This window comes from Aythya ferina, assembly GCF_964211825.1.
Source record: "Aythya ferina genome assembly, chromosome: 2".
Taxonomy (NCBI): Eukaryota; Metazoa; Chordata; class Aves; order Anseriformes; family Anatidae; genus Aythya; species Aythya ferina.
Window position 1 is genome coordinate 102,044,712 of NC_140297.1, and position 122,394 is coordinate 102,167,105.

At 34.8% G+C, this 122,394-nt stretch overlaps 1 protein-coding gene across 5 annotated transcripts; it reads left to right on the forward strand.

Moving 5' to 3' along the window:
- Positions 1-34,939: 34,939 nt before the first annotated feature.
- On the forward strand, positions 34,940-119,137 carry RTTN (rotatin). 5 transcript variants are annotated; one of them, XM_084511389.1, is made up of 49 exons: positions 34,941-35,111; positions 35,276-35,463; positions 36,066-36,255; positions 37,545-37,634; positions 39,728-39,806; positions 41,087-41,201; positions 41,733-41,883; positions 43,033-43,198; positions 45,673-45,854; positions 50,812-50,927; positions 54,368-54,538; positions 56,426-56,638; positions 57,772-57,884; positions 59,056-59,182; positions 60,610-60,735; positions 63,290-63,406; positions 67,201-67,340; positions 67,989-68,160; positions 69,487-69,586; positions 71,378-71,466; positions 73,157-73,274; positions 73,551-73,647; positions 74,360-74,428; positions 74,748-74,936; positions 76,282-76,521; positions 78,864-79,008; positions 80,582-80,736; positions 81,854-82,073; positions 82,743-82,871; positions 84,387-84,494; positions 85,140-85,298; positions 85,464-85,535; positions 89,102-89,294; positions 91,844-91,926; positions 98,209-98,320; positions 98,972-99,167; positions 100,219-100,309; positions 101,239-101,392; positions 101,526-101,663; positions 102,514-102,725; positions 106,328-106,433; positions 107,500-107,594; positions 110,672-110,749; positions 111,648-111,774; positions 113,518-113,714; positions 115,245-115,512; positions 116,726-116,829; positions 117,182-117,248; positions 118,673-119,137. In XM_084511389.1, the coding sequence occupies exons 1-49, from the start codon at positions 35,081-35,083 to the stop codon at positions 118,753-118,755; spliced, it is 6,681 nt and encodes a 2,226-aa protein (XP_084367515.1). In that variant the 5' UTR covers positions 34,941-35,080; the 3' UTR covers positions 118,756-119,137. The 5 variants fall into 5 exon arrangements, 4 of the variants coding, with proteins under 4 accessions (XP_084367518.1, XP_084367515.1, XP_084367516.1 ...); XM_084511390.1 differs by having other exon boundaries at positions 43,072-43,198; XM_084511391.1 differs by lacking the exon at positions 117,182-117,248.
- The last annotated feature ends 3,257 nt before the right edge of the window (positions 119,138-122,394 follow it).

Consider the following 122,394-nt stretch of genomic DNA (forward strand, 5'->3'; position numbering starts at 1 on the left):
GCCCTTTTTCAAAAACAAAATGAAGAGCAACAAAACAATTTCTAATTTAGGATGCGTGAAACTGGCAGAAGTGAATAGCAGAGGGTGAGATTTTCAAATCTGTGGACAATACAAGTCGTGGAAAGTAATGCTTGCTGACTGGTGTTGAGCTGGTAAAACAGTGCCTTCAGAAGCTTTTTCATCATTCATTTCCTGCTTGTGGCACATAACCCATGCAAATCAATAACCTGATTTTGCACAGATATGCATAATTTGCTCATCTATCTAATCGCATAAGAGTCACTGAGATTATTTGTGTGACTCGCCCACACAATTGATTTGAAGTTGAAAGAGAAATCACTGAAACTCGTGAGGTTGTGAGAATATTCTTGCATGTCCTGCTGAAATCGAGGGTATCTGTGGGTTGAGGTCTGTGAGTTGTTTAATTGCCTGAGTTATCTGAGGTCAGAGTGTGTCCTGATTGCATTTACATTTTTATGCCTCAGATGTTTGTGGAGAGTTAAAGGCTTTTCTTGAGTTTCATCCAAGAGTCTTTGGTTCTTTATGTGTCTGATCGACCGCAGTTGCTGGCAGGCTAGAACCATTTCAGGGCACAATGACTCTAATTAGTGTTGTAAAAGAAAATTATATATATATATTTTTTTTTAATACAATGATTAGCTTTTTCAGATATCAAGTACCTAGACTTATTTATGTTTTTGTTATGTTTTGTATCAAAACTGCATGTTTTGCAATTGTGATTAAACGTTATCAGTAATATAACAAACAAACTAAGAATAGCTCCAAGTGGATCATTTAGGAATCCTTATGGAGCATAGCTCTTGTGTGTAAAAGTAGTACTGCTGGTATGAGAAGTATGAGCAATCTTCTGGTCTGCCGTGTTATTCCAAGAAAGAATGAAAATTCAATAAATAGCAAAAGATTTTCTTTCAACAGAGTAGGTTCCTCCTTTCCTAGATAAACTATTGGGAGTTCACCAACCTAATCCAAACAGGAACTAAGAAAAAACCTTGCTAGAAAGGAAGGCTCTGACTAGGAAAATTTTAGTTCAATTGTAACACAATTTTTTCTCAAACAAGATTTTTACATTCATGCATGCTTCTCAGGACTCCTTTTCCTTTGGATAGCAGGCATTTGAATGAGCAATTAATTTCAGGATCCAGCTGGTATTCTTGCTTGATGTGCGTTCATAGTATTAATTTAACCAGAAGCTTCATCAGCAGCTGTGGGATGATGGCAGTATTGGAAAGCACAGTTTAAGAGTTCTTGCTGTACACGAAGGAGCCAAATGACCTAAAAATGTTTTTCTGTCTTCAGACATCTTTTGCCATATGCAACTTTTGCATTAGAATATACTATGTGTGAGATAAAATTAAAAGTTGGTCCTTGGAATCTTATTCTAGAGCCTTCTTCCCTGTTAAAAAGAAAAAAAAAATGTTGATTCTGAAAAATAAAATTTTTCCCACACATTTGTTGACCAAAGGTTTTCATGTTTCTGAAACTGTGGGGCAAAAGGACTATTTTTGTCAGAAATGGCACTAATAGACTTTCAGAGTTGAAAGGAAAGGAATCCACACCCCCACGCCCTCTCCCCCCTTTTTTTTCTTTCTTCACAGTGTGTCTTATGTACTTTATTAAGGAATATGTATGTATGGCTTAAATTAGTATCACTACCAAAAGCAGTGGCCTTCCTCATTTTTTTTTCTGTCTCCTTCCCTTCTCCTGCCCATACATTTTCCTTATAGTGGCTCCAGTGCTTGATGGACCTCTCTAAGCCAGCTCAGGTAGCTAAATGTCTTGGAGTTCAATTAGCTAATGATAAATCATGGCATAGATTTGAATAGGTTCCTGAATTTTCACTCTTTTCAGTTAGAAATGTCATCTGTTGCTGTATTGGTTTTTGAGAGCTGCATTTTCAGACTGTTAGCATTAAGCAGTTTGTGAAAAATCTATCAAGGCAGACAGACAAACTGACAAAGCAAAACCAAACCAAACCATACTTTACATCTGGATCAGAAAACTGTTATCAGGTGAATATCACAGTCTAAACAAAGAAAAAGAGACAGTTTATGCAATTGGGTGGTGGTAGAGAGACAGGGAGAAGAGAATCAGGGATGGTGGCTTCTTGTGTGTGCTACCAGGGTGCTGCTAGCTTGTCTCAGCCTTAGCATGTAACTTCATGTTTGGAATAGACTTTTTCCATCCAAATTTGCCAGCAAGCAGCTGTATCCCAGTAAGAGCAACAGTTTTACTACCAAGGGTGAAATCACTTCAGAGTGCCACTGGCATTGCAACATAGATGGCAGACTAGGAGGAAGTTAGCAGCATTGCACAGATAAATTTGTTCTTGGCTGAAAAACACATATTGAACTAAATTGGGCAGTTCATACACTCAGACATCTTGTAATGTTCTCTACTTATATGAGCCTATTACACTTGCCTCACAGTTGCTATCTTTTATTCAAAATGATGAGGACTAGAAATTAGAATTTAGGAATCAAAATTCAGACCTTTCATATCTCATGTGCTTGTATGCATGAACTTCTACAACCTGGAGCTCCACTTAATTCTAACTACTTTCAAAGGGTCTGCAACTTGATATAGTCAACATTTTGATAATTAAATCTCCCTCCCCCTCCCCCCCTTTTTTTTATATATTCAAAACTGTGATTGCAAATTATTTCATATATGTGTATATTCATATGTGTATATGCAAATCTGCAGATCAGAGGAACGGGTCAGAGACCTAACTTATGACCGCTCATTGACAGCAAAGATGATGTTATATGTAGTGTATCCACTTTTTATCTTACTGCTGCCTACATGCCTGGCACAGGTTGCTGTCATCTTGCAAGAACAACTCTCCTAGCTCTTGGGTCTGAACTGGGGCTGGAGGTCAATGCCTTCTTATTGTTATTGCTCTTTGTGGGCATGTAACTGTATGTGGTTGTATTCTAAGGAAACAAATGCTTTCTTTTCTACTTCTGTTAAGTATAATTTTGAAAGTGTATCTGTTGCTATTGTATTGCAATCTTCAAATTATGCTCAAACAGTTTTGGAAAATCAGGCTTTTAAAGAAAGCAAAACACACAAAATCATTGTAGATTGTTGGACATTTATGATAACTATGGCCTTTTTTTCTGATTTTCTAATTCTCGTATTACTTATTATATGTATTTTATATATTCCTTTGCTTTTATTCATATAAATATTGTACATTTATATTCCTATATTATAATATGTATTAGCAATCTCTCTATATAACATCATCACACATCGTTTATGAACACAGTAGGTTGATTGTTCCACTTTGTTTTATCATAGAATCTTGTACATTTTCTGTAAATAAATTCTGTTTCCATTACAGCAGTTAACACATGTAAACATTTTCAAAGTATATATTTTTTTTCTTTTTTCCTTTTTGAGTATCTTCCCTCCACACAGTTTAGCAGTACCATTCAAGGAAAATAAATAAATAAATAAATAAATAAATAAATAAATAAATAAATAAAAAGAAAGTGAAGTACACAGGAAGTTGTTTTACCTCCCCTTTTCTCCCAACAGGGAGTTTTGGAGTTACATTTGCAGTGTTTACTGGAACTACTCACATCATATGAAAGCACTGAAGGCGTTAACACCTTATAGCTACTGAGGATAAACTATCCATAACACAAACATATAGATTATGTGTCACATTTTTACCAGAATGGTGTTATTGCTTCTGCTTCATACTGTGGCTATGTTTTGTTGTTCTGTATCTTTGTTATGCTTATGTCAAAAAAAAAAACAGTGCTTATTTATTTAAAATTGTTCTAACATACACCTATTTTTGAGTGCCACTCACCAGTTTCATTTCATTTCAAGACAAAATGTACTTTAAAATGTTTTTCTGAATTTTTCTGAAATTAAGATTCTTAAATGCATTACCAAGGTTTCTGTTGATGATAGGGGTGTTCATTTTCAGCAAGAGAATAGCTCAATACTTTCTTAGATCAAAGTTCTCTGAGAATTATATTATGGTAGACAATAGAGTATAGCAAAATAGCATTTCCAATAACGGCACAGGAAGACTAAATTCTAATCTGCTGAGTAATGGAGAAAGGGAGGAGTCATTTTAATTGTCTATGGACCAAAAGCTGGATGAATTCAGGGTAAATTGAGCCTCACAAATGGATTTCTATTAAAACCAGGGAAATGATATATTGTTTTTCTCTTTCTGAAGACGCACAATAAATCATGAGAGTAGTTGTGCTCACCCACTGGAGAAGCAACATGGAAATTCTCTGTAAGTAGGTCTATATACTGTTAGATTAGCCTATGCATCTTATTCATTGATTGTCCATATTGCCTGTACACCTGCTTGTATACTAGTTCAGGTATGCCATGAATCATGTAGATCTGCAGATAGAGAGAGGAATGCAAACTGGAGAACTGGTCCTGACTCAGGTCTCATCTCATCAAGTACTGTTGACTGAATTTCTTGGCAAAGTGAATTTTAACCTGAATTAGGACGTAGCTAGCAACTACTGTCCTGTGGCCAAATTCATTCTATTTAACTTCTTTGTCATTCTTTACAACACAGATCATGGGCTTAGTTTTGTAGTCTTTACATAAGTATTCACAACCAGCCCAGGAATTACAGAATTCACCACAAGGCAATAATTTTTGAGACCAAGCACTGAAGACAAAAACAAAGCAACTCTAGATGTCACTTTATAATACTTAATCATTCTGAACTTCTGGCTATGCGGTTGTCATAGGTCTGGAGGATCAAAATGAAATTTGTGAGATTTGACTGAGATTGCAGCAAGGGAATGTGTTGCTTAATTTTTCCATTTCCTATTTTCCCTATCTGGAGGGTGAAAGTGGTCAAGCAAATGTTGCACTTTGATTGTTTTTTCAGGGTAGAGATCATGACAAATGTGCATCCAAAACTGTTTCTGTCATTTCAGAATAAAGAATTCTACTTTTCAAAAGTCTATTGATCTTAAACAGAAGTGCTTAAAAGGAAAAGCAGCAGTAGTTTATTTTTGCAACCGTAAGGGGGAATAGAGAATGGAATAACAAGTGGAAAGGAGTTAGGAAAGGAGTTTCATTTTCCACATGAATAATTCTCTCTAGAAACTCAAGTGTTAATATTATTTCACACTTTTATTCAGCTAGCTCCTGTCAGAATTATATGAGGTCTAAGCATACCTAGAATGTTTAGAATTCTAGGTACCCAAAATTTTATTAAACTAACTCAAAATAAAAGTTGGTTACACATTAATAATCATACCTAGTTCATTAGACCACATGAAAGAGAGCAAAGTAAAGTATAGGTATCAAACTGGAACATTCACTACAAAGGATTACATTAAATTAAAAAATGTCTTAACAATGTAGCATGTCTTCTTAGAAATTAATGTTGTTCTGCTATCTGTATAATGATGAACTGTTCCTCTTGGCTTTATATGTTGCAGCCATTTCCCTGGTTACGAAAGAGAAAGCTGGATGAGTTCTCTTCAGCCATCTTAAGAATGAAATTTTAAAAGCATTCCTCAAAGCATAAACAATACTTAGTTCATGGGCATAGGGATATTAAAACAAAAAGTCTTTGCCTTTTAAGATGCATGTATAGTTGCAGGAAGCTAGCAGATTTCACAATGTCATCTGAGCAGCTTTCTTATGGCTTTGATTGTCTTTCCCTTCCAGTTCACAGAAAAGACCCACATTTACTTTAATGCTACACCATAACACAGTGCCTCTGATGCCATGAGCAATTTCTCTTGATTTCAGAACTCCCACTGACTGCAACTGGATCCAGGCTTGATCCAGTATTTTCATTTCTCCAGGGCTTATCATTACATGCTGTACTTTCAGCTAGATCAAGAGTTGCTCCAATACTCTTGTTTGTCAAGAGCTCATCATTATAGAGTGTACCTGCAGCTGCTAGTTTCTATAGAACAATAATTTAAACTCCTATTTATTAGACTTATAACATTCAAATTAAAAAACAAAACAAAATAACAACAACAAAAAGTTATTTCAGTAACTTCAGATACCAGTCAAGCAAAATAGTTCACAGCTTTCTGGAATAAAATTCCCTATTGGTGAAGAAACAATATTTAAATCTAAATGGCTTGTGGAGGTACATATTGAAACCTTTCACATTTGGGTCACAAGTTCAAGCATGGTCTTCATTACCTGCAAATTAAAACTATCAATAACTGACATCTGTTACATAGCAAATATAAAAAGAGTTGGTGCTCTCTTTTTTCTGAAGTAGATAGCACAGAGGACATAATTGCTGAACTTTTTTTCTAAATGTGCTTTGAACTTACAGGTTTAAATATGGTTCTTTTCAAAAATAAAACCTCTCTCTCAAAAAAAAAAAATCAACACTACTGACTTTTACAATTTTCCAGAACACTGTTTTATTAATGTTGTCCCAACAAGTAATAAAATATTGACATTAAAAGCTCTGTTGTACCTGAAACCTACTTTTTCATTGAAAGCAAAGCTTTCAGCTTCAGTTCCTCACATGTATGTTGGTCTCTCAGTGGAGGTACAGCTAGCTGGTAAGGCAGAGTGGAAAAGCCTCTGTTGCTCACACATATTCAATAGGCTTTGGTCTCTAATCACTGTAAGATCCTAAAATGGCTTTGCATTCATGAGAAAATAGTCCACTGTGCCTTTGCATATTATTATCAAAAACTTCCTGGTGACATTTATGAAGACTCCTCTGCAAGTACAGAGACACACTGAAATATAGTCTACATGTAAGTGTGAGGAGGATTTACAATCAATTCATGAAATTTGAGTTGTTTTTCAGAAATAATAGCTTGTCAAATATCTTGAACATTTAAATATATATTTATATCATATAAGGACAAGATTAATTTTCACAGTTTCAGTAGCATAAAAGTGAAAAATCCTCAGATTGTGATTGGTTTTGTAAGTTGCAAAACAGTATGTAAAACAGCCAGAAAATGTTCCATCCGCTTCTCTGGCTGCTTCTTGATGACTGAGGACAGAGTTCCAGCAGTAAGTGAATGATCTTTTGATCCTGCCTTCTTCTTTCACAGATGCTTTGCAGATTCTTTAAACATTTCTCTGCTTTATATTTATGAAAAAGTACATTTTTTCCACTGTGATTATAGAGTACCAAAGGTCTTATTAATCATCCTACCCTGCTCTGGATAGAAATGACTGACGGCATCTTTTGGAAGAAAAAAAAAAGACTCAAAAGCTAAAGCATGGACAGCTGAAGATCATATCACAGCTCTCACTGATTGCATGCAGGAACTTTGTCAAAGGAAAGAGCAGCACTGAATATGTAATGTGTTCTTCCAAAGCTGGAAATTATTACTGATGCAAAATAACATTGCAGCATCTTCTTTCCACTGTGAATTTGAGCGCTTCTTGATATATCACTAAAATCTTCATCGGTAAAGGCAACACTAAGAATGATATAATGTTAAGCCCCAGGAGAGAGAGCTTTCATCTGAAACTGGCTATTCTTTTAGAAAAAGGAGGTTGATACTTTTGCAAAATGTGCTTACATAGTGAATGCACAACCACAGTCTTTTTTTTTTTTTTTTTTTTTTTCCTTGTGGGTAAAAATATGTCTCTAGCTGGATTTCAAATGTTGCTCTAGAAAAGGAAGCACCTACTTTGATTGAAGCAATGTCAGCCATGTGAAAGTGGTATGAATTCAGGGCATTTCAAAGACATGAAGGGCACTTAGATACATCAGTTAGATGTCTCATGGATCTTCATGCCTTTGATGAAATATCCTTCTGTGCTCTGTTAGGATTTTTCTTTTCTTTTTTTTTTTTTTTTTTTAATACAGAATTTCTTTTCCTTTTATGACTCATCTCTATAATTTCTTTGCTGTAAATAAAACATTCTCTTGGTTTTATAAATGTGTTGATAGGCAGCATGGAAAACATTAATCAGTGTAAAGCTGAAGGATACTTGGAAAAAAGTGTAGAATGTGAATTGAGGAATATTGACTTAAATAGTATTCACAAGCTAGAAAAATGCTTTACAATCTCATTGTGATCGCACCAGAGAGGCTACTTGGTCATACATGAAAATAAATAAAAGCTTTTTTTGTCTGATCTGAAACAAAAATTGAAGCAACATTATTCAAAAACATATACATATAACCATAATGATACATATAGCTATAACGATAGCCATGTTTGATAAAAAATAATAAAACACTTTAAAAGCTTGTAATATGTAAGTAGTTGCATTATGGGAAAAAAATAATAAAAAAAGAATAATTAAAGGTATGCTTTTTTAATATAATTTTCAATCAACATGTAGTTTTATCTAGCCAGCAGTTCAAAATGAAGTCTTAATCCCATTTAAATTCTTAGCAGAATTGCCATTCACTTCAGGAGGACTGTGGTTTCCTCACTCTTGAGAAAAGCCTGATTAGAATGGCCAATATTATATGTACTACCAAATATAAGCCATTCCTGTATTAATCTAAGAAAACCGTCAAAACTAAAGGAATGTAATATTAAAATATTCCTGCTTCTGATTCAGAGGAAGACAAACTACTTTTTAAAAATTTAGTTAAAAACAACACACTTAGCTAAATGGATCATAAAAACCAAATTAATGCAGACAGAAGTGGCTCTTTTTTGTCGTATTAGAGGAGGCCATTGCTCTTATAAAAATGTGCTGGTTTACTAATGCTCTAAAATTTTATGAGATATATCTTACTATTATTGATCATTACACCAAATTAGTGCTGACTGTTGCCCATTCTTTGTTGAATTGGTATCAATAAATACCAATTGTTCTGCTATTCAGCTCCTTTGTCCATCTTCTTAAAAGATCTTGCATTTCCCTGTGTTCTGAAGATAAATAAATAAAAGCACTGAACGATAAATGAAAAACTGCACTTCAGTGTAGGATTTCCATGAGAGTTAATCTACACATTATCACGACATTTTCTTTTGATTGTATTAAATAAATATATATATATTGTTTTCTATTGTTTTCATCTGGTTTATGTAGTGATTCAGATTGCCTCACATATATATTTTTCTCTTCTTTACTTACTACTCCCTTGTCTTTTTGTCATCTGCAGAATTTTCTGTTATTTTTCAGCTCACTGATAATGTGTTGCATTGGGTCAAAGAGGAATCCAGTGAAATTCCATGCGAAACAGACTGTCCGTGGCTGTTCTCTATTTGCTGTTACATCTTCAAATCTATCAATTAGCAGGCTTTTATTTCTTTCAATTAGCGGAGTTTCATTTCTTAATCAAACACTTAGTTGTATGCTCAGTAGGGTAAGACCCAGCCTATTTCTAATGAGCAATTTGACGTGGAGTCATAGAATAGAACCCTCCAGGCTCTAAGGGCCTTCCAGATCACTAAGGCCAACTCGATGACACAAAAATGTTAGGTTAGTTTGATCAAACCTTTATTTTTATTTATTTATTTTTTTTAATATAAAACTACGATGTCTTGCAAATAACCAGACTTCTCTCCTTTGAGTCCTTCTTACTGAAACCCCTCTCATGCTTGTTATTTTATAGCCTTTTCCCAGTCTCCCTCATCCCTGAAAGAAGCATTGGGACTGAGCACTGTGCAGCGGCATGGCTGCGGGGCCAGTGGGAGGCTTTTCCACTCTCCATGGCATTGCTTTCAGACTCACTGTCAAGCAGAGGTTTATGTTTTTGGCAGAACTGGCACCAAGCCGGCATGGGCCCCGCCGCTGCTCTCTTCCAACTGGATCTTGCCTGGCAGTGCCATGAGCTGGGAAGCAGTTACACGCATTTTGGCAGGTGCTGCCACACTCCAGGAGGTGTAGGCTGCAAACGTCTTCATTTTGTTCCCCACCCAGGGAGCAAAGGGCCCCAGGTTCTTCCCTCTGAACCTGGAACACTGCTGGGCCCATTGCTGCTGTTACTGGTGCTGCTGGGGAGAAGGGGATGAGGGGGCAGCATGTGGAACAATGAAATTCAAACAATGAGCCACAAACTGTAACCTGTCCCTTAAGAACACCACAGTGGGATTTTTCTGCTGTTGAAGTTACAGGTGCTGTGTCTTAAAACAGGTTTTCAATAGTAATGGTTTTCTTCAAAGACTTCTTTCATGTAGAATATATATATATATATATATATATATATATATATATTTTACAGAAGAATAAATTAGTGTTGATACTTTTTATCACTTTGTATATCATTTAATAACACACTTAATGAAGTGTAACTTTGTACAGAAGGGAAAAAAATCCCACTTGTTCTGCAAGTCTACAAAGCACGAGTTCCTCCATAAAAAGCACACACATAAAAATAAATGTGGAAATATACTTTAAATGAAACACATTGGTGGCTGTTAAGCTACTACATACTCTTTGCATTTTCCGCAAAACAGAACAACATTTTTGACCAATCCAGAAATTTCTATGACAATTGCGTTATTACGGTAGGGACAGAACAAATGAGACATGCACTTCATGCCTGTGTAGGTGATGCAAAGAAGCAACTCCATCAGTTCTCAGCATTTCTGTCCTGGTACCTGGCTTCCAGAAGCTCTGAGGTTAAGATCTCACTCTCTTGGGCCTTGAGTGCATGAAATGACAGTCCCTGAAGTTCCTGATTTAAGGACCCTGCAGTGTGAATAGGCAAGACAGCTAGAGGATGAGTGGAAGTTGCTGTGTTTTGACCAAGGTTAAACAGCACTTCAGCAGCAACGAGCACACAGCTTTCCAGAGATTTTATTTTTTATTTCAGCTGACTACTGCTGTTCTGGTTCCAGAATTTATCTTCCTTAACAGGTAAGAGCTGTAAAGCATTTAGTGGGAAAAATCCTGGTTTTGCTAAAAAGGCTCCAGAAGGGACACAATTCATAAACATCAGAATAATTTTAACTACTTACTTTATCCCATGGAAGGACTCTTCTGAGAATGAAATTTCAGTTTTTCCAGTCTGCATGTTGATATAAACTAAATGACTGATCTTTGACGAAAACCAATTCATTTCAGTGAAAATACAGTAACTGACATTAGCAGAGAGTCTGTTTTTTAGCCATTTACTAATCAGTCACTGGTGCAGTAGAAAGTAAATGGGAGCCTTGCAGTGAAAACTTTTAGTTTCACTGGCACATAAGATAATCACTATGATGACTTTATTTCTCTATAGTAGTTTATACTGCTTTTCCTGTCACTACCCTGTAAGTCATTAGATTCATCAGTACCTTATTGTGATTATTTATATGCAGGTAGTTCTCACCAGCTCTCTAAGGACGCCCTTCATATCAAAGCTTAATTTGTGTATGATAATTTACTGTTACATTTCTTAGTAAGATTGCCCTAAGCAAATAGGCAATGCATCTGAAAGGGTCATTTTTCTCTAAGAATAAAATTTAATAGAGCATTACTTACACTTTAACATTCATCTACTAATCAAAACTTATTTCATTCATTTTTTCTAAAAGATATCATTAATTCACAGGGAAAACCTAAATGTTTCTCCAGTCTGTAACTCTCTTATACAGATTCAAAAGACAAAAGCTGCATTGTCTGCTTGTAATGAAAAACTGCTGGAGGCACTTCTTTTGTTTTTCTAATGACCACCATATGAAAACAGGCATAGAACAACTATTTACTTACATGCAGTGGTCTACTATGTTTTCATGCATGGAGTACTCCCTTTGCCATGCCTCAGAACACATGCTAGTGAAATTACATTGGTCAGTCTATGTACAGGGCTTGTGCATATTTTTTTTTTCTCCATACAATAATTTACATAGTACCCTGACTGTAATTTTTAATGGTGTTGCTCTGTTAATAGATACTGTAATACATAGTTTACCAGATTTAAACACATCAAAGAGCAATAACATTTAACAGTTTTAAATGTTTCTAAGTCAGCCTTGCTCATTTCCTTATTTCAAAGTTCAGATTTACCATTCAGTAATACCACCATTTTTGTTACTCCCTGTACTGGAATTTTCTCATTTGCCTGGTTAGGGATGGTTTAGAGAACATGTTGGAAGAAGAATGGATATTCTTACAGACCTTGGATGTGATTTTGGTGATTTCCAGTCTAGCATCTGTACTGGATCCATACCAGTCAGTATATATGTTCCCAAGTCCATTGGTCATGAAGCAGCACTAGCAATGATGCAGAATATATTAGACGTTGGTCTCTCTCATTCTGCTTTGAAATGGCACCTGGTAGGATGGTGGGATACTGTTAAATGTTTTGCATCACTTTTCATATCTGTGCAGGTATATGCAATGGGTTGTACATAACACTATACAAAACAGCATTTTTGTGCAAACAGAATACAGGTACAGACATATACACACATTTTCACACATTTATTTCTTTGTACAAGTTATTTTCTTCTTTCTGAATTGCTAATTTACTTATAGAAGAAAAATTGATATACTTGTTTTGGTAGTTGTACCATTTTTTCCTTTTCTTTTTTACAATGATGAGTAATTTCTATAAAATTTTCAGCAGGTAAAATAGTTCCCTGTATTAAATCTTATTTAAGAAGTAAGAATGCATTGTCCAGGAGAGACAGGCTGAACAAAAGCAAAAGTACAGAAAATGACTTGCAATTTTCCAGCTTCTGTCAGGAAGTTTCAGAACAACTAACCACCATCAGCTTGACATTACCAAGCTTGCTACTAAAGATATATAGCTTTCATTCAGTGAAGAATGGACTGCAGAAAACTAGCATCAAAAGCCAATGAAGTGAGGCAATGATTTATTTATGTGCACCCCAGTATGAGAAAGTGACTTTCAAAGCTAGGAGGGGTGTTTTGAAAAAATATTGCCTCTGCTTCAAAACAAAACAAGACAAAACTAAGCCCTATGTTTTCTATTGAACACAATATATTAAAGTGAAATAGATAACAAATATATCTGAAAGTGATTGTGGAAATGTTCGGTTCAAAGAGATCTTAGGTCACCAGTAGGATCTGATATATTCAAGGGATTTTTTCCAATGAAAAGCTTGATAATTAAAAACACAGTACAGGAGAAGCTGCTACAGTTATTTCCACTTCATTATAATTTGAGCTCACTTCTGATAAGTAGAAATAGCGTCTGTTAAATAGAAATAGTAAGATCCACCTAATACTATAGAATAAGAAGCAGTGCTTACATTGTTAGAAGTGCATCAGCAGGAAAAACATTACATGAACGGTTATTTTAAGTCTTGCTTTTCCCTACTTACACCTATTCTGTCTAAAATTGTAACTAATGGTGTGACATCTGGCAACCATACTACCTCAGGCTCTGACCTTGTCAGTTCTTGTAAAACTGTGAGAAAGGTTTAACAGTGTAAGCATCAGGCTTGGATTTTTTTTAACTGTCTAGAAGCACAGAATCAAATATAGATACAAGCTAGTCAGCTCTTTAGTCTCTAAATAACTAAAGCTGCTTTCCTCACAACAGATTCTTTCAAGATCTGCAGTTAAGTCATATGTAGGCTGAGAAACCAAGTGTTTGGGGGCTTTCCGGGGGGGGGGGGGGGGGGGGCGGTGTCAGTATTCAGAGCTTACAGTAACTCTACTTTAAGTTCCCAATTAATTTATGTCATACATCTTGAATAAATGTACAGCATAAGAAAGCAGATAGTGCAAAACTGTGAAGTATATAATTGCAAAATTTCACAGCCAGAAAACTTTCTGCAAAATCGTGCATTTTTGCCATCTATTTGGAAATGATGTTGATTTCATTGCTGAATTTCTGTAGTTAGAAAAGTTAATACTCTTTATTAAGAATTAAGTGCATTGTTATCTTGCTAGGCTCAAGATCACATTTGTAGTTCAACTTTCTTGTTGTCAATATAGTAATAAATAGAAGAGAAAGCAACCTCAGCCTGCTTTCTGGCAAAGGTCATTTTCTGTTAGATGACACTGTGTCATGGAATAAGTTGCCTTGTTCCTACTCTGGCAAGTTCATCTCGGTGTTTTCTCATTGCATGGCAGTGGTTTTTATTTCACATATTATTTCACATATTTATTCCACAGAGCAGAGGTTTTTATTTCAGAGATGATCATTTTGTATTGAGCATTGTGATGAGTGGCATCTGGAGAAAGTACATCAGAGTAAAATTGAAAGCCAGGAAGAACAATAGCAATACTTCCCACTAGGCATGGAAGTGAATTCAAGCAGTAACACAGAACAGGAAAGAAATCTTGGCTGAGTAGGCATTTCTAGTTACCTGGAGACCATCTCATCAGAAGGCCATTTCATAGCTTTTTTTTTTATTATTTTTTTTTTCCTTTTTTATCAAAACTTCTCATGGCTTCTTCAAATTGCCACAGAAAATTGTTCTCAACTGAAGTGACATCTTGTCTGACAGTCCAACATTAAAAAAAAATGCTGAAGTTCTTTATATGTCTAAAAGCTTTTGCTGTCTTTAAAAAATGGCAGAAATGTTTGCTGTTCTTACATGTTTTCAGAAGTATGAATCATTCTATAGGTTGCTGTATCACCTACTGTAACTTAAGATAGGTGACACACAGCTTGTAAAATGAAACTGTGTCATCACATGGGCAAATCCCATCTTTCACATCTACTAAGCTTATCTTCTAAAGGTATAGTGTTTGGTAGGGTAAAAACTATCTGTTACAGTCTGATGTTTGGACACCAGATCAAGATGTACTGATGGCTGAATGCTACCAGAAAGCAGAAGCTTTAGGCTCTTAGATATATATCTACTTTTCTCTGTTATTTGAAAATAATTGAAAGAACTATCTTGCAGCATAAGGATAATAGCTTTCAAAAACTTTCTTAATTTCTTGTTTGTCACACTGATGAAGTGCCTAAGATGTAAACTGACAACAGATCTTTGGAAGAATCCAAAAAGAGGAGCTATAAACTAGGTAGGACAATTCATCTATCTCTGAACAGTTTCAGTATTTGGAATACAGCCCCTTTCTGATGCTCCTCACACTGGTCCCCTGCTCCAGAGTGGGGTCCTTCACAAACTGCTCCAGCATGGTCCTTCATGAGCTGCAGCTTCCTTCAGGACACATCTATGCCACAGGACACCTGTGGCAGCTTGGGGTCCTCTACAGAGACATGGATATTTGCTCCAGCATAGTCCTTTGTGGACTGCAGGGGGAAAATGTGTTTCAACATGGTACATCTACAAGTAAATGCTTTTAGTAAAACTGAAAACAGAACAACAACAAAAAAACTGTTCCTGGTGTCAGCTCTACAGATCTCAAAGAAGAAACTAAACTTCTAATTTTGGTCATTACCATTTTCAGATTTAAATGTTTGTGAATTATTCTTGAGAGATCCCCGAGCATCTCCAAACTTAGCCAAAGACAAGAAGTACTTAACACCTGAAAATCAGACCTAGGGAAAGCAAGGATAATCACTCAAACATGTGCTTCTCATTTGAAGGTACTCATAAAAATGCTGCTTTCGGTTATGTATGAAAAAGCAACACAAAGGAGGCTCTAGCCATACCTCCATCTGCCATGGTGCATGTCTGCCAACTTGATGTAACAGAGAAGAAGGCAGGAGGCTGTGCCATCCTCCCATCAAGACTAAGTCTGAGTCTGCTTTTGCCTTTAACCAGCTTGTTTTCCATTGCACGTATGTAAAATAATTCATTCATATCCCTTTCTGTCTCTCAGGACTGTTGTGCAACGTAGTTAGAAATGGCAGCAAATTTATCCCATTCATAATTCCATTCACTGTTATGCACCTGCTTGAGCAGATGCATAACAGAAGTAAGAAACTTTCTCCCAAAGAACCATTATGTATGGTCCAGGTATTATTTTAATTACTAAACAATGATTTATTTAATGTCAATATCAAACTGGCTGCTAGTAGTCAATATCTGCCCAATCAAATTTAACACATTAGATTGAGTTAGGACTTCCATATTATTACCCTCCACACATTTAAATTAAATTTAGAAGCTTTTTGGAGTAATCAGTTTTCACATAAAGTGATCCAAATGCTGGACAGATATGACAAGTTTACTCTCTCTCTACTTGACCAGTCTGTATTCCCTGTAGAAAGTATACGAGGGAAAGGAGTGTCCACACACATTAACGTACATGTATATCATATGAAAAGCTAAGTCACATGTCATGGAAAAATCTATGTACTAGTAATGTACAAAATCAATTCTGTCCATATGAAACAGAGTTCTGCATTTATTAAATTATATCCAAAACCTAATCTATATAAGAACTCAAACAAGAGTTCAAATGGTATTTTTCACCAATTAAGAAAAAAAAAAAAAAAAAAGGAAAAGAAAAAAAAAAAAAAAACAAAAAAAAGAAGAAAAAGAAAAAAGATGAAATTGACTCTGTTAAAATTTAATGATGTCATTTGTAATAAAAGTCTTGATATTCTAAATCAATTTTTTATATCTAGTTATTCCATACTAACAACCAAAATAATAGCCTGTATAATGTTTAGGAGTTGTCAATTGTGATCATTAACAAATATATATATATTAAAAAAAAAAAAATCAATTTCAAGATACATCGAAAGAACTGTAACAAAATTAAGCAGCTTAGCTACTCCACAAAATCAAGACTTATGACTTTAAGTTACTGTACCAACAAGTTCACAAATATTTGGAAATCTACATCTTTATTAGTATTATCTTGAATTTTAAGTGACTCAGTAAAGTTTGGTGTTAACTAGCTTATAGTTAGCTTTGGAAAACATTTGAAAATAATTTGTCTTTTCTTCAGTACTAATACAGTTTGGTAATAACAGTTATTTTACTAGCCATAATATTTCTGATGTTCAAATCCACAAGCCTATAATCAACAGCTGGTTGGCTCTGGTTTATTTTGAGCCTCAGGCTTGCAAATAATATAAATTCAAACAAACAAAAAAATATTTTCACAAAGCCTGTCTGTAGAAAACAAGACAATTTTATGCAGCTGTACTCTTACCACTTTTATTAATAATTTAAATGGGCAATCTTTCTTTTGCTCTATTAATGAAACAGTACTAATGAAAGTATTCTCATCTAATGAAACAGTACTGGACTATATACTTTGAAGAAAATGGGTAAAATATAATGCCCTAATAATTTATAAGGGCATTTTATATTTATTTAATTATTCCCCTAATTTTATCTTGGATAAATTACATTTTATATTGTGGACTTCCACCTTCCCGAAAAATAAATACATAAATAAATAAAAAATAAACAGCTGGAATTTCCTACAAAAACTTTGTCATTTTTTTGTCTCAGCTGATAATGAGCTCCCAAGTTAAAGTAGATCTTGCTTACAATTTGCACCAATGTAACCAAGTTTTGAGAAAATGTCTTACAGAATAAACAAAGAAATAAAGAATCAAGTGTTCTCCATGTAACAGCAGTTTAACAATAGTTTCACTTTATGTGTAGAGCTTTTGTTTCTGGATCTGGGAACAGCACATAGGCAATTCCTCTTACCCTCAAAGGTCAGATTCCATTATATCTGACCTCCACATTACAAATTAACAAACAAAGCCATTTGTGAGCCTTTACTGCTTCTCATTGTTATCTATGCAAATCTCCTGCAACGTGCTATTTAGGACAGTTATTGTTGTAACCCAAGATATATGACAACATATGCAAATAACAAATAGACAAAGATGCAAAGAAAGAAACGAGAAGTTAGCATTAATTTTCCCCAGTTATTCTATATCTGTTGGCATTAATATGAAGAATATCTAAAAATAAGTGAGCCAATCCATTTTGGAGGAATAAGGGTCTCAGAGCCATGGAAAAATGAAGTGGAAAAATGTAGTGGAGAAGGGACAAAAGGTGTGAATCCATCAGAAGGCTCAGAACTGTTAAAATCCTGGGGGTGAGGGAGCAGGAATTTAAATTTTACATTGAAAAGGAAATGTATTTGAATCTGTAAATGTTCTTAGATTCATGTTTAATTTTAATGTAAGGCATATTTTAACAGCATTAAATATGGCTGAATTAACAGCATTGATTGATTTCAGTGTAGCATATCCTGTAGAGTATTTTGGTGCAGGCAATTGCTGTCAATCATGGGATCACAGAATATCCTGAGTTGGATGGGGAGACAAAAGGATCATCAAGTCCAGCTCCTGGGTCTGCACAGGACCACCCAGAAAGTCAAGTGTCAGAATCCTCAAAAAGGGAATATGTTATCCCCTGAAGATGCCCCTTTAAGCTATATTATTAACTTGGGAAAAGCAGGGAGGAGGGCACTAGTCATTTCTGGGCTGACCTAAAATAGCAAAACATTTAGCCATGACAGATAATTCAAATGCAAAATGTGTAATACTGGGAACTCAGTATACGTTAATCTCTTTTTCTAATGATAACGAGGTGGACTGTAGTGGTGAGTGTAAAGAACAATCCTGTAACAGCAAAGAGATAGGCTGTTTGATCTTATAAATTTGTTGCGTTTATAATTTACATAATTTGTGACTCAACAGTTGTTTACAAAGTACGTTTGCATTATACAGAACTTAATGAACTCTGAGCCAAAATTGTTTGTAGCATATGTCCTGTGGAATTTGACTTTTGATTACAGTCACTTCCATGTAAAAATTATCTATTTTCTGCTGTTAATAATATTGAAAAAAGTCCTAAATTTTATGATTATGATCCCACATACATTGATAAGTGTATTTGGGACATGCAAAATTTTGGCATAGCAAATGAGAAATGAAATACATAAAATAACAAAGATAACTTTTTCTGTTTTCCTAGTTCTTCTTGTCCTTATGTTCTATTGTTTTTTCACTGTATGTGCATGGGAAATATTGGCATAATATTGTAATAGACAGTTGAGGACAGATAATGTCTCTGATGAAAAACAGATAATCAATGTCCTTCATTACAATACTTTTATCTCCCTTTTTCTTTGGCTTTAAAAGTTTGATTTGAAAATCCCAAGTAACATTTTCCCGTGTCAGTTATATAAATGTAGTTAAATATAGTCATTAGGACTTTCTATTTAAGACCTTCTCATATGTTTAGGATTTCCAACAGAGATTTCACAAGCCATGAAATAATGTGGGATACCACAAAATTGAGTATTCATTCCTTTCAAAAAGAAAGAAGGAAGGAAGGAAGGAAGGAAGGAAGGAAGGAAGGAAGGAAGGAAGGAAGGAAGGAAGGAAGGAAGGAAGGAAGGAAGGAAGGAAGGAAGGAAGGAAGGAAGGAAGGAAGGAAGGAAGGAAGGAAGGAAGAAGGGAGGAATAAAGGAAGGGAAAAAAAGAGAAAGAAAGAAAGAAAAAGAAGAAAATGGGAAGCACAGGTACTGGGATGTTCAGTCTTTCAATAACGTATTCCCAATAATGTAAGAAAGCGTGTAGAGAATGCTTATTTGTATATATACCTCTTCTTCCTGCTTTTTAGCTGTAGTGCCAGGCCAGCCCATCTAGCATTATGAGATTTAGTCCCATTGATTTCAGAGATGCATGGGGATAAAACTCTCCATACAATTATGAACCCACCTGAGTGTTTTGGTAAAATATAAATCTGTAAAAAAGATATTATTTTTTTTCCTTGAGTGAAGGTATCAAGGATCTTTACCCCAGCCAAGAATCAGACCTTCTTTTAAAGTTTGACCTACTCCTTTGTATGCAAGTATAGTAGAAATTTCAGTGTAGACATTTTCTATCTGTTGTAGTTATGATTAGATAGCTCATAATTCCTTAAGAAGGTTTTTTATTTTTGCTTTCATTATCATATCATTCCAGACAAACAAAAAGTTAGCCCATAGCGATCACTTATCTGGCAATCCAGAGCACCTTATTGTATCTTTCCACATTTCACAAGAGTTGTTTCCATGCCATTTGCCAAGAATAAGCACTAAAGTGAAATGCTGTGAAGTGAAGTTCATTGCAAGTCTTCTGCTCTACTGCTGAGACAAATTATCTCTGATATCAATACCTTTTCTTTCCAAAACTAGTCATATCCGGGCACTTAGGAGTGTTTACTTTAACTGGGCCGGTATCTTCTTTTGAAGTTATGAACAATTTTCTCAAACAAGGAAGTTCTATTAATATAAGTTTACAGACAAGAAGCCCGTGTCTACGTTGTTCTCTGACTCATCTGTTATCAAAAGAATAAGTGTCTTCTTTAGAAACCTCTATTTTACAACTGAAGCCTGAAACTTCAAAAATATTTAGAATCTTTCAAAGTAAAACTTTTGCAATGTTAAGATTTCAGATTAAACAAAGAGTAGCATAGAGAGAAAAACATTAACTTTATTTGTGCCATAGAAAAATACAAATACAGGATTTATCATACCTGATCAACATCTGGATTAACATCCTATCTAGACCTGGTAATCTATCTAAAGCTTTGCGTGGGATGCTTCATCTAAAAAGGAAGTCTGGCTACTCTTTCAAATACCAAAATAATTGTATAATACTGTTGAGAGATTAGAAGATGCAACTGCTTCCTAAATTGTTCAAACAATAAGCTGAGCCCCTAGGCTTCCTTAATTCACAGGACTCTGTGCAAGACCATAATCAGCTTGTTTTGCCTGGATCCTTGGCATCTTTGTGCACTTCCTCCCCCTCAAATGCATGTCTCAGTCTACAGCTGTATTTGACTCTTCTCAACAAATTTAAACCAATGGGAACTACGGAAACAGTTATTTAAAAAAAGTGAAAAATAGACAGAGACAGTTAAATAAAAAGCCAGACTTGAAACTGGAAGAGAAGGAGAGGGCTGATACTAAAAATGCCAGTGACTGTATGTGTGTGCATGCCCTCATGCCTGTGCATTTTACTGAAATATCCTTTACACACGAGGACAGAGTTTCTGCTAGAAAAGGACATTTTATGGCTGCTGTATGAGGTAGCTTGCTGTGCTAACTATGAAAACTGTCACGTCAATAACAAATAAATTCTGATGAAATATTTAAGTAACAGGATCTTTGTGGATTTCTATTGGCATTCTTTTGCAGAGTATTCACACTTTCACAGCTTATGAAGTCAGTGGAATTTCTTCAGTAGTGAATTACTGCTCATTTTCTCAGAAGGAATTTTTTAAGTATGTCTATATATTTTACTCTAATATATCATTTTGTCTTAAAAGCAGCCGAATTGTTGGGGTTATCGCAGGGTCACCACGTTAAGCTCTATTTTTTGAAGCTAGCAATTGTCACACAATTTCAGCATGAATGTTTATCATATATGGCCTAAGGTTTGGAAAACATTTAAAAAATTAGTTGTAAAACATTGCTTAAATCATCTCTCACTTGCTCTGAATAAAATATGGAAGAGAAATATTTTGGGACTGAGTAGTGTTGAGACTTGTAGAGACATTTTTCTCCTGCTGTCCTGAATCCTGGTAGTATTTTGATATCAGGATTTGACATTTCTTATTTTTCCAAATGGCCAGCAAAATAGTTAAGAGAGAATCTAAATTCTTAAGAGTAAGGAACTAGGTTGTTTTTGAACAATCCAATATATATGTCTTAGGTTGGTGATTTGACAACAATTTAAAATTACAGTTTGACTTGACTATGCCCTAAGTCAGAGAAAATAACATAGACCAAATTTTTCAAGCTCTGTGTGCAATCAGAAGTGCTGTCGGGGGCTTCCATTTTTATGTACTATAGTTTCTAAATCACATTGATAAAATCTGAAGACAAAATCCTTCATAGAAGGAAAAGCTTGTGGAAACTAATGAATTAAGAAAATTAATAACAATGAATATGCATTGAATTGCATCAAGAAACAAAATTTGAGACAAACAACATGCTACCCATTGATAAATGTACAAAGGGTGTTAGAATCAAAGATGGGAATAAAGAGTCTATTGTCTGTCAGGAATGAAAATGTAAGCATGCAAAACAATACAGAAAAACAAGATTAATATTTAGTCAAATATATATTAAGTAAAAAAAAAAAAAAAAAAAAAAAAGAGTTTAGAATAATTACATGGAGATAAAGTAAGAAATCATTAGGAACAGTCAATATAGACTAAATCCTTCATCAGTACTGCAGAGATCATTCTTCCATTTAATGCAAAAATGAACTGGAAGACTAAGACTTTCTACACTTTTTTTCTTTGTTCATTTGTAATTTCTAAATGTGGATGTTGCAAAACTGCCTAGCAACAATGAATGCCCAGTTTCCATTACTGTTAATAGGAATGGGGTATCTAGCTCTTTTAGCTGCTCATGAAAACTCTGAGCCCTAATCCATTATTGCATGGTTAAAAGGAGATTTTGTAAATAGTCTACAGTCTTTGAGGAGCTAAAGGATAGTTCTGTCCTCTCTTTTGATAGTGATGCAGGTCACGCATTGTTTTCTTTAGTAATTTGTCTTAAGACAGTTACTATACCACCGAAGTCATTTACTTCATTAAATTTTCCCTTAATGTTCCTCAAAGGGACATGAAGGAAATCAGCTTTCCTTCTGACCTACTGACTGTAAGTAAAGTCTGTTGTGCTCTTTACCAGGTGTCCCAGACACTGCTGTCACTTGGGACAGCGATGCCTAGGTGTAGAAAGAGGAATCCAGCAAGCTCCAGAGTACTCATTAAGTATCTGGAAATGCAGTTTTGAAATGTTGCAGGATGAATTCACTATGATTGCTGGCTTAATATATGAGATCTGAAAAATGTCTTTCAGGGACACATACCTAGTGGCCAAATAGAAGTTGATGAATATTCCTCTGCTTCTGGATATCTCCTGGAGTCACTGCTCAATCATGCTTCTATCTGTCATACATATCTCAGAGTTTCCCATTTTCCCAGGTTGTGCTTCTGCTGCACTTCAGTCCTCAGGGTAAGCAAAAAAAAAAAATTGTCTGCATCACCAGTCTCTTGTAAGGTAGCTATACAAAACATATAGGGTGGCTCACGTGTCTTCCATTTTTAGAACGTTTCCTTTAAAACCAGACCACTCTCTGTCATCAAAAAAAATAATAATAAATAAATAAACATTGAATTAACCCCCCTCTTCATTAGTTGCATTAGTTGTTACACATCATAAACAGTATATCAAGCACTGGGTGTCTACAAACACAAAAGAGTGAGGCTGCAGCTGATCTTCATACAGCAACATGCTGCAGTTGAAGAGAGAAGGATCATGGCATTTTAGACCGTACAACCTATCGGGCAGTAATCTGGGGCTAGATTGTAGCTGTGTCCTCAGGCTAGTAGTGAGGAAGATGAACTGTACACTAATAACAGTTTCGAGTGAGGCTCCCTGTTGTGCTGGGAGGGTAGATGAAGCAGCTGCTGCTGCTCCCCTTATGGAGAGATGAGCATGCCTTCTTCTGTACCCATCCTGTTCTGCGGACATCTGTGCATCAACAGCATCATTGCTTGAACAGTGTCAAGGCTACTGCTGGCCACTAATGAGGTTTCTGTCATCACTTTTGACAGGTCCTGATGAAATACATCAACTTCTGAAAAGAGCAAAAAAAGGAAACAGAAGACTATGCTATTCTTTATCCTCATTCCTATGCACACACTTACAGAGAAATGCTATCTAACAGCTTGTCATTTTGCTGAAAGACATCTATGCAGTGATACAGGTTTTGGATAGTTAAATGGGTGGCCTGGAGCTAAAGAAGGCATCTGGGGAGGCACAATCTGGGACCAAATGTCTGATCTTGAAACATCACCAGCTAAATGTTGTTTAATCTGTACATAGTGAGGTGATATGAAACCTCAGTTATTTTTTTACTAAGCTGCGAGACAGCAACAGACCTCTGACTCGAGAGAATGAAAAGATTTAGACCTAACAAAGTGATTTGTGCTTCATATTGGACAAATGATTATCTAGCACTAGCAAGGGAGAATCCACATGCTGCTTTCTGAAAGGGTCACATAGCTCAAATGGATTCTTAATGAAATTAGTTATTTTCTAATTGCAAAGCTAATTAAATTGTAAAGAGAAATGTGCTGGCTCTGGAAACAGTCCTCCCATTCTTCTGCTAGAGCCTTCTTATTAAAAGAGCTGTTGAACTGCTTTAGGTTGGCTGGACCTCTTTTATAGCTGTCTAACGCTGGTTTCTTCCCGTATCAGCTGAGAAAATTTGCTTAGTGCAGACCAAGAGACAATTTCAAGGAACATTTCTATAATAAATTGCTTTCTTAGAGACGAGTATATATCTGCTTCCTTTAGGCAGTGAACAGAGCCACAGATAGATACTGGGTTACTCCTTCCTCTGACATTAAGAATTGGAAGGCATATATGGCTAAGCTGGCCTATATTCAACATATAGGATTGAAATTGTAAACGATCTAACAATAACAATAATTTGAAAATAAAACCTTAAAAAGTACCATTATATTAGGGAATACAGATTTCTGTCCTGTAAACTGAAGAATAGAAGCACTGTCCAACAAACAGCAGTAGCCACCATAATATCACTTATTTTAAAAAGTGTATTTTTCTTCACTAAATATAGATCTTTGGAATGTTTAGATACTAACTGTAAACTAATTGTCTTTCCATGAAAACATGCAAATTAAAACATTGTATAATTTTATCACTGTTAAATCCAAATATGCATATTTTGTATAAAATTTGCTAGTAGGTAGATTAAGACAAATGTGAGAACCAAGATGGTAAGGATTTCAGTACTGAATAAAAATATTTTTAGCCCAGCATGTGTCATATGTCTGGTATCTTTAGGTTGCTATTAATAAAGTTTTCCTATATGAAACTAGAAAAAGACATTGCTGGGCATTGCAAAAATACATATATTTTTGTCATTTATACTTTGAAAACCAGCCACAACTGACTCATTAATAATGGCAGAGTGCTTACCATATTTTAGTGCTTCTCAATACTTCAGATTATTGAGGCAACAGTAGGTGGAAATCAGAGAGAGGTGAAGAGAGACTGTGTGGAAATCTTCTCATGTTACTTACACACACACATATATATATAAACCCACAGTGCTAGAGAAACATAGGTGTTTGGTTTGTTTTGCCTTTTTAAGTAGCACTAACATCGAAGCTTCAGTATTCTAACACATGACCAAGTGTGACTGAAGTGTCTGTGTTATATATTTAGTTTGTTAACCAAATGAAATTATGATCAGAAAAAAATTGTGAAATGACAAGTCGGCAGCCATGTGAGGTGGCTCTCCATCAGCATCTCATTTATTCTCCTAGGCGACATGTCAGTAGACAAACGCTATATATTCAGCTACCTGAAAATGGACCATGGCCTTTCTCTTCTGTATGTCATTCATTGCTAATAATGCCTTACAGCTAATTCTGGAGGCAGAATATAACCCATCCTGCTCACTGCTCAGCATCTACCCCAACTTAGCAGGGTGACATTAACAAAAACTTATTTTTGTCTGTTAACTAAGAAAATATGGCTACGTGAAGGCATACATATGGTTACATTTTCAAATTGACTTCTGAAAAATATTCTCAGGATATTTGGAAAAACGCCTGTTTTTAAGGACAGAACTGAAGTTTTGTATGCAAAATTGGTCTCATGCATACACTACAACTCTCACAAGTATTGCAGGTGAATTTGGGTAAGATGCTTTCAAAAAAGTGCTTATGGGATCAAAAAAAAAGTAAGAGTTGACATTCAAAACATGCCAGCTGACACTCCGCAGTTTTTAGCAGTTCAGAGGAAGATAAAAGGCTGAGTGGGAAAATAGGCAAACTATGAGAATCTGCCTTTGTACTGAGGCATATTTTTTTCCTCCTGCTTGGGGAAAGAGGGAATTCAAATGTCTCCAAGAAACCACTGTGGGCAGAGCTCCTTCTGCGCCAGGCCTCAGGCATTGCCAGCCTCTGGCTCATGCCCAGATCTTGGTAAGGGCCCATGAGGAGGTGACCCATCACAACACAGCTGTGAACCTCCTGATTCACAGCATTGACAGTTAGCTTTGTGGAGCCCAAAATACTTTAAGCAATGATGGATCTGAACCTTCTTTCAAAGCCATTTTGTTTTTCATTTTCATTTAATTTGTAATACCAGGGAAACGTTTTTCCAGGACCATTTAAGTGTTTTAACAAGCTCTGAAAGCTTGCCAAAAATTGAGTCTCACATTGTTCACATTACTGCCCAAAAGCATTCAGGCAATTACAGATCTTGCAGATGTCATGATGTCACATTTGTGGGCAATGATGAGCCATGTGGATTTCTGCTGCCTTCACAGACAGCAACTGAGAAATATGCAGTACTAGAATCACTGAGAGTTACTGTGCCTTTATAAAAATGTGCAGTAACAAATCCAATAACAATAGCAGCAGCAGTAGTTGGAGTACAACAAATGATAGCACAGGATACCTGGTTTCCAATATTCTGTTTGAAAGTCTAGGAAGTTTGGGGGAGAAATAAAAGAAATCAGATCTGTATTAAGGACAATCCATATAAAAATCAAGTCTAAACCTGGAATTCATACATATACAATTTTGAAGTTGTGTTCAAATTAGAAATGAAAATACATGTATTTTGATAATTTTAAGGATCTTGGCAACAGAAAATGTTCATAATATATTTCTTCCACCTGAGATAAAGAGCATCTAATTCCAGAGTCAAATATTTCAGACATCACTATATTTTCAGCATTTGTTTAAAAGCTAAAAAGGTTAAGAATATAAAATATACAATTCCAACTGCTTCTCAAGTTAAATCACTACTGTGAGAGTATTTCTTTCTCTTTAGAAATAGTGCCCTACTTAAGACAGGCTACAATTTGCACTAGAATACTTGCCTCAGTAATTTTCTCCATCATGTCCTTTCTGCCTCAGGTAATTGCGTGAATCTATGTTTGCAAGATGCAAGCCCTGTGTGTTAACAGCAGTCCACCTCCTACCTGTGTGATTAGAACCATAATTTTGAGAAACTTTGTATATTTTCAAATAGACAGAATGGAAACAGACTCACTTTTCCTTTATCTTTGGAATTGTTTTTAGTTATTTATTAATTCTAAGGAAAGGGTAACATTTGAGAAAGGAATTAAATGGGAAGCAGTCAGTCAACTATCTTGTCTTTCCTTCTGTAACCCAGAGACTCTGAAGTAAATGCAATGGTTAGTTAAAGGTCAGACCTGTGAATATGACTATGTGGCCTACTTGTGTGTGGGTAATGATGTGAGTCTAGAAAAGTCACTTTCCTAGGCACATGAAGAGTATAGTACCATTTGCAGATAACATTTTTATTAATTAACAGTAATAATATTCAAAAATTGTTCCAGTTCTATTAATGCAACCCAAAGTGTTTACTAGTGTATAAATTAATATGACATAACATGATTACTCTATGAGTATTTAAGAGGAATTATTTCCTGTTTTGACCTAGACTTGGCAATTTAATTACAGTTACATCATAACAAAAATAAAAATGTCATAATGTTGACTAAAATGGGAGTATCTGCCAAATTCAAGAACTGATTATTGTAATGTTTTTATCCTTTGCAATGACGTGCAGCATTAATATTATAAAGAAAGGATAACCTACACGACAATTTAATGGTTATCAAAAATTAATGTTTTCAATAATTGTGGACCATCTTGATCAATAAACTGCAGAAAGAGCTCCCTTTAAAATAAACCATTTTTATTAAGTGCGCTAACCACTACGTCAGAATATTGGAAAACAGTAAAGAAGTTCAGTGATACAAATCAAAATGTTCAATGTTTTAATAACATTCAGAGGTTCATCAGAGAAGTTTATTGATTTTAAATGATGCAACTAGAATTTGTTTTTAAAGGGAAGATATACATGGCAATTATACATCCAGAGCCGGAAATCATATGTAAGGCACTGAGCCCTCAAATAAAGCAATCCAGTTACGTATGTTAGGCAGCACCTTGCCAGCCCTATCAGTGAAGTGGATGAAGATACGACATACAGCAGTTTAATTCAGTATTTTTATTTTGGTAAAAGAAACATGCCAACATTCAATCTAAGTCGGCTTTATGTTTCATATCATAGAATAACATCACAGAATGGTTTGGGTTGGAAGGGACCTTAAAGATCATCCAGTTCCAACACCCCTGCCATGGGCAGGGTTGCCACCCACCACATCAGGTTGCCCAGGGCCTCATCCAACCTGGCCTTGAACACCTCCAGGGATGGGGCATCCACAGCTTCTCTGGACAACCTGTTCCAGTGCCTTACCATGAAGAATTTCCTCCTAACCTCTAATCTAAATCTCTCCTCTTTTAGTTTAAAGCCATTTCTGAGGGAATAAATACTTACTAAAGGTCACTAAAAATCTGCGTACTACATCTCCTATTTGAAGGGTTTGGAATCTGACAAAATGCTGAAAGCTGATGTGGTGTAAGAGGACCTTTTCAGAATTGTAAAGGCTAATCAGTTTATTCATCTGAATTCTCTGTGTTGTGCTCCCTTTCTCTCCTTGGTATGTTTCCTTTGATAGGATCTAAATTCACACATCAGAAGAAAATAAGAGTGCCTTACTGGGGGAGGCTACTCTAGTGCAGTATTCTGTATCTGAGCGACAACCTGAGGCACTGCTTAAGGAAAGCTATTTTCTCTGATCTGTTTATGCCTCATCCTGACCAGAAACCACAGCTATGGACAGGCATGTTCTCCACTGATTCATCTACTTTTTTTTGAACTTACTTTTACTATTTGCATTGACAACCTTGTGTGCCATGAAATTGCAGAAGTTCATTACCTGCAATGGAAAAAACATACTTTTATATGTTTTTAGCAAACATCATGATAAAGATTTTCTCACTTATGTTTTTGTGTTTTTTTTTTTTTTTTTTTTTTTAATTCCTTTTGTTTTGCTCTTTCATGGTAGATATTTATATTTATATTGACTGACTCACCAAATACAATAATCTGTATGAAATTAAATTTTCTAGCTATTATATATACACAAGTAGTTTTTCTGCACCACTCTGTAAGTCAGTTGCATATGTGCATATGCAATTTAGCACAAAAGATCCAGTTAAGGGAAAAACAAAGGAAATTACAAAGTCTCAGTAGGGAAGAAAATATATAATAAACAATAAATTAATAATCTCATAAATGAGCTTCTTCCAAATCTGCACCTGAACTGCTGAAAACACAAACATTTGTAACATGCATTTAGGTTGGGTACTATGTACCTGATTTGGAAGCATAAAAATTCAAGAATCTACAATAAAGCACCTGTTGAGATCTTGTCACAAGCTTTAATATAATGCAGTAATGAAAACCTGGTCCTGGCTGTAAAAAGCACAAAGGAAAGGGTTTTTATATATGCAGCATCACTGATGTTAACAGGAAACCTTTAGAAGTCTGCTATCACCCTACTGATTTTGAATGCTGATTTCAGGAATCTGGTAGTCATTTAAAGTGATAAACACACAGTTCTGCATATGTTGTATTTACAGTATATGTGCAGTAGGTTCACTATGGACTGCAGATAGGCAACCAATTATTATTATTATATATATATATTTTTTAATTTTCTATACTGACATACTCTTTTACCAATAGCAGCTAGCAAATAGAGAAGGATGAGAAATCTGTGGGTGGCAGCAGGCCTCCAGAATAGGAAAGGATTCTTTTAAATTGGCTCTGGAATTAATAGAATCATAGCATGGTTTGGGTTGGAAGGGACTTTAAAGATCACCTAGTTCCAATCCTCCTGCCATGGTGCTGGGACACCTCCCACCAGATCAGGCTGCTCCAAGCCCCAGCCAGCCTGGCCTTGAACACTTCCAGAGATGGGGCATTCACAGTTTCTCTGGGCAGCCTGTGCCAGTGCCTCACCACCCTCTGAGTGAAGAACTTCTTCCTAATATCTAACCTAAATCTACCCTTTTCCATTTTGAGTTAGCCATTACTCCTTGTCCTATCACTACACTCCCTGATAAAGAGTCCCTCCCCAGCATTTCTGTAGGCTATCTTTAAGTACTGGAAGGCCACTATAAGGTTTCCCTGGAGCCTTCTCTTCTCCAGGTTGAACCCTAGTTCTCTCTGCCTGTCTTCATAGGAGAGATGCTCCAGCCCTTTGATCATCCTCCTCTGGACTCGTTCTAATACTTCCATGTCCTTCTTGTGCTGAAGGCCCCAGAGCTGAATGCAGTACTCCTGGTGGGGTCTCATGAGAGCAGAGTAGAGGGGGAGAATCACCTCCCTTGACCTGCTGGCCACACTTCTTTTGATGCAGCCCATGATATGGCTGGCTTTCTGAGCTGGAAGTGCATCCTGCTGGCTCATGTCAAACTTCCCATCTACCAACACTAACAGGTCCTTCTCATCAGGGCTTCTCTCAATCCATTCTCTGCCCAGCCCATAACCGTGTTTCAGATTGCCCTGATCCACACACAGCACCTTGCCCTTGGCCCTGTTGAACCTCATGAGGTTTGCACAGGCTCATGTCTCAAGCCTGTCAAGATCCCTCTGGATGGCATCCCTTTCTGTCCAGTGTGTCTACTGCACCACACAGCTTGGTGTTACTGGCAAACTTGCTGAGGGTGCAGTAGATATGCAGCAACAGAGGGTGCAATAGAGAGGATGGTTAATATAAAGAGAGAATTTTCTCAGCCGGGGAATTACTCATCTAAATTCTCTTGATCGTTTCTGACTCCTTCCATTCCTACTGTTTTCATTCTCTTTGTTTTCTGTCCTTCCTTTTTACTGTCTTCTTTCAGTCACAAGGTTCATTTTAAATATAGAGGTTAACAAAGCTTGGGCATCACGGTCCGCATCTGGTATTTCATTTGGAGAAGCACCTAGAATTCACGTTTGTTTTTTTTTTTTTTTTTTTTTTTTTTTTCTCCCCACATGATCTTATGTTTCTTCACAAGACTGCTGCTCTTCAGTGTATGTGAAAAGTCAGACAGCAAGAAATTCATGGAGAATCATAAACTGCAACACTTATGCTCAGAAGTACAGTAAGAATATTATCAAAAGTGGAATTGAGACTGTCATATACAGTCTTTGATATGGTGATCTTCAGAGCAACTTGAAGAATATAAGAGGACAGAATTCAAAAGGAAATAAATTTTATTTTGAATACACAACTTTGAAAAAAGAATGCAAAGATAATATGACTTCATCCTGCATTGAATAAATCACAGTAATAATAAATAAAAATAAAAGGAGTCCTTCAAAAATACTCAGTTTTTTTTTTTTTCAAGCTCATCTCTCTCTAAGGCATTTAACTGAAGGGGAATTTCAAAGTTACAGAACATCCTGTAGTGAAATTGCTAAAAGATGGCTTTTGGAACAAAATTAGAGCTTAGGATAAAATGCAACTGATATAGAAGAGATTAGAAGAAAAAGTTATTGGAATTATAGAAACCATGCATGTGAGGATATAGGAGTAGGCAGTTCTTTAAAGTACATCTTATGTAGAGTACAGTAAGAAAGTATCAAGGGACAATGTAAATGAGATTCAGTGACTAATTTCCCCAGTGATGAAACTCCTACACATTTGGACTTCAGATCAATAAGAATATACATGGTAGAACAGATATTCGTGTTAAATAATGCTAGTGGAGATGAAAAAGTCAAACTGGTTTTGGAAGCAGTTATGGGAATCCGCAGGCTAATGGGAAATAGGAGGTAGGAGGAAGTGAAAGCATTAGTGGGAGTCCAAAACAGGAGATACAGACACACAGGGAATCAGTGCTCCTAATAATGATAGACCCTTCTTCTCCTATTTAGATTTTCTCAGAATCCCAGCAATACTTTTTAAATCCATCTACCATTTTCTTTCCTTTCATGTATTCAGTAAAAGTTTTTGTTTGTTTGTTTGTTTGTTTGTCCCCCCCCCCTTTTTTTTTTAGGAGAGAGACACTTTAAGATGTCATTCCTCTACATGTAGCAATGCACATCTGATTACTCTTGATCATCTTGAATACCAGTTTGAGCCATATAGCATAGAATACATTATATCAGCTGATAAAGCATGCCTCTGGATCACTGTTTTGGGTACACACAACCTTTTTTCTGGTCTACAATAGGAGCAAGAATATTGAAGATGCTGTTCAAGGCTAGGAATATTTTTTCAGTTGAACTTAATTAGGCCTTCAGCTAATAAAATCTGAATGAAATGCCAGCACTTACAGTGCTGAGGAGTATCCTAGCAATGGAGAGTGTACATGTGGCACCTGTGCATTGATAGCAACTATGAATCTTTTCTTTAACTATGAATTCAGACACTGAAGACGGTGTAAGAAAACATTTGTTTTTCACATGCAATATTGATTGACCATATTCAAAGAGTCAAGAAAGGTATCTATTGAACATTCCTATAGATGTCAGTGATGCATGTTTCTTTCTAAAGTAACATTTTTACTTAGTTCTTTTTGGGAAATGACAGCTTCAGCAATTCCTTCTCCTTGCAGGACAAATGAGATACAAATCCACTCCATTATTATAGGTTCTGATACAGGGTCTCATTAAGTTCCCAGCAAACCTACTTGGGGAACTGTTAGCAGCCCTATATCCATCTGGTGAGAGCTCTTCATGCATATCTAAAAGGAACTTTTACCAAGTCAGTGACGTCTCTTTTGTAATTGCTGTAGAAAAACACTGATAGATCCATGTAAATTCAGCCTCTTGTGTAAAAAAATATAGTCGTAGCAAGCATAATATGCTTATAATCAGATTAATCAAGCTCCTTTGTTTTATTGTTCCACAGATACAAATACTCTTGCAAAATGCTCTCTTGCTCAGAGTTGTAATTAAGAATTTACTACAGGCTTGATACTGTAGATGGAGTTAATATATTATATTAATATAAGTTTACTATGAAATAATAGCACAGTGATGGCAACCAGGTTGGAAAAACTATTAGATGGAAACTGAGAGGGCAGCATCATATATCCATTTGGAAATCATTTGCATATACTGTACTACACTTTCCAACGTTTTGTTGGCTGTGATAAAATGTATTTTCTTATGCAATAAACAAACAAACAAACAAACTATGAAGATAACAAGGCCATCTTCATTTCTGCATCTGCAGTTACATACAAAAACTTTTTATGAGCATACACGTGAAACAACATCCACCACTTGTACACCACCTATCATCAATTTATTTTTTCCAATTATGATGGCAAGCACCATCTTTCAAAAATAAGCATCACCCTCCTAATAGGCAATCTATAATGTACTATGCATCCTTACTATGTGTTCAAGACACTCTGCTTTGAGAAATTGCCTTGCATTATAAACAAGGTAGTGTATCCAGAGGGACATGGATAGGCTAGAGGAATGGGCTGACAAGAACCTCAGAAAGTTCAGTAAGGAGAAATTTAAAGTCCTGCACCTGAGAAGCAACAACGTGGGCACCAGTACATGCTACGAGTCACCCACCTGGAAAGCAGCTTGGCAGAAAAAGGACCTAGGAGGAGTCCCGGTGGACATCAAGTTGAAAATGAAGCTCCTGGGCTGCATTAGGCAATGTATTGCCAGCAGTTTGAGGGAGGCGATCTTTTCCTTCTACTCAGCACTGGTGAGATGACACATGGAATACTGTGGCAGGTTCTGGGATCCACAGTACAAGAGAGACATGGGCATGCTGGAGAGTCCAATGAAGGGACATAGAAATGATGAAGAGACTGAAGCTTCTCATATATGGGGAAGGGCTAAGAGAACTAGGACTCTACAGCCTAGAAAAGGCTCAGGGTGGATTTCATCAATGTCTATAAATATCTGAAAGGAGGTTGCAAAGAATATGGAACCAGGCTTTTTTCAGCAGTGCCCAGTGACAGGACAAGAGGCAATGGGCACATATTGAAACACAGGAGGTTTCCTTTGAACGTCAGGGAACACTTTTTTACAGTGAGGGTGATGGAGCACTTGCATAGGTTGCCCAGGAAGGTTGTGGAGTCTTCCTTCTTGAAGATACTCAAAAGCTGCCTGGATTTGCTCTTGGACAAACTGCTCTAGCTGTCCCTGCTTGAGCAGGGGATTGGACCAGACAATTTCCAGAGGTCCCTTCCAATCTCAGCAATTCAGTGATTCTAGAGTCTAGGCTATATTAAAAATAAAATAAAATAAAATAAAATAAAATAAAATAAAATAAAATAAAATAAAATAAAATAAAATAAAATAAAATAAAATAAAATAAAATAAAATAAAAATTTTTAAAAAGGCCCTCATGATCCACCTACTAATTCATCCTATTTGCTTTACATGAGTCACCAAGGGCTATTTCCAGAGCTTTGCCAGTTACATCAAAGAAACACTGGCAAGTACTCAGTTATTACTATAAACATAAATCATTCGCTGGCTTCCAACCCGGCCGGGGTCATGAGGGCACTTCAGGATGAAAAACAGACCCTCAGACCCTTTCCTGATTAACTCCATATTTGGCCTTAGACCAAAAAAAAAAAAAAAAAAGATGTTGCAAACATGCATCAAAGAATGATACCAGAGCTGAAGATATGAAGAACTGTCATCCTAGAGTTACAGACAAGGCCACAAGCTGTCTTTTTAGACTTTTATTCAAGCTACAAGCAGAACAAACACCAATGCGGCAGCTCCTTTCCGGGCAGAGAGTGGTGATTATTATTGAAATGCGTGCATTACAGTGCTGCTAGATGGGTAGCTGGTTGGGTTTGTTTTGCGTTTGGGTTGGGTTTGGGCGGGTTTGGGTGGATTGTTTTGGTTTGGTTTGGTTTGGTTTTGGTTTGGTTTGGTTTGGGCAGACTGACCCGCAGCAGCACCACTGCGCAAACAGGGTGCTGCTCGTTGAGCCAGGAGGTAAACACACACTTTTTAATTGCGTAGCTGGGCTTCTGCATTGCACGGGGTACTGACGGGACGGCCTTGCGCTGCCAAGGCACGGGTAACCAACAGCAAACTGACTGCAGAAATTAAACGAAGAAAAGGATCGCGCCACAGGGCCCAGGCTGGGCGGGGCCATGTCAGAGCTCAGCCCCGGCCGCACCGCCCCTCCCCGCCGGTGAGACCGCCCACGCGCAGAGCCCCATGGGAGTTGTAGTTATTTCCACTCCCGCCGGAGCGCTCGGGGCCTTCCCTGTACAAGCGTGCGCGGGGAGCGCCCTGCTCCCAAGGTGCTCCGCGACGGTGCCGGGGCAGTGAAGCGAAGGGGACTACGTTTCCCGAGGTGCCCCGCGGGCGGCGCTGGCCGGGCGCGGCGGGGCGGTTGGCGGAACCGGCGCGGCGGTTGAATTGCGGCGGCAGGAGCGCCATGGAGCTGGCGGCGCTCGTCAGGAAGCTGGGTAACGGCTGGCGGCAGCCTCCTTCCCCCTCCCCTTCCCCCTCCGTCCCGTCGCGTTACCGGGCCGCCGCGCTTCTCGCCCCTCTCCCGTGGCGTTGTTGTTGTCCGAAGGAGGAATTGTCCGGTAATCTTAACTCGGTTTTGTCCCGTTGGGGGGGGGCTTAGGTCACGAGCTGGCAGAGATACGAGAACGCTCTCTGAGGAATATCCTGCTGAAACTGGATCACAACTTGATTTCCTACGCCGATCTAGTCCAGGAGAAAGTGCTTTTCCCTAACCTGCTGGAGTGGTTCAATTTTCCGGTAGTGCCAATGAAAGAGGAAGTGCTGAATTTTGTGAGCGGTTTGATCAAGGTACGACTAACTTGCCTTTATCCTTAAACCATCCTTAAACCATCTTTGGGGTGCTAAACAAAACTATACGCTATGTAGTTTTGTAGCTCCTGGTAATGAGATTCTACACTGTCTTTTACAAATCGGGGAAAAAAGAAACGTTCTATCATTCTATGTAAACATAAATGGAAACCGTTTGAGTGGCTTGCTATGCAATTGTTTGGAGGGGTGGCTGGAAAAATGATTATTTACTGTCTTTCTGCTTTAGTTTTTCTTCAGTTTCCCATTTAGTGTTTTAATTTCTTCTTGGGCAAGCACTTGCACTGTTCCTGAGAAGTGAAGATTTGAGCAGTGTTACTATTCATTCTTAAAAGGTTGAGAGAATTTTGCTTAAGTTTTACAGATTTCAGCCGATGAGAATGTTTTAATCGCTAAACAGCAATTATACAGAAGAAATGAAAAAGCATATCCTTGATACCAGTGAAAGGTCTACAAAACCCCAAAACAAATAAAGGGCAAACCAAACTTAAGTGTTGTTTATAACTCCTTTTCTTTTTTCCCTTCCTTTCTCAGAAGTCCTTAAGATTCTTCCAACTAACTGTTAATTATTTGTCCTAATGTAGCATCCAGCTGCTGCCCAGAAGATGATTGGAATTGGTGCTGTGGAGTTCTTCTCTCAGCTTCGTGCTGATGTTGAACCAAACTTGCAAGCTATAATTGATGGGATTGTGGATGGACTGTTCTTACTTCCTGCTGAAATTCCTAGTTATTTACCACGAGATTATCAGGCTCAGTCTTCAGTAGATCAACAAGGTAAACTATATATTTGGGAGCGTGACTTATTTAGAATGAAAATAAAGTAAATGAACAGCTTCTAGGTTTTGAAAAGTGGACCTTTTGAGTTGATGAATGTATTCTTGGGAATTGAGTGAAGTCAATGATTATGCCAGAAAAAGTGTGACCTTAGTTTAATCATGTAATGCCTTTAATGGAATTATCTGCACAAGAAAAGCCCTGTTTGTAATCAGACATTCTGTCCAGTTTCACAGTGTGTATTAACTTATAATTTGAAAGAGGCATGACACAGGAGTAACTTCCAAAGATTGCTTTATGGTAGCGAGTGTAGCAACTTTTTGAACAAAACTAAAATTAAGCTGGCATGCTTTGCTACATTTTGCATAGCGGACTTTAACTCTGGGAGGAATAAAAAAAATACAAGCAGTAAATTACCCTAGTAGAAGTTTTTATTTTAAAACTGCTAAGGCCTTACATAATCCTCCAACATCTGTGGGAAAGCCACAGATGTTATACTGTACAGTAGTAATGGCCACAACTCTGTCACACTGTGCAATCTCAGAGATAAAAGTAGCTTTTCTGTTGTTTTTGCAACCTGTCCAATGCTCAGAATTTCAATTTGCCAGAACAATCTGATGGCTGTTCATTGATTTGTTTTTTTATTTTTTTTATTTTCTCCTCCCTGTGTCCCAATAAAAGTTCACCAAGATTTTCATCTAAAATCCCTGGTGTATGGGGAATAATGTAATATATGCATTCTTAAAATATATTTATTTGGAACTCCCTAATTGAAATATAACACACATTTCCTTCTTATACTGTAAATTACATATATGAGTGATCAAATAAGTTCCAGAGAGATTGCTTTTGGTGTTACATACCTTGTGTAGATTTTGTAATGTAGTTTGCATATTGATTGTATCTATTAAATATTAATATGCATATTATATACAGGGGACACAACATTTCAGCTGACTTGAAAAAGTAGCAGTATGGAGACATTTTTGATTATAAAAGTTGCTTTTATAAATAAATAACTACAAATAGCATCTTAGCTCCTATTTCTCCCTCAGTATGCAAGGTAGTGTAAGAAAAGAAAGGGGGGGAATTACAAAATGCACTTATAAAATAAGACATGATTACAGTTTTGTTTTCTTTGCTTTCCCAAGTTCATTTTAAATCACTTTCATTAGTAGGACGAAAAGGAGGCAGTTCAGGTAAAGCAATAAAGATAAATTAACTTTTGCTCTCTTTTTTTCTAATTTACTTTTTTTTTTTTTTTTTAATTTACCCTTTATTTGTTGTAGTTCCACCTCAAGAGGAAGTATTCACTGGATATTTTTGTCAAGATAGAAGCAATATGCCACAGTTAGAAATACCTCTCAAAAGAACGCATGGTATGTATATTAATCACAGAAAGTATGTATATAATTGCAGAAAGTCCATAGAGATGTTCTATAGATTGAATTTCAATTTCAAATATTAATATTGGTTATTCTTTTTCCTGTATTTTAGGTGCTTTAGAAATCTTTACCTTATACCTAAATAAAAAAGTGTTACATTTTTATTTATTGTCAGTAAAATATGAAAATAATATTGACAAACACAGACAAGTATTACTTTGACAAGTCTTTGCCTGCACCAATATGCTAGTGGCAATTCCCATAATTAACATATAATACAGTGCTGAGAAGTAGATTTTAAAACCTGACTTTGTAGTTACTGTATATAAATCACTAGATTACTTTTTAGCAATGCATTATCTATCTTTAGAATTGTGGAATAACTTCTATGAACTTAAAGTACATTAAAAGTTACGTAGTGTTATAATTTAGTAACAACTAGAATTTCTTCTGCCTTAAAAGTAAAAGCATGAGGTCAATTTCCCGCTTTTAGAGATTATGCAAGTATTCTTTAGCAGCAGAACAAAATTATAACTTGACTGGAAGCATGATGTGGTCAATCAAGTACTCTTTCACTAATAATGTGTTTTCCATTTGCTAAAACCTATTTCAATAATCCTGTGCCATTCTAGTGCTCTAAGTTGTAAACGACCTTAAAGACGATCTAATTCCAAGCCCCCTGCCATGGGCAGGGACACCTCCCACTAGATCAGGTTGCTCCAACCCCCATCCAACTTGGCCTTGAACATGGGTGGGGCTTCCATGGCTTTTCTGGGTAACCTCTTCCAGTGTTTCATCATGCTCTGCATGAAGAATTTCCTCCTAACATCTAATCAATCTAATCAAAGTCACGCATCTTTTAGTTTAAAAACATTCCCCCTTGTCATGTCATTGTCTGACTGAGTAAAAAGTCACTCTCCGTCTTTTTTATAAGCTCCCTTTAAGTACTGAAAAGCTGTAATGAGGTCTCCTTGGAGCCTTCTACAGCCTAAACATCCCCAGTCCTTTTCGTAGGAGAGGGGCTCCAGCCCGTCTTCGTGGCCCTCCTCTGGACCCACTCTAACATCTTCACATCCTTCTGGATGCGGTATTCCAGGTGGGGCCTCTCAAGAGCAGAGCAGAGGGGCACAACCTCTTCCCTTGACCTGCTGGCCATCCCTCTGTTGATGCAGCTCAGGATGCAGTTGGCCTTCTGGGCTGCAAGCACACACTGCTGGCTCATGTTGAGCTCTTTGTCCACCAGAACCCCCAAGTTCTTCTCTGCAGTGCTGCTCTAAATGAGTTCTTCTCCCAGGCTGTACTAATGTCTGGGATTGCCCTGAGCCAGATGCAGCACCTTGCACTTGGACTTATGGAACCTCATTAAGTTCCTGTGGGCCCACTTTGCAAGCTTGTCCGGGTCCCTTAGGATGGCATCCCTTCCTTCTGTTGAATCAACTGTACCACTCAGCTTGCTATCATCTACAAACTTGCTGAGGGTGCACTTGATCCTAACTGTCTGTGTCATTGATGAAGTTGTTAAATGGCACTGGTCCCAAGACAGACCACTGAGGGACACCACTTGTCACCAGCCTCCATCTGGACATAGAGCCATTGACCACACCTCTCTGGGTATGACCTTCAAGCCAAATCCTTATCTACTTAATGGTCCACCCATCAAATCCATCTCTCTTCAATTTTGGAGATCAGTGTGTTGTGCAGGACCGTGTCAGAAGCCTTGCAGAAGTCCAGGTAGATGACATTAGTCGGTCTTCCCTTGTCAACTTGATGCAGTCACTGCATCATAGAAGGCCACCAGATTGGTCAGGTACAACTTGCCCTTAATAATCACATTTCATTGTGATTTGGTCTTTATTCTTTGATATTGCTGAAAACTCATCAGTAGTGCTTCATTTTCTTTTTTAAATCTATATTTAGTAAAAGGAATTTTTTTTCAGGTCTCATATAGAATATCATATTTGATAGTTATACTCTAGTATACTCTACTCATATAGAGTATCATATCATATTTGACTGCTATAGAAATATACAGTTTAATATTTCTATAAAATATGCTCTAAAATACCTGCTTTTTTCCTTTTCTTCAGCAAAATGCTTGAAATTTTCCACTTTTCCTTGGCTAACTCTTACTTCAACTGATAGACACATTCTTTCATCAAATGAAAGGTACAGTAACAGAAGCATTGTGTTATTTTGTTTTTGTTTTTAATTGTTTTTGGGGGGTTCTAAACTTCTTTCCTTCTGTAATTAGGCTGTTCCTGTAAATAACCAATGAGTTAATCTTTGATAAATGGTTGTAAATACTACACTGAAGTTTAGCAGAGCAGATAAACAAGGAGTTGTAACAGGGCAGGATTCTTCCTAATGCCTGTATCAATTCTTAGTGTTTAATTCAGAGTACATTTTTTGTTCATGTCGGTTCAGTTTTCTAAATTTGTCAAGTGAGTCAAATACGTCATTCAGTTAATTTTAGAACATGCTGGAACAAAATCTTTATTTTATCACTGTTTTCCACCCCCCCCCCCCCCCCCCCCCGCCACTTGATAGAGAAAAACTTTTGTTGCAGTGCCTTATTCAAGCAATAAGGCACTCAGATCTTCTTTCTGCACTGGTATTTTTTCTTCATATAGAAAACTAATGTCTGAAGTGGCCCAAAGAAGCTTTTCCCAAGGAAATGTGGGATTCCTTGTGGGATGGATTTGCTGGCATAGCCAGCAATGCATTGTGGTGAACTAGATTATTTAGCAAGTCTGGTTAATTGTAAGATTTCTTGTAACAGATTTTTACTTTTTTTCCTTTCAAAAGATCTCTGAAGTTGGAAAATCTTTTTAACTTTTCATCTGCTTTATGTAGAAAGTGCAGTGTAGGAAAAAAATTAGATCCTTGGAATAGGACATTTGAAATTTTAATGGTGGTTTTTAAAACAGTAAAAATAGAAAAAAGGAAAACCGAAGTAGAACATCCAAAAGGCTCTTTTATTTACTGTAATACATTTTAGCTAATAGCTACTAAATTTGTTACTTTATATAACTTCCCACATATATAATTTGAGTGTTTCATAGTTCTACATGAACCTTACTAACCGAAGAAGCTTTGTAAGTGTTAGACTGCGTGCTATATACCACTGAGATAATCACTAGCTTCACAGGGAATTACCAGTCTTTCTTATTTTAATTTCAAATTCAGAATCAATACGGTTATTTCTCTTCTGGGAACTTAATTTTACATGACAGCTGGAATTGAGTTTTTCCTTTATTGTATACACAATTAGCGTAGCTAAGGAATAACTCAAGTTTAAAAAAAAAAAATTGCTAGACAGTAGAATTACAACTGTTTTTTTGGTTCTTCAGTGTTGTGATTATAACTTTCTTGTAGAGAGTTGTTCAAGCTAATGATTACTGTTTTCTTGTTTTTAATGTGCATTTAAACACAAACTGCATTTTTAGCTCTTTGAGAAGTAGCAACCAAAGTTTAATTTGGAGTACTTGTGAGCTTCTTCAGGATGTGATTATGCAAGATTTTCCTGCTGAGATCTTCCTTCAAAGACCAAAGATTGTTCAGGCAAGAACTAACATCAAGTTTACTGATTTTTGTTTTGTTATGGAATCAGTTTTGTCAAGTAAGAAATGATGTAAATGATACAATTTGTTTCTTAGCAGAAGTCCCTTTAAGTCAAACTCTCGATGCACTGAAACAGTGACATTAGCTCTAAATTATATATGTATTAGATCTAATTATTTTGTTGTAATCATGTATATTATTAATCAGTAATGAAGTGTGTGGTGAAGTAATACTTCATTTCATCTGGGTAAGGCAAAATTGTGTTCCTGGAATACACACACCATCCAAGGGCATCCCATCATAAAAGCAGTAGTATAATTGGAAATAAAATAATGAGAAACTCAGTTTTTCTTTGAGACTGATAGCCTTGTATTCAGTGAGAAAACAGTACTTAAGTCTATTTATTCATTGTTATGATTTTTACTTAGAGACGTTTTTGAACTGTATTTAGTGCAAGGTTCTTTCTATCCTGACTGCTCATGAAAGTGCAGTAATATTGAGCTACTAGTGTTAATGGTTTTATATTTGCAGAGCCTTTTATCTCTGCTAAACCTGGCTTTTGGAGGAGATGGAAGGCATCGGTTAGCTTTGCAGGCCGTGTCTTGCCTGCAACAGTTGTGCATCTTCTTAAGAAGCAGACTTAACTTTCACAGAGATCCAAGTTTTTTTTCCACTGAGCAAGGTGGGTATTTTTAAATAGTTTAATATTGTGTTTTTCTTAAAGGTAAGAATGTCTAATATTTTAAAAAAAAAAAAAACAAAAAAACCCACTACTTTATAGTGAACGGAATCTTGTGAAACTGTTTTGCTAAGTGATGATGTTCAGTACTATTTATGTTAGTAAATGTTTCTTGAGTACTTGCATTATTTAAGAATACTTATTTTTCAATATTAAACATTTTCAAATTAAATGTATTATTTGAATCATTTCCTATGATATTCCATGTATCAACTTTTTTTCAGTAGACAACTATTTTTAGGTTAGTAGGAGAGGGGTTTACAAATAAACCTGAACGAAATTTGTAAAATAAAAGTGGGCAGTCTTTGAGTCTCAGAAAAGTTTTTGAGTTATTAGTGCTTAACAGTTTACTTACAAATTGCTTGAAACTTGGTAACTTCTTTGTATTCTGATGTCTGAGAATAATTCAATAATTGTTTCAAATTTTACAGTTGTTAGGGCAATGTTTTCAGGGCTTAAATTTTGTAGATTTAATGATGTAGACTAGTTGTAATGATTTTCTTATTTCCATTTTGTCAGCTGGATTTAATCAACAAATGTCAGTCTGGTTCTCTTCATAAAATTGCCAATATACTTCGTCTCTTAATCTTTTAATCTATCAGCTGTTTCTTTACTAATTACATTATAACATCAGCAAATCCAATAGCCTTAGTCAGAGACTGTGTTTGTATTTTGGTCGGTTATGACGTAAATCTTGTTGGCTCTTTTTTTATATGTTTTTATATCTGTAACTCAGCGTCTTTATGCTTGACTTGAAATACTTGACCACATCCAGTGCGACATTAATTTGAAGCTTATGTAGCTTAAAAAACATAATTCTCCATTGTGCAGTTCTCAGACTAAAACAATTACCAAAATATGGTATGAAATTATTCCCGTGTTTTGATTTTTTTTAAAATATTCAAAATTTATTATTAATAAATTAACACTGTAGTTTTCATTGTTTTGATGCTTGCCAGTGTTAGGCCATCCTAGCTTGCCAAACTTGTAGTTTTTCATATGCTACCTTAGTCAAGTAATGGTAAAAGTAATTATATAGTATTGTTAAGAATAATAGATTTCATTAATGGATAATATACAACTTTTATAAAGGCACAGCTTCACAGAATTCATCTATATCTTATTGTCAAGAAGCAAGAGGTCCTCCTCGTTCTCAGAATCCATCACCTGGAAGTAGTAGTCCTCGGCCATCTGTGATTGGAAGGACAGTTCAGCGTCCTAGAGGAGATGGTCAAGATTGGGATGCAGCATCTTCTAGGTGAATAAAATAGGAAATAAAGTTATACTTCAATTAGTATTATTAATAGAGGATTATGGCATCAACTCCTTTGCAGTGTGTGGTATTATGTGAGTTTTGTTAACCAGCTAAAATTCAAACCATGTTTATGGAAAGTAATCAAATGGCGCAAAAAATCAAACAGTTCTTTAAATAGTGTTGAGAATACTTGAGATCAGTCTTACCTGCCATATTCTGTACCCAACCAATACTTTTAACAAATCTAAGTATTATTATTATGCTGTTTGCGTGTGTATTCTTGAAAGACAAATAAATGTTTATTCAGGGTTAAGTCAGGGTTTTTTATTTTTAGTTGGCAGATGAACCCATAGGTTCTTAAAAACTGTATGGCCATCACATAGGTAACAGTGTAAAGTATTGCCAAAAATACTGTGTTGTATAAAGATTTGCAATAAACTCTTTAAACCTTGGTGCTAAAGCTGACAACAAATTTCAGGTGTACATCTTCTAAAAATGCAGCTTCGATTTGAAATTCCAAATTCACTGCATGTCCTCAACATGTTGAGATGGTTGTTTGTGTGTGGATGTTACTTATCTTGATATAATGTACTTAAAGCTACCAGTCCAGAATCACCATTGTATTTACTACGTAACATTTGGGAACTTAAAAGGTCTTACAAATCCTTACCATGTGCTCATTTGTAGTTCTTTTGAGTCTTTATGGCGTATTGTCTTAATGATTGAGTAACTCCTAAGAATTCAAATAGTGATTTTACAGATGAAAATAGCTCACAGAGTTATGTGTATATGCGTTTTGAGAGTGAGTCGTTATGGTAAAAGGTTGTTTTTACTCACATTACGTCTAGTATATTCAGGTTTTGCTATGTATGTGTCACTATAAATGACTTCCAGGTTTTAGGCATTCTAGGAGCTGGCTATTTTTCTGAGATGAACAGTTAACAGTTCAGTATGTTGGAGCATATTGTGCAAGAGACGGTGATGGCTCTGGCTATGACTGTAGTAAGGAAATTTGCATAAAAGATAATGCCAATGATGAGGCATCTATGAAATAGAGGGTGAGATAGTGATAATTCGTTAAAAGTATAAGGCCATACTGAGAGCTGTTCGTGAAGGTACACTTCTCTTCATGCATCCTTTCTGCCCCTGAATCATATTTGTTACGATTTGTTTGTTTGTTTGATTATAATGTAACTCAGAAGTAAGGTAAAGAAAAATGTAGCATTGAATAGAAAATATATTTAAGGAGCCAATGAAACAGATTACTATAATGTTGCTTTGACATTCTTGATTCTAATATGGAAGAGCAATTGTTAATGAATCTTATCCTTTTGAGCAAAATATGTAATATATAAACTATTTGTTTTTTGCAGTTCTATAAATAACTCTTTTTTCCTTATTCTTGAATCTTGAGACTCTTCAATCTGTCTGTTTGTCTATTTCAAATTCTGCCTGGAAACTTAACCTTTCCTCTTCTGAATTGTTTTTGATTGATACCTCTTCTTCCTTACCCTCTGGTAAGTGCAGTCAGAACCACTATGTATTGTTGAACTCTCCTATTTCACTTGCAGTCTTCTATCATCCTCTTAATCTTAGCTTTTAAACTCTTAGTTACTGTTCTTGAGATTTTTTTTTTGTTAGGTAGACAAAATAACACAGTAATACCACAATTCAGTTTCTTCAGCTTGTTTAACAGCAACAGGGAAAAAAAAAAAAAAAACTATAAAAGTCATGCAGGTTGTTAAAGCAATTCAAATGTTGTTTACTATGCTAGTTAGATTAACTCAGAATTACGTTAATGATAAGGCAGCCAACAGAATTAAATTCCTTCTGAAAGCACCTGGAAAGTGAAGCTACGAACTATGTATTTTTATGTAGTTAAAAGCTTTATATACATACATGTCTTATTTTAATATATACTTGGTTGCACTTTTTGGGGAAGGTAATATTTTCTGTTTAACAGTGGACAGAGAAAGCCCTACAGTCTGTAATAAAGTCTGTAACATTTTCTTCCTAAGGGTTCTGTGGCTAGCTGCATAGAATGGTTTTAATGTAGTTGGTATAATTTGAGTTGAAATTTGATTTAATGTGGCCTTGCTTCAAGCATCTGTTAGACTTTCTTCATAAAAAAAAAAATTCAAATCAACTGATTTTTCTCTTGCAATATTGTATCTCTTCATTGCATGTGATTTTTTTTTGAGTATACACTTTTAAGTGTGAAAATGACTGCTAAAACAGTAGGCATTCACTTGTGATCCTACTAGTTATGTTTTAAAAAAATATATAAATCATACAACAAAATCCTCAGCTTCCTGCAGCACTGGTGAGTATCAGAAAAGATTGGGAAGGAGGGGGATGCATTATAGAAAGATGATGTCAAAATACTTCTTGTCATCTTTTACATATACGGATTTTCTTTGCAAGACTTAACATATCTCTGTTTATCTTTTGTTTGTTTTTTTCTTTATTGTTTTAAGTGGAAACAGTACTCAAGCAAATGCAAACTCAAGAATCTCTCTGCATTCTCCACTTGACATACAACATATTGGCCTGCCAGATACTGAAAATGAAGACACTTTAGAATTGCAGATGAAGCAGCTTAGCCTTCCTCAGTTCTGTGTTTCAGTCTTGGAAAACGCTATACCTCTTTTAAGAACAGGTGAGAAAACTCTGAATGAAATACTTCACTGGAGATTTTTGTTCAGATCATAAAGCTTCAATCTTCTGTTTGATTTACAGACTTGTGAAAGTTTTAGGTGCTTTAGGGACAGTGAGGAGTGGTAGGATTAAGTGTGTGTGTGTGAGGGGAAAAATGGCACGGTGAAATAGAACATCACTCAGGAAGAAGGAAAAAAAAAATGCTTACCAAAATATGTGTCCCAATCTCTTTGAACATGTATTTTTTCTCATGTTCAAGAATTAATAAACAGATTCGGAAAAAATGTTTGTTTTTATTATGTATGAAGTAAGAAACACGAGTAAAGATGGTCTAATTGCAACTAATGATTTTTATTTCACCTTAATTCTAAATTGCAAAATCTTTTGTTAGTGTTTTTGTTCTTAGGTTGTCTAAAATGGTATTTATTTGTAAAACAATTCAAAATAGATATTGGTAGAAGAGGTAAGGTTTTCAAATATAGGAGCTGGAAATATGTTTCCAGCTATTTCCATATTGATTTGTGATTGATTAGAATACTAAGTGTTTGTTTTTTGTTTTTTTTTTTTTGGTAGTACGCCTGTCACAGCTGGAATATGAGGATTTAATTAAAAAAATAAAAAATAAAATATGTATGAATCTTATACTTTTATTCAGTGTTCTTTTTTTTATTCATTATAACTTTTTATGACTTCCTCTTTTATCACAAAATACTCTTTTACTTAGTGTATTTGATAGTAACATCAGCATTCATTTATGTCACTAAGAAAGTTTATTCAATCCATTTTTTTTGGTAATAAAGCAAACTCACATTAATAAGAGCTTTGCTTTTTCCTTTTAGGATAGTGATATTACATAAAAATACTAACGCTTCAGAAGCACATTCTTGACTTCTGGCATCATCATTTATTATGTAGAAAATTTTATTTCCCATCTTTTCCATTTCTGACATGTCACTTCAAATCTATGGAGTTAAAATATAGTGAGTTTTTTCCATCGTTGAGGAGTGTTTGTTTAAAGTTTCTTTGCAGCTTATCATAGAACTAAAATTCATTTTCAGATGAATTTGGCCATTTCTCTTGCTCTTTTTTCTAAACTTCTACTTAGTCTAATAGATCATATTTCTTCCTTCTTCCACTGTGCTATAATGAGACAGAGATAAGAAAACCAATATTTTTATCTAGTTCCCATTGATCTGAAACCCTGTGATGTGAGTGCACACTGTGACATTGTAAGACAGTCACTGTCTTACAGCGCTGTAACGCACTGTTCCTCATATAATGGTGTTTTCTGAATTGCTTTTTCAGTAAAATGAACAGGAACCTTTACTAGCATTATTATCACTTTAAAATAAATATCCTTTTTCTTCCAACTAGTTAAGTTACTAGGTACGGGAAAATCAATAACTCTACTGTAAAATTCACTTATTTGTATTTTACAATGTAACATATCTTTTGGTTAAGCTCAAATTCTGTTCCTTGTAGAGATGCTCTCTGGAACTTTTACTTTGTTGTGCTGACCTGGTTTGTTATGTAAAGTTGTTTCAGAAATCAATAGTTGTGTTTTTTCTTTTTGTTTTTTTTTTTTGTGTTTTTTGTTTTTTTTTTTTTTGGTTTGGGTTTTGTTTGTGTTTTTTTTTGTTACCATTTTGTCTGAAGTTCAGTGGCTTAAAGTCAGTGCTAATACAGAATGTTTTAATGACAATTATTTAAAACTGAACATATCCGTCTTACTCTGCGTTTCATAATAACGAACTCTTATGATTCCCCCAGGTGTTGAGAAATGAGTATCTTGCAAATGTACTCATGTAAGACTATGGTGCAATGGTCTTAGAATCATAGAATATCCCGAATTGGAAGGGACCCATAGGGATCATCAAGTCCAACTCCTGGCACCGCACTGGTCTACCCAAAAGTTTAGACCATGTGACTAAGTGGACAGATATGTTTAAAAAGTAAAACAAACAGATATTTGAACACCTTATTGCTTCCTTATTCAGCTAGTTTGGCTTGTAAGATCAAACTCTTTAAAGTGATTTTGGTCCAGCTCTGTAGGTGCAAATGTGCTCTTACAAGCCAAGTTTAGACACAAAACTATGTGTTTCAGAGTTGGGTTTGGAAGAATACCTGTTACTTAATTTCAAATTCCTTTCCTTTGCCAATATTGTAGCAATTTAAAGGTTCTCATATATATCAGTGAAACTGGGAAGCAATAACATAAGGTGATGGAGATAATTCTATTTTAGATGGAGGTAATTTAGATGGAGATAGTTCTATTTTAGAACTACATTCCTCTCCTTGACTGAAGTCGCATCCTGTGGATCTGCTATTATCACGTCAGCTGTCTTGTCATACTAAACTCATACATAGGCAAAGATTGAGAGAGTTTAGTCTCTTCGCATAGACTTGTGTTTGTTATTTGTCTGCCTGTAATTAAAATGAGTAACAGCAATAGTGATGATCTGTATGAAGAATTGTAATGTAGACCGTTCAAAACAACTGGATGTGATAGTTGTGCATGTATGTCAATTCATGCTGCTGGCCCACTTTGACATCTGAGTACCTGTGCTATCTGCAGTTCCTGTGGGCTTGCCTCCATGTAATACTTGCATCTTTCCTTGTGATAGTTTCTAAACAGTGTTGCAGAGAGAGTTAATAGTACTTTAGTTTACATTTCATTTAATATTTGTGAATTTTGTAGATCTGAAGGTAACAATTTGCTAAACTAGTCAGCTTGTGTAGCGGTAAAAAGTTATTTTAACTTTTTTTTTTGCTGTCAGGTTAATTATATATTCTTTAGTGTAGTCTTCAGCAGAAATACTAATATTTCTGTATTAAAATACTAATAATACAAGGAGAATGGAAGCTACGTTTGATGTGATTAGCTATTGTATTATTTGCTTTTGAAATCAGATTCATAACTGTGTTGTATATGGATAAGGAGATTATACCAATATAGACAGGTTATCTCAGCAATCTGCCTAGCGGGAAGGCCATAGTCAGCTGAATTAACAATTCAGTATCTTTGTATGTGTATGAATATATTTGTCATATTCTTCTGGAGGTAGAGTTTCTTATATTAAAGTGTTCCAAAAATATTAATCATGCTAAATGATTCTGAAAAAACAGAATACTGACTTTGTCCTATTCATTGGTTCTGCCAACTCATTCTTATGGCAGTCCTGAGTTTGTACTAGCCTATGAAGTAGGAACAGTAGAACAGCATTTTTGTTAATTAAGATATTTCTGTTACTGCTTATGAAGTATTTTCCTTATCAGGTGTCACTGCAATCTGGTGTGAACCAGTCAGTACTTGATTGGGAAAACTACTTTAACTTTATTTACTATCAAGATAATTATATATTCTTCAATGTAGTCTTCGAGGGTGGTATCCAGCTACAGAATAGATTTTTTGCGTGGAAGTTATTTCCTGCACTATTGCAAGTGTAATGTTTAGCTTTTAACTTCAAAATTTTCTGAAACTACAGCTCAAATTAAAAGCACCCTTATTTAATACTTGCATTAGAATAGTATTCTTTTATTTTTCCTAGTGATTTATGAAGTCACCTTTCAACTGCTTTTGACACAAGAAATTTGATTAAGAATTTGCAAAATAATGAAGAGAGGACGAAAGTTATCAGGCATATACTTCTCAAATTGGTAATATTTGCTTAAAATGAATGGAATACAGCACTTCTGTTAGATTGGAAAAAGCAAGCCTTCAAAAAAGGCCCTGTGCCCTTCCTGCCATATGCTCGCTCAAAGCAGAACACTTCAGCTGCAAATTGCATGAGCTTTCATCATTTTCCCTACATTATTGACGCACACATTTCCCCCCCACCCCCCTTCAAGTATACCAACAAGGCTTCTGCAGTGTGTAAAATCTACAAAAGGTAGATATACTATTTTGTTCTCTCTTTTATACACACTGTATCAAGCTATGGAGCTTGCTTTTTAATTTTTAAAACAGATCTTGAGGGATGCTAAGTCTTTATTGTAGTTCAAAAATGAATTGGAAAATTCAGCGGTGTGTAGAATTCATCCGTGCTTTTAAATAGAAACACACCATCAAGAAGTAACTAAGCCAACAGTTGAGATAAATCAAGTATTTGGGGGAAACTGTCACAGTATGGTTCTCTAGGATGCCAAACATCCTTGGCATCCTCTGTTATCTGAGGTTGAAAATACTTGGTTGAACTCCAGATATTCTGCCTTGTTCTTTGTGAAACATGCTAGTCTTTCACTGCTTCTCCTCTAACATCTCATTATTTGTGGATCTTAGGGAGGGGTTGTATTTGTAGTTGTAAATATTTAAGCTTAGGTCAGGTTTCTTTGTAGTCCGATGTCCAAGCATAAAGCTGTACAAAGTATCAAAGTCACTAATAGACAGCTCAGAGTAGCCTTGTTTTCTGAGTCAGAAGGAGCAACAAAATATTAGGGAAAGGGGAGAAAATGTTACGGAGAAAAGTACAAGCAGATAAAGTGGTTATTCATCTGCCTTTCAAAAGAAGACCTCAAACAAAATAGTCTAGGAGGAAAGCCATTCTGCTATACTGAAAATGCAGATTATCAGGCAACATATATTGAATATCTGTAACCCAGCTCTCTCGATGGATGTGGTGGTGGAAGTGACTATTCTGAACTTCATCAAAATCCAGTAACTGGATTTACAGCTGTAATAAAACATAAATTGTATTGCAGGATATAAGCAAATGCAGTGTGTTTTTTCATGGATATGATTGCTTTAATGTCTTCTATTGTGGTTTTGCCTAGTTGTTGTCTTCCATGTTTTTAGAGCTGTTGCTGGTTGAGGGTAGTTAGCATTAGCGTAACAGAAGTGTACAGGAAAACTAACATTTCAAAATTTCAGGTTAAGAATAATCCCTTGTTCAGCTTGCTGTTGTCTCAATGTCATGTTATTTTGCTTATATTTTAATTTATCCTCTCATTTGTATTCCTAGGCAGTAGGAGAGTGACAATGGAAGTTCTTGAGTTGCTTGTTGAAAACATGTACCTTATTGGTGATGCTATTTCTGAGAATGTTTGGGAAGATGAAAGCCTTTTTGGATTGGAACTGGTAAGACTTTTTTAGGCTTCAGTCAAACATATTTAATAGTCTGCTTTTGTAAGCTTTTGACGTTTTCTGACATGATTAATATACATATTTAATGTTCTGCTGAGCTATCGTTTTGAAAAATCTTAAATAGTTTATTACTGGTTTTATCACTGGCACATTCTTTTTATTTTAAATGTAAGTTCTTTTACCAGAAGATACTGAAGTTTCACCTCAAGAAAATAAATCATGAGTTTTGTCTTGTAGTGAAAAGCTGTTAAGTAGCCTTTGAAACACGTGTAAGAAATGATCTAAGGGAAAAATACTGACTGAAAATGTTGAAGAGCATTTTGATTTAAATGACAGGTTTCGCTTTATTTACACCTTATAAACTATCTGTTTAAAAGTAGGGATATAACTGTTTAGGTCCAAAACTGGAATTGTAAAGTACATGGTGTCCACTTCTCACACAGGACTTACAGATCTCTGCACAGATTTCAGCTATTCTAACTCTGTTGCTTTGCTGGAAAGAAAGGAGAAAGCTGTTTGGCCCAAGGGAGATTCTAAGCATTATGGTGCTGATGGCTGAGCAATTTAAATTGCTGGAAAGACATACCTGAGCATAGTTGAGAATCATTATAGAGATGAAATATTAATGGTATTCCAATAATTATTAAAATATTACTGGAGACTTACCTACTTGCTACTGTACAAATGATTATATATTAGCTATAGAACCTATCCAAGAATGAGAACTTTTTTCTTTGAATTAGTATATTGGTCTGTCAAAAATCTATTGTCATTGATTAACACCATGTCAATACTGAAGATTTCTTGCACTAATCTAAGAAGTTTTGCTTGGGAAAGTCTGTAAAAGAACTGTGGTGGTTTCACACTGATGGCTAGCTAAATTCCACCTCACCAGTCTCTCCTTCCCCTTCCTCAGAACAGAGAGAAAATACGAGGAAAAAAGGCTCATGGGTTGAGATGAGGAGTGGTTTAATTAAAGGAAGCAAAAGGAGAAAATTATTCTCTACTTCCTGTCAGCAAGTGATATTCAGCAAGATGTCTGTCACATCTAGGGAAGTAAGGCCTTAATATGCATAGGGATTGCTCAGGAAGACAGATGCTTTCATAATGAGCATCCCCAGCACAGTGTGACAAGCTGTAACTCTGGCATTGCCAGGATCAGGGCGTGCTTCTTTCAGACATTCTATCGTTTTTTTGGGGGTTCCACAGTTGTTTAGTAGTAAGGTTTAAAACCACTGGAGGAGGCAGGTGACAGGTACTTGCCCATATCTTCACACGCCACTACCACACTGCCCGTGCGGCATTGTTAATTCTTTAACTTTAGAAAAAAGCATCCTGAAGACTACTGTTGGTTACCCAAGGACATTCAAAATACTCAAAAGCTATTGTAGCTATCCCACAAGGAGAGGAGGAGGAGGTACCATTCCTTATATCCTCCACCAAATGGGTCCCAGAGGAGAAAAGGGAGAAAGTGTAGTTGTTAATATTCTCCAGGAGATAGCTCCCGAAGTACACAGGTGATAGCAGAGATAATCTAAGAGCTTAATATAATCTTTGTCTAGTTGTTACATGACATGAATTAGTATATTCAGTTGCATACAAATCTGTCAAAGTATAGTAGAAATGATGAGCATCATCTCACATATGCTATATTGATTGCTGTTAGATGCCTGGAAACAAAAGTTGTTCTACTAACAAGCAAAAATCTGCAAATAAGCTTGGTAATTGTATGCAGTTATACCTATTTAAAACAAAACAAAAATATTTGGTGTTATATGGTGGTATAAGTTGATACCAAAGTTCTTCCACAGGTAGAGCTTTGAGATTTATTAGTAAAGTATTAGTTTGTTTAAACTTAACCTCAAAGAGGTGTAGTATCTACATTTATGATGCAGAACTGAATTGTGCAGTGCCATTCAAAAAAGCTAAATTTGATAGAACAATTTGATTAAAAAAAAAAACAACAAAAAAAAGCTCTTTATCTTTCGTAGTGTTTAAGTAGAAGATGAGCAACTGTGTGAAACAACTGTTAAGTTTACCTATGTGTTACTTAATAATATATCGAATAAGATATCTTTTACCAGAAATAGTGTTTATAGAATTGTTAGTTTTCAGTGCTTAGAAAACATTCTTTCTCTTTGTTTTGTATTAGCTCTAAGGGGAGGAGGTCATGTGTCTCACTTCCAGGAAGCTTGAAAGCATTTCTTGCTGATTCTTGATGTTCCTTTGTTTATCCGGTTTTAAAACTCTGCAATTGATTATATTTGTGAAAATTATTTATTTTGGAAATCCCAATCAAAAATACTTACATTTGAATATCTATGCATTTCATGCATGTTTTTCTGCTTCCATCCTCCCAAATAAAGTTTGTTTGTTTTTTTTTATGGTTTTGTCATGTGTTCTTAAGTATGGTTTGATTCTGCCATGTCAAAAAGTTTTGTTATTGTAGCCTCCAGTTTTTTGGATCACAAGCTTTGAAAACAGTCCTTGCTGTCTCAAGGAGGAATAAAGTCTTTGATTCTACTGCTGACTTGAGATTCCATGGTCTTGCAGCAGAGGCTCTACTTCTTGTGAACTGTAGCAGCACAGAGAGAAACTTATTTTTTTGTACTCTATAAGAAGAGTACAAATCCTTTTCTTCTCACTGTGCAATAAGTTTTGATGATAATTTATTTAAAGACTTGATTTAGTCAATTGCTTTTTGTCATTTTCTTCAATTTTATCTAGAGTTGGATGTATTAACTCTTTAACAGTGATGAATAGAATTAATAAGTCAAATCTCACATTTGGTATTGCCTTCTTAATTGTTACTCTGAAAACTGGCATTCTAAATCTGGCATTCCAACTACAAAACCTGTTTTTTTCAAGTTCTAGAGAAAAAAAAAATTCCCCTTCTTGTGTCAGTGAGTTGGATCCCTCCAAATGGTAGTGATTTTATATAATTTGAGAAATGTGCTGATGTTTCCTTTGAGGATGAATGGGCATATAAAACATTTGATCTCAAATATTTTCTTTAATTTCTTTTACATTTTTGAATTAGTTTAATTAGTGAGTTCAAACTAGATCCTAATATTTCTATACTGAAAAAGATGTTCAAAATATACTCTAATGCTAGAAATTCCAAAATGGAGTATGAGCAAGAATTAAGAAATGAAGAGCAAGGGGAGAAGAAATGGAAGAGCGAGTTATTAATGGGTAACAAAGTATTCAGAACTGCAAATGAAGGTGTAAAGTGAAGTCTAGTACTTAGACAAAGTTCTATTTGGAAGCCGAATGAAATACTAATTTACAAATGGAAAAATGGTACAACACATACAGTATCTAGCATCTTCAAAATAACTATACATCTTTACAGCATTTATACAGTAATTATAACGTGTCAGTTACTTCTAATGATTGTGTGCTTTATTTATTTTTTAATTTTATCTTTTCAGAGAGACAAATTGCTTCTGGTCTTGGGTTTGCTTGGAGAAACTATATTATATCACAAAACCAATATAAGTGCAGAGCAGCCTGAGGTGATGATGGTGCATCACAGAATGGCATTTACTAGCATTTCTCTTTTCACTATTAGATTGCTGCAAACACTTCTCCCCGTAGAAAAGGTAGGCCATCGCTAATTTGAAAAGTGATTGTGTTTGGGTTTTGCGTTTTAAGAGAGAAGAAAGGGACGTTTTACTTAATGCTGGGAGAACAGCAACTAGACAGAGAAATTCATCTGACTTATATCGGCTGTTATATGGTTGAAGAAGGGAACTTTGTTCTTCAGGTATTGGTGCATTCTGCAGAATCTGCTGCAGAATACAAGTCTAAAAAAAAAAACTTTTAATACAGTGTTTTTCATGAGGCTTTCAAAATGTAATGTTTTTTTCTTCCTGTAACTTTTTTTTTCCTGGTATTATTCATGATTTGCAAAGCTATGCTGCCCCCTGCTTGTTTATTGTTAACATGGTATGACTAGTACTGTGTAAAATCATCACTCTTAATTTGATGGAATGTAGTGAGCAAATATGCTTTACACTTTCTACTGATTTAAAATGTTTGTTTTTAATGCTCTTTAAACAAGTTCTTGGGTTGTTTCTTCTGAATTTATTTCTAATAGGGTTCTTGTAGTTGGAAGTTGTTGTAGGATGCAAAGTAGTAAAAAAAAAAAAAAAAATAAATCCTCTTTAAAAGTCTGTTTACGTTTTTTGTCAGTTTAAATTGCATTATAGTTCTTTCTAGACATTGCTCAATTTGAATAGCAGATTGTGGTGGTTTTACTCGGGTGGGCAGCTGAGCTCCACCACAACTGCTCTCTCACTCCTGCTCTCCTCAAAGAGGAAGGGGGAGAAAACAGAGAACTCAAGGTTTGAGATTTAATTAAAGGGAAAGGGAATGGGGAGAAAAAGAAACAATAAGTCCACACGGAAGCACGGGGGGGGGGGGGAGGGGAAATTATTCTCTGCTTCCCATCAACGAGCGATGTTCGGCCACGTCCTGGGAAGCAGGGCCTCAAAAATGCGTAGTGGTTGTTCAGGAGGAACAGCCCCCTCCCCCATGAGAGCCCCCCCCTTTTATTGCTGAGTGTGACATCAGGTGTTATGGAATATCCCTTTGGTTGGTTTAGGTCAGCTGCCCTGGCAATGTCCCCTCCCCATCACTTGCTCACCCCCAGCCTGCTGGCTCTTGGGGGCTTGGAAGGAGTCCTGATGCTGTGCCAGCACTATGCAGCAATAGACACAACACTGGACTGATATCAGTGCTGTTCCAGCTACGAGTGCAGAACACAGCACTCTGGGCTGCTGCAGGGAAAAGGTGACTCCATCCCAGACAGACCCAACACACAGATTCACTTCTCAGTTACGTTTTTTTTTTTGCCATGAACATTAAATCTTTTACTAATGAAGTTGTTTCTTGTCCCTGAAAATAAGTGCAGACATATTAATCTAATGATTTTTTAATTTTTATGCTTTCATGTATTTAATATAAAATTTTAAATTTGCATATAGCAGGAGTTGAAAATAGTTACTGCATTTGAGGTCAAAATTTAAGTTGAATGAAGACTTGCAGTAAGGAAGACAAACAAAACCAAACAAAATGTAACCAACAGAAATCACAGTTCTTAGTATGTGATATTACTATATACAATTGTACACCTTTTCTTATTAGTAGGAGAGAAATAATTGTGGTCTGTATATTCTCTGCCATCTAGTGGTTGGACAGTAGACTGACCTGGCAAATCCATGAAGTTTTTAGTGCTGTGGCTGGGTTGTATGCATCTCATATTTTGTGACTAGTTGCAGGTTTAATGTTAGAACTGGAATTTACTGGACTCCTACAATTTAATCAAAAAATAAATTCTTCATATAGAACTCATTTGATTTTTTGTTTCTTCTAAATTTTAAGCAGTAGCAATAATGATGATACTTATTAGAAGACTGCAAATGCTGTTGTTGGTTTTACTGTATTTTCAGGCTGTGTTATTCTGACGCTTGTTTTCTTTTCTGAAGGCGAGTAAAGTTTCACAAAAGAGTTTGCTGAATGCTTTATTTCTTCTCTCTATGGATGTACCCTTTTCCTTGGAATATCCAAGCATTCATGAAGCTGTTGCAGCCTACCTGGAGCAGATGAGTTCCGAGAACTATAGTATTTATAAAAAAGCTTCAGAAGCTGCTTATTCCATTGAATGCACTTGTAGCTTTATGACTGAAGTTCATAAGAAGGTGTGGAATTCCATTATATAAAGCATTTTCTGTAGGCAAACTTATTTCCTGTGCTTGTTTTTTCCCCTTGTAAAAAATGTTCTGGCAGTGTGAAAGAAAACTAACAGATGTATTTTATACTCATGAGGGGGAAAAAACAAAGAAAAAAGTCAGATTGTAAGTGGGTTTATAATCTAATTATAGGCGAAGTAGTAGGAAAAAAACAAGTACTATATTTAAATATATAATGTGTATATGTATGCATGTGTGTATATGTTGTTGCCTAGTATTTAAATATTTTAGATAATTTAATTCCAAACTATCTGGTAATAGTATTTCTAATACACTACTAATTCTAGACTGTGTGAAATTTGGGTGGTTCGCTTACGAGGACAACTGTTACATTATGTTTTATTAGTTTAGAGAGATTCCAGCATGGTGCTCAAATATTCTCCATTATTTGAATGGACTAGTAATTATTGCTGGTGCAAAATGCTTATTCTGTTGTCACCAAAATAAATATAAATGAATGAAATACAGCAATTGATATGTCCTGCTATCTTAAATTGGAGTTGATTCATCCTTTACATAAGCATGTCCTGAACTTAATCAGCAATTTACTCAAAATATTATTCATAATGAAGTTGTAATCTTCTTCAATTTTAAGTGGCTCATGCTTAATGTATTTGTCAAACAAGAGTATGAACACATAGGAAGATTAAAAAGATAAATAAATAAAAATTAATAGTGTTAAAATAGTGTTAATAGTGTTAAAAGTTAATAGCTTAACAGCTAAATCTTTTATCATACTCTATTCTTGGATACTTCAGAAAGTTTTTTGAGTAGTGTTAGTAGCATACTAGTTCATGCTGTGAAAAGTTAGATACTCTTTATTCCCAGTGAGTTTAATTGATCTTTATCTGGATTCAGCAGACGAAGAGTTGTCAGCTCACAGGAGTAGGTACTAAAATGTATTTGTTTGAAATCCAATGAGTTTGTTCGTTGGGTTAACTATAAGCTTCTCTGTGAAGGGCTGAATGAAACCATGTGTAGTAAAAACAGTGATGAATTATACAGTGAAGATTATACAGTAACATTTTATATTTTTATATTACAAAATTTGATAGTTTCTTTCTCTTTATTTTACTTTTCAGGGGGAGAAGAACTTTCCTGAATTATTAGAATTGGCAGATCAAGCCTTAAGTAGCCTACCCTACCATCAACATTTGCCCTTGCTTCAGGAATGCATTCACATGTGCTCAAATCTGTAAGTACCTATAAAACTTAAGAAAATATCAATTAAAAAAAATAAATTATAATGCTTTCTCAGGTAGAATCTCAACTTGTTTGAAATATTTTTGCCCTTGTATTTAACCTTTTTTTTTTTTCTTTTAGCCATTGGAAGATCTCTGGTAAATAATTTGTACCATCCTGTGGTAAATTTATTTTTTTTTAAATGAGTGTCAGGTGCTAAAACCCCATGCTTTATTCTTTTCTCAGTGTAAGCTTTTATGATTTTGCCTTCAAAGAAGCAGTCTCAAAACATTTTGACCTGTCTTTTGAACCTTTTTTAAAGTTCTTTTGTTCCTGGTGTATTTGTGTTCCTTTCCTTCAGAACTCATGAAGGACCTATTTTATTGCATATTGCAATAAATAAGATGCATATTGCATATTGAATCTTGTTTATTAAACAGCCTGTTTTAATTTTTAATGTTAAAGAACTTAAGGTACTCTATGGTGCCTGGAAACATTTTGTATCAAACTCTTAAGTAGAAATACCAAATCTGAATTTTATGCGTTTTCAGACCTTGAGTGCAGGTATTTTTTCAAAGGAAACTACTTTTAAGAGCTTTCTAATACTAGTAGCTTTTAATCCTGAAGTGTTCTAATCCTTGTAGAATTATTGTTTGCTTACAATTTCAGAAAACAGGAGTTCACTTAAACTGATTATTGTCTTTTGACTAATGTCAATTTTCTTTGTGACAATAAGATGGACTGCTATGTCTACATGTAAAAACAAAGATAACAAAACAAATCTGAAAGCACTTTTTTTTTTTATAATTATATGCCATGTTTTAAAGACTATTGAAAGTCAGTAGAATTTGATATTTTCAGATTAATGTAAATGTTTATCAGGTTCCTAATTTTCACGAGAGATTTGAAAAATGATGGTCTTTATTTTACATATAAGTATGGAAAGAAGGTATTTTTACAAATGTGATTGTTACGATTTTGCCAAAACATAATGATAATGATATTGAACTTCTGTCAATCAAGTGATTTTTCTTTTCAGGAAGTATTTTTGAGGGGTTATCTTGAAGCTTAACAAGAAAATGTTTTATAGGCATCTTTAATTCCTGTAAAATAAACATAGTCACTACATGGAAGTTACTCATAGTCAATTTTATAATGTAAATTTAACTATTTTTCATTTTAAGTTGGAAGTCTGGCCAGGCAAACCCATTGCTTCAGACTGAGGGTCAGAATGTGCTTCTCCATCTATTGGCTCATCCTTTGCTGAATATAAAAACTGAAGCTTATCGCTGCTGTCTTGAAGTGGTTAAGGTTAGAACTAAAGCTTTCTTAACACTGTTGGTGTTGTGTTAAATAATGTATATTGTGTGATTCCCTCATCAAGAGCATTGTTACTGCCAAATTCTGCTCACCACATTATATGCTTTAAGATCTGTATAGACACAGACTTGCAGTATGCTATTCTATATCTGGGATTTAAAACTACTTGGTTAGATTATACTTCAGGTACTTCCCTTCAGAATGTCTCTAAAGTGAGGGGAAAACCAGTGATTGACAATTTTGCTTTTTTAAAATGATTCTTAGTAATACTGGTCACTGTTTGTTGTTTTTTTTGGTTGGTTGGTTTGTTTTTGCTGCTGCTCTGCAGAAATGTTTCAATTTCAATTTTTTTTTTTTTAAATTGAAGTGTTCGTTTTTACTTGTCTGCTGAAATGAGATTGCCCAGTTTGTATTTTCCTTGTGGAGGTTTTTCACTTTTCTTTTGTGCTTTTTTTTTTTTTTTCCTTTCTGAGCAAAAATCATTTTTAGTTGGCTGCTTTTCAGGTTTTTGCAAGAATGTTTACTTAAGGGAAATAGAATAATGTAATACTGACACTTTCACAATATATATATATATATACACACACACACACACCCCTACAGTCTGCTTAGTTGCTTAGACTTTGAAAAAAAAAAATTAAAACAATAAATTAAAAAAAATTCCATGCATAAAAACATGGGGAGCATTTAAAAATATTTAAGTAGCATTATGTACAGATCTTTAACAAATTTAATTTGTGTTTTTTTTTTTTTGTTTGGCTGTTTTGATTTTGATTATTTTTTATTTTTTTCATAAAGATCATTCAAGGCATAAAGAGTGCAAGCTTCCCAAAAATGTATGGTTGTATTCTGTATTAATAATGGTAGTGTCATATTCATCAGATCATTTCAGGTATTTATAATTGGCTTATATCAGTGAAAATAAAAACCACCATTCTATTTTGATATCATAATACTTGGGCATAATTATATTTTCTATTATGGGTGTTAACGGGCTAAATGTCATACTGATATAGCACCATTCAATTAAATACAAAGATATGGGAGCAAGTTTTTCACAAGGCGAACAAAAAAACCACTGCCTCCACTGAATAACATTTGTAGCTTTTTGTGAGATTTTTACCTGACTGTTAAAGGTTTTGCTTATTTTAATATCATGCTGAACAATGTAAAAAATTTGATCTAAAATAATAGTTTAAAAAAAGTAATGCAAAATCATTATGTTATGTAGGAGTTTTTAGTCAGTGATCAACAAAGAAGGTGTTTCTACCAGGACCATAAAGTTAAATTTTTAGTGTTCCTAGCTGCAAAAAGAAAGCCTTTTACTGGAGCACAACTTAAGGCAGTCTATAAAACAAGATTCAGTAATGGGAGACTGTCTTCAATTTTAAAACTAACCATCTTTATTTTTACTGAAGGACTGTCTAGGTGTTCATAATATTGCTAAACCTGTTTCTTCAGTCTGCCATGGAGTACACTTTCTTCTTCATCCAAAAGTTTTATATGAAATCTCTACGTTTGGCCTTCAGGAAGATAAAAATGAGGTACTGTGTTTAGGAACTGTTTATAAGCTGATGTGTGGTGTTTTGAGGCTTACGTGAAGTTTTGATTTCATATGGTTTCTTGTATAGAGAAAAACTATGCAAAGAGTGAAGTTATATTAAATTGAAGGTTTTCTTCATCACAAATTCAGAGACAAAATAATGTTCTATATAGAAGATGTTATTCCATATGATATAGACCAATGAAAAAATTAAATAAGCTATGTTTTTTAGTCATCTTCTGTGCAGTATTCAACACTATAAAATGTGCATATGACAAAATAGCATGTATGACGCTTTACATTTATAGTAGACATGAAGTCTCAAGTCTTTGTAAAGGTGGGATGACTTCTGAAATGCATGTATAAGTTGAGGAGCAAAAATACATCTTAAGTCTGCAGGGTTTGTTATAAAAATATATTTCATTGCTTCAGATGCATCTGTGTTTAAATACATGAGCATTATACAATGTATCGTTATACAATGTATTATACAATATATCAATACAGAAGAGGATGAAATTGCTGTTGAGTTCAATTGTATGCACAAATTGCTTAATGCCAAATACTTAATGCACAAATGCATTAATATGCTTCAACTTTTGGTTAGCTCTGAAGTGGTCAGGCAGTTGCACTAGATGATCTTTGAAGGTCCCTTCCAACTGAACTACTCTATTCTTTTAATTTCTTAGCTTACATATGAAGCTAAGAAAGGAGTTCTGACAGGGAAGAAAAATGACTCAGGTTCTTTCTAACCACTTTGTAGCTGATCTGTAAGGTTGCTACAGTCGGAGGGGAAAGAAGAGTAATTAACCAAGGATTCTTGGTTATATTTGTTTTTTTTTTTTGCTGGTGATGTGAAGAATTGTTTTGATTGAATTTTGCTTCTGAGGATAATTGAAGTGTTTGATTTTTGCCAGTCTGCTGAAATAAGGTAGTGATTTTTTTTTAACACAACACTACATATTTCCATTTAAAAATGTTTTTTAGAGGTTACCATTTTAAAATGAGAAGTAAAGTGTGTTTGATAATGTACTTTGTATTTATAGTTTGTATATATTTTCCTTTTTTCCAAGGAAAGCATTTATTTTGTTTGTCTAGTCACTTGGATGCCTTATATTAAAAAGTCTGACTGGTGAAGCATATCAAATGAATTGATATTCAATTGATACTGAATTTAAGGAGATTGCTAAGAGAACAATAAGAATGCATTATTAGGAAAGAACAAAATTAAATGATTTTGTAAGCATGCATTCTGTGTCTCAACAAAGTATGTTATTCAGATCATACCAAGGCCTATTCTTTTTCCTTCTTGGATGTTTATCTGTTGTTTAAATTCTCATAAAGCATCGGTTTAACCTTTCAGACATGTGATGATATGAAGACACAGAAGAACCTTGTATCCCAAGGTTGGGCTTAAGATTTGCTATGGATTTCTACAAATCCAGTTGCTTAAAGATAGGACAGGATTTATAAAAGATAAAAGATTTAAAAAAGACAGATTGTTCTTGTTACCTGGAGGGAGAGTATTTTTATTACTGGTGTGAAATGCAATTTTTTAGCTGCTAAAGGTAGGTATTTATTTAAAGAAGAATGAATTCTGAGCTGTTTTTTTTTCTCCTCTATTCCCATTATAGCAATAATAATAGGTTGTATATGGTGTACATCAATACAGTATTTATATTGCATCATATACCTTTTTTCTTTTAATGATTAAAAAACCAAAAAACAAATTTATTCATGTACAATTGGAAAGTTTTGATGATCTTAGTTTGATTGTTTTCTTCAATAAAGTGAAATGGCCGTATAAGAGGTTTTAAGTCCTTCTAAATCCTCTACAGAAGCATATCATAAAGACTGGAAATTCTGGGAATTACCTCAGAAATGTAGAGTGTGGTGGTTAACATTCCATCCAGACCCAGTACAAGAGTCAAAAAAATAAACTTTTCTTTTTACCAGGAGGATAGAGGGGCCGATAGATGTATAAGTTGAACTAATGGTTTATTTTATTTCAGAAAGATTCATTAATATTTATAGAAAAGCCAAAACAAAGTTCTGAGGGGAAAATGATTGGATAAAAAGTCATGAAGTCATTTTAGATATGTTAGATCTAAAACAAACAAAAATAAAATTCAGGCTTATTCTTACATGAGAGACTCCAGCAGTGGTCGTGGTGTATTACAATTTTAACTTGGAAGATAACATTTTGGCATTGGCACATCGTATGCTTAGACTCTAGTACGTAGGCAATCCAGAGAGGAATTATGTTATCTATAGTTGTCTCTCTGCCTGAATAATGTTTTTAATTTCAAGACTTCTTGTTTGTACTATTTAGGTAGAACTGTTTGATTTCTGTGTTCTGAGAGGCTTTTTTAACAGTCTGATGTTTAGTGTGACAGACAACTTAGAAGTTGTCATTCAGTGATAGTATTTCTTCTGTAGATCCTTTCTCTTTGAGTTTTTTTTTTTTTTTTGTATTACATTTTTTCTTACAACATTGACAAACTGATCTAGACACATCAGCTCTGGTATTGGTTTCTTTTTTTGTTGTTTAACAGGTACATTCCGCAGCCAAGGCCATTCTGATGCATCTGTTGCAGGGCCAATTAGTAATGGCAGTATTGACTTGGAACAAGTTTATTGAAGCTCTCTATCCCATCATTCCTGTTTTACAGGTACTTCTATGTGCTATTATCTGAATTTGATGTATTAAATCATGTAAACAGCAGCACTGTCCTCTTAAACCACAGCAAGAAGTTGTAAGTACCACCTGGAGAGTAGGTTAACAGTAATATACCCACAGACTTATCAAAAGTCAAATAACGAATGTTATATGGGTTTAGATGCCAGCCAGCCAGAGTTACTACTTTTAATTTTGTAGACAGATTTTAGCCTGTTATTGCTAGAATGTGAAACTCTGAAATGTAGTAGAAATTAACAGTTACTGACTATGACTTAATTACAGCTTAAAACATTGAATGCTTTTTCATGCTTATTTAAGTGCGTCCCACATCTTCAAGGTTGAACGTTCAGAGATCTGTGATTGTACAGTTTTCTGATCAAGTACATTTAAGCTGTGTTTTCTTTGTTTCCTTTTTTGTTATTATTTGATTATAAGTATCAACAGTCAGTATTATCCTTAACATCGGTCTTCATATCTGTAATACTGCACCCATTTTATATTCCGTACCTTCACTCTTGGTTCAATCTAATAGTTACTTTTGCAGCCTTCAGTCTGATTTTCAGCCTAGTTTCTCCATCAAAGTTTTTTAGCACTAAAGAAAAAAAAGATAGAGATTTCCTTTCTATGATCTACCTATAGATCATAGATTCCAAATTAAGGCTAAACATGTATTGAGAGATTCTTGTTCAAATTCATTTTTCTGAGTAGAATTTTTCTCTGTGCTGCACCTTGTCATGGCTACATAAAACAAATATTTGACCAGAGACTACTGAAGGCCTATATTTACCCAATGTATATAAAATGCCTTATATTTTCATAGAATCACAGAATGACTTGAGTTAGAAGGGCCCTTAAAGATCATCCAGTTCCAATACCACTGCCATGGGCAGGGATGCCACCCACTAGGTCAGGTTGTCCAGGGCCTTGTTAAGCTTAGTCTTCAGGGATAAGGCATCCACAGCTTCACTGGGCAACCTGTTCCAGTGCCTCACCGCCCTCTGAGTGAAGAATTTCCTCCTGTCCTCTAATCCAACCCATCCACATCCTTCTTGTTCTGGGGGCCCCAGGCCTGGATGCAGGACTCCAAGTGGGGCTTCACAAAGGCGAAGTAAAGGGGCATGTCATGGTTCTGCTCGAGTGGGCAGCTGAGCTCCACCACAGCCGCTCTCTCACTCCCCCTCCTCAAAGAGAGAATGGGGAGAAAATACAATGAAAAGGGCTTCAAGATTGAGATAAGGACAAGATCGTGCAGTAATTATTGTAACGGGCAAAACAGACTCGGCATAGGGGGATAGTAAGATTTATTGCTTGTTACTAACAAGCTAGAGAAGTGAGAAACAACAGAAAGAAACCAAAAGCACCTTTTTTTCCTCCCCCCCATCCACCCTCTTCCACCTCCTCGCCCCGAGCAGCGCAGGGGAATGGGGGTTATGGTCAGTCTACAGCACTTCTCTGCTGCTCCTTCTCGGTCACTCTCATCCAGGTGCTTTGGGGTCCCACCCACAGGATGCAGTCCTTGATGAACTGATCCGGTGTGGGCTTCCCACAGGCAGCAGCTCTTCCAGAACTGCTGCAGATATGGGTCCGTACCACGGGGTCCATCCCTCAGGAGAAAACTGCTCCAACCTGGCTCCCGCACAGGCAGCAGCTCCTGCCAGGTCACCTGCTCCTGCATGGTCTCCTCTCCATGGGCTACAGGTCTGGCCCAGAATCTGCTCTGGCAGGGGTCTTCCACAGGCGGCAGCCTCTGTCGGTGCAGGGCCACCTGCTCCACCGTGGTCTCCTCCACGGGCTGCAGCATGGAACCCTGCTCCACCGTGGTACTCCATGGGCTGCAGGGGGACATCCTGCTTCACCATGGTCCTTACCACAGACCACAGGGGACTTCTGCTCTGGCACCTGGAGCACCTCTCCCCCTCCTTCTTCACTGACCTTGGCGCCTGCAAGGCTGTTCCTCACTCCTCTCACTCTCCCAGCCACTGTATGGCACAGCGTTTTTTTTCCCTGTCTTAAATATGCTCTCACAGAGGTGCAAAACAACATCACTTACTGGCTCGGCTCTGGGCAGCAGTGGTGCCCTTACCAAACATGGGGCAGCTTCTAGATCCTTCTCACAGAAACCAACCCTATGGCGCTCTGCTACCAAAACCTTGCCACATAAACCCACTACAGGGCATGATCCCTTCCCTCAACCTGCTGGCCACTCCTCTGTTGATGCAGCCCAGAAGGTCAACTACATTCTGGGCTGCAAAGTGTGTACTGCTGGTTCATGTTGAGCTTTTTGTCCACCAGAACCCTCAAGTTCTTCTCTGCAGGGCTGCTCTAAATGAGTTCTTCTCCCAGGCTGTACTTGTGTCTGGGATTGCCCTCCCCAAGGCACATCACTTTGCTCTTGGCCTTGTTGAACCTCATTAGGTTCGTATGGACCTACTTCTCAAGCTGCTCCACGTCCCTTTTGATGGCATCCGTTCCTTCTGTTGTATCAACTGCACCACTCAGCTTGGTATCATCTACAAACTTGCTGAGGGTGCACCCAATCCCACTGCCTATGTCATTGATAAAGATCACAGAATCACAGAACTGTAGTGGTTGGAAGGGACCTTGAAAGATCATTGGGTCCAACTGCCCTGCCAAAGCAGGTTCCTCAGAGCAGGCTGCCCAGGTAGGCATCCAGACAGGCCTTGAATATCTCCAGAGAAGGAGACTCCACAACCTCCCTAGGCAGCCTGTTCCAATGCTCCATCACCCTCACTGTGAAGTTCTTTTGCATGTTAGTGAGGAACTTCCTGTGTTCCTCAAAAAAAAAATAAATATATTAAACAGTACTGGCCTCAGGACAGACCACTGAGGGATACCACTTGTCATTGGCCTCCACCTGGACATAGAGCCATTGACCACACTTCTCTGGGTGTGACCTTCAAGCCAACTCCTTATCCACTGAATGGTCCACCCTTCAAATCCATATCTCTTCAATTTTGAAGATCAGTATGTCGTGTGGGACCATGTCAGAAGCCTTGCAGAAGTCCAGGTAGATGACATTAGTCAGTCTTCCCTTGTCAACTTGATGCAGTCATTCCATCATAGAAGGCCACCAGATTGGTCAGGCACAACTTGCCCTTAGTGAAGCTGTGCTGGCTGTCTTGGGTCACTTTGTCTTGCATGTGCCTTGATGTTGCTTCCAGGAGCATCTTTTCCATGATCTTTCTGGGCACAGAGGTGAGGCGCACTGGCCTGTAGTTTACCAGTTCCTCCTTTCTACCCTTTTTTTAATAGGAGTGATGTAACCCTTTTTCCAGTCAGAGGGGACTTTACCCGACTGCCAGGAGTTTTCAAATACCGTGGAGAGGCTTGTCAACTACATAAGCCTGTTCCCTCAGAACCCAATTTTTCTCTGCTGTTTAAACAGTTGCAGTATGCAATTGATTCTGGTTTGTTTTGGTTGAGTGTGAAAGAGGTAAATACCTGAAAATAGGTAGGACTTAATGTTTTGAAGTTGTTTTCATATAGTGACTGAGTACTACTTATTAAAAAGGAAATTGACCTTACAGAACAGCATCATGTTAACATATTAAAGGTCAAAGGTTCCAGGTCAAAGTACCTCTGTGCCATATAAAAATCTCTATTTAATTTTGTATACGGGATCACTTTATTTTTATTTTTTCAGCAGAGAAATTATATTCTCCATAAATTTTTTTTTTTTGAGTTATGGGTTTTATGCTTTTGTTCCTTCTTCCACTTCCTGTTTAGCTTACTAAATTTATAAGCTGTTCTTTTTGTATGTTTTAGGGTTACGCTGACACAAAAGATAAGCTAGGTAACTGCATCCTCACTTTGAGTGAAACGTCTTCTGACAAAGGAGAGGGTATTCTCCCTAGAACTACTAGACTACGAGCTGCTCTGCGTCTTCTTTTCTCAAAAAAGCAGTTGTGAGTAATGCCTTGTAGGATTTCAGCATGTCTTTAATGTTTGACAAAAATGTCTACTCAAAAAAGGAAACAAAACAATAGACTTATCTACAGTGAAAAGTAGATTGAGTAAATTGTTCCCACCCACCCTCCACATTATTAATTTTATAAACTAATGTTTAACTGTAGAGCTAAAGTTTTCTAATGAGGACTTTATATAGAATCATAGAATATCCTGAGTTGGAAGGGACCCATAAGGATCATCAAGTCTAACTCCTGGCACCACACAGGTCTGCCCAAAAGTTTAGACCATGTGACTAAGTGCACAGTCCAATCGCTTCTTAAATTCAGACAGGCTTGGTGCAGTGACTGCGTCCCAGGGGAGCCTGTTCCAGTGCGCAACTACCCTCTCAGTGAAGAACCTCTTCCTGATGTCCAGCCTAAATTTCCCCTGCCTCGGCTTAACACCATTCCCACGTGTCCTATCACTGGTGTTTACAGAGAATAGGTCACCTGCCTCTCCACTCCCCCTTGTGAGGAAGTTGTAGAACGTGATGAGGTCCCCCCTCAGCCTCCTCTTCTCCAGGATGAACAGGCCTAGTAACCGCAGCCACTCCTCATACGTCTTCCCTTCCATATTGTTTCCCTTCTAATTGTTTGTTTCTTTAGGGTTCGATCTATAGCACTTAAACATCTAGTATTCCATCTTTTGAATGAAGAAGGAGCAAGCCTGAAACGCCCAAACCTGCATGGCGGTGTGTTTTCTGGCATTTCAAACTTATTTATTATAGAAAAAGTTATTGAGCTGAAATTGGATGATAAAATGGAATCAATATTTAAGGTGAGTAAGCTCTGTCTAAATACTAATTGCTCCTCTCTTCTTCTTTCCTGGTCACTGAAGTTAACATTTTTTTGAAGTTTGCAGTATTTCATACAAATAGGTTTACTTCAGGTTTACACTATCAGTTGCAACTGCAAATAAGAGAAGTAATCATTCATTTTTTTCATTGCAGATAAATTAACAGCAAGACTTAAGTACAAAGGGTGAAGCTGTGCCCTGCTTACAGTAATTTAATTGTGCATGAGTAGAGTCTGATTTTTGTCAGATTTTTTTTCCACAAAATCCATTTTTTTTTTGGTTGGAAAAAGCAAATATTTTTTCCAGTATGAAATATTTAAAAACATTGTGAAATGCTGTCTGTTCTTTTAGCATTGCTACTTTTTCAAAATGAAAAACAAATCACAAGTATTTGACCTGTGTGGAAAATTTTTCTCCCTGCATTCAATCAGTTAAGCTGTTTTTTTAACCACTTCCTTTCCATATTCTCTTCCTTCTTTACCCTCAGCATTTTCAGATTAACAATAATATGTCAAACAAGATCCTTCCCCTCTGATTAGAAATTATTCTATTATTCTAATCACTCATTGTATACTTGATTTATACTCTTTCCCTAACCCCCCCCCCCCCAAAAATGTAATCTGAAATCTGCATATCTGGGTTTCTGGGATGATTTTAATTCCTCTACCCTTATTGAAGGGGACTGATGGCAGAGACTTAAAAACATATTCTAGCATTTCTGTGTAGTTTTGGGCTTTCTGTAGCGCTGCATAAACTGAATGTTATTTATTAGACATCCACTTCTATTGTTCGTTAGGAACTACTGTATATATTTTAGGAATTAAAGTTTTGTTGCAAAAAGATTAAAGCCTATTCCTTTACATGCGTGCAGAATCTCATCAAATGCTTTCTAACAAAAAATATAAATCTTTATTTTGGTGGAGCCAGCCTCTTTGCAGTGGTGCCCAGTGAGATGGCAAGAGGCACTGGGCACAAATGAAAATATGAAACACAGGAGGTTCTGTTTGAACATCAGGAAACATTTTTTCACTTTGTGGTTGATGAAGCACTGGCACAGGCTTCTTAGAGAGGTTGTGGAGACTCCTTCCTTGGCTGTCTTCAGAAGCCTTCTGGACACAGTCCTGAGAAACCTGCTGTAGGTTTTGAAACAGCTCAGTTGTTTCAGCAGGGGAGTTGGACCAGATGACCTTCAGAGGACCCTTCCAACCTCAACCATTCTGTGATTTTCTACTTTGTTAGGAAAAGTGTCTAGTTGCCTTGTTTTACGATAGCATACTGCATATGAATCTAATACAGTTTTACTTTTAGGTAGAAACTGTTGAAAAGCTTCATGACATCTTGACTTCTGATGCTGTTGACCTAGTTTTACGAAAGTCTGCAGCTGAGCAGCTAGCCATCATTTTACAAGGTAAGTTTAAAAAAAAAAAAAATGTATTTATGTGTTGACCATCATGTAAACTTGTTTTTCTAAATTTTGTGTACATTTCTGCTGAGGACGCTTCTTGTAGGTTTTATATGTGTGTGTGTATATATATATGTGTGTGTGTGTGTATACACACATGTATTTTTTATATATATATAATCTTAGATACTGTCTTTTGTACTCTGTCTTTTGTTTGGGGTGATAATCGCTATAAAATACAAACATATCTTTAGTGTTGTTGCGTTTTAATTGGGAAGGTCAATCCTTAGATTACATAGGCTAATCAAAGGTATTTCACATGTAATGAAGATTTTTTTCAGCATCTTAAATGTCTTCCTCTATTTTGAGGTGATCTAAGTAACTAAAATGGATTGAAATGTCATTTGTGTAAATGTTGTTCAGTAAACTCTAAGCTTCCATGTTTTTACCCTCAATCAATATCATGATGCAGACTCCCTGTGGCATTTAATCTAGTATGTTTGCAGGAGAAGCAATCCTATTATACTTTCTCTCTATGACTTCGTTTAAGTGACTGATCATAAATTTGCATTGCGTTTTTGTTTTTCTTTTATAATCGTGTTGCTCACATGGGGGAAAAATGATGAAATCTGGTAAAGAAGATCTGATTAAATTAAAAAAAAAAAAAAAAAAAAAAAGTAAACCATCTTGAGTAGAGCATTATTTGGCTCAATGCAAGATCATAACCTGGGAGTTTGCTCTCTATGTGTTTTGTTTTTTTCTCAGTCTGGTGCAACCATAGGTTTTGTTCAAGGAACAAAAATCCTAATGATAGAAAATAGTTCTTTTCACCACGGAGACATGAGGTCTTAAACAATATTAAAATTTATTTATTTTTTTTTTTTTCCTGTCAGAAAAAATTATTACACAACTGAGGAAATGTCTCCTTTGAATAGTAAAAATATATCCAGTACAGCTGGCAAAGTTTTCAGATATTGAGAGAGTATGAAAAGGAGCATAAGATAAAATTATAAAGGAGAAAATGTATCTGTCTTACAACAAACTTTATATGAAAGATCACTTTATTTAAAAGAAAAAAAAAACCAAAACAATCAACCCAAGTAACATGGCTTTCTTGTTGCTGTTGAATGTTCTTAAAACAAATATTCTGAACACTGAGGTAGGTGGAAAATACTTTTAGGATGAATGAGATTTTGTAAATACCCTTTTTAGTTCGATATTAAATTGTTGAAAACTATCCAAATACTACAAATGAAATCCTTATAGGAAATTGAGTTGCACTTGGGATCATTTTAATTGTGGGGCATAAATATCCTAAGTATTTTCCCATAAAAACTTTGAGACAACCATCCAAGAAGCTACTATATATACAAATCATTGCAAATGAAGTGCAGGTTTTATTTTATTTATTTTTGCCTTGGAGAGTATTATCTAAAATTTGTGCTGTGATGACTGTTTAGTAATGTGAGCATCTGTGCTCTTTTTCACTTGTTATGTAGACACCTGTATCTAAAAATAACTGCACAGTTTTGCACAGTTATTGTCAAGTTTTTTAGAAGGACTGGTTAATATTTATGCATTTTAGCGTTCTTTGGGATGTCTAAGCCAAAGAAAGATTGGTGACAAGACAACAGTTTGGGCAGGCTTGCCTTATTATCTGGATTTGTACTTACTAATTAACAGAAGAATTTTAGAAACTTGTTTTCAACAGCAACAACTTATAATGACGCAGAAAGCAGTTCAGGGTTAAATTGATGTAGAAGCAGTGGTTCTTAATTATATTTTGTTTTTCTACAGATACCAAAATGCATGGCATTGTGAAAAAGCTGGGTGTGATAGAAAAGATTCTGGCTTACCTTAACGAATGTGTACATGTGGATGGCAAGGTAAAACTACTGGTTCTTCTGCAAACATTGCACAATGTGACAGTAGTAATACTTGCTTTTTTGTGCTTAAAACTCTTAACTTTCTTTGTACTTGTATTCTACACATAAGACAAATATTTAGTAACATTTGGAATTGCAATATATATTTAATTTATTAAATTTTTGATAGAGGCAAGATTCTCTGAATGAGAGAAGTATTGTTTTGTCAACCAATGATAATAGTTGGCCAGACTGTGTTGGGTGATGTAATTCTGAAATGCATAAAAACTTCTGTGAGGTTTCTAAGTAGTGACCAAAAAATATTTTTTAATGAACTTAAGTCTTGTCCATAATAATAATAGTCTCTGAATTTAAGATCTGAAGCACATTATAATTAAAAATTAGAATCATAGAATGGTTTGGATTGGAATGGTTTGGAGCTTAAAGATCATCTAGTTCCAACCCCCTGCCATGGGTACCACTAGACCAGGTTGCTCAAAGCCCCATCCATCCTGACTTCGAACACTTCCATGGATGGGGCATCCACAGCTTCTCCAGGCAAGCTGTTTCACTGCCTTACCACACTCTGACTAAAGAATTTCTTCCTAATATCTAATTAAAATCTACTCTTTCTAGTTTAAAAGGTTATGTTCATAGCAAGTGAAAATATATGTCAGGCTACATTTGGGGAGTAAGTAACTCTCTGACCAATAGGTCATGTAACCAGTATAGTTCTGGTAGATAAGATCATATTTATAGTTGAGTGTATATTTGTTGTAGATGAGCAAGCTTTTCAATGTTGTAATGCATAACATCGTAATGCATAATCTGGTGCCTGAATTTTCCTGAAATTCATTATTTTTGATCACTTCATGTAAGTTTATTTAAGCTATAAGCTGCCTAGCTTATTATAATTATTATGGAATTTCTCTTACAAACAAAACAAAATCAAAAAAACTTGTGTTATCTTAGAGAAGTGGCTACAAGAAAGGGATGCAGTATTTAGTAGAGGGAAAAAGCTCAATTTAAATAAAGCTTTGTGTACAGCTGTGCAAATTTTTTTCTTATATTTAATAAGCAGGGCTTTTAACTGTTGCATGTTAAAAAAAACTACATTTGGTGATGGAGTTTACGAAACTGAATTTAAAGGTAGAGTCTCAGACAAGCAAAGTAATGTCCTGTGAAGGACATGCTATCTTCTCATTCTTTACCAGAAATTACTTTGGTCTATTTTTGGCTATTCACCAATAATTTGACTTCTAGAAAGTTGTGTTCTCTTCTTGGATTCCCTGATATGAAATATCAGAGAATCAATCTGATGCAGTCAACTGTTTGCATTAAAAAACAAAACAACAAAAAAATAAGCTTATGAGTAAGTAGTTTTTTGAAATCCTTCAGCTCATATATGTACTTCTTAAAAATACATACTTTGGAAGCAAATGTTACAGCTGTGTTACAAGACCAGAAACCAGAAAAATTACCCTCTTACCAAACAAACCAATAAAATAAAACTGGAAATTAAGTATTTTCTAATGATTTTCTAATGAATACGCAGTTACCACCCAGATAAAATTTCCTTGTCTAAGCACATTCTTTGTTTCTCTGGTACAAATAGTAGAATGTATTGGTTCATAGCATGACAATTTGTATAGAGCATTCCGTAACAGATCATCCTAATCGATATTTAATTTTTTTGTTGTTGTTTTTGCAGGTAATGGAATCCATAGTGTTACCCTGTCTGACACTCTTACGGAAACTTGTGTATGCTGATCCAGTTGTTCGTTTGTCTCTAGCACAGCAATCATCTTTGTTGCTTTTGCTCTTCAGAGGTAAGGATTCTATTTGAAATTTAATACATAGGTTGATAGAAAATATGTGATATACGATTAGATGTTTAACCAAAAGCCTTCTTAAGAACTGTGGCTAGTTTCCAAGTCCCTAATATTTTAAAGGAATCACTGTTTGCTAGTGTTAGTCATGTTGTGGCATCTGTTGAAGATGTTAGCAAAACGGTTGTGGAAAAAAGTTGGTTTTAGCTGCTGTCCTTTGATGTATTATTAAATGTCAGTATTTTCCTAACAAATTTTTTTCTTTGTTTCATTCAGTTTCCCTGATATTCCAAAATGATCAAGCTGTTTTAATGGAAACTACACTATTGCTTTGTCTTCTGTTGTTTGACGAAGTAGCAAGAACAGACACGTGGTATGAAACAACAATTATTTATTTGCATTATCTCTAAACAAGTTTTTCCTGAAAATCAGTTATATATGTATATATTCAAATTAATTATCCCCCAAACTTTAATACATCCCAAATTGATGTGTTGTCTATTTGTAGGTCAAGAAAATTGTTTGTATTTGTAGTTCAAACAAATAGTTTGGGTTGCCTGTTATGTAGATCTACCTGGCATGTTTTTGTTGCTTAAGTACATTGTACTTCTGAACTTACATTTATTTTCTTTTCCAGAAACACCTTATAGTTCTCTAATCCATGTTTTCCAAAAATGGAAGCTATACTAATCAAATAGCTAGCTATAGTTGTGGTGTTTTTGTTAACTTAATTAGATTTGTATTTATTTTCGCTTGGTAGTGGTTGTCCTTAAACCAGAAGACTTCAGCTTACAATGTTTTATTATTTGAAATGTGTGTGTACTTCAGGAATAAAAATGTTCTTAGAATTCACACGTGAAATATACTGAAAAGAACTCTCATGCAGATTTTTGTGTGTGAACTAAGAACTGTCTTAATACTGCATAATCATGAAGAAATAATGTTTGTTAACACAAATGTATTCAGTGATGAGTTCTTAGCTACTTGTAGGAAAAAGCAGCTATATCTGAATAATAAATAAGTGCAGCATTAGTAGTAAATCAAAGTTAAAAATCAAGAGGAATAGCTTAATCTCTTTCTTGCAGGGCTAATGGCATAACCAGTAATGGTACTGGTCTACCTGCCTTCAGTTTGCCTGTTGCTGTTGTTAGACGGTACGTGTTGGCTGTTTCTTTTGCATTGTTTTACTTTTTTTGTGTGTGGATTTTTTGTTTTGTTTCTTTACAGCCAATTTCAGTCCTTTCCGTTTTGCTGTCCTCCCTAAAGGATAGAGATGGGAGAGCAAAGGGAAACATTAAATGTTAAATCCAAAGTTGTCTGCACTTTTGAGTTAAATGTGGAGTTTTTCTCCCAGCCTTTTATTCTCTAACAAAGTTTTAAGAACTTTTATTTATAAAATTTAAAAGCTTGCTTAAATAGAGCATTTAGTAGTTGTTCGTATGTTTAATTGTTTATTTACTCATTTATTTTAAGATATCATCTCCCAGTCAAAATCACTGCTCATCATGCAGTTAGCCCTAATTCTGTTGTGGTGCCGTTGTCTTCTGAGTGCTTGGCTATGAAACCTGTGTCAGATATGCTAAAGATGGCTTGGAATCTGTCGTGGTACCATGGGGTTGAGAACCTATTGCAACTGACAAACTATGAGAAGCAAGCAGAAACGTGAGCTATTCTATCTTGATTCTAAATCCTAATATATTTCAATTATCTTACTGTTCCTTCAAGTTTAAATGAATTTCCAAATTGAAACAGCAGTTCACGCTGCTTATGCTTTGAGAATGTTATCTTCTAAATGTAAATGATCACATCCCAGGAGGTTGTAGATGTTGTCATAGCTAACGTTTTACCTAATTTGTATTTAAGCAAGAAATCTAGAGCTTTATCCAACTTTTACTGGGGGTTGGACTCCTTTCACACAATTTTAAACAATAAGACACTTAAATTTTTCACCAACATGTGAAAGAACTTACTCACAGTGACGGTAACAGCACTGGAACAGGCTGCCCAGGGAGGATGTGGAGTCTCCTTCTCTGGAGATATTCAAGGCCCATCTGAATGCCTACCTGGGCATCCCTGCTCTAAGGAACCTGCTTTGGCAGGGGGTAGGACCTGTTGATCTCTCAAGGTCCCTTCCAACCCCTACAATTCCATGATTCTGTGAAATTCTTCTGTTTTTTCATTATGCTTTTTTTGTTTGTTTTTAAGGAGCTGTCTTTTATTCCCCCCCACCTTCCTCACCGCATGACCAGTATTTTCTTCTCTCTTTCTTGACAAATTTAAATTTTAAATAATTATTCCTTTTAATGGTAATAATACCTGAGAATCATCATAGATAGTCAAGAAAACTCTTTACATCCTTTAGTTAGCTCTTGGTTAGCATGGTTTCTCTTTGAGAGTGTTTCATACACAGTCTTAAAATGTGATTAATTTAATAGGACTGAAATGCGTGTTTCTATGTTTCTGTGCATCTTGACAATATTTAATTTTTTGCTTCTGTCCTTTAAGGGGTCCTACAATTTTTATGAGTAAATAGAATGGTTCTGAGCCAGAGGTAACTTTGCCGTCATTGGTTTGATAAACTATTTTTATTTTAAATTGCCTTAGTCAAAACCATAGCAATTTCTTAAAAAGAAGATGGTATAGTCCAAAAAGCCAATATCTAAAATACCGTGGATGAAGAGTTCATTATAAACCTTGTGAATAGCACTTTTCAAATAACTTTTTGAGAGGTGCCCTCTTACCAAAGAACCTAAAGAACTGAGGATTTGAATGTAGTGGGGTGGTTTGTTGTTGGTAATTTGTGGTTGTGGGTTAACTTCCTTTCTTGCCCTAAAAAAAAAAAAAAAAAAAAAAAAAAAGGGGAAGGGATTGGTTAACAAAAATACATTTTTAAGGCATTTGAGAGTTTTGTCTTCTCATCTGAACTGGAAAGTGAAGGAGTCAGCACTCACTGAAATAATTTATAAAGATACTAGCTGTTAATCATTTTTCTCTTATGCCTTTTCAGATTTTTAGACATGCTAAAACTCTCCTCAGAAGACCTTCTTTTACTGAAAATAACTCACACAACCTATGGACTGCAGGACTGTCTTAATTCAATCATTCAGGCAGTATCCCACAGAGATGTTAGGGCTGCACTCACTAGGCTGAGTTTTTATGTTCTGAATGACAGACTTGCTTTAAAATGCATCTCTGGGTCTTGTCGAAACACTTTGAAGCGCTTTGTTTGGCAAAAAGCAATAAATAGGTAAGCATACTGACTACAAAAATGAATTAAGGGTATGATTTTTAAACTGTAAATTTCATAGTTTTCATATCTTCAACTTAATGGAATTTATTTTTTTTATTCTGATTGTGCATGTAGTCAATCAGAATGGTCTCATGGAAAAATATTGTGTGATCCTATAATTGAATTCAGTTTCTTTGTACTTCCAAAAGCTGATAGAAGGGACTAAGCACAGATTAAACAGGTAATGATGTTGACTTAGGTTGTATGTTATTTTAATTATTTTTTTTGATTTCTGATTTTCTGAGTGTTTGGTTTGTGCATGGCTTTTCTTTGTTTTAGGAGTAAAGTAAAACTACTCGTAAAATGCATTATCTATGTGTTTGCAAATAGATCTTTAACAGCACAGAAAGAGAGATTTGAAAGCAAGCATGACTTTGTACTGGCTGCACCAAACATAGCTGGAAGGCATGTGAGTGTCATGCTGAATCTGAATATAATCTGCATCTCGGCAAGGGTTATTCATTGCACTGCAGTTTTCCACTAGTTCTCACTCTGCAACTCAGGTTAGAGCTCTTGTGATTCAAAGCATAGGTCCACTTAGTTCTAATTGGCATTAGGAATTGTTGCCTGAACTACAGCACAAATTCTGTTTACTGTTCTGTGGGGCTTTTTGAAAATGACTGGATTGGTATATGAGAGGAAAGCAGTGGAGATGTTCTGCCTTGATTTCAGTAGACTTTCTGACACCATTTCCAATAAGATTCTCATAGACAAGCTGATGAGGTATTGGTTGGATGGATAAAACTGATTGAAAACTGGCTTAACAGCTGGGCCTGGAGGGTGGTGATCAGTGGCATGAAGTGTAGTTGGAGGCCTGTAATTGGTAGTGAATTGCAGTAGTCAATAATGGGTCCAGTCCTGTTCAATATATTCATTAATCATCTGAAGGATGGGGCAGAGCATATCTTCAGCTTTTTTTTAATGTTGTAAAACTGGGAGGAGTGGCTAGTATGCCAGAGGGGTCATGCTGCCATCTAGGAGGACCTCGACAGGCTGGAGAAATAAGCTGACAGGAACCTTGTGAAGGAGATTTGCAAAGTCTTCCACCCAGGGAGGAACAAACCCATGCACTTGTACGTGCTGGGTGCTTACAAGCTTGGAAGCAGCTCTGCAGAAAACGCGCTTGGGAGTCCTGGTGGACACTAAGTTGAACATGAGCCAAGAGCGCTCCCTAGTGGCAAAGAAAGCTAGTTGTATCCTGGACTGCATTAGAGTGAGTGTTGCCAGTCAAGGTAGGTGATTCTTCCCTACCTTACTTGTAGGGAACTTGATGAAACCTTATTTGTAGTACTGTATCTGCTTCTGGGCTCCCCAGTACAAGAGAGACATACGCATACTAGAAGGAGCCCAATGAAGGGGCAATAAGGTGAAAAAGGGAATGGAGAATCTCTTGTGAAGAAATGCTCAGAGAACTGGGACTGTTTAGCCTGGAGAAGAGGGGAGTATGGGAAGGATCTCATCGATGTATATAAATACTTAAAGGAGGTTGCAAAAAAGATGCAGCCAGCCTCTTTTCATTGTTGCCCAGTGAGAGGACAAGAGGAAATGCTCATAAATTGAAACACAGGAGGTTCTGTTTAAACGTAAGGAAACACTTTTTCACTGTGTGGGTGATGGAGCACTTGCACAGGTTGTTCAGGGAGGTTGTGGAATCTCCTTTCTTGGCTGTCTTCAAAAGCCGCCTTAACAGGTCGCCCAGGACCATGTACTTGCTGTCTACACTTGAGCCAGATGTCTTGGTGTCTACACTTGAGTCACTTGGACCAGATGACCTCCACAGGCCCCTTCCAATCCTTAGCAGTTCTGTGGTTTTTGTAATTTATGTATGCAAAAATAGCAAAACATAAGAACACAGTATTTATAATAAGGATACTTTTTTTCTCCTTCCTTTGACTCTGTTCAGATTTTTCTTTGTTTTCCCATATGTAATTCTATGTCTACATACGTTCGTGTTGACATTTAGCAGTAGTAATTGTCTATAATAATACCTAATACATGTATATATACTTTATGATGTACTGCATATTATATGTAGCATATAATCATATGTGAGTATGATTTGCTAAATATATTTGACGTTTTTTGTGAAACGTATATATAGTACAGGCGCTTTAAAATAACTGATAGAAATCCATATTTACTATATGTAAATATGTCATATTTATATTTACTGTAGGTAGTTCCACATTTGTTATAGCCAACTGCATATTTCCAAGTTAACCCAGCCCTGTTAGGCTGAGATATTAAACTGTCTTAATTCCCTACAAGTACAAAGGTATATATTTTGGTTTTCATTGCAGGTTTCTGCAAGTGCTTCCAGCTTCTGCTGAGGATGAGAAGCTTTTGGTAGATGTCCTAAGATTTTTAAACAAATTGTGTAGAGAGCAGAGAGCAAGCTTGGAAGTAGACCATCTAAAGTGGATCATGAAGTCATTGCTTAAAAATGTAAGAAGATACCTAGAGTAAATTCAGCTGTAGACTGTACAAGATGATATAACTCTGAACTGGTTGGTTGGTGTGCTTGTGGTGAGCTGCTAAAGGAAAAAAACTTTTCTCAACAAAGCCAAGAAATAGCCAGATCTTGTAGTATTACTGTGCTACTTTATCTGTCCTACATTTTTAAGTGTTTGGAAAAGTTGACTTTGAGCAAGAGTAAATTCCTTCTCTCCTTTACTTGTTATATGATTTTCTTTCTTTAAATTCTAATATTATATTTGCCAGATGTAAGCAACATTTATGTTTGTGTTTGTCTTGCTCTGGTGTAGGTAACTGTAGTAAAATATTTAGAGCCTTATAAATGTTAATATATATGTGAAATGTTAATAATAGTTATCTATCGATAGCTTTATGCATAGCTCTTTATGTACATATGTGTACTTATATACATTTATATCGTTAGTTAAATATTTGTACGTATATACATGTACGTACCCATATAGATGAACGTGTATAACTGTGGTATAGTTAACTACATTAACTATGTATATGTATTATCTATATAACTTAAAGGATGAGGTTCCATATTAGAACCTTCTGCATGACAAAGATATAAATTAACATTATCTGTCATGAATTAAGAACAAGAATTGAAATTTAAGACAGGAGTTTTTGTTTTCAGAGTCTGTCAATTTAGTTTTGATTTTAAACGGTTGTGATATGTTTAAGTAAAATATTTTTATAATGCTGAGGAAGTTCAATTTATTTTTATATTATATAGGGTAGTGTATATATATAAAGGCAAGTATAATATTGAAATAATGTAATTTTTTTTCCTTTCAGGTTTTTGACTTGTGTGCTTTAGATTTGAGATCTGTCTAATGTTGTTCTTTTAAGATATATAAAACTGAAAAGTATAAAATAGGACATTAAGATTACAAAAGCAATATAAAACAATTTTTATTATATTTGTCAAAACATAATTCAATCTTGCTGTATAAAAACAATAGGTAGATGCCAAGGATAAAAGTAACGACTGCAGTTGTTTAAGTTTTTGTTGTGAAGAACAGTATTTCACAAAGCAAGGGCATAGTGTTCTCAAAGTGAGATCACTCAAAGTGAGATCACATGGTCTTACATATCACATGTTAAGAAAAGTACTGTCTCTGTACTTTTGCCTTTTCTCGTTTTAAAATACTGTCTAAACATTAAGAACAAAATACTAGTAATCCTCTTTTCATTATGTATAGAATTGATGTACTTTAATGTATATGATTAACTGGGAAACCTATAAAATTTACCAAATCTGGCTAATTAATACCAGGAGATTTTAAAGGCTTTAACCGTGGATTATTTTATGATATTTAGTAGATTCAAATAACTGGTTATTATAGGAAAATTTTACTTTTTTCTTTCTTTTTTTTTTTTTAAACAGAAATAATTCTTATTAAAATGATTGTGAAATTTGTGATTTATAATATGTGTGATTTAAAAGCACTGAATAAAAAATGGCTTGTGTGTGTGTGTTAAAATAGAATTTAAACAACGCATTATGTGACTGTATTTTATTATTTTCTTTTAGAAGCCAAATTCCCTTTTGGGCCTTCTTGTGCGACCAGAATCCCAAGTGCAGGATGAAATAGATGAAATACAGACTGCTGTCAGGCAGCAACTTGATAAAGAACTCATTCGTCTTTTTAATTCATTGTTATTTTGCTCAATGTCGGTGACTGACAGGTAGAATTTAATTCTGTTTAATTCTGGCTGGGAATCATAATGCGTCGTGCTACTGTATCTCAGTGAGAGTTGGAATGTAATTATACCATGGTACAGTCATGGTAAATCTGAAAAAATGGAGTAGTATACTCCTCTTGAAGTAAAGATCAGCATTAGCTAGGTGCTTTCACATTAAAATTAGGTAATTAAGAAACTTGGTAGGCTATGCACTAGTGTACTAGGGTATGCAGTTTTTCAACAAATAATAAATTGATGGTATTGAGAAGATGAGCTGTTTCTCTTTCACTACTAGAAATTTGCACAAGCTAATGATAATTTGGTTGATTTTGTAGTAGTTATTAATAGGAAAGTAAAACACTGGAATATTAACAAATATTTATTTTCACCCAACTCATTTTTGCCCTAGAGTATATCACAGAGTATATCAGATCACATTAGTCAGCTTCTCCCAGCATGAAGTTCCAACCTTTTTCTGTTAGTCAAAGACAGAAATTAATTTATATTACTTTATCTCTGAGTTTATAAAATATTTCCCACAGTAAACCTCTCTATCCAAGTGCATGCGAGGAGATGCTAAAATTGCAACATAATATTTGTTTAGCTAAGTACCACAAAATAGCTGTTTGTAAAGATACTTTTAGGATGTTATCTTTTTCATTCTTTCCAGTTACTCTTAAAAGAAAAAATAATATATATACATAAAATAATTGGCAGCTGGAAAAATGATTATAGAAATCCCTTCCAGTTTTGTCTCATACTTGCAGGAAATATTTTAAAATTTGTCTCTTGAACCAGAATGAGCATAGCTATTAAGCTTTGTGACTTTGCTGAGAGACTCTTTTGAAAAACTCTTGCTCTTTTGTACGTTCATTAGTAATTAGAGTTCTATTTCACTTGTCCTTTTTTTTGTTAAGCTGTCCTGTTATAAGCAGTTACAATATTAATTTAAGTCCATGTTATTTTCCTCATTAGCCAGTAGTAACTAACTGAGATGCTGAGACTCACAGACTAACAGCAATTAGAATGATGCATCAGCCTCGTGTAAAAACAATTCATTATAATAGCTTCATGCTGACAGTTGATACTTTTTTTTTTTTTCTTTTTACAATTAATCCAGAGAGGGCTTGGAACTTGCTGGCTCTTTCAGAACTGAGCTGGCTCTGAAGCTGCTACAATGCTTACGGCTAACAGATGCACCACATTTTTATGGACTTCCCTTACTGGAGAGAACATTACAAGGAATGGTTCATGTTACTGCACTGCCAGACTGGAGCACATATTCTGCTACAGTTGAACCTGTCACAATTTGTAAGAAATATTTAACAGGTCTTCTTGAGGTAAGTAGGTTATGTTATAATCTAACTTTTTATCTGAGTGCTTGTAAAACACTGTGTAACTAATTACATCATAATTTTTATACGGTACTTCTAGTGAATATCATTGTTCTGAAAGGTACTTTTCTTTCTCATAAGTAAATAGCTAAAAAATGTAGATCATGTTGAGCGATGCGTACTTTAAAAATAAATAAATAGAAATTGTTTTCTTACAATGGTTGGTTATATTCCTTGTGCCTTCATCTCCTGTTTAAGAATTAGTGACAAGAAAGCTCAAATGGGTGTTGTTTTTTTTTTTTTTTTTTTTTTTAACTAAAACACTAAGAGTGAAATCCAAGATATGTTCCCGCAAGCAAAATCCATGCATGAAAGGGCATGAAGGATAACAGTAGTAGTTCTTTAGCTACTTTGTTTTATGTTTTTATTTATATATTTTTTGCTATGTAGCTTGGTTTTTAGTTGCCGCTTCAATAAGCTTCAGATGTTTAACCATACAAGAAATCAATGTATGACTAAATGATTTAAATACATTTTTAAAATCTAGCTGAAAGCATATATTTGATACTGTTTGCCATCTTTCCATAAGTTTCTGTTTTAGTTTTGTATGAGTTTGTACTCTACCTGTATGCTGTTTACGGTAAAGCTACCATGAACTTTATCCCATACTACCAGGTCATCTCATCGTTTTATGTTGAATGGGGAGGAAATGCTATGTCCTTTATGGGAAAAGGTGTTACAAAAAGCACAGTTCTTTGCTTGCTTCACTTATCTCATGAAATGATGGCTCAAGCCAAGGATATGGTGAGTAGTGGTGCACATATATGGTGCAAGGATATGGTGTGGCTATGCACAGATATATTGTAAGACAGTACTAAGTACATTGCAGAAAGACTGCTACCTCTGACGAATTAAATCATAAGTGCATGGATGAAAGACTGGATGTGATCCTTTATTTATTCATTTATTTCTGTCATACATAAAATAATATGTATAGTAACATAATGAACAGTGACATTTTTGTGGCTATAAGTCATAATCTGTGTCTACAACAGTGTTAATGTCTATACTGCTGATAATTTCTGTTCTTAAAAAAGTTTTAAATCCTATCCATGGTTTGCAATCATGTGATTTAGTGTCAGATCTTATGGAGAAAGGTATACAAAGTTAGCTGCCTTCCTTTATGCAATCAGTGTTATACAAGAAACATCCTGGATAACTGTGATTTTTTTTTAAGTTTTTAATACCAACTTAAAACGTACAGTGTAGTGACTTGAAATAAAAAGTAGTCAAAATCCAGTTGTTTTTCAAATTTTATTTTGCTCACTAGTGGCATTATGAACCATTGTGGTCCTTCGTTATTTACAGAACTACCTTGTAAAGATGGGCGTAAGATCCTTTAGTTCATACTGATGGACAGAAATGACTACCAGGTGTTTGTAGAAGTACTGAGAAATAGACCATGTATTTAGTATGCAATATTTTGTTTCCTTATTTGCTTTGTTACTGCTTTATGATCATACTTTGCTGACCTGACCTATGTTTTGTATTTCATTTTGTATTTTAATGCCCCACCCCTTCCAAATTCAGATATTGTAAGAGACTATGCTTACTGTTATTAATACTGTATGTATTGAAGATCCTTGTAAAATACACTGCTCCAAGAGAAGCATACAATGCTGTCATCTACTGTATAAAAATATACAGGTCTGAGATGGCAAGAAGATACATCTATAAAATTTTAGGTATCATGGTTCATTATGAACTTAATTGTGCAGTTTTATGGCTAAACAAAGCACTTTGCTGGTATGGATTTTCTGACCTGACTGAGTTTGCAAAGTCAAGTATGATTTCATGGAATCTGCAGCTAGGTAATACATGTACATGGTAGTCTGCGTAACTTTACTTAACTATATGGCAAGTGCTCAAAGGAAAAGAATAAATTATGATCAAAGAAATAATTGCATGTTCTTATTTGGCAATTTCCTGGACACCTATGATAACAAAAAAAAAATGTTTATAATGAGCAAAAATAAAAAATGTAAGGAGTAACACATGTAAAATTCAAGTGAAATACTTATTCTGTCTTTAACACTGCTATCTTAATCCTATGAAGAAGTGGGATTTAATTTTATTCAGTAGGTGAAGTGAACAAGTTAAATGCATATTTATAGAGGCAGAATCAAAATCTTTTTCCTGGAATATCAGTGTTGTGTGCATTTAAAGTGGTTTAGTATGCAGTTGATAACTTAGGCTCAGACTGGCATAGCATTGAAAGATTTATAAAATAATTCCATACTTTCTCTGTTTTCTGATCAGGACTGGGTATCCCTTTGGTCTTTGCCTTATGATAACAGTGAAGACCAACTTCCTTCTCACCTAGGTCTGGCATGGCTGGTTCCTTTATGGGTAGATAGAGACCCTGAGGTTAGTTAATGTAATGTTGATATCTTATTTTGACACCTAAGTATTTACAACTTTTTTGGTTGATTAATTTATTCAATATTGAAAGTACTGTTTTGTATGATTTTAAATGTTACTAGCTATATTCTAAATAACAATAGCAATAGAGGCAGTATTTTCATATGAACATTTTCTGTGAAATCCTTTGCTTTATCTTCAGTCTTCTGTCCTCTCATTAAGTCACTCGTGATAGTGATTCATAAGCAGTTTTCATCAATGTTGCTTATGTTTAGCTCCAAAGCAGAAGCAGGTATCTGTACTACAAGTTTAGAGCAATTGTATTTGATGCAAATCTGCTAATTATGTTTTTTTTAATCAGAACTACTTTTAAATGGTTTAATGTTAAGATTATTGAATATTTATTTTTGGATACGTTTGACTATTCAAAAATAAATTCTATTAGTTTTATCATTTGTATGTACATGTAGTTGTGATTATGAGTATAGGGCAAGATCAATACAGGACAATAATTCATTACTTTTTAGACAATAGCTTCTAAGCTACAGATTCAGTTGATACAATAATAATTTAAAAGACGTGTTTAAGTGTTTTAAGAATACGTGTTTACTGTAAGAAATGTCACTTTTATATTTTACTTATATGTACTAGGTCAGATTCACAGCACTTGGAATAGGATCAGCTCTTACATCTCTTGAAGCAGGATGTATTGCTTTAGCAGAAAGTTGCCAGAACATTTCAGGAGGCCTATGGGGAACAGTGATAAACATCCTTCTGGACCAATCTGAATGTAGCATGGTACGCAGGGAGGTATGTTTCTTCTGTCTTAATTTTTTCCAACATGAACATGGAAAATTTTTGTTCTCATATATGTTTAAAACGATGGAATAATATAGAGACTGTGCTGTTCAATCTGACGTGTTTCATTGAACTCTGATGACTAGACTGCAGTATTGATGATTTAATTTCTTTTAGGCTGCTTTTATTCTACAAAATCTTCTTGTGATTCCAATTCCTACCGAAGAAGTGAAAGATTGTGTTTGGCAAGTGAGTAACTACTGATGAGAAAGTTCATACTTTCACAGAGATGAATTATTTGTCATAAAAAGTTAATGCACTATATCTGTTTTTAATGTCTGAGGTGACATTTTGGAAAGAAATACATGAGTAGACAAACTTCTTCAACTTCCAGCAAGTTCAAGAAAGTTAGATTGTTTAGTATCTTAGATCATGTATGTACCATATCTTATATAATGTCTTTAATCTCCTAGGAAACTTACTTGCTTACATAATGTCATTAATGTTTTAAAATAGAAATTGGTCTTTTTTTTTCTGCCCACACTCAGAATGCAACATGATTTGAGGTGTGTGAAGAAGAAATTCTGAAAATGTAGTGTTTATAAAATATTTTGAAAGAAATATGAGTGGCAAGAAACAATGTCCTAAAGAAAGATGAAGTAGCGAGCAGCTTGCTGTAATTTAATCTAAGAACATACTCCCTTGCTGAAAGTAGGATGAGCTACAGCAGATTGCTCAGGGCTGTGTCCAGTAGGGTTGCAAATATTTTTGAACACTCGATGATCCTTGTGGGTCCCTTCCAGCTCGGTATATTCTATGATAGAATTCATATGGAAAGGAATCATAGAATTCATAATCAATTCATAGTTGGAAGGGACCCACAAGGATCATCAAGGTCAAGGTCCTGCCTTCACACAGGACCACCCAAAGGTCAAACCAGATGTCTGAGAGTGTTGTCCAAATGCTTCTTGAACTCCAGCAATCATGTTGCTATGACCACTTCACTGGGGATCCTGTTCCAATGCCCAACCACACTTTGAGCAAACAATCTTTTCCTAATATCTGACATGGACCTCTGCTTCATGACCTATTCAGGTCCTATTGCTGACCACCAATAGAAGAGATCAGAAAGCTGTAGGTTGCCATTTAAGCCCCCCCCTCAGTCTCCTCTTTCCCAGGCTGAACAGTGATCCTCCTCATCTTCCCCTCTATTCCCCTCATCTTCACCATCTTTGTAGCCTTCCTCCGGACACCTCTGTAATAGGTCCTAATAGTTCTTATAGTCTAACAGTCCTTGTTGTATTGTGCTGTCCAAAACTACGCAGTACTCGAGGTGAGGCTGCACCAGCACAGATCAGAGTAGTGATGATCACTTCCCTGAACTGGCTAGCAATGCTGTGCTTGATGCACCCCCAGGATATGGTTGGCCTTTTGGCTGCCAGGGCACACTTGACTTACATTCAACTTGCTGTCAGCCAGAACTCCCAGATTAATTTTCGTGGGGCTGCTCTCCAGCTTCTTGTTCCCCAGCCATCTTTTCTTTACATCTGATTATAAAGTAATAATGTTCAAGTAGCCTGTAATCTCTGGCTTGTTTCAGTCTTTGGTAACTTAAAAATTAATATTGTACCAATATAAATAATAATTTTTTAGTAGCAGGGGATTTGCAAGGTGCAGCTATTATAACTCGTCAATATAAACTGAATTAAGAGATGCTTTTTATTCTTTTTTAATATTTCAATGACTATGGTGAGGTGACAGAAATTGAATCCAGTTGCAGAATTCTGGATGAATGCCAGTGCAATTAATGTGAGTGAGTCAATTCTTGTTAAGTGCAGTTTAATGGAAATTGCTCATCTCTTAATAAGTGTTCATGCTGAAAGATATTATCAAACAACACTTTATGGTAACTGGTAAATTAAAATTGTTGAAAATATAAACAGCGATTAAAGTGGTAAGATACCACCAAGATCAAATTCCGTAGTTCAGTTGCTTTTTTTTTTTTTGTCACACTGGATAAGATAATTTGCCTGTAGACCTTAATGCCTGTAGACCTTAAAGTTCAAAGGAGACCAATTAAGTGGATCTGGGTCAATAGTAGCTATAATGTACCATAGCCCAAGTAGAACATTATTATTAAGGGATGAAAATCCCTTAGTCAAATAGTGTTGGAAAAGGAAAGGCTGCTGCTGGAGCTTGTAGGCCAGTATCTTCACATGAATGTCTATAGTGTTGCTGTTACTTGGTTGTTTTGTTTTGTAATAGTTTATTTTGCTATGTTACTTTAAAGAGTGGCCACAGGAGACAATTTGTAATGAGTGAAGTCAACCTGTATAAAGTATTCTAAGACTGCAATGTACTACATTTTCTGAAGATTGTTTAAGTCAGACCACATTGTGAAAGTAACTGATGACACTTTCAGTATACCCATAGTGCAATAAAGTGAACGGTATAGGTTTTTAAACTGGTAAAAACAGTTATGGCTAGTAAGATTTTGACTAAATTTAACAGAATTTCCAAAGAATGCATTTGTCATTTTTGATACAGTCCAACAGTCCAAGTATATTGCTGATAGTGAATGACTACAGTTTTATAATTCGTTTCGAGCAATTTGCATGGAATAACACCTTCTTCAAACTATTTGTCATATATAATTCTTCTATAATTAGCATAAAAGGCAAATAGTGAAATAGTCTGTTTATATAGAATCAGAGAAAAGAATTAGTAGTAACCATTCAGAGCTCTGGCTATAACTTACCCTGTTCAGTGGAAATGGAGGGATTGAGGGTAAATAGTCTCTTTCAAATGACTTATTTGTTGTTTATGTACCTCTGCTATCTGCTGACTACAAAGGAAAGTTTCTAACTAGCATTGGCCACTTATTTTTCTGATAATTTTAACAAGCTTCTTAATTGAAGTTCCACAAGATCCCTTCTAAAACTTGCAGACTGTACTTTTTTTTTCTCACTTTGAGTTGTTTTGCCAATTAACATTTCTAATTTTATGGTCATTCTAAAACAGGTGATAGCTTAATAGGGATTTTTTGTTTTCTTCTATTACCGTAGAAAACACTGGAAAAATACTGTAATATACACAGGCAAATCAAACTGTTGATGTGGAAAACAAACAGCTAAGGTATTTATTTCTAGGTATAAACTCAGTTCTCTACAATGTTTTCCCTTGAGTCAATATTTAAAAATGTCTGAAAAACATTCTTCAAAGAGAATTTCTTTCTTTTTTAAAAAATGTTCTAAATAAATCTTTTATCATAGTAGATTGACATGGGTAGATATTAAAAGGCAATATACCTATAAGTAGAATTAAATGAGAAATTAGAGTCATAAAGTCTTAAATCCCACGTGTTACAGCTTTCCATGGCTTTCTACTTAGATGTTACAAATTTTTCAGGAGTTAAATAACTTCCATTTTACTAAATCATTACTGTTTTTGTAAAACTTTGATTTAGTCTTAATAAAATCTAAATCTGACTTCTAGAATCTTAGTCTGTAAAACAGCTATGTATATACACACATAAACTGGAACAGGCTGCCCAGGGAAGTGGTGGAGTCACCATCCTTGGAAGTCTTCAAAAGACGTTTAGATGTAGAGCTTAGGGATATGGTTTAGTGGAGGGCTGTTAGCGTTAGGTTGGAGGTTGGACTCGATGACCTTGAGGTCTCTTCCAACCTAGAAAATTCTGTGATTCTGTGATAAACAGTATTAGCCTTAGAGTTGTGTTTTGTTCGTTTTTGACAGTTTTCTTTAAAGGAATCTTTTACATAAAATAATTATCTTTTTGAATTTCATGTCTTCAGGGCCCCTGTGTACATGATGAAGAATCTGGCCTCTCCCAGACAGGAAAACCTGCACTTAATGCTCTTTTGTATCACTGTCAATTTTACGAACATCTGAATCAGATGGTGAAACACTGTTACCTAGGTTGTTATATGTTTGATTTAAATTCTTCCAGGGAGGACAACCACATTATTGAAAAAAGTGGTGTAACTGGTAAGTTATGCTAATATAATTTTGTATTTTTAACCTACTGAAGTAACGTGTAGTTTAGAGTAACTTACCTCAAGTAAATCTTATTAAAAATGAAGCTCAAATTGAATATGTAAGCCATGAATTTAAATGTTTTCAAGTTCAGTATGGCTCTAAATATCTAAGAGTAAATAAGTCGGCATATCTCAGAAAAAGGTCTGAACTGTTACATCTTCAAAAAATTATAAATGGAAAAGGTGTAATTGTTTCTACAGCAACTTCTCTTGTGAAATGTTGGGGTTAATATACTTTTTACACTTGTGACTTTAACAGACGAGTATGATGAAAATTTAGGAAAAATAAATGCATACAGTTTTAGAAACAGTCATCTCCTACTTCTGTGTCTTAATGTGTGTATTTTTTAAAGCTTCAAAGATGCATGACTAGGAGTGGCTTCCAAAATGCTGAAGTTATCAGTGTTCTAAGACATTCAGATATAATTTAGTTCAGAGATTGATAAAATATTCAGATTGGTTGGTTAGATTTTTTTTTTAACCTGCATATACCTTTGAAATACCAGAGATCTGGTCTTATATTGACTAATCATTTTCTAAGTCTCTTTCTATGATGCGTGGTGGAACCCACACTCTTGTCCAGATATGTATTATTATCTTAAGTTTAGAAAGTTAGGAAATTATTCAGAAAGCTCAGCTAGTGAAAACTGTTTGAAGGGTGGAAAATTAATAGGATCATTATTTTGTTTTTTCTTTTTTGTGTATCCAAGATTCTGTTTGCATCTTTTAAGGCTACAATTTGAGCAATTCTTGTAGGTTTTGCATCTTTGCAGCTTACGTTACATAAGCACGAACAGAAGAGGAATGCTGTTTTCCCTACCTACTAAGTTACAACTTCATGACAGACACACAGAAAGGAAATAGAATTTCTATGCTTGTGGTTAACCTACTCAGTTACCAGAGACGTACCTCAGCAATATACAGAATTCTAGGCATAAAAGCACTTCATTTTTTAATTTCCTCTGTGGCTTTCTTTGTCTCTGTGCTTCACCCCCCTCCCTGTGGCTCTCTCTCACTCTTTGTCTCTTCCCCTGATTTTCTTTTTCTCTTCCCTTGTGCTGCGCTCTCCCTTATTTCTTTCTTTCCCTGTGGCATTTTCTTCCCCACTCCATGTCTCCCCCACCTCATGTCTCTCTCTCTCTCCTTCCTTCCTGTCCCTCTTTTTCTTTTTTTCCTGTGGTGTTTTTCTCCTTTTTCTCTTGTTTGGGGGGGAAGGCCTCTTATGCCCCAGGAGGACATCCCTCTTGGAGGGAAGGGGACAGTCATAAATGTCCTTTGCTTTTTTTCTTCTGTCCAATACATTGTAGTCCTCCATTGTTCCAATCGTTTGGGCCAATTGCTTTTTCCATCAATTAACTGATGCAATATCATATCTAAGATCAACTCATTCTCCAGGACTGTAGACCATTTCAGTGAGCATTTGAGATTTTTTGTGGTTTTTGAAGAGTAAAGCCAACAGAATGCTGTTCTGGTAGCTTTGAAGTAAGGAGGAATAATCTCCTATCTTTTATCTATGAGATTTCAGGAACAGGGAACATAAGCTTTATTTGAAAAGAAAGGGAGGACAGGACAATGTTTGCTCTGTCTCTAAAATAATAGAGCTTGAAAGGGTTGTAAGTCCTCCATTCATACCTGCACAATTATGTTCATCTACAATGACCTGCTGCTGCTTTATATTAGGTCCCCTGTCATTTTTAATAGAAGATCTCCCTTTGGTTTATCTTGCTGAAACTGTTTTTGTAGGTCATCTTACTGATGTATTTCCTTCACATTATTCAGCAACTTAAAAAAAAAAAAAAAAAAACAACTCATCAATAAAGTTAAAATAATTATCTCAGCTTAGTAATTGGATAAGATATTTATAGGACTTCCACTTTTATGATTTGGGGATTGGGAATCTGTGTAGTCTAGTGCCATACTTTTTGACTTATTTTTTCTACATATGAAAAACTGAAAGCCTATTATTAACAGATTTGAGCTCTAAAGGTTTCATCACTTTTTGTTCTGAAACACATTTACAGGTTAACTCTGCCTTCATTATATTTATGGATATAGGTTCTCCTGAAACTGCTTTTCAAGTTATAAACTTGAAGCTAAACTTGAAGAGGAAGGCATCAGTTCATTTTATTTGTATCGTGAGACCACAATACTAGTACTTTTATCCTATTATGTTTTAAATAAAACTAAATCTGAACTATTTCCAATTATTAAAGGTTATGTAGCTGCAATTTGAGCTAAGTATAGTTTTTTCCATGCTATTTTGTGTCATAGCTGAATATTCTATTTAATTGCCGTTTATTCAAGTGTAATAGTTGAGTGGTACAATGTATGCTAACCTATTAAATATTTTGAGACTTTCAAAAGTATAACTGTTTACTTCTTTGTTTCATGACACGTAGCTTTGAAAAGCTTGTTTTGCTCTCCTGGTAATAGAGTCAAACAGTTTTGTTTTTTTTTTTGATAATTGTCTTTTTTCCCCCCCCTGTTTTTCCCATACAGATTTGGATGATTCTCTTAATCTTTGGAAGGTTCCAGCCAGTCAAAGCCATTCTTCACATTCTCAGTCAACATCAGAAACCATGGTAACGTCCAGAGTAATCACTTTATTTTTAACGAGTTGTTAATGAGATGCTGTGGAGAAAATAAGCACTAAGTGCTCAAAAAAAAAAAAAAAAAAGCTTAAAGTAAACTGAAAAAAAAAATAAATTCAAATTTACTGTGAATTAGCTGAGTATGCTGAGTAAAACTTTAAAATGGCTTGTCTAGCTAAATGCATAGGACAGTGCTAAAATTCTATAGCTTCTCCCACTAAGATATACTCTGTAGAGATTACTTACTCTGTAATTGGCTTTATTGACAAAATGCAATCATTGCTGTCTGTTGCCACTTCTGCTTATATCCAAACTGTTCTTTCAGAACGAACCTGTATTTACATCATACAAATACAGGACTGGATCAATCAAAACAACAGAGGTGTATTGTGCTAAAATTATATTCAATATTATAATGAACACTGGATTCTGAAAATGTGTTTATAAAACTTGAAAGTGCCACAAGTGTTCAGAAGACTCAAGATAGAAAAGAACAGTATTAGAAAACAGGTTTCTGTTTGAAAAGTTTGTTTCTGGCTAGGATGACTTCTGCAGTGAAATACTGTAAACATATATGTATGCTATTTTCAAAATGGCAAATGCAAAAGGAGAAAATTAAATAGATTCTTTCAGTTCCAGAATCAATTAACAATACTAGGTGAGGCTGTGGGGGAAATTTCTATAACATTCATTAATTACCTAATAAAAATAATATATTTTCAAAGACTGTAGCATAACTCCAAGAAATTTTTGACATATTTATATATTTATGTTTGTTTATATTTCTATATTTTTGTTGAAATTTTCTGATACATGAACAACCATTATTTCATAATGTAATATGAAAGCCATAATGTTACATCTATCAAAGCTGTCACAGCTAAGTGTAGGTTTCTTTTAAAGTCATTTGGAAAAAAAAAAAACAAAAAAAAAAACAACAAACCATAAAACACAATGTAGGACAATTACTAATGCAATAACAATAGCATTATCTCTAGTTTTGTTTTCCACTAATTCTTTGTATGAAAGAAAATATTTACATCAAGAGCATTATAGGTCATATTCATGTTCACTGCTTCATATTTCAGTTAACATGGTCCTGATTTATTAAATGGTACTGCTGAAACTCAGCAGTTAAGGCACCTATATTGTTTCTGTTTTGCTATATTCATAGCTGCTTATTTTGGATATAACCAGTTTCATATACATAGTTTTAGCATAGTTTTCATTTGATTGTGCTTTTTTTTTTTTTTTTCTTTTCTTAACAGTGTATTACTAGGCTAGGGCACTTGCAAGTTTCCCACTTAAAGAATGTTATGGCTGTGTCTTTACTTTGACAATAATTACTTTTGAACTAGTAGCCCAGAAGTTTATTTTCTGTTAAGCAAATGTACAGATATAACAAATACTTATAAAACACACCAGGATACTGTATTATTGACTCAAATTACTGTGCCTAATTTTACTGTGGAAGGGGATCAAAACAAAACAAAACAAAAGAACAGGAAAGCCAGTACTGGAACTTTTTGTCTCAAAATGTTTCATAATTAACATTTTTCCGTCTTGTTTGACTCTTATAATTGATTTATGAAGAACACTTCTACTATATTTTTAATACTTAGGAAAAATATACCCGTGTGTTAAGCTAAATCATCTCTTTTGGATTTAGAAACTTTATTAGTGAACCTGCTTTTCATTTGTCTTATAAAAAAAACACAATAACAATAATAATAAAACAACAACAACTAAAACACAAATATCTTTGTATCATTCTAAACACAAATATTCAAAGTTGAGTGTTTGAAACTAAAATAAATGAAGCTCCATGTAAATCAGGACATATATGCTTCTTCATCTTAGATGAATACTACTTAAAGGAAAAAAACATTTTAATAGGAATCTTATGCTATTTACAAACACTTCCCTTTTTAATGAATAGGGTGTTACTTTCTTATTAAAGCTGAACAAATTTAAGTTTTTGTTCATTTGTTTGTACTTGAGGTGAAAGTTAAATTTCAGAAGTTCTTCCTAATGTTTGATCTACTTGAAGTTGTGCTTGAGTGCTCATGAAGAGTTAATCCATTGCAACAAGCTAGTGCAGCTTCTGTGGCTTTAAAAAAAAAAAAAAAGAAAATACATTGGAATCTACTAGGTCAAATTAATGTAGTTTAATTTATATGTGTAAAGTAGTATCATAGGTTAAGGTAAAGGCTTTGCTCTGTAGTTCCAATTAATTATATAAATCTGAAGGCATATTGAGGTATAGTAATTTGTATCAGTCCTCCAGGTGTTGTAGGATTACTTATCAGTCCTCCATTCAGTAGGATTACTTGACTGTCAAGATGGAAAGTGATTTTATTTCCATTTGTCCTACACATTAATACTGTCAGTTTTTTAAGAGCTGTAAACTTGTTTGTATAGACTGTTTCTTTCTTGCCTATAAAAAAAAAAAATAAAAGTGTTTATGTGCTGGATAGATAAAAGTTGCAGAGGTCTCGTATTTCAATGCCAGCTGAAGAGACGGGAAAGACAGAGGAAGGGAACTGAGGCTAAATATAAACTGTATTTCAGAGCACAGTTAATGACTATGAAGTGTCTGTCTAGTAAAGTTTGGAAATAGTTTTTAAAATAACATGATTTGAAATAAGGCACTTGCAGTTTATTTCTTACACTTCTGATTTTACCTTCCTACAGATTAGCCTAAAGCTTCCCATTTTGATAAGTGAAGAAAAAAAAACATATTTATGAAGTCATTACCAAAAGTTTAAAGAAGTTTCTTCTATTGATGTTACCAGGAGCACATAATCATTCCAAGCCCACTAGATGGCAAGCTTTCCCTATCCTAGTTGAAAGGGAGTCTTCAGGTTCTATTGCAGGGAAAAGTGTTTGTGTATTATACAGATTTGGTGACAACAGCCACAAGTAATTGAGAGTTACCAGCTATCAAAACAAGTAAAAATACTTATTTTGGAAGATCTTTTCTGATACTTAATAAGTTTTAAAGAAAAAATATTTTAATTATGTATATACCTATTCATTGCATAAATGCTAGTTTAGGAAGATAAAACTGTTTTTTTGCTTCAATAAGCCACATACAGGAGATTTTTATGGAAGCCAGTGTGCTTGAATTCTATGAACATAAAAGGGCTATTATTATTCTATAAATTCTATGAAAAGAAAAGGATGATTATTATTATTGTTTTTTAATATATTTTAAAACGGTTCTGACATAAACAAAAAGACAGTATTAGTTTTCTGTTCTCAGATTTAATGTAATCTAAGCTATCCACTACCAAAGCCTGACTTGACACAGTGTTCACATGACCCTAAGTCAAAATAGTATCTGAATCTTTTTTTTGGACTCATTGTTTTTCCTTATCCCTGATGTTTTTCCCAAAATCTGCAAAAATTAAAAATGTGAAAATTAAAAATCAAATACACTAAATAACAGAAATTATTATTATTATTATACTTTAGTCTATAAAATAGTCTGTCAAAGGTCTTGCAGAGGCTATAAGTACAATTTTGCACATTTTATAGAGTGAAGAATGGCAGTGTGGGAATGAAATCAATGATTCAAGGTCACATAAAAGACAGCAAGAGTTGCTTGTACTTTGATACATGCTGTATTTAGTGTCTTTAAGGTCTTGGTGAATTACAGTGAATTTTGTCGAATTTATTTTTCAGTAAACTGTACTGTGGATGTTGTAAGCAGTCTGATTCTGATAGAATAATACATCTTTGACTTCTATAAAATTTATAATCTAAACATTAATTTAAGTTGTTATTACAGAAAATTTGCTTTAATTATTTAAATTATTGTTTTATATTTAGTATGTATGATTGGTTGAGAACACCAGTCAGCATGGATATACCAACGTATTTCACACTAGGAATGTCTTTTGGCCAGAGCTGCTTTGCAGAATGAACAGTTACTGAAAAACTTGAACAGTGGTGCAGGTACAAACATTTCCCAGATAGCCAAGTTACGGCCAACCTTTTTTTATTAAATTTTCCTATTTTATAAAAAATGTGTACTTTATTGTCTGAATTTGTGGTTACCAGAGAGCTGTATAGTTAAGTGATTTAAAGCTTTGAAAAGATAATTAGTCACTACATGCTTTCAAAAGCAGAGCCAGAAGGATTTGTATTCTAGAAGTTAAAAAAGTTTGCTGAAAGTGTTCAGACAATTTTTGCAAGATGCAAAAAGAATTTATTGTGCAATGTAGGTGATGTTATTTATTAACATGTGAAGGCCTTTATGAATTCATAACAATATCTTTAAGATGACTCAATATAGTAGTAACTTCTTCCAGGGTTTTACATGTTGCAGAAATGGACTAGTAGAGATTGCATTTGTACTTTTCAAGAAAGATTTGTCATTTATTAGAATACTTGCAATTGCAGTGCTAAATGCATGCAGAATTTGTCACAAGTCAAGTGGATTGATTTAATAATCATTTTCAAGAATGATTTAAATCTGAAGTTATGAAGCTTTAATTCATTTCAAATGGCAAATAGTGTTCTTCAGTTGTATATCTAAACAAAGTTTGAATTTGAATTGTTTGGTGCAATTTGGTACTGCTTTTTGCTAACAAGAAAAATACTATCCCAGGCAAGTCCTAGTCCCCCGAAAATATGTAAATCATGGTTTTCAGACATGCATCACAAATCTTACTGTAGTTTATCTTCAGCGTTACAGTATTACATTGAGAAATATTTGAGACTGTAGGATGGACTATATTAGGACAGGTTAAAATGGGGGAGAGAACAGAGCTTATAACATGGAGGTAGCTACCTTTCGCTCAGACAGGGACTTGGGGTCTCAAGTAAAAAAAATGTGCTGATAGAATTACAGAATGTTTTGGATTGGAAGGGACCTTAAGAGTCATCTAGTTCCACCCCTCTCTGCCAAGAGCAGTTTGCTCAAAGTCCTGACAACATTTGGCAGTGGTGGTGCATGGGGCGGTGGGGTTAAACCTTCCAAAGGATGAGAAAATACTATAGAGAGAGTACCTGTAGCTCAACGTGCTTCTAGAAAATCAAAGCCAAACCTGGAAAGAAGTAACCTAGCTGCAAGAATACAATGGGTAGGAAGAATAATTTCTGATTTCCTTTTCCCCACGCTTTTCTTTGTGTTTTCTTCATTAAGTTGCTTCTGACTTTTCCATAGGTAAAAAAAAAAAAAAAATATATCCCAACTGATACTTTAATAAAACTTTGAAGTACCTCAGAAGTTTTATTTGTAGTCTTCCTTAGAAAGCTCACAGTGAAGAAAAGTCTTAATAAGATATTTCAAGATGCTGTGACTGTCCAGGTATTTCATCGCAGTCCCCAAAGCCCTGTGTTTTTTACAATGCACATTGATATTTTTTTTTTGGGGGGGGGGAATAGATATAGATGACTTCTTCAGATAAGAATCAAAATTAACAAGTGGAAAAATTACCCAATGTGGGCGATACTTATGTACTTTAAGACAGGTCAGAGGTCTTGTCATGTCACAAAACTGCTAAGCTGTGAGTTCTAGTTCTTCTGATTTCAGGCTTATGGTTTTAAACAATAACAAAAGTATCAAGAATCCCTTTTGAAATCATGCAGAACTAATAATATGATGACTCCTGTAGTTGCTCAGTGGGTAGAAGAAACATGGTAGTATGGTGAAAGTTATACAATGTCATGTAAGTATCTAGTATTTTCAATCTGTAATAAACCTAAGATTCACAGGAGGAAGATTAAGGCAAGTACTCTGCATCAGAAAGGCTCCGGAACTTCCACTTACCCATTTTATCTGTGTGTGTCTTGGTACAAATGGATAAGTGCTGATGCTTTCTGTAGAGCAAATAGTCTATGAGAAATTTGAGTTTAAATGCTTCAGTAGCACCTCTCCTCCTCCTCCTCTCAATTTATTTTTTTAATTTGAAAATAGATTGAATCAATTATATGGATGGGGAAAAAAGAAAAAGATGAAGAAATTTCCACTACCATGGACATTGATCAGCTTTTAGCTGTAATGTTTCAGGCTGTTTGTATTGCTTATCTTATTGCTTATCATATCAATAGTTTCAATCATTGGATGCATATAAATATATATATATATATTGTTGTATATTAATACATTTATATATATATACATATATACGAAAAACTGTAATCAAATAAATTTTGACTGTGATCAATTTTTACAACTTTTGTTTGTTTGTATAAGCAAAATGTAAATGGAAGTCTGCTCTATCAAAGCTGGAATCAACTACTTTTCTTTTTATGGCTTTCTAGATTCTATCTGCATCACAATCACTGGAAAGTGTTACCGAGCTTCGGTCAACGGTCCCAACAAATTCAAACAATTTCATTCCAGAAACTGCAGTTAGTCGGCTTACAGCACAAGGTAAGTCAAACTTCGAGTTTTAATACATAATGATTGCTGCTTAGCCTACCGATATTCTAGTATTTGTATATAAGTATAATGCTTGTGTATTACTGGAACACACACCATTGATGTTTCTAATGGTTATATTAGAAGACAAGCATGAAATACCATCTTTAAAAGAAAATAGGGTGACTTAGATTTGACAGAAGTGAAGTAGACTGTCTCACAGTCACCCTTTTAAAACATTTGATTTTGATAAAGCTGCCATATACATAACATGCATGTGTGTACACACAGAAAAAGCTTTGGGTGTGTTGAAATATAGTTGTAAAGTGATAAAATGTATATAACGTAAATAAGCTTATATATATAATGAGATAGAATTTTAAAAACATTGTTAAGGAAAGAATTGAAAACAAAACTTGTATAATTCCAAATTTAGCATTTATCTTTTACAATTATTGCTGTTCTGTAGAAAGAACGTTTTGTTTCAGAGCTATTTTAAATAACACTTTCCTGTATATGATGGTTTTTCTGCTCCAGAATATACTGTTTTAAGTATAAAACAAACCTGGATATTTTCTGAAAAATAGAAATCAAGTTATTTTCTGTAACTACTCTACATCTTTTTGTATTTTTTTTTGTTGTTGTTGTTTAAACACTTTTTAGGTCAAAGTGATACTACCACAGCAGCATCTCCAAGTCAACATGATTCTTCCACATCTGCTATGTCTAAACAATGTGCTGTAGTCACACCTGCACTTCTGTCAGCTGTTTGCAGCCTTCTGCACAATCTGATGATTGTTACACCAAAAGATACTGGAATTGCTCTTCAACAAGTACATTTGCTAACAGCTCTCAGCAGGTATGAGATCAATAACTGCTGAACTACAGACAAAGTGTAGTAATGTAATAGCAGTAAAAAGTTTGAAATGAGATCTATGGGTATGGCAAAATTGTTAAAGTTATTGATCAATTCTTGCTTCTGGAGTGTTTTTTAATTTTTTTGACATACAATCAATAAAAGAATTAGATTTTTTTTTTTTTTTTCATAGGAGAGGTAGTCACATTGGTGATACCATTTGTGGTGTGCAGTTTCTACAGGACTACTGTGTGCTGGTCATGTGATGTTTGGTCTAGATGACCATTTAGTCACCCTTTTTTCTTTTTAATGCAGTGGTATTTGATGTAGTCAGTGGGTATTGAACATTAATCTGACAGAATTGCAGATCATTTTGATTAATTTTATGATTTTCTAGTTTTAACTAAATTAAACTGTATTTTAAGAGTGAGCCAAGGCCTGTTGCACTAAATGAGAGTAAGCAATGCTTGACAGCTTTGGGAAAGATCAGAGACTGTAGTGTTTTTTTGTTGTTGTTCGCTTGTTCTATTTTTATTTTTGTTTCTACTTTTTTAAATAAGGAACATCTGCAAAAATAGTCTTCAGATTGTATTCCATGTTTTTACTTGCATCATAATAAATTCTTTCACCTGCAGACAGTGCTTGGAAATCCTGAAGTGAAGCATATTTTTTTTTTAATTCTTTAAAGAGCTTTTGTAGTTAATCTTCATATAGCAATTAAGGAAAAATCTTGTTTGAATACAGTTTATACTACTACAGAACTGTTTATTGTTGCACAAGAAAGAAAATAAGTAATCCAATGTGAAGAATTTTAACCAGTGAAATAATAGCCATAGGAATTTATTCTAGCTGTTCTGGACCAGTTTAATGCCACAGTGGTTGCTATTGCAGTAGATATATTCGAAAAAAATAAAAAGAGAAATACTATTGTAAGGAAATACATCATAATTTACTTTTGCTCTGTTTAAAATGTTCTCAGATGTAGAGTGTTAAGTTAGTAGGATGTTTAATTATTTAAATATATTTCTAACCAATTTACTTGATTTTATTTTAGTCTTGTAAGTGCTAATCTGGTTGAGAGATATATCTTGGAATTGAAAGCTCCACTGGGTCATCCATGTCATACAGAACATGTAAAAGCTCAGGTTAGAAATGTACTTGTTACTATTCTTTTAATTATGAAATTAGTTATGTTTGTTATCTGTATTTCTTAACTTATGCCAGACATATTGCCATTGGCTATATTCATATGCATCTGTGTTTTTGAAAGGTTTACGAGAAAATAAACAGTATTATGTTCAACATAGAAAAAATAACTTCTGGATTACAACAATACCTAGAACCATCAAACAACTGAAAACCAATTTTGTATTTTTAAAACACATTGAATTGAGCACTTATAATAAACGTGTAATAGAATTTCTTCATACAGAATTGAAGCGTGAGACAGATGCAGTTACTGACAGTTATTTTCCATGACAAATCTGGCAGCTTTGCTTTGTCTCCAGTGCTGCAGACACTTGCATAGTTCTCAACTAATTCTGATGTATGCAAAATGTATAAGGGTTGTTGCTAACAGAATCACTTTTGTCTCAAATTTAACTTCGCAAAATATTTAATTCAAAGGCAGACACCCATGTCATTAAGAAAAAGTGTTCCTGCAGATATAGTGAAAAGTGTTCCTGCAAAAAATACTACTTTAAGTTTCAAACTGTGTTTGTTTTCAGGAAATATACATATATTTGTCAATATTATTGACCAGTCTAATGTTTTTGTTTATGAGCTTCAAGAGAATACCATGCTGTACGCATAATGAAAGTCATGACTTTCTCACAGCGAAGTTTATTCTTTGTCCCTAGAAAGTTGATTACGCACATGTTTCAAGAATAAGAATCTTGTTTCATCTACTACAGTACATATTAGGAGAACAATTTTTAGTTTGCATCCTTTTTTTTCTTTCAAGTGGTATATATTCATTCAAAATGTTATAAATCAGTTGAGTTAATGCGTTAAAAAATATGGAAGGTGCAAATGTATGGCTTTTATTTCATATATTTTAAAAAATATTTAACAGGTACTATTGCTACTCCAATACCTATCATCTGTGTCCAGACTTCTGAAATCATGTTTACTAGTGGACTCTCAGCTTGTAATCCAGGATGAACTGTTGAAACCTCTCTTGGGAAATACCTTCACTATTCTCTCCATTCGCTGTAAAGATGGGCTAGGTAAATAACTTTGTTTCCAGTATAGCCAAACAGCAGCAGGTCTTTATTCAAGTATCAATTAAAGTTCTGACTTTAGCTATCCAGACTCGTATGCATGTGTAAATAATTTGATTTCTCTATATTATCTTTACAGATACTGAGTTAACATCTGTACTTCGTGAAACCTGGGTAGACCTCTTCAACCTTCTAACTACATTATTGTGGAAGAATAGCCAAATATCTTTTCCGTTTGTGACAGCAGCTCTTGCAAATCACTATACAGCCGTAATCGGTAATAACCATTTCTGTACGAGTTTTAACCTGATAACTAATAAATTAAATAAATAGAAGAGGTATACCTCTTTAGATGCTACTAAATGATTGTCAATGGTATATCCAAAATTATAAACATAAATGTACCCAGAAAATTTGAGTGACTTGTTTCAAACGAACTTTTTTTTTTATTTCTTCCTTATACCATCAGGTTAATTTTTGAACTGCAATATAAATTCACAAATCATGTTTTCATATGTGAGGTAGTGATTCTAGCTGTAAATCTTAACCAAATACAGCAAATAGAGCCTGAAATGATCCATTAGCACTTTTTTACCCTGTGTGTATATTTTTATTTTATCTTACTTTTTGCTTGCCTTTTGTGTTTTGCAATAATATAAGGGATACAGTAATTCAAGATTATTATACAGGTAGTTTGTGGGTGGGTATTTTTCTTTTTTAAAATTATTCCTCTGTTAATTACTTGCCTAGTGAGGGTTCCAAGGTCACCAAGGTTCTCTAATATTTTTAGAGAAACCAAAGTATGAGCATCGTTCAAGCTTGTGATTTCTGACAGGTATATGTTAAATGGTGGGGGTAAATTCAAATCCAATTGCACATAAAGCAGCCGATGAGTACTGTCAGTACTATAACATAAGCTTTTGAATAAAATGAGGAGAGTTCAGAAAATTGTAAAACAAATGACTTAGCAAATGGCAATCTTAGTGTCAAAGTACGTAGAATTCCTTATGTAGTACACTAATGTAGCAGTTTTTTGGCTAGTACTTTCTTTGATAAGTTTCTGAGTTCTGAAGCATTTAAGTGTTACTTAGAATGAAATATAAAAATCTTTTTATTTAACCTTTCAGATACCATTTGTGATTGTGTTCATCTGTCAACCACATATCCTACTTTATTTATGGCTAGTTTACAGTTCCTCTCTGTCCTTTTGAGTGAGGAAGGAAGACGACAGCTCCAAGATAAACAGAGTATATGTCAGAACTCAACTGTTAGCTTTCTTTTAGATCACGTTGAAGGAAGTCAAACATCAGTAATTCAACTTACTGAATTAATTATTCAGGTATTTATAGTTTAATAATGTGATTGTGGGATATATTTTTGCTTTTTTGTATTTTGTTAAAGGAATGTTGTTGTCTAATGAAAAATCAGTTGATTGCAGTTATGAACGGAGACATCTTTCATCTGAGACATCTATTACGTTCATTTTTGAAATTCATGTAATAAGTTAGAGAAATTGCAAAGAAGACACTCCTAGGAAGTTCTTTGGCCATTACTTTTGTGCAACAGCAGTGTGGCATGAAGTCTTATGTAGGGAAGATATTTCTTATATAGAATATATCTGTTCAAATACTGATATGGCGTTCTATCTTCCTGTTCTTCCAAACGCTAAATGAAATTTTAAGGTTCAAGCTGTAATTATCCCCATTGTAAATCACAGCATCATTGTATTGTTCTTTACAAACTCTTAGTAAAAAAAAAAATAAATAAATAAATGAAAATGAACCAGTAAGACCTTCAGTTCATTCCCACATAATGGAAGGGCAGTATTGCTTAAATGCACTTAATATTACTATATTTTTCCAAACTAGTTTTAAATCATCTGTGTAGCGTATTTTCATCAAGTCTCTCAGAAACTTGTTGCCTAGCATAATATATATTGGTGACAAGATGTTTTCTAAGATAATTATTCTGTATATTCTCTTTCCTACAGCAATCTCATTATTTTTATTTATACTTTTTTGTACTGCCCAAAATAACAGTCTGTAAATAAATAATTTTAATTAAAAATTAAAATCTTCCATTACTTAGCAATAACACAAGTTGTATATGAAATTTGTCTATCTTCCCTTACATACGTTATCCATTCTGTCTCTGTACTCATTGTCCTTTAAAATATGTGCAGTTTGTCACTGTAACAATAATATTGATCCATGAGTAAAGATACTAAAACGTTTGGTAAATGGAAGTGTTTCAGTTTCAACAATGCTTTTTATTTTATTTTTTTTTATTTAGTTCAGTAGTGTTTGACTACAAGACACAAGTTTCATAAAACCTAAAGTAACTCTCAATTTCTAGTGTTCTGGAGTCACTTAACTTTTTTTTATATTATCACATTTAGACCTATTTTGCTATGTTAAATATTGTGTGTTGAATATATATCAGTTGATACATATTTATATGTAGTGTGACTACAATAATGCTGTCTTAGTATCATCTCATCTGCTCTCTTCCTATGGTTGCTGAATCCTTGTAGAATAACCTAAAAGAAGAACTGAAAAGATAACCTGTTCTTATATTACATGAAAGGGTATATATCTGCTATGATTCTCAAAAATAATAGAACTAGAAAAGAAGCAGTTTCAGTTTTCTGAAAGCAGAGAATATACATTTAGTTACATCTACTCATTAATTTATTTTTTACATGGTGCCCATTGAGAAACAGTTGGAATATATGGCTATATATGGCTATAGTATGTAAAGTAAGCTGTTAATATAATCGATGATGGTAAATATGGTCAAAGAGAAGCACTCAAGCAAATAATTGACTAACTTAAAGAATGATGGGAATTTTTAAGCAATCAGTTATCTCCATTAAACATCCTAACTACCTAAAATCTACAAAATGGATTATACACAATGGCAAATGGTCACTTACGTCTGCAAGTGTGACCAGGTACTAAATATGCTTTACTAAATTGGTTGTATGCAATAAACATACCTACTGACTTTGAAAGGCCTAGGTACTTCTGTGTATATAAACTTTAACCTTTATATATGCGTTTTCAAGATAAGAAATAAAAGTAATAAAAACATAATGTATATGCAAAATCTCAAGTTTAGATCCTACTCTTTTTCTGGATATAAAACTTGTAATATTTTGTAAAGTATGTAATCTCCCCTTTAACTAACTTAGTGGGTGCAGACTAACATAGCTAGATCTGCTGAAGATTTAAAGGACATCTTAAACTTATTAATCATAATCTACAAAAAGAATTGAAGGTGTCCATTCTCTTTTTAATGCCATAATATTAATAAGCTAAAACCACAGGATCTGCTATTTGAAGGTGTTATGAGTTTACATATAGCTATTTTTTCCCCTCATCTAGTAGGCAGTCATCAATTAATTATTATGTGTTCCCTATGATTGACATAAATTATCCTTTTTATTATAATCTGCAAATCTTTATTGCAGAATAAGGAAAAATACAAAGAAAAGAATATGCTTCAAAAAAGGATGGACTTTTTGGTAGATTTTAGGGTGAAATTTAGAAAATAGACAAAATGAAAGCTTAAAAAATATATAAACGTATGTGTATATATATGTATATATATACAAATGTAGTACAACCAAGCGTAGTTATTTAATCAGTTCTAACTGACCATGTAGTATTTTAATCAAAGGAAAACACCCAAGAGACTGATGGGGAAATACATTTTGTTGTTTGATTTTTTTTGTTTCATTTTTACTTAATGATTATAATATTTAAAAATATATATAAACAAGTAGCAACTTAACAGGCTGAAAGGTTCTGAATGACTAAATCACAGAAGTCCCAGGTTCATGCTTTCTTGATTTATTTTCTGTCAGTTGTCTATATTGAATTGTCTTCTTTTTAAGTCATTAACATACTAGTCCTTATCTCTTGATGTTTTTAGTTCTGGTAGCACTGAACAAATCAGTGATAACCCTAGGACAAACACAGGTATTTTATTGCATATTAAAATTTGAAAGATATGTTAGACAATTACTAGTTAGAGGACAGAGGGAAATAAGAGGCTGAATATGTGATGTATGTGTAGCAGTGAAAAAGTTAGGTAGTCCTTGTCTAGGTACTTACAAGATTTTTGGCTGAAGTAAGCTTTTATTTAAATGCTGCATTTTAGGCTAACTTCAAAATATATTTTTCCTTTGCCATAATCCAGCATCAGTTCCAACTTTACTATATTCTTCTGATTACATTATATACAATTTTCATTTTACATGGGAAACATATTTTGGGGGAAAATTGCTAGACAGACAAAATTCCCCAGTGGATAATATATAAAGCACAGACAATTCTCAGTTGTTTAAGTCTCTTGTTAAATGACTCCAAATACATTCCTTTGAAAGTATAGAGTTTATATTTACATTATTAGAAATGCGAGGTAATAACAAGGACGAAGATAAGGGGTACAGAAATACGCTGCCATTTTTATCCTGTTGGAAGAGTATTTTAAAATTGTCTGGGTCAATGATATTTTTACTCTAAATAATTTCACTGATATGTAATGTTCCTTCTCATTCTGTTGAAGGGAAGTCAAATTGCACTGAAGTATGTCAGTAAGTTGTCTGTAATAGTATTCCTGAATATTAGAAATGGTCTGTGGAATCCCAGTATTGAGGCTTTAGGAAAGTAGCATGTTAAGAAAAGAATAAAAGGAGTGGGCTCAGAAATATTTTCCCTTTCCATCACTCTCATATCTCTTTTACTTAGAGAAAATAATAAAACACTTCAGTGTAAATAAACTATAAACATGAATTTAAAGAGGGAGAATTCCAGATAGGAAAATAGTGATGAATCATCAGAATGAGCATATAGACTCTGGTAACATTTACAATATGAATGCTACTTTTAATATGATCACTTTTTCATTATGGTGATGAAATTGCTTTATTTGTAGGTCTGTGAAAGGAAATCTTCAAAAGATGTGCTGAAGGAAGTTGCTGTAAGTGCATTGCTGTCTCTGTTGGCTGTCAGTAAAAGCGCCCAGAAATGTGCTTTAGAAGGTGAGCATTTAAAAATGTACGTTAAATGCTTTATAAATCAAATTTCACAGTTTTTAAATTATGTCCTATGTCAAAATAAAAGACCTAGTTTTCAGAGGCATTTTTTGCATATTTTAATGGAGAAATTTAAAATAATAATAAATATTATAATAATAAATAATAAAATAATAATTTAAAAATAATTAAAACTTTTTCAGCTACAGATACTTTGTTTTGTCCAGTCCAAAACTTCATGGTTAAATTGTTATATGTTAAAATGAGAAGCGCTGTGAGCTTTTACAGCTAGCAGCATATTCATTCATTCAAAATTGGAGGTCTCTTCACACTAGGAGGGTCTTAGGGAACTGAACATCTGCTTTTCTTTGTCTCACCTTGCATGTAGCAAATCTACTGTGGTGGGGAAGTACTTAAGTGAGATAAATGCATGCCCTAACCTTTTGAAGTTTTAGTCTTCTATGCAGCATTGTTGAAGATAAGCTGAAGAATTATGATTTGTTTTCCTCTTCTTCCCAATTCATTTTCATATGCTAGCCTAACAGTCTCCATCTTTGACAACTGTCTGTCTTGTTTCAGCGACTTGTAACTAATACAGAGCTAGGAGTATTTTGAAAAAGATCATAAAAAGAATTAATCAAAAATTATTTTCCACCTTCCATCTTATAAGTCCCTCCTTTGGACATTATATTTTTGGTTCTTAAGATTGTTCTACTAGACAAAATCCATCTCAGGAACTGTAGTAGTAATTTTCTGATATAAAGAAATATTATAAGTTACAGAATTTGTAGAACTGAATCTTTAAATTTCAGTTCAGGAGGGTAACAGCAATCAAGATCATTGCAAGCAAGATATTTTATGTTCCATAATGGCCATTGTTGTATTGCCAGAAGATGTTAGTAACCCATCTTCTTAGTTTTTTTTGTTTTCTTTTCAGTAGTTTTGAAATTTCATAAAAGGGTATTTTGAAGGGTATTTTGAATTCCTTTTTTAGGAATTAAAATTAATTATGAATTATCTTCTATCTTAATTTTGAATTATCTTCTAAATATTAATGATTTTTGTCTTCCAGTTGACCTGATAGACAATTGTGTAGAACAGATGAAACATATTCATGCACAGCTGAATTTGGATTCTCTAAAGCCTGGGAAAGCACAGAGAAAAAAGGTAACACAAAAACAAACAAACAAAAACAACTAGCCAAACAAACAAAACCCACCTTGATACAATATGGCACTTCTCAACCCTCTTTTTCATTGACATGGATACTGTTGGTAGCTGTCACAGGTGAGTCAGAGTAAATGACAGCTTGTGGTGCTTCTGGATAATAGGGCTTCTTTAAGAGTCCCTGATTACGGAGCTTTTGCGAACTTGATTATTTCATCAACTTGCTCTCACACCCAGAGTTATGTTCATTAGTTCTCAATTTCCCATTAGGGCAATGCTGCTGAACACTGCTGGTTCAGGAAGGTCTGGCAGAAAGTTCATTGGTTCATGCTGTGCAGCTGCTCAGGTACCAGTCCTGGGTGTTCACAGCCAAAGCCTTCCTCCCTCTCCCCCCACTTTGTTTTCCCCAGAGACAGACAGCTTTTCTTTGCAGAACTTTAAGCCCCCATTTTCTTTAATCTAAGTAATTTGTGTGTGAAGTACAATGCATGATCAGCCTCTGAATTGGTGTTTCTGTCTCATGTCCCTTTTATTAACTGTGGGATTCAGGACTTCCCACTTGTATCTGAACTAGCAGCCAGCCCATTCTGGTTGAAGCCAGGAACAAAAGAGCTTTTGTTTGAGACTTCAGGAGTTCAGTTCCAAATATTCACACACGTTTATCTGTTTTCCACCTGTCAGTGTTTGCAATTTATGATTTTTTTAGCTTACAACAATGTCTAATAGTCCTGTATTATCTGTATTATTTTTCAATCATAGCTGGACTTTCATCCTTTACAGTCATGGTCCTGCCCAATCCAACTAATTTTTCTGACATTTTTCTATTTCTCAGGTTTTCTTTCTGTGTCTTTCAGTTGGTGCTAACCATTTTCTGTCTTTTCCTGTTTCAGTCAATCTCCTTGCCACTCCACAGGTAGTTGCATTCTACTTGTGCATCCAAGTTATGTTCTTATATTCTTTAAGTTCTCATCCTATCTGGCTTCCAGTTCTGGAAGGTCTGTAGGTCTTTCTGTCCTACATCCTTGGACTGGGTGCCTCAATCTCTTATTGACTCAATTTACCCTGTCATTAGTTTCTTTTCAGTGCTCTTTTACTTGTGCTTATTCCACTACCCGTACTCCCACATTCTCACTGTTCCCAAGTCTTTTTGTTTAGCTTTTATTTAACTTACAATCATTCCAGATTCTACATGTACTATGACCCAGCTCTTCCTTACCATATCTAGACATATACTATTTACTATCATGCAACAGTTTGATGGGATTATTGTTGCAATCTGCCTATTTTCTACCATTTTCATTTAAGAGTATTATTAAAATACAAGCAATGACTTCTGATGTCAAATTTGATATCTCATCCAATTCCAGATGATGCAGCAATTGTAGTAAATATCTTTCTGCAGGATAGGTCTGCATTGTTTAAGCTGGATAGAATTTTTCTCTTTGGCATTGGCACAAACAGACATTAGCCTTCATTTGTGAGGGTATGGAAGTGTGTTTTGTAACAATGACCTCTTAAAAGAATTTGAGATTGACCCTGAGACTTGAAGGTCACAATTTTTCTTGAAATCTCCTAAACACCTTTATTATCCCTTGAAGGAGGGCTAATAGGCTGAAAGTTTTCTTGTTTTGGGTATGCCCGTTGAGGTTGGAGTCAGCTTGTTTTTTTATATTTATTGGGCTGAGAAGGGGAAGCTGCAGACATTTGAATCTTGTTAAATGTGGAAGGAATTTAAAATCTGAAAGAAAATGAAGAAAAAAATCCTCTGAGAAAGGTGACCTTAAACAGCCAGAAGGATTTTTTTTTATGTTCTATGAAGAATTCTCTGGAAAAAATTTGCAGAAGACAACAGACTTCTCCATTGAGCTGGGACTGTAGGTTGGTGCATCATGTGTAAGTGTGCTGTTGTTCATTTGTGGTGGTGGAGGAAACAGGAGGATTGTAGTGAAAAATGAAGATATCCTAAATAAATAAATAAATAAATAAATAAACAGTGCCATCAGTACCATCTAATTTTTAAACAGCTAGCAGCTTACATCTGAAGTATTAATTGTAACCTGTGACATTTTGTAGGATTTATTGCTGTTTATTTAAATAAAATAATCCATCAAGAAATTCTTGAAGGAACTTTGTGAATAGCATTTTGTTTAGTTAAAAATGAGACATACCAGTTATATGTTTGTAATGTATTCCTTTTGTTTTTGACTGTCGGCAAGTTTACGTAGTGTGATTTATAAGTAAGCATTTTTTCTTCACATTATTGGGGGCTAAGCATGAATCCTACTTTACCTCTTTTTTCCTTTATACTTGATAAAACAGAAATAGTCTTCTGGATTGAAGAAGCTTACTGGAATTAGATCCACTTTCAGAATTGGTTTTATGTATCAACCTTGTTAGAGGTCAGCCATCATTAGTCTTTTACTGTCAGAACACTACCATAAGGATAGGTATTTTGTTCACTTGAATGTCTGTATAGTACCTCACTGTTCAAAGGGCTGTATTTATCTTTGTACTATTCTTACCAGGTTGGAAACTTTCCTGTATTAAGGATAGGGAGCTAAGACACAGGGAATATAAGGATGTATTGGTCTGACCAAATACAGAGATCGGCAAGATAGAGTTAGTTTATCCTTGTTTTTATCCTTGTTTTATCTTGTTTAGGGAAGAAAAATTGGTTCTGTTATGAAGTGATTCATCTGACTTTTTAGATGTCTTCTTTAGGATGGAACAAATCAAACACAGAAAGCATTCCCTCCAATTCTACATTAGTGATAAGAGAAATGGAGCTCTGCATTACAGATCTCTGCATTTGGCCAGGTCAGTTTCCTTAGAATTAATGTGAGTTAGAAAGAGACAGGAGGAGGCGTTCAAGTAACTTGCTGTAAATGGCTTTAGTATAAATGTTTTAAGATAGCTGAGATTAATCTGACCTGAAATCAGAAGGAAACTCTGTGGAAGATATCTGACGTGAACATTGGTATCTTAGATTTGCACAGCTCCACTGAAATATGTTTCCTTCATTGCACAAAATGAATTCTGTTTGTGTTGATGATCTTCAAGTATTTTTCTCTAAATAGGAGGATAGCCTTAACAAGCAATTAAGATGTGCTATGCAGCTCCTTAGAAACTGCCTCTTTCGGAACGAAGAATGCAAAGTAAGTAATTCCTTCCAGAGGTGCCCTTCTTGAAGGCATGTATTAGTCCCCTTTTTGTATACAGAACACCATGTAAATTATAGGCCTACATTAGCAATTTGTTTATCCCTAAGGTTCCCATATACCAGTGCTTCGGCTACACTGATGCAACTTGAATCAAGAACTTTCTAGAATCAAGAACTTTACCTTTACACAAAGGAAAAAAAAATAGATGAGGTTATTGAGCATTTTTCCTGTTTTCATCAAGGATCTGCAGAGACATTTTCTTGAAGGACAGAAGGACGTTGTTGTTGATAATTGAATTATTCTATTATTTGCTCTGTAGAACTGCATTCTTCTATTTCCATGGTTTTTAAGTTCCAATTAGTTTAACTGGAGTAGAATAAAACTGTAGAATGGGTAGCTCTTCAACAATCACAGCTGGAGTGAATAAATCTTTACTTTTATCTGCATGTCTCTCAGTAATTAAAACATTTCAGAGTGGTTCTAAACAAGTTTGGCTTACTGACATAATTCTCCAGAGCATTAAATTTAATAGCTAGCAAATAATATTCAGTAACCATATATTATGAAGCTGACCTGAAACAAAAATACTTGCTGCCAAAATATTTTAATACTAAGGTTTGTATGGTTTATAAAGTGTAGGCATATATATTACTAAAAAGAATTTCAAGATACTCACTGAAGAAGTTAAAATACGAACAACTGAACAATGGCTATAAATGTCTTGTTGGAATCATGGATCTTTCATTAATGTTGTGGGGTTTTGCTTCTCTCTATACAGTCCTTTAAACCAAACTAATGGGACACAACAAGATAAAAAGTATGCTTTTCTCACTTCGTTTATACTTCAACGTATTTAATAAAATAGTTTTCATTCTTCCTTATGTTCTCATAGATGGCAGCACTCAAAGTTCATCTTGTTCCTGTTCTGAATTTGTTATGGCCATGGTTTTTAATAGATGACTCCTCAATGGAAATTGCTCTGCATTTGCTTTGTGTCTACACGGCAAACTATCCTGCAGGTATGAGAGTCACTCTGTGATGTAATACATCAACATATTTTAAAAGAATTAGGATAGCATTAAAAAAAAAAAAAAAGCATAAAAGGAAAAGAATGTCAATTTCTACCATAAGAGCAGAGTATAAAAGCACTGGTCTGGTCCATCAAAGTACATCAACAGCTTTGATTTCAATACATTCAAGACTTTTTTTTCACTCTATTGGTTTTAACAAGAATACAGGTGTGTTAAAGGATTAAATAAGACTTAATTCAAACCATATTTGAGGGTTACTCTGAAAGCCCTACCAAACTGAGTAGTATACTATAGACATACAACTTTGGGAATTGTATCACTGAGAACAGTATATCAGTATTTTATACGCTTTGTATTTAAGCCCTTATTGAGAAGATTCTGGTTTTGAATTATTCAATATTATAATTTAATTCCAGGTTATATTTCTTCTATTTATATATTGGGCTTAGTTAACTTGTGTTTGATGAAAGTATATTTTGTGTAAAGATTTTTTTTAATTGAAGAAATTCTCAGAGTAATTATCCCTGCTAATAGAAGCCTCATTCCATAACCTGGTTTATTGACTGAGATAACAATTTGCTAGTTGCTTGAAGAGTGCCATATAAGTATGTTGTTTTCTCCCTATCAATACACCTTTAAGAATTAGCTTAGTTAAAATATACTAACAGAACATAACTGAACATTTTTACATTCTTTTTAAGTTAATGTCTCCAGACCTCAAATCAGTTTGCAATGTACTTTTTCATAATGAGGTATTGTTGTTTTTTGTTTTTAATACGGACTTAAGAAATGCATGCAAAAATTAGCCACACACAGGATATAAATTTAAAAGCAGGGAATATAAGGCTTTGTGATATACCGGAAATCAAGCTTAAAGTTCTGATGGTCTTTCCTGTTCCTCTGCCTCCAGGCTATATTTGTATTTTTCTTGCTAATAAGGTTTTGGATAAATGTTTTTCTCTTTATGTTCATTGTTGTTGATTTTTGAGGTGACTCAAACTTACTTATCTACTTTGAGCTGATTAACCGCTTTCCCTTAGTGCAATCAAATAAATGATGCAGATGTTTGTAATGGTTAAAGACTATTTTGTTTTTATTTACTCTTGCCATGTAAATAATTAACCACAGTTGCAGTTGGCAAATACCACTAAATTAAAATGTATATGTCCACATTCATGCATAAACATTGTATTGGCAACTTACTTGTTCCCTGCTGCTGTGCTAATTTGAGCTTGTAGTCCTGTAGTATAGTATTTTGCTTGGTACTGTGGTACAAAGTAATGATAGCTCCAGACAACACTCGTTTCTCAGAAAAGTACTTTAAGAAAATAAAAGTTTCAGAGTACAGACAAGATTTGCGAACCAGTTTCAGAGGGTCACTTCGGATTCTCATGACACACAATTTTATAATGCCTTGGATATAATGTACCAGGATACATTCCAAGACAGAACAATGACTTTTTTTAACAGCAGAATAAACTCTTAGATTCTAGAAAAGTAGACTGCTATTCCTGTAAAGTGCTCCATTTGAGTCACTTTTCTATTCAAAGCACATCCCATTTACTTCACTGTGGTTCAAAGGAATTAAATACAAAACAAAACAAAAAAATCCTTTTAAAAGTCCCAGCTTGATCTTTGAACTGTTAAGCCTCTCTTTAGATAGATTTTTTTTTTTTTTTTTTTTAATGAATATGTACGTTCCTCATCTGATAAATGTTTAATTTCCTTAAGGTTGTACTTCACTTTGTTGGGTCAGCAGTGGACAGCCATCACTTTCTGTACGAAGTGCAGCTGGCAATTCATTAATGCATAACATCTTGAAATTGGCTTCTCAAGTATCAAATGATAACAGCTCACTTCAGCAGGTGGTCTTCAATCTTCTTTCTAACCTTGCTTTGTCTCATGACTGTAAAGGCATTATTCAGAAGGTAAATAATATTTACTGATTTTTCACAATGTCATATATGCACTTTCCTCTTCATATTGAAGTATGAGGTTTTATTAAGGAGTATCTTGTGATTAAAGTTAAACTGTCCCATCTCCTTCAGCCTTTCCCCATATATGACATGCTCTAGTCCCTTAATCTTTGTGGCCCTTTGTTGGACTCTCCAGTATGCTCATGTCTCTCATGTGCTGGGTGAGGTGCAGAATTGGCCATAGTAATCCAGCCTCACAATTACTGAGTAGAGTGAAAGTATCATCTCTCCACCTGCTGGGAATATGTAGCCCAGTATACCTTTAACCTTCTTTGTGGTAAGGTCACATTGCTGACTCATAGGATCATAGAATTGTTAAGGTTGGAAAAGACCTCCAAGGTCATCTGGTCAAACCATCCCCTACCACTAATATTGCCCACTAAACCATGTCCCTAAGCATCACATCCAACCTTTCCTTAAACACCCTCGGGGACAGTGATTCCACCATCTCCCTGGGCAACCCATTCCAATGCCTAACCACTCTTACTGAGAAGAAATTTCTCCTGATTTCCAACCTGAACCTCCCCTGGCACAACTTTGAATCCATTCTGTCGAATCCATTCTGTCTAGTCCTATCTCTAGTAATCTGCAAGAGGCCAATCCCCAGCTCCCCACAACTGCCTTTCAGGTAACTGTAGAGAGTGATAAGGTCTTCCGAGCCTTTTCTTCTCCGGACTAAACAAGCCCAGTTCCCTCAGCTGCTTCTCATAGGACATGTGTTCCATGCCCTTCACCAGCTTCATAGCCCTTCTCTGGACACGCTCCAAAGCCTCGATGTCTTTCATGTTCAACTTGGTGTCCACCAGGACTCCCAGGTCCTTTTCTGCAAAGCTGCTTTTCAGCTGGATGGCCCCCAGCATGTACTGGGTTTGTTCCTACATTCTTCTCCTTGTTGAACTTTGAGATACTTGTCAGCCCATTTCTTCAGCTTGTTGAGGTTCCCCTGGATGTTGATATGACCCCCTGACATATCAAACATTCCTCCCAATGCCCCCTCATTATCTGTGAAGGGGAGGATACTATACATTTAACACTTGTTTGTATAAGTAAGTAATCAAGAACACAGTATACTGTATACACAGTAATACTGCATTGATTCAGTTATATTGTTTCTATCTCATTTGGGGACAAAAACACTAAGCACAAAGTAAAACGCTTATGTAGTGTTATAAATTGTACTTCAAATAAATGTATTATGTTGGTCCAATTTTTAAGTGTCTACTACATAAATGATTACATATACCATATTAACTTTTTAACCAAGATACAGATTCTTTAAAGTTATATATAAACGAATATATAACACAAATGTTTATATATATTAAAATGTTTATATATTTATATTTAAATAAAACGTTAGTATATAAATAAAAACATCAGTACTAGGTTTTGATCAAGCATACAGATTGAAAGGTCAAACATTAGCGGAGAAAATATGGACTACTATATATATCCTAACATCTTTTTTCTTCCTTCTGACAGAGTAACTTCCTGCAGAACTTCTTGTCCCTTTCATTACCAAAAGGAAGTCATAAAAATCCTAGTAACATATGTATTCTTTGGCTAAAGCTGCTACTGAACATATCTTTTGGAGAAGATGGACAGCAAATGATTATGAAGATAGATGGTTTTATAGAACAGATCGTGGAAATGTGTAAAAATAGGCACAAGAATAGCCAATATATAGCACTACTTATTCTACATAACATTTGTTTTAGTCCACCAAATAAACCCAAAATATTAGCTAATGGTAAGTGCCTAAATGGTATTTAAGCTATTAGAAAATATTATATCTTCAAAAATGCTATGTTTTCATTGTAATTTGGGTTCCTGACCAAGAACTTTATAGAAGTGCCTATCTAAGTAATACTAAAATGATTTTCATTGAAGTTTTTATAGAACTAATATTTTGTCAGAAATGGTCTTAAAAACAAGAATTTGTAACAAAAAGAAAAGCAAAACATTTAAAAAATATCATGAGACTGATCATTTGAATATAGTAATTCAACATGAATTAAAGTATTTTTACAGTTTTCTCAAACAGCTGATTTTTTAGAGGGAGATCCGAAGAATTCCATGTGTTGTTGTCTGAAACAATCTAATTTAGAATTATTGAATATTTGGGTTTTCATAACTTTGGACAAAACCTTATTAGTTCCTGCGAATCAAAGTTGTTGACGCAAATTTTTATGTTTTGGCATGTGCTGAAACTGTTTATAATAACAGTGAAGTTATGATCATGACATATGTGTTTAATATAACAACATGGACAGAACTTTTCTCAGTTGCTTGTAAAGGGCATGTTTCTTTCTCCCACTTAATTGCAGAGAGAATGCTCCTGCTTTCCTTATAAGAGACTCAGCAGGTCTCTTATAGTGTCCATCCTTGTCATTTTTTCCCCTGCAATACTGATTTGCTGCCTTAATTATAAGTGTACATTATCTGTGCATTTTGTGAAGTGAACAATCTGACTTGAAGAGACTTAAAGGTTTCAGAGTCAGACTAGAAAATTAAACTAGAAAATTAAGGTGCCTACGGCAGGGTTAAAATATTTCTCATCAGTTAAAAATAACCTATGTAGTAATTACTATGGAAAATAGAAACATCTTAATTTCTATCCTGATATGATAGGCTCAAGTTGTGGATACTGGGAGTTATAAAAACCTTTTATGGCTTCCTCAGTTCCAGTGCATATCTGATGGCTGTGCATAACATGTGCATGTTTTGTTACCAATTTCTTATTTTTCAGCATTATTTTTGTTTTTTCTGTGTTTTTAAACACTAATTTCAATTTTGTGAGCATATTTAAATTTAATCAATCTGATAATATAACTTTGGTAATTCTTCTTCCATACCAATACTTGTCATAGAAATAAGTGCGCTCCAAGGATAAAAATAGAGACGTATATATTTGATGATATTTTTAGATGAGGGTGGTTTTTGTTTTGTTTTTGTCTCATTAGATACGGCTGTTGCAGTGCTGTCTACCTGTTTGGAAAGTGATAGTGAAGCAGTTCAGAGGATAGGAGCAGCTTCACTTTGGGCTTTGCTTCACAACTATCAGAAGGTTAGTATTTGCAAAATACTTGAAAAAATGTAATGTTACTGTTATACATGGCAATCTTTTAAGTAAACAAAAAATAAAGCTTATACCAGCAATTCCATTTTCTTATGTTAATAACGTAGGTGATCAGGCTGGGGGGATTGAACAACATAGTAAGTAACTTGCCCTGTGTGATTTCAGACTGCTTATATAAATGCATTCTGGATGATGACAAAGTCATTTGCTAAAATTCCAGCATTTCATATTCCTAATTATTGTCATTTTCTAGTTTAAAACAAAGGAGTTAACTTTGCTGTTAAAGTATTAACATGGGGGGAAAAATCAAGTGATTTTATTTTGTTTGTGTGTGCTTCAGGCAAAAGTGATTCTGAAGAATCCATCAATAAGGAGAAAAATAGATGAGGCTTATTCTGTAGTGAAGAGTAAGTTTAAATGTCATCTAATGTCAATTATGTATTTTTCCATCAAGTAGCTCACTAATGCATTTTAATTTATATCTTCACGATATTTTTTTTTGCTTTCCTATAAGATTTTGAGGGGATATTTTCATCTCTAAAATCATGAGTACAGATATGATTTTTAGCTAGGCATCTTTTGAGTACTTCAAGTATCTTTCATAGTATTATGGTTAACAAATTTTTAAATTTTAAATCTCAGGTTAGTTTGTAAGAACAGGTCAGATTTGGTTTGCAGCAAAATGCTTTCTTTGCTACATGCTATGCTTTTGTGTTAATTCTTAAACTTAGTGGAAAGAAAGTCTTCATCTAGCATCTACTTTGCTTAACAGTTCTCAGATTGACTTGATTCAGCTACATAGATTAGGGATCATAACAGAACATTGTACCAGTCTGTACCATGAGTTAATTGAAACCTTGAGTATTTTCCTCAAGTAACTGAAGATAACTATAGGTTAAATAGCTTTTATATGATAGGTTGCTATCTTCAGCTCAAGAGAAAATCATTTTGAAATGATTTTCAAACATTGGTGTGGAGTTGCAGCTTTAGTAGGTAACAGTGGATTTGTAGTTAGTCACATCAGACTCTGATCTTAGAAACACATGCAAAAGTGTAATTTTGAGCCAATGTTTTGCTGCTGATTTCATTTGCTCTATACTTGTAATCAAATAGGTTCATTGGTGCAGAGGCTTGTTCCCACAGTATTTTGCAAGACAGAATTTCTGTCACAAAATTTCTGCTTACATCGAGCACTACTTGACAGTATCATAGGTAGGAGATACTAGAACGGATCATGATAGTTCATCCTGTGCAATTGTAATCCATTGATTTCATCGTTGTGCCATTTCAAATTCATCCTTCACAAAGTCAACCATCAATATATATATGCATTATATGTAATATGCAATATCAATAATATGATGCAATGTTACATTATAACAAAATGGTTTAAAATGGTATAAAAATGGCTAAAATGGTAGATTGTTCTAAGTACAAATGGATACATTTTTCAACATGCCTCTTGTTCTTTTTCGTTTCATACTTTGCCTTTCCCAAGGACGAGTTTTAAGAAAAACAAGGGATTACCTTATTGTAACACAGAAGAATCACAAGGCATTTTTCACCTTTTTTTTTTTTTTTTTTTTTTTTGTTACAACTGAATGGGGTCTTGGAAATGTGGTTAATTACAGCCTTTTAAAAGCAAACAACAACAATAAACAGACTTTGCAACATATACTTTATGTTCTAAATTTTCTACTCATAACATAGTGGATATACTTATAAAATAGGATGAATTCTAGCAAGGTGTTTGGTATGATCTTTGATAAAAATATTCATTTTTTATTCAGAATCAGCGAGAAGTTCACATCTTGTTTTTTCTTCCTTTTAGCTACTCCACAGCCAGAAGGGAATGAGCTAAATGCCTACTACATAAGATGCTTAGAGAATATTGTGCAGCTTCTTGATTGTTAATGATTATCAGATGAATTCTTATCTTGAAATTGGACAGATTTCAATGGGAGCCTGAAACTTAAAGAAAGGACTTCTAATTCATGGGTTTATGAAAGTAGCATGCATGCTATGGAAGAAATTTATGAAGCCTTTGAAGAAGGAGTTGATCACTTTGAACCAAAGAAGTTGCACTAGTTGTGGCTCAGACTGTACTGTAATCCCAACTGGGAAGTTATAATGATGCTGCTATGTAAAGTATGTACACAGGAGAATGAATGTACAGAGGAAAAGGATGTGAAAAATCAGTAATCTTCTTAAATTATGCATTGAAATTGTTACTGTAAATTATTAGAGTTGTGGTTTCAGTTTGGTCTTAATAAAATTTTGTTTGCTTTTTAATTCACATCAGCGTATGTTGTCTGTGGATCATAACTTATAATGTTGCAGATAAGAACAGTGGAAATATACTTAGATTTAAGAACTTGTAGTGTTGCCAGTCATGTTGTGTTATGCCTGTTAGGTATAGAACAGCAGCATGTGAGTTTTAGTTTTGAAGGAGCTTTCAGTTAAAACTGCTGCATTTTTTTTAAATGCTAACAATTAAAAAAAAAACCCTCTCACTTAGTGATATTACAAGTGACAGATATGCTGATAATCAGTTTATTCAGGTTGAGGTATGTGCATCAGTTTTAGTTACAACATCATAGAAAATAGAAAATACTGAAACAAAATCTTTTACTTTCCATTTCATAAACACTCCAAAAGCTTTTCCTTTAGGAAAAAATAAAAACAAACACCAAGATGTTATCCAGGCCTGTGCTTTCTTTGATCTGCTACTATGTAACTATGGTCATATGCTTTTCAGTATTACATACTAAATGATTTTGAGGGAAGTATACGTTAATGCCTGAACACAAGACAGTTTTGTAGAACATGCTTCTGAAATATTTGCAGAGTGTTTAAAGTTTCCCCCAACACATACAATTTTATGTTAAATCAGGGAGAGATAGAAGCGAGCAAATAGCAAAACTTTGGTAATGTCTCTAAAAGAGTTGTAGCAATGCCATATTTATCTGTCACTAGCATTTTCTACCTAACCAAGTGATAAAAGATGTTTTCCACTGACAAAACAGGGGATTTTTGTTTGTTTCAGCAGTGCCCAAAGAACTTTGGGTGCTCCCACCCTGGAAGTGCTGAAGACCAGGTTGGATGGGGCTTTGAGCACCCATGGCAGGGTGGGAGATGGTCTTTAATGTCCTTTCCAACTCAAGCCATTCTGTGTCTTTATGACGTAGAATGTGTGATTTGGTATTACTCATTTGACAAAACCATGATGCTTATAACAGCTGTATTAAATAATTACTAGATATATAATTATCAGCTAACCTTCCTCTCCCTAACAAAACAAAAAGCAAAGAGGCCATCAAAGCCTGACTCTTTTCCACTTTATGCATTGAATAATTATTGTTACTTGAAAAATGGTTATTAAAAGCTGTCATTCTCATTTCATACTATTGCAGGATGTCCCCTTCAAATTAGCAAGATTATTTCAAAGATTTTCAAAAAGTTATTTCAGTGTTTCAGCATACTCAACCCTGATGATGTCTCTCAAGTCGAGATGTAAGTCACAATGCAGATTGTGACTTTGCTTTGTGACACAATGCATTTTGATTTTTCAGAGACAAAAGAAAAATGAGCACTCAATGCCAAATTATGTTCAGTTTAAGTAACCTAAAATTTAGCAAGGATTGTCAGAGCTCTTTCAAAGTGCAGAAATACTCAGGGTGAGATGAAGTAGAACTGCATTTTTAAAGCTTATTCAACCTTTTTTTTTTTCCAGTCTGATTATTAAAATGTCTTTAGAGATCCACAATGCTGGAAGTCACTAGCCTTGTAAAGAAAGCAGTATGTTCTCGAAGTGGAACTGCAAGTTGAGATGTTTGAAGATTGCAAACCAAGAGATGTTTGAAGTCTTGTAGTTTTGGTAGCTAACTGATTCTCACATCTGAATTATTTAAGTCTGCACAGAGAAAAAACTGTTTAGTTAAGGTAACGTTCCTTCACATGATGGTGGATATTGATTTCTGTTTTTTTTAAATATCTATAAGCTAGCTATAGTTGAATGATTTCATTAAATACATACCCAATGTAATAAGAACATAAAATAAATAGGATGCCTGACTACTGTTAAACATTTCTATTTTACTGAGCTGTAGAAATTCTTGAAGAAATTATTCATGTTAAAAAATCCAGACAAATTGCTAGTACATTTGTTGTTACAGTAAGCTTGAGTGTTGTGTTTATCTGAAAATTCAGCAGAGACAGATAACCTCTATTTTCTCTGTATTTTGTAACGTTTTTACAATTATGGGAGGCAATTAACAAAGGCATCAGTACATACTGGTGGTTGGTATTGTTCCTCAGGAAAATCAAAAAAAAAAAAAAAAAAGCCTCTTGAGAGTTCATGCATCAAATCTCTATACTTACTTTGAGTACAAAGTCTTCAGAGAAGACTTTAAACTAAAAGGTAATTTTCATCATGCATCTAACTCCTCTAATGTAACTTCCTAATCTAACTTCTCTCATGAATGGCATGGCCATGCAAGCTTGTTTTTTCCTTTTCAAATCCTTATCCAAAAGAACACTATTACCATTTGCATTAACTCTTACTTAGTTGCCTTCTCTTTTTAGAAGTTTGTAATCAAGTAGGAATTTATTTTAAATTTGAAAGAGATATATACATAAAATCCACTCCAAATGAGGCTTTCACATTTATCAAAGACTGTGTCATCTATTGCATGTTAAAAGCTTTCAAGGAACTCATTTCCACTTGAGTGGTAAAAAAAATTGCAGATTAAACAAATCATATTTGGCTTTGGTATGGGGCACGTTCATGCGAATATATACATTGTCATGATTTACCAGTGAAGTTTTCAAACTTTTGAGTAATAGATTTTCAAGCCCACGTGAAAATTCTCAGATTTCAATTACGAGAAAGTCATTACCCCCTCCACCCTCCCCCCTGAGATTTGCAACTATTAGTTTCCTGGTAAATCAGACAGTATCACTCAGTCGTAGCAACTATATGACCCCTGGTAGAGTTTTTCATCACTCAATATCAAACTTGCAAATTGCAGAACTTCTTTTACTTAAGATGTGTAAAGGCTTTTGGCTTCAGGGGGTTGATTGAGCTGTCCGTGCCAGACCGTAAAGGGGAAAAATTCTATACTGAGACTTTGACCCAGCTTTATGTAAGGATTTCCCTTCACAGTTAAGTGAGACAGCTTCTCAAATTTGATTGTCCTTCAAGGAAGTTTTTTACTGTCCTTTTGGGGAAAAAAATTAAAAATGGTTAGCAAAGATCTGAAGAATGCTGTCTAGGGGGACTAGGCTTCCTCTGATTGTTAACAAATAAAAATAAACATCCCTTCACATCTTTCCCACAGATGGCCTCCTAGAGTTATTTTACAGCTGCACCACTGTCATAGCAGTTATACTACCCTTGCTTGAGTTGTGATAAGTATAATTTCACAATACCTTAATCCTTTTAACTCATATTTTTGCTCCTGGGCCACGCTGTAGAAGATGTGCATTCTTCATTTATCATCTGCTCTGTATTTTTTTTTAATTACTTGACCTCATTCAGTAACTGCAATAAAT

Bases quoted from the DNA above. Each gene is read 5' to 3' on its own strand.
- RTTN (XM_084511389.1), top strand. From the start codon at position 35,081: ATGGAGCTGGCGGCGCTCGTCAGGAAGCTGG. The intron at 41,202-41,732 runs GCAAGAACTAAC...TTATATTTGCAG, and splicing joins AAAGACCAAAGATTGTTCAG to AGCCTTTTATCTCTGCTAAA. The intron at 82,074-82,742 runs GTAAGTAGGTTA...CCATACTACCAG, and splicing joins ATTTAACAGGTCTTCTTGAG to GTCATCTCATCGTTTTATGT.